Source organism: Cibotium barometz, chromosome 33 (assembly GCF_041138505.1).
Source record: "Cibotium barometz isolate CiBa-2024 chromosome 33, ASM4113850v1, whole genome shotgun sequence".
Lineage (NCBI taxonomy): Eukaryota > Viridiplantae > Streptophyta > Polypodiopsida > Cyatheales > Cibotiaceae > Cibotium > Cibotium barometz.
This window is the reverse complement of record NC_141078.1, coordinates 45,799,104-45,919,643: the sequence shown is the minus strand read 5'-3', so window position 1 is coordinate 45,919,643 and position 120,540 is coordinate 45,799,104. Positions and strand designations below refer to the sequence as shown.

General features: G+C 42.2%; 1 protein-coding gene across 1 annotated transcript; it reads left to right on the top strand.

The window, feature by feature from the left end:
• The first annotated feature begins 75,372 nt into the window (after positions 1-75,372).
• On the top strand, positions 75,373-114,758 carry LOC147619645 (D-xylose-proton symporter-like 2). The gene is made up of 14 exons (XM_086773327.1): positions 75,373-75,688; positions 75,782-75,876; positions 75,966-76,044; positions 97,908-97,967; positions 98,115-98,181; positions 98,307-98,431; positions 98,687-98,788; positions 98,862-99,224; positions 99,426-99,473; positions 99,609-99,671; positions 101,735-101,815; positions 102,009-102,107; positions 114,044-114,181; positions 114,353-114,758. The coding sequence occupies exons 1-14, from the start codon at positions 75,443-75,445 to the stop codon at positions 114,488-114,490; spliced, it is 1,704 nt and encodes a 567-aa protein (XP_086629453.1). The 5' UTR covers positions 75,373-75,442; the 3' UTR covers positions 114,491-114,758.
• Positions 114,759-120,540: the final 5,782 nt, after the last annotated feature.

Sequence of the window (120,540 nt, the reverse complement as noted above, 5' to 3'; positions counted from 1 at the left end):
ACCCAAATCCTAGAGTAGCCATTACATTAGATATCCCATTGCATTGTATCAAATGCCTTTGCCACATCCACCTGCATGATTAGCACATCTTGTTTTATATATTTGGCATATAGGCATTAGAAATATTGTCCATTATTTGTTTTCTTGGCATAAAACCATATTGTTGAGGATGAAATCCATCATACAAAACACCTTTCAGGTGGTTGGCTATCATTTTGGTGGCTAGCTTATATATCACAGGCATTAAAGTGATTGGGTGCCATTCATTTAGCATTTCACACAATTTCTTTTTAGGAGCCAATGTAACCAACCCTTCTTTCCATGATGCTAGCATTTCAAGCATTAATCATATACAAAATTTGGTTCTTCAGATCCTCCCAGGATGTTTGGAAGAATTCCAACGTTAGGCCATCCCATCCAAGAGATTTCCAGTAACCCATGTATTTTAATGCATCTTCTAGTTTAGTTTCACTAAACAATGCATCAAAACGTATGGCATCTCTGTCATCATCACTATAGGATTTCCACATGCCAAGAATTTAGGCCTTGCATTTTGAACATCTATTGTGATTTGTGAAGGAAGCTCAAAAATCCGAGTGAAATGTTGTACACATGTGTTTGTTGCCAGCTCAGCTTTTGTGCTCGTCTAATGACCATTAGCTTTTTAGTTTAAGAAATCTTTTGCCTTCGTATATCCGCATGTAGGCTTTTGAAGAAGACTTTGGAATAGAAACCTTTGTTTACTCTATTGCCCTCAAGCGCCCTCTCGAAGCCCTCAAATGCTAATAAGCGCCCTCAATGCCCGCCCTCAAAGCGCCTTCAAGGTCAAGCAACCCTTAAGCGGTCTCAACGCTCTCAAGCTCAAGCGGTCCTCGCCCGCCCTCAACGCCCAAGAGTCCTTAATCATCCAAATTCTTGAGGTAAACTTCTTTTTATTAATATAAATGGCATAATAATTTCTAAATACTAAGAGATTGTGAATCACATCTTATTTGAATTAATAATTAAATCATGATTAAGGTCTAATTTAAGATAGTTACATCACATCTTATTTGAATCAATAATTAATGATTAAAGACTAATTTAAGAACTATTCTTAAATATGGTTACATATCAAATTTGTGACTATTCAAGACAAAATGCCTCCATGCACTCGTTTGCAATCAAAGGGGTTCACCACATCACAAGATGAGATCGCTCTCTTGCAAGATATGGGCATATCACAAGTGGCCACATCAAGCAAGGTAACGAACACCTCTCAATTATAGGTGACTATGGGAGCTGGTTCCCCACCATCGACAATCGTATGGCCAGTAGTAGTGCCACAATTGTAGAAGAAGAGGAGTCTGAGAGTTTCGGCTAAGTGGTTGATCGACACATCTCAATGAATTGGATGGAGGACCACTTGGTCGACAACCAAAACCGATCACCCTTCAAATGCATGGGTGCTGTCTGAGATAGAGGAGACAAGATTGTACCCTTGAAGAGTCGATCGATGAGCTTTGAGAGTGGAGTTGGCTTTTGTGCTTGCTACAGAGTTCCTATAGGTCGATGGCACTATGGTGTGCACTCTACATATGAAGCACCTGGGGATTGTTATGCGAGAGGCAGGAACTTGGAACTTCACACTGCAAAGGACTTTGTTCTTACGCGTCCTATGATATCTATATGTCATGTCAGAAGGATGGCAAAGAAGAGGTGAGTGCACGATTCTTTGGTTTTTATCAAAGTGAAGCTCAATGATTTCCCTCCCTAACATACTTACTAGTGTGTGCATGTAGGTCTCTTTGCTTTGGTCATCGCTATCTTCACGCACCCTAGTGAGAGTACGCCCAGTCATCCAAAGTATGACAAGCAGGGAGGCAAGGTAGCTGTAGATTGTTCAGGTTTTGAGGTGGGCGACGATATCTTCTTGGAGCCAAAACCATAGGAGGAAACTTTGCCATACCAATTGACGGGAATCCCATCCAATATACTGTTGGAGCCTTTCGTAAGGTAATTATAGCACGATTCGAGTAGTGAAATCGTTATATAGTCATTGTCTTAAACATTGTCGTCTTGTACATATGCTAATTGTGAGCTTGTACTATGACACGTGGTTACTCGGGGTGTTCACCAATCACGGGGATGCAATCCTAGATTGCTTTGCCGTTATTGGGAACATGGCTAAAGCATGCAAGGCATTGCAACAACATTGCATCAGTGTGGAGAGAAATGAGGTGTGCCTTAGTTCATATATGTGACCACTTGCCGCTGTGCATAATGATTTGTAGTTATTCTTATGCTTAAAGTGAGAATTCTAGTGCTCAAAAAAGTAATTTTTATTCCTTTGAAAGTTATAAAAATAGTAGAGATTGCCATGTTCCAATACTCTTCTTCTAGACACATGCCACACCACTCTCCCCTTATATCTTCATAGTGCAATAGGGTCCTTGTAAACTCATTTGTCATGGCTTCATCTAGCAATCCCTCTAATACTTCTATGTTTGCAACCATCTTAAGTAAGGCTCTTCAATATTTCATGCACCTCAAAGAAAAGGAACCTAGATCGGATGTCGTTTTAGAAGCATGGACAACAATGTCTGCAGTGCATGAGCTCTACAAGCTTAAGACATGAATTCTTATCTGCAGACCTTGCAGACAAGAACATGCTAGAGGTGAAAGCAGCAATAGCCATTGGGATATGGAGAGCTTTTGGCATCATTGAAGAGGCAAAGGAGGATCCTCTTAGAGCTAAAGTTGCCACCTTCATTTGCAAGTTAGATGGAAAAGGCCAAGATGATAGTTGAGGCCCAAAATGTTTTCATATGGTGTCTTTGTAAAGAAGTACAAATGATCGTGTCATATCGTAGGTGTTTGTCATGTAATGCTATGACCTTGTAAGTTTGCTAGGAAGTATAATGGAAGTTTAAGATCATAATATGGTGACTTTGTAAACGAGTTGCAATGATAGTTGTAAACGAGTTGCATTGATAGTTGTAAATGAGTTGCAATGTGTGTAGTGCTCTTGTATACATCTACTCCTCTCCTCTACTATTACCATGAGTCGCAATGTGAAAGCACTCACTCAAAAATGCTCGCCAAAAAAATACACCCGGCTATGCATAAAGCGTAATGCATAAGGCTTATGCATTTTGCCTTTATGCATTAACCCATTTGCAACAGCCTTATGCATTAAGTTTAATGCATAAGAATAGGCTATACATAAAGCTTAATGCATAAGCCTTATGCATTAAGTTTAATGCATAAGCTTTATGTAAATAAATTTGAGAATAAGAAATTATGGGAAGTGCAAATATGGCGTGGAGTCAATATGGTACATGTATCTATATTTACTTTCAAACATAATGTTGTCAATCACTATTGGGCATGTCTTAATAGATGTCTTAATAGATGGTACATGCTAAATTCTCGACACTATGATGCATTCACATGCAAGCTAAGGGTGAATAATGCTGCTCAACTATCTGATAATGTACTTTATGGGGATAGGCTTGTATTTTCAAATGCCTGTCTGCAAATCTCCGTTTTGCAACATCAAAACTTTTTGATTATTAAACAATAGCTATCTTACACATAGCATATTTTAGGCAAATGGTGAAGGATGATATTGTTCCACTTTGGATAAATTGTTAGAAGATCTAGGTGTAGCTTTGTTATCGCTTTGCTCACATTGCATGCAAACTATTGTTGTAGACTATGGTAGATGGTACATGGGAGAACAAAGGAAAAGGATGGATCATGCAAAACAAGTAGTATAATCATTGACTGAACTTAGCCATTGTCATGCATTATCAAATTTCTAGTAGATGGTATTGTGTGAGCCAAAACCTGCATCACTCTAGATGAGCAAAGGAAGATACAAAAATGGCAAGTAAGGGCACGCCACAAACAAATTTCCAGTAGATGGTATTGTGTGAGGCCAAAACCTGCATCACTCTAGATGAGCAAAGGAAGATACAAAAATGGCAAGTAAGGGCACGCCACAAACAAATAAGACACTATGAGGGCGAGAGAGCTTGAGAGAGGGCTTTGAGGGCTCACCGTTGAGGGCTTTGTGAGCCCTCAACGGTGGCTGTGCAACGGCTATAAAGCCTGCCTTGTCTCGTAAGAGAACATACCCTAATTTAGACAACTGAATGCATGGATAATCAGTTGACCTTCAGTATTTTGGGACCTATGTAACCTTTGTGGAAGTAACCTCATTTTATAGAGGGTTCAACTGTGCAATGTCTATCTCCTTCAAATACATACTCACTCTTTCCCAAACAAGTTCAAAAGATGCCTTTATTATTGTGGTGTAGAAATTCAAGGAAAGATATCTTTATTATTAACATTAAAAAAGATAAATATTGCTTTTATTTTGTATGTTGAAAAAGAAGAGTGCATCTCTCCCACTATTATAAATATAGAGGTAAGCTCCAAAGCACTTTATTATACACCATTGCCACTAAGGCTTGTTAGTAGAGTACACCACCGCAAACCCTCCTTCGTTTTGTTTGTGATGGCCTCATCAAATGTTAGCATTGAAGTTGTTGTTGTGCGTATCTAGAGGGAGGCCAACCAATGTGGAGATCAAGTAGAAGACCATAGATGGTGCAAAAGCATAAAAAGGTCTCACATTCTTTCCACTTCCTGGATGATGCTATTTCTCAAGTAAAGGACAAAGTGGTGGGCTTAATTGCAATTTGAGGAGTCCATGGTTTTATTGATGAATCGTCTGAACGTGTCTTGCTAGAGGAAGTGTGGAAGGGTACGAATACCATTCACTTACTTTGTGCCTACACCTCGGAGAACAAGCGAGGCCCATAGTAGTAAAGATGATGGTTTTCACATGTTTATATTTGGAAGGTGTATGTGAATGAACTTGGTTTTATTTTCAGTTTGAACCACTAACCTCAATGTAGAGGATGTGATGTTGACATGTTTTTTCTGTGTTCACTCCCTCTCAAGTAATTGTGTCATGTTACTCTCTCCAACTTGCTTCACCCCTCTCTCTCTTCATGGAGGGGGGTTTCACCTTTCTGTAATTGGAAGTTGTATGTGAATGAACTTGGTTTTATTTTCAGTTTGAACTAACAACCTCAATGTAGAGGATGTGTTGTTGACATGTTTTTCTGTGTTCACTTCCTCTGGCTCAACAACACATCCTCTCTCTCTCAAATAATTATTATCCCCTAGCTATAAAAAGGTTTTGATTCAATAATGGGCACCAAATCACAAGAAGAAAAACATTATACAACTCGGCTATTGTCAGGTTTTTCTTCTTGTGATTTGGTGCCCATTATTGAATCAAAACCTTTTTATAGCTAGGGGATGATCTATCCATGTCCACATCTGACTCCGCAACTCTTAGCCATATTGGGGGTACTCAGGCTCCCCTGACCTTACAACAAGGAGAAAGTCCCCTTTTCTCACATCAATGTGTGGTATATGTACATCCTTTGGTATTCCTTTATGAGGACTACAATAGTGGTTGTCCCACTCCTCATATCCTTGAAATGCTTCTAACTCTTCTTCTATCAGTTCCATACGTGGGTTCCCTCAGTCTCTGGCCAAAAACCTCTGTACACCCCAACACACTTACTGGTTGGATTTTGTAGCTCATCAACCATATTCTTTCAATATTCTATGACTGGCTCGATGTATTGTGTACATGCTGCTTTCTTTCCCTTCTTTTGTGACCACTTCCGCCAAAATTCTAGATAGTCCCTCAACCCATGAACCACGTATTGGCTATATAATCGCAATAGGCAACACATTAGGGAAACCAGTTGGTAGCATTGGTTTTCATTCAATGTCTCTCTTCCAAAGCTCAATTCCTCCTTTTGGCAACCACTCAAGTAATTTTGGGTAAATTTTGTATTGCATTATTGGAATTTCACCTTGCATAAAAAATCAAAATTGGAATGGTTTTGAGTGTCCCACTAGAGTGTATTTCCTGTCACAAAGATATAGCCGTCAACAAAAGTTTTGAAGTCTGGAACTTGTGTAAGCAAAAAAGGTGTTGGTGTGATGAGCTCTCACATTGCCTAAATGCATCCATTAAATGTGCAAATGTGAATGTCATACCGGTTCGCAACTTCTCTAAAAATCTGCCAAACATTGCATCTATGTCCTCATGTGTATGCCCACCATCAAGAAGCCTATATGCACCATTTTGAAAACCCCTCTTGCTACTAGAGCAAAGACAAGTAAGCAAACAAATAATGGTTCTTGTTGGAATTAGGGTTGCAGGAAAGCACACAAAGCTTGGAGAAGAAGAAGCAAGAATGCACACAACACAAAGTGTATTAGATTGTGTCAATGTACAAAAGATAAGTTAGCCCTAGAATGATGGGCGTATATACAAGCCGGGGAAAAAACCTCCTAAAGAGGGAAAAAGTGCCCCGGCGGTCCTAAGTGTGTTCACACACATCACTGCCTATATATATGGCAACAAATCCCCCCTAGGAGTGATGGTGTGAACGAGAGCTGGCACTCATGTACAGGGGAGTGCCATGCCCGAAGTAGATCAATCCACAAAGGGGAGCAAGCCCAAAGCTTTGCGGAAAGCTTCGAACTTCTCACGAGGAAGCTCCTTTGTGAAAAGATCAGCGAGGTTGTCCTGTGTTGGCACATAGGCCAAGCTGATCTCTCCTACTGAGAGTCTCTCCTTGACATAGTGATAATGCACCTCAATGTGCTTTGTGCGAGCATGAAAAACTGGGTTTCTCGCAACTGCCAATGCGCTCTGACTGTCAGTGAAGATAGAGGTGGCAGACTCTTGTCCAACACCCAAGTCAGCCATAAGCCGTCTGAGCCACACACACTCAACCGTAGCTGTGAAAGCTGCCCTGTACTTAGCTTCACAACTGGAAGTGGCCACAGTAGGTTGCTTCTTGCTCAACCAAGATATGCATGAGCTACCGAGCATGAAACAAAAACCACAACCAGCCCAATCTGAGTCCGAAAAAGCATGCAAATCTGGCGGCAATGATCCCCCCTTGGGATAAAACAACCCAAGATGTATGGTGCCACTCAAGTAGCAAAAGATGCGTTTAACTGCCTTCCAATGCTGAGATCCTGGGCTATGCATAAACCTGCTCACCTGTTGTGAGACTGCAAACTGAATGTCCGGCCTCGTAATGCATACATAGATGAGGCAACCAATAGCTGTCCGATAGAGTGTGACATCAAAGTGATCTCCAGCATCATGAAGACTCAACTTCAAACCTGTCTCCATTGGAGTAGCAATAGGCTTGTAGTCTTCAAGGCCAAATCTCCGCAATAATGTCTCAATATACTTGGTTTGACACAAAGCAATACCTCCATCACACTGCTTAAACTGTATCCCCAAATAATGATGCAAATGTCCCAAATCTAACATCTCAAAAGAGGCATTCAAATCAGCCTTAAAATCAGCAATATGACTTTCATTTGGTCCTGTGAGCAGCATGTCATCGACATAGAGAGCAATGATTAGATGTACATCATCCACACGTTTAGCATACAAAGTGCTTTCTGTTGGACTATTCTGAAAACCATGTGCAGTCAAATATGCATGTATCTTTTCATACCAAGCTCGTGGAGCTTGCTTTAAACCATATAAAGCCTTTTTCAACCTGCACACTTTGTTTTCCTGCCCTCTTTGAACAAAACCACGAGGCTGCGATACATACACCTCCTCATGCAAATCTCCATTTAAGAACGCAGTCTTTATGTCCAACTGATGTACATTCCAACCATTATGAGCTGCCAATGCATAAATGCTACGAATGGTAGTCATACGACAAGTGGGAGCAAAGGTCTCATCAAAATCAATGCCCTTTTCTTGAGCATAACCCTTTGCAACAAGTCTAGCTTTATAGCGATCAACACTGCCATCTGGCTTTCGTTTCAACTTAAAAACCCATTTACATCCAATGGCCTTTTTACCAATAGGCAAATCACACAAAGACCATGTACCATTCTTCATTATAGCATCATATTCACTTTGCATTGTAGCCAACCAATTTTTTGATTTTTGTGCCTTATCAAATGAAAGAGGTTCTTCCTCTTCACACATACTAGACACAGCCAAAGCATAACAATCTGATGCATAAGAGGCATGCTGAAAACCTGAACGAGTACGACTAGACGTAGGTGCATCAATTTTACTATCACGCAAGGTTTGCACCAGCCATTTAGGCATACCTCTAGCCTGCTCATTTTCAGCCCTATCCTCATAGATTACATCCTGTAAATCTGCATCAGAAATAGCTGATCTATGATGTTGTTTTAAATCTACATAGGCTGAGTATTAGCCTCATTAGGACTTACATTTGAATTCCCACCTGTAAATAGAGGCAACAACGTATCAAATACATCCCGTGAGCTCACACCTGTCTCTTTGGTACATGATAACAAAGGCTGCACAGCATCTTCCACAAAAACAACATCTCAACTAATCAAGATACGCTTTGACTGCGGATGATACAATCTGTAACCCTTGCTCTCATTCACTTACTTTGTGCCTACACCTCGGAGAACAAGCGAGGCCCATAGTAGTAAAGATAATGGTTTTCACATGTTTATATTTGAAAGGTGTATGTGAATGAACTTGGTTTTATTTTCAGTTTGAACCACTAACCTCAATGTAGAGGATGTGATGTTGACATGTTTTTTCTGTGTTCACTCCCTCTCAAGTAATTATGTCATGTTACTCTCTCCAACTTGCTTCACCCCTTCTTCTCTTCATGGAGGGAGGTTTCACCTTTCTGTAATTGGAAGTTGTATGTGAACGAACTTGGTTTTATTTTCAGTTTGAACTAACAACCTCAATGTAGAGGATGTGTTGTTGACATGTTTTTCTGTGTTCACTTCCTCTGGCTCAACAACACACCCTCTCTCTCTCTCAAATAATTATGTCACATTACTCTCTACAACTTGCTTCGCCCCTCTCTCTCTTCATGGTCTCTTCATGGAGGGGGTCAATATCTTTTTGGAATCTCCTCACCCAATTCCCAAAAAGTGCTCGCTCAAAAATGCTCGACAAATGCTTATGCATTAAACTTAATGCATAAGGCTTTTACATAACGCTTAATGCATAGGACATGCATTAAGCTTTATGCATAGCCTATTCTTATGCATTAAACTTAATGCATAAGGTTTTTTCATAAAGCTTAATGCATAAAGTCTGATGAATTTTGAGAATAATAAAGCTTTAGGTGATGAATAAAGCTTAATGCATAAGGCTTATACAAAGTAAATACAGGTACATGTAGCATATTGATGCCACCCTATAATGGCTTCAATTTGAGAAAAAGAAATTATGGGAAGTGCAAATATTCATTTTGATGACAAAAAAAGAAATAAAAAGGAATGCTAAGGCAAAATCATATCATTTATTACGACAATTTAGATTGTGCAATCTAGCAAATGACATTGCATATGAAAATCAATACAACCTTCTCAAAGCCTTGAGGAGACCCCATGGCCACATGGTCATAGGCCCACAATCTGAATACCACTAATTTTTAATTACTATCAATAAGCTTGCTTATACTTTATCAATTACATTGGAAGGGATTTTAACTTTTTCTGGAATCTTATTGCCTATTGGAATCTACGACCAAACCACTGCATCAACAAGCTTTGGATTTGCCAAATTGCAATACCAATTCTTTGACCAGCAATCATTATACAAATCGGCTATTGTCAGGTTTTTCTTCTTGTGATTTGGTGCCCATTATTGAATCAAAACCTTTTTATAGCTAGGGGATGATCTATCCATGTCCACATCTGACTCCGCAACTCTTAGCCATATTGGGGGTACTCAGGCTCCCCTGACCTTACAAGGAGAAAGTCCCCTTTTCTCACATCAATGTGTGGTACTGGCTGGATGTATTGTGTACATGCTGCTTTCTTTCCCTTCTTTTGTGACCACTTTTGCCAAAATTCTAGATAGTCCCTCAACGCATGAACCACGTATTGGCTATATAATCGCAATAGGCAACACATTAGGGAAACCAGTTGGTAGCATTGGTTTTCATTCTTCAATGTCTCTCTTCCAAAGCTCAATTCCTCCTTTTGGCAACCACTCAAGTGATTTTGGGTAAATTTTGTATTGCATTATTGGAATTTCACCTTGCATAAAAAATCAAAATTGGAATGGTTTTGAGTGTCCCACTAGAGTGTATTTCCTGTCACAAAGATATAGCCGTCAACAAAAGTTTTGAAGTCTGGAACTTATGTAAGCAAAAAAGGTGTTGGTGTGATGAGCTCTCACATTGCCTAAATGCATCCATTAAATGTGCAAATGTGAATGTCATACCGGTTCGCAACTTCTCTGAAAATCTGCCAAACATTGCATCTATGTCCTCATGTGTATGCCCACCATCAAGAAGCCTATATGCACCATTTTGAAAACCCCTCTTGCTACTAGAGAAAAGACAAGTAAGCAAACAAATAATGGTTCTTGTTGGAATTAGGGTTGCAGGAAAGCACACAAAGCTTGGAGAAGAAGAAGCAAGAATGCACACAACACAAAGTGTATTAGATTGTGTCAATGTACAAAAGATAAGTTAGCCCTAGAATGATGGACGTATATACAAGCCGGGGGAAAAAACCTCCTAAAGAGAGAGAAAGTGCCCCGGCGGTCCTAAGTGTGTTCACACACATCACTGCCTATATATATGGCAATAAATCCCCCCTGGGAGTGATGGTGTGAACGAGAGCTGGCACTCATGTATAGGGGAGTGCCATGCCCGAAGTAGATCAATCTATAAAGGGGAGCAAGCCCAAAGCTTTGCGGAAAGCTTCGAACTTCTCATGAGGAAGCGCCTTTGTGAAAAGATCGGCAAGGTTGTCCTATGTTGGCACATAGGCCAAGCTGATCTCTCCTACTGAGAGTCTCTCCCTGACATAGTGATAATGCACCTCAATGTGCTTTGTACGAGCATGAAAAACTGGGTTTCTCACAACTGCCAATGCGCTCTGACTGTCAATGACGATAGAGGTGGCAGCCATAAGCCGTCTGAGCCACACACACTCAACCGTAGCTGTAAAAGCTGCCCTGTACTTAGCTTCACAACTAGAAGTGGCCACAGTAGGTTGCTTCTTGTCCAACACCCAAGTCAGCCATAAGCCGTCTGAGCCACACACACTCAACCGTAGCTGTGAAAGCTGCCCTGTACTTAGCTTCACAACTAGAAGTGGCCACAGTAGGTTGCTTCTTGCTCAACCAAGATATGCATGAGCTACTGAGCATGAAACAAAAACCACTTGTGGACACTCTTGTGTCATAGCAACCAGCCCAATCTGAGTCCGAAAAAGCATGCAAATCTGGCAGCAACGATCCCCCCTTGGGATAAAACAACCCAAGATGTATGATGCCACTCAAGTAGCAAAAGATGCATTTAACTACCTTCCAATGCTGAGACCCTGGGCTATGCATAAACCTGCTCACCTGTGAGACTGCAAACTGAATGTCCGGCCTTGTAATGCATACATAGATGAGGCAACCAACAGCTGTCTGATAGAGTGTGACATCAAAGTGATCTCCAGCATCATGAAGACTCAACTTCAAACCTGTCTCCATGGAGTAGCAATAGGCTTGCAGTCTTCAAGGCCAAATCTCCGCAACAATGTCTCAATATACTTTGTTTGACACAAAGTAATACCTCCATCACACTGCTTAAACTGTATCCCCAAATAATGATGCAAATGCCCCAAATCTGACATCTCAAAAGAGGCATTCAAATCAGCCTTAAAATCAGCAATATGACTTTCGTTTGGTCCTGTGAGCAGCATGTCATCGACATAGAGAGCAATGATTAGATGTACATCATCCACACGTTTAGCATACAGTGCTTTCTGTTGGACTATTCTGAAAACCATGTGTAGTTTAATATGCATGTATCTTTTCATACCAAGCTCGTGGAGCTTGCTTTAAACCATATAAAGCCTTTTTCAACCTGCACACTTTGTTTTCCTGCCCTCTTTGAACAAAACCACGAGGCTGCGATACATACACCTCCTCATGCAAATCTCCATTCAAGAACGCAGTCTTTATGTCCAACTGATGTACATTCCAACCATTATGAGCTGCCAATGCACAAATGCTACGAATGGTAGTCATACGACAAGTGGGAGCAAAGGTCTCATCAAAATCAATGCCCTTTTCTTGAGCATAACCCTTTGCAACAAGTCTAGCTTTATAGCGATCAACACTGCCATCTGGCTTTCGTTTCAACTTAAAAACCCATTTACATCCAACAGCCTTTTTACCAATAGGCAAATCACACAAAGACCATGTACCATTCTTCATTATAGCATCATATTCACTTTGCAATGCAGCCAACCAATTTTTTGATTTTTGTGCCTTATCAAATGAAAGAGGTTCTTCCTCTTCACACATACTAGACACAGCCAAAGCATAACAATCTGATGCATAAGAGGCATGCTGAAAACCTGAACGAGTACGACTAGACGTAGGTGCATCAATTTTACTATCACGCAAGGTTTGCACCAGCCATTTAGGCATACCTCTGGCTTGCTCATTTTCAACCCTATCCTCATAGATTACATCCTGTAAATCTGCATCAGAAATAGGCTGATCTATGATGTCGTTTGAAATCTGCATAGGCTGAGTATTAGCCTCATTAGGACTTACATTTGAATTCCCACCTGTAAATAGAGGCAACAACGTATCAAATACATCCCGTGAGCTCACACCTGTCTCTTTGGTACATGATAACAAAGGCTGCACAGCATCTTCCACAAAAACAACATCTCGACTAATCAAGATACGCTTTGACTGCGGATGATACAATCTGTAACCCTTGCTCTCAGCACTGTAACCAACAAAAATGCATTTGACAGTCTTATCATCCAATTTTCTGCGTTGTTGCATAGGCACTAAAGCATAGGCCAAGCAACCAAAGACACATAATTGTTGCATACGCTTTGACTGCAGATGATACAATCTGTAACCCTTGCTCTCAGCACTGTAACCAACAAAAATGCATTTGACAGCCTTATCATCCAATTTTTTGCGTTGTTGCATAGGACACCTGTTGAGTACATATGCAGCACACATGACAGCCTCAAGCCAAAATGCATGTGGTAAAGCTTGGCTCTTGACCATACATCGTGCCATCTCCATAAGTGACCTATTTTTTCTCTCAGCAACACCATTTTGCTGAGGGGTATACGACACTGTACATTTTATCCCACGACTAGCCAGAAATGCATCAAACTCTTTAGACATGTACTCCCCCCCTCGATCAGAACGGAGGGTGCCCACATTACAATTGGATACATTTTCAACCATAAGCAAAAACTGTTTGAAGCACAAAAACACTTCGGACTTTGCCTTCAGTGGATATACCCATGCATACCTTGAGTAATCATCAATGATGAAAGTCACGAAGTACAAGTGTTTACTAAATGACGGAGTTTGCATAGGCCCACATACATCACTATGTACAAGTTGCAATTTGCGAGTGGTCCGCACAGAACCATCCTTTGGAAACGCAGAATGCTGCATTTTGCCCAAAATACAGCCTTCACAAACATGTTTCAATGGTGCCTCAAGAGGGGGCAATGAAGCAATCATATCAAATTTCTACAAACGCAGCAAACTAGCAAAGTCTAGATGACCAAAACGAGCATGCCATAGTTTTGCATCTGAAACTGCCTTTTCATCAAAAACTGCATTTGCTAAATCTTCCACACATTTGTCATAAGAATTGAGCCTATACAGCCCACGAAACAAGGTGCCAGATACAATAATCGTATCACCAGAAGTCAAATCATGAACAGTACATCTGTCATCCACAAATTTGACTATAAGTCCAAGTCTAGCAAGTGCAGAGACAGACAATAGATTCTTCTTTATCCCTGGCACATACAAAGCATCTGAAAGTGTGAAAGCGCTGCCATTTGCAGCAGTAAGCATAATTTTACCAATGCCCTTCACTGGGTAAGAAGCATTATTGGCACATGTGACAGTATTCCCATTAGGGATAGCCTCAAGACAAGTGAACATATCACGATGTGAGGTAATGTGCTTTGTAGCACCACTGTCAAAATACCATACATGAGAGTCAACAGAAACTGCCAAATATGCATCATGTACAGATGGGTCATACTGGAAATACATGCTAAACGCCCATTCTGTATCCTGCACAACATTTGCAGAATCTGCATTTGTAGAAGCATCCGCTATTGTGGCTGCATTTGACTCTTTCTTCTTTGCCTCTTTAGCCTTTAGCTTAGGGAAGGAGAAGAAGTTGTAGACCTATTAATAGGAGAAGAAACAGTGGAAGGGACTGCCTTACCACTTCTTCTCTGCTAGGCAGCAATAAATGCTTGATCAACTGCACGCTGCCTAGCCCTGTTTTGCCTGGACTGTGCTTCTTGCAAGAGCTTGTTGACTAAATTATCATACTTGACAACATCAGGTTTGTCCTCAGTAACAAGTCTCCACGTGGAAGCAAAAGTCTGATATGACTCAGGTAAAGCATCAAGAACAGTCTGCACAAGAGAATGATCAGGAATAATCTCACCTACAGAAATCAACTGTTCCTTGAGATCTTTAATCTCAGCAAGAAAAACATTCATGTCATCATCTTCCTGCATAATCTTCGATTCTAGCTCTTTACGCAGGTAAGAGATTTTTGCCTCGTTACGACCTGCATACAAACCAGCTAGAATATCCCAAGCCTGTTTTGCTATTTTAGCTGAACGAATATGTGGGGTGATATTACGTTTGACAGAAAGTGCAATCAAGGCATGAGCCTGCGTATCTTTACCATCCCAACGAGCTTGTTCAGTAGCGGGTAAAACAGCAGCAACAGTAGAGCTGCTAGAACCTACAACAACATCCTCAACAGATCCTGCATCCATAGAACCTGGACGTACATCCATACCCTGCACAATGTTCCACACTCCTTTTGCAACCAAAACATGCTACATCATGTATGCCCAAAGTGGGTAGTTGCTGTCTCCATCCAGTTTGTCATCAGCAGGCAGACAACATGTGAAATACATCATTGTTGTTATCAGCCATGGCCACTGACTGAAACTGATGCAAAAGCTACCTGTAATGAAGCAAAGACTGAACAGAAAACAACTCGTGCTATGTAGTACGGTCCATAATAGAATACGTATGCCTGTTTTATAGAAAACTGCACTGTCGAAATTTCTGCACAAAATGACGAAAACACCTATGCAGAACTTGAAATGCAAAAACGGAGCCCGAAACGACCTCAGATGTAATTTCTGAGAACGCAAAGCCCTATGGACCTATTTGCAGAGTATAGGGACCTGCAAGCGCTCGTGAAAGCTCACCTCAATCGGAGAACGTGAGTCGGAGGGTGCCGGCGGCGTAGCCTTGGGAGCCGATGCCTGCTCTGATACCAATTGTTAGAATTAGGGTTGCAGAAAAGCACACAAAGCTTGGAGAAGAAGAAGCAAGAATGCACACAACACAAAGTGTATTAGATTGTGTCAATGTACAAAAGATAAGTTAGCCCTAGAATGATGGGCGTAGTATATACAAGCCGGGGGAAAAAACCTCCTAAAGAGGGAAAAAGTGCCCCGGCGGTCCTAAGTGTGTTCACACACATCACTGCCTATATATATGGCAACAGTTCTTATTCTCTTCTACACAATTATCCAATTGGAGTAAAAGATTCTCTGGTAATTTGTGAAAATATATGGGTTGGGGATTTGAAGAAAGATCATTTGACATTGAAGCTATGGGTTGAGGACTTGGAGCAATATCATTATGACCATTTATGATGGGTTGAGGACTTGGAGAAACCACATTAGGGCTTAAAGAAATGGTTGAGCACCTAGATTCTCCTCAATAGCTCTTGTGGAATTTTGCAATGATAATGTCACTCATGCCTTGCATTTTGTAGTGATGATAAAGAGCCTTTCTTGAGTTCAATGCTTTGAACAATGTGATGTCACACTTTGGCATACCATCATTGCATAAGTCCCCTAGTGTATGCACATCAGTTCTTTCCAAGTTGTGTAAGCACATTGCAAGAGAGCCAATGTGGCGTTGGGGTCTGAGGGCCACAAAAAATTCAAGGAGAAATGATCTTAATGTCCTTGCCCATGTCTGTGAGTTATCATACTAGTTAAGGATACCTGTAATTGTGGTGCACTATCATACTCCGTTGATTTCACATACAAACTGGCTATTGTTGTCTTCTTCTGTTCCGTTTTATCACGAATAATGCATAAATATTTTGTGGTTGCGTTTGTGGAAAACTTTTGCCCTATGTAGTATACATGTTTGCAGCTTTGTTGTTGCAACTTGTGCAATCTTCATTCTTCTATGAGGAGCACACACAATTAATTGTCCTTTGTTGATGCTAACTAGGACTTAATTCTACTGCAAGTACTGCACTTAGAGAACTCACTTGTCTTTGATGAGGTCACATGCTTGAACTCTGTATTCCAAATCCTATTTAAGGTGGTCAAAGACATTGGGTTATATCTGAGTTGCTTAAGTGACATGTTAACCTCATATAGAATGTCAACTTGCTTGAACGTGTATCAAGTATCACAAGCAAGGTCTCCTTGGTGCCATCAAGCATTGTTCTACTCTTATGTGGCATTCTCTTAAGAGAAATTCTCCACAAACGTTTGTATGATATTTCCCTTCCCATTTCTGTGTGGTCTCACCCCTTTCTTATAAGTCATGCATTACCATGCACGCAATGATGTAAACCACTCTCAAACTATTCCTTGTATTGATAAAATGATGCTTTTGAAATACCATGTATTTTTGTACCAAGCTCTGCAACACACCTCCTTTGCCATACAATGAAAACACATATAGTCCATCTTCCCAGATGGGTTTTTTCGCCAAGACGCATTGGGAGTTTCATATACATAGTCCGTTCTTTTTTGTGAATTTTGACTCCAAAGTCCTTGTGCAAAGCTCGAATATTATCACGATTTACACGTTGACAACAACTTTGTTTACAACAATCGATAGTAGCTACCAATTGTATAGCTTCTAATGACACTTTTTTGCTTTTATTAGATAAAAATGGAGCTATCTTTGGCTCTCTTTTCTTTTATTAGATAAAAACGGAGCTATCCTTTGCTCTCTTTGATAGAAGCAATACTTTCGCTTCTTTGAGAGTGGCTCTACCAAGGCAACATGATCAATGTGAATCTCATCAACGTCATTCAAATTATGCAAGTCCTCATATTGTAACAAAGTCTGCCCATCTATAATAGTGACTTGTTTGATTGGCCACTTGACAAGACTAATGCTGCCAATATCATCCATGGGGGTATGATCATCACCACCTTCACTATCTCAACACCAACTCCTATGCTATTCTCACCCAATACATTAAAGTTCATTGAATCATGTGGATACTCATACATGATCTCCCTCTCCCAACTTCTTTGACTTTCCCTCATCCCATAATTGAACTCTTTTGTCCTTCCAAGCCTCTCGATAGCTAAACCATTAAATACTGCAACATGTGTTTCACTTGTCATATTTTCCCCTGACATATGAGTCTCACTCCTTTGCGTAACATGCACATGTTGTAATGACCCAATACTCCACTTGACGATACTATGAAATGCTTCCCAGATCCTCATGGCATTCATTGTTGGAAAAACTAAGATTGCATCGTTTTCCAAACACACCTCAATCACAATTGATACATTGCCTTCCCCAATTAGCACACCAAAACAGAAGCCACATGGATCCGTCACACACACACACACACACACACTACCAATAGCAACCAGACTATCATTAGTGTACATGTTTACTATATCCCCCCCTTGTGAAGTCCATCCCTGCTGGAGTTGAAAATTAAATGGTAAGCCTAGGAGAACCCAACACATTAAAAAAGAAGAGAGTGATGAGTTAGCCACATGAGCAACTTTGCTAGAGACCCCAAAGGCCACATGGCTGAAAAAGACCCCATGGCGAGATGGCCATAGGCCACACTCACTAGTTACCCCATGACTTCATTGCTTGAAGAGACCTCGTGGTGGCCACATAGTCATAGGCCTCACTCAATGGGATGACACCAAGACCATGGCCAAACGGTCATAGGCCCCACTCACTAGTGACCCCAAGACTTCATTGCTTGAAAAGAGCCCATGAGCACATGACCGTATGAAATTGCTCACTAGTCACCCCAAGACTACACGGCTTGAGGTGACCCCATGGCCACATGGTCTTAGGCCTCACCCACCTAGAATGCATGGCTTGAGTAGACCTACTGCCCACATGGTAATAGGCCTCACTCACTACTAGTAGACCTACTGCCCACATGGTAATAGGCCTCACTCACTACTAGTAGTGAACCCCATTGCCACATGGCCATAGGACTTTATAGTGAATCCCATGGCCACATGGCCATGGGACTTTATAGTGAACCCCATGGTGGCCACATGACCATAGGACTTAATAGTGAACCCCATGGCCACATGACCATACTGATTGCTTGTTGTGCTAATGGTCCCACAACTACACAGCTTGAGGTGACTCTATGGCCAGAGGAGACCCCATGGCTAGAGGAGACCCTATAGCCACACGGTCAATAGGCCTTCACTCACTAGTGAACCCCATGGGGCCACATGATCATAAGACTTTAGTGACCACATGGCCATAACATAAGGAGACTCACATAATTTTCCTTGAGGCCTTGAGGAGACCCCATGGCTGCGTGGTCATAAGCCTCACTAACCAGTGACTCCGATGATTATATTGCTTGGGGAGACCCCCTTACTAGTGAACCCTAAGATTACATGACTTGAGTAGACTCCATGGCCACATGGTCATAGGCCTCACTTGCTAGATTTGCATAAGACTCCATGGCTTGTAGAAGCCCCCTTGGCAAAACGGTCATAGACCCCCCTCAATGGTGACCTCCAAGACTTCTAATGGCCATAGGACCACTCACTAGTGAGACTACAAGACCACATGGCTTGAGAAGACACTATGGCCAAATGGTCGTAGGTCTCACTCAATAGTGCCCCGAGACTCCATGGCTTGAGATGACCCTATGGCCACACGGTCATAGGCCTTACGAGTGATCCCCATAGCTATGACACAAGGAGACACACACTATTGAGGGGAAACCCCATGGCTATGACACAAGGAGACACACACTATTGAGGGGAAACCCCATGGCCACACGACCATAAGCATTAGCACCCAACAAGACTCAATAGCCTAAATCCTTAATCCTTGAGGAGACCCTATGGCCAAATGACAATAGGCCTCAATTCTTACAACCCTTTGACCAAATGGTCATAAGGTCATAGGCTTAATCACCCCCTATTCACATTGATGGACATAAAGAGGACAACACGCAGTAAAAGGTTAATTTGGGACCCTATGATAGTACAGCCATAGGTCTCCATGGCCATAAATCATATCAAATGTATTTTAATCTAATTTACTTAAGCTTAAAAAATTAAATAGCACAATGTTTGGTGCTAGGGATTTATTAGCACAATTTTAAGTGTTAAAGTTTTCAGTGCATTTTTAAGCTTTTGTATTGGTACAGATTATTGGTGAATCTGTTAAAGGGGACATTTTGTGGCTCGTGAATTTTTGTAAAGTTTTGAGACCAAAAAATGGATGCATTTTTCTCATTTTTGATGAGTGTAGAAGGCTATTTGAGGGCTAGAGTTGAAGGGCTATTTAAGGACGATAGCGGGGGTTCTAAGAGGCGGTAGCCTCTCCCCATGGCCTCCTATGCTACAAAGAATACTCACAAACGCACTCTAAAACAAGTTTTTAAAAACGAAACTTATGAGATTTGAATGCTTGATGCTTTGTTTGAAAAGAAGTTTGTTTTTTGTTTGTGTCCTCACCCAAATCTTGTTTAAACTATCAATTTTCAATTGAAACCCATCCTGTCCTTCATTGTGCTAGATTGCTTTGTTTCCGAGGTGGCCTTATGTCTGGCTAGTTGCCCCACTATCTGTCTATTTGACCGGTCGCCCACATGTAAACCCTAATAAAAAAGATTTGATCGCCCACATGTAAACCCTAATAAAAAAGATGTGGTTGCCCATATGTGACCACTTTCTCTCTATCCCTTTCCCCTCACTCACTCACTCTCCCTCTTCTCTCTTCAACTTCTTAGCTCTTTTGAAACACTTGGGAAAGTACATTACACCAGTTATCAAAGCTAGTTATTGTTTTTAGCCTTGCATAACCAAACAAAAAATTAAAGAGTTGCAATTGCCAAATACATTTGTGTCTAGACATTTGTTATATCATGGAGTATTTGAGCTTAAAAGAGGAGAGATGCATCGTAGATTACATGGATTTTAGGACCTTTAGAACCATCGATGCCACTCCATTCATCATAATAAATGTAAAAAACGATAGCCATATGTTATCAATTTTAACTTTTTATGCATGCCTAAGAAGACATATAAAAAATCAACATAAATGTGGAGAAGAAGATCTTCTTCATAAGTCCACACACTTCTACTCTAGCTGTCCATGTTTATACACATCACTCTAGATCATAAATCATAGAGGTGATGTCTATGATCTATAGCATCAAACCATGCATGTTAGTAGGCTCCCATGCACATGCATCTCCCCTCCACTTATCCCTTTCTGACCCTTGCATGACAGTTCATATCTATTAGTTGTCAACAATCACATACATATGCATACACATCACAGATGGCTTTTGGGCAGCTTTAACTCCTCACATAAACACATATGTAACATGCAGATAAATCAATGCTCATTCACAGATAGAATTTAACATACCATTGCAACTAGGCTCCAACTAGGCAGCCTCACCAGATATTTCAAAGCACACTAATAACTATTTCTAATCCAAGGTTTTGGCTAGACCATGACTTTTTACAAAAGCTTTTGCATCGGGTCCATTGGACACTTTACAAATTACAAGCATTAGTATACACATCACTCTAACCGTCTATGTGTTGATGCTTATGTATTGAGAGCTCTCTTTATGCTTATGTATAAGGCTTTGTGCATTGCCTATACTAATGTATATGGCTTAATGCATAAGCCATATGCATTAAGCTTCAAGCTAAAGCTTAATGCATAAACCATATGCATTAAAGGTCATGCATATAGCTTAATGCATTAAAGCATATGCATACAGCTTATGCATAAAGCTTATGCTTAAAGCTTAATGGATATGGATTTTGCATACAGCTTAATGCATATGGCTTAAGCTTATGCATGCATTGAGAGCTCTATGTTCTCTTTATGCATTATGCATAGACTATACATAATACTTAAAGCTTTATGCTCATATGGATTAATGCATAAAGCTTTGTGCTTTTGCAAATGACTCAATGCATTAATTTTTTTATATGATGTTACGAGCGTTCGGAATCTCATCATCGACAAAAGGACGATAAAGACACGGAGAATGAAGTGGAAAGCATTTAGTGATGATGATGAGAACCGAAATGCTTGTACATCATGTAGAGATAATGTTTATGAGTATATGCAAGAAAGCACTAGTTTATGCCACTTATGCATATGCATTTCACAAAGCTTAACTTAACGCATATGCTTAATGCATTACGCTTACGTATTAAGCATATGCAATAATGCATTAAGCAACTACATTAATGCTTAATAGCATATGCATCCATCAATGTAATCAATTTGTACAGGTTTATGTTCAATGGCTAGACCTGAAACATTAATAAAGATGGTCAACAACATGTTATTATTGCTCACATACAAAAACAATCAAGATGCATACAACATTGCTCTTTGTAGAAAATAGTATGTTGTAGATCTTGTTCGTGGCATACTTGAGAGTGTGGTGGGTGCACTCAATACGACATCAACAAAGCCCAAGAGAAGATTTTTGAAGCAATCACAGAGTATGGAGGGAGAATCGTCTTTTCTCTTCCACACAAGAAACAATAGCTCGTAATGAGCTTGTTGATTTAGTGCAATGAGCTCAACAAAATGTAGGTCAAGATTTAGGTGTAATGGACTTTTCTCTTCCACGCAAGAAACAACAGCTCATAATGAGGTTGTCGATTTAGTGCAATGAGCTCAACAAAATGTAGGTTAGGATTTAGGTGTAATGGACTATGTAATTTGTAACTATGTATGTAATTTGCAATATAATCCATGACATTATTGTATTGCAATTATTTTTGATGTTTTAAGTGTTTAAATCTTCTAAAAAATTAACTAGTATTTAAATAATGTGATTTAAAAAAATAGGTACAGAATGGGGAAGAGATGTGGAGACACATGTCCGCAGTTATAGCCACATGCAGCTATATACGTAGCTATATATGCTGTTGTACATGTGATTAATAGTGCGATTAATAGAGCTATATTGTTGTACACGTGGTTAATAGTGCAGTTAATTAATAGCTATATATGCTGTTGTACACCTAGTTAATAGTGCAGTTATTCTTGCGTGCTCGTAGCTGCATGCATAGCCTTGTGAAAGTTTTTTCCATATATAGAATCTTTTAAAGCATATTCTAATGCATAAAGCCTTATGCATTATGCACGTAAGGCTAATGCATAAGGCCATTATATAAGGCCTTATGTACGTACGACTAATACATAAGGCCGTATACACTGTGCACGTAAGTCAATGCATACAGTCCATGCATATGCATAAGGCATGCATAAGGCGCTACTATGCATAAGGCCTATGCATAATAACACATGCATAAGGCATGCATAAGGCGCTACTATGCATAAGGCCTATGCATAATAACATATGCATGCATGCATAAGGGCCTATGTGTATGCATGAGGAGGAGCTTCTTCTTGTTTTTTATCTTTTTTTCTCACGTATGCAAACTAATCAACAAGCTCTCGTGTTTTAGTTTTGTTATGCAACTTCTTCTCCCATGCTTGTTATCAAAGACTTCTACCCTTCTTACTAGTGAGAGTTCTTAAGAGATGAGGACCTTGGTCGTGTGAGAACCAAGCTCTAGCTAGACACTTGGATAGTGGGTTGTGACACTCTATAACATGTAAAGGTTTGGACAAAGTGCTAGATCCATGTACGTCTAGCCTCATGCTCAAGAGTGCTCCAAATGGTGTTATGATTCCCCTTCTCATTGGTCTTTATATGTATGTTTTTTTTCCGATTGGCCTTACGCTCAAGATCTTCTCGTTGGTTTTTATATGTATGTTTTTTCTCAATTGGCCTTACGCCCAAGATCTTCTTGTAGTTACTATTTTTTACCTTTCGTATGCGCTTTTTTTTTTCATTCGTAGAGGCGATGACGCTGAGGAAGCACCATGTGGGGTTTTGAACCGTGAGGGTGGTCTTTCTATGTATTTATGTGCATGCTATGTGATGATTAAGTGCTTTGGTAGATGATTTTGATGTACGAATGGCTTAGGGTAGACGTTAGACTAAGGGTAAAAGGGCTTGCACTGAGTGACGGGCTGTCGGCGGTTGTGGAGAAGGCTTTTGCAGCCCAGCTTTTGGAGCTGGCAAAAGCAACCGGCTGTTGGAGCTTAAAAAAGCTGCCAACTTTTGCTGGGGCCAGCAGAGGGTGCTTGCCATGCTGTTGCTTTGGCTGCGTGTGAACTACGTGCGCGCGCGCGCGCGGTACTGCAAAACCTTGACAACGCTTCTAAAGCGGCAAGCTGCGCATGCCGGCCATGTGAACACACACCATGGCCCAGCACCTGACTGTGCGAAAGCCACTGAAGCCAGCTAGCTGTTGATGGCGGCCATGCAGAGCGCTGCTGGTGGCTATCCAGCTTGAGCGCACAGCATCAGTGGAGGGTGGTCACACGCCTGCGGTGGGCTCTAGAGGGCAAATTAAGCCCCTCTACCAAAACAATATAATGTCATAGGACGAGCCTAACCTTACTCTAGCCCATGCGGTTTCTTGTTCACATACATACAAGAGACATAGATTGGCTAGCCTAGTCAATGAAATCTTATCTTAAAAAATTAAGACTCGAGAAATCATACAAACCGTAGTTTACAATGTTGATGATCCATTCTCAATGCTCCTACAAAAAAATATAGGCGACTTTATGGAATGACATAAGATTACACAAATAAAAACGATTCTGATTATTCAAAATGAAAACAGATCTTATTTAAAGAATTGCTTATTATAATTTCAATAGGCGATTGAGGGATGCTCCGATCATCATGGAACGCAGAAGAAGTTTCTCACATAATCCTTGCGTATCAATATATATTCAACATGGATCCTTGATGAATATATATTGATATGCAAGAATCATTTTGACTAGTATTGCAATGCTTCTTCTATGCATATGTATGTGAACAGAAAAAAAAATGGCAAGTGAAGAGCCATTCTCCCTCTAAATAAGCACTTCCATCATGAAAGTGGAGGACAATAAACCATTATAAAAATCGCTTTAAAATTGTTTTGGAGTATTCCCCTTGCTTGTTTAGTGCATGTTGAGAAATGATAAGAATATTCTTTAAAAAATGAGGCCACTACAACATTTCAAAGGTTTACTCACACTACAAGACATATATGGGGGTGTAGGGAGGGTCAATGACAAAACTTACAGGCATCACTAAATGACACACGTAGCGACACTTTTAACTATTACTTGGCTTAAACCACTAAACTTTTAAAAAAAAGAGAGTAGGGTGTCGTTTAGTGATATTTTTTGTGTTGCTAGGAGTGTCCTTAGAATTGTGTCACTATATGACACTATTAGTGACAAGAATCTCATGTAATCATAGATGTATGCTATAGCTTTAGCGTACTTCAAATTTCATTTGTCACCTGCCCCACTTTTTTTTTCCTAAGAGTTCCCTCTCTGGCCTCTCTCTCGAGGAGTTCTCTTTTTTTCCTAGGAGTTCTCTCTCTAGCTTGAGTTCTCTTTTTTTCCCAGGAGTTCTCTCTCTAGCCTACATTGCATACCTGCATTTTCCCATACCCATGGATCCTAGCATACCATTTTTGTTAATTTTACGTAGGCATATCCTCTTGGATGGTGGAGGGTTCATAGGGGAGGTTCTTGAGGATGCCATGGCCTCTATGGCCCAATGTCACTAGAGACTAGATATGATCAACTCTATATGCCAGAGGCTGATCACCAGGCAAAGAAAGGTGCCTGCTACTATTTGAAAGCCACCCGTTGAGACATCGACACCTACTGTGAGTGGGAAGGAGGTTGTGTGAGAGAGAAGTAGATTAAAGAAGATGGCATGAATACGCATAAGTAGAGTGCGTAAGTAAAACCATTTATTAAAGTTTTTTCTTCTTTTGAGAGAGAGAGAGAGAGAGAGAGAGAGAGAGAGAGAGAGAGAGAGAGAGATATTGACAACTTCAAAAGTACCAATGAATATATGAGACCTAAAATAGTATAATGACGGTTAATGCATTACCCTATTACATGAAAGATAATATGCCTACATTTTAATGCATTTAAACAATACCATATAGGTTGGATAGTAGCCAAGCAATGTATAAAATGCCCTGTGGTAGGACGTCTCCTCACCTTATCATCATGGAAGGATTCTATGCTATCATGACTAGGGCCCACTGGTGCTCAACTATGTGATGCAACCTCCTACATATTAAACAAGTAATGTTAGAAAAAAAGCCATGGCTTTTTAATTAACATCAAATGAAGAGTAAGTAAGTATACAAAGTCATCACATCGAGGTCAAATGTGTGCTGGAGCATTTACATAAAAGCCCCTTTTGAACTCGTGTGATTGAGTACAAACATGGCCCACATGTTGTGAACAAGACCCCTATAGTCCACACAATAGCATATCCTCCTTCACTAAAATATGTGCTATCATACCTCTAGACTGGCCTCTTCCACCTGTGTATGATTGTTGTTGTGAATCATTGGACTGTTGTTGTCCAGAATTCTGATTTCCTTGTCAGCCACCACCACCTTGGCCTCGACCATGACTTCTACCTCTGCCTCTTCCTGAATTGGAGTAAAAGGCCTGTTTTGATGTGTTCTTTCTTTATGATGAAGATTCCTCACCTAAAGACTTTTTGTCTATGATCAACATAGACACCAAGTCCCGAAAGTTGGGAATATTCTCCTTGATTGCAATGGAGGTCTTGAATGGCTTGTACTCTTTGCCAAGCCCATTCAAACAGACACTTACCAAGTCATCATCTTGAATGGCTTGTACTCTTTGCCAAGACCATTCAAACAGACACTTACCAAGTCATCATCTTCCACCAATACATTGATAAACCCAAAGGATTCAATAATGCCCTTGATCTTAAAATATTACTCATTGATTGACATGCTTTTCTTTTCCACATTATGCAGCTCTTGCTTTAGCTGCAATTTCCTTGCCTTTATGTTGGTCTAGAACATTTGCACCAGATTTTGCCACGCAACTGTTGGAGTGTTGGCATCTTTTATGTGTCCTATCATCGTGTCTATGACACCAATTGAAAGCCAATACATGAATTTCTTTGTACCTTGGTTTCAATCCTTGAATGCCTTTATGTCTGCTGGAGTGGCATTCTCTTCAGACAACTTAGGAGGCTTCTCATTGGTCTCCTTCCACATAGTCCCAAAATCCTTTACCCATAAGGAAATTGGTCATTATGAACTTCCAGGCATGGAAGCTTTTCTTGTCTAGATTCTCACTGACAATCTAATTAATTTCGTCACCAAACATGTTTTCTTACAACAATCAAAAAACTGCAACAGATAATTTTTATATGTAACCTGTAACACAGCAGTATCTTATGTGACTACTATAGGCGGTACTTTACCACAACCTATAGGTTACGAAGTCCAACCAGAGTATGTGTACTTACACCCAATGTCAACAATACATGTGCAAACACTCTCTGCACTCCCAATATGCACTACTGCACTACAAAAACCAGATTTCGATCGGTGACAATTCTCAACTGGTCAAAACTTCCTAAAATTGTCGAAAATACCTTACAATGATAGAACATAGACCGAAATGCGCTCGAAATGTGAATCTGGCTGCAAAATTATAGCAAAAAGTACTATGTACCACATAGGCACCTCCAAAGCCTGCGAAAGCGAAGACAGCTCCTCAATTGGAGATGTGTAGCTCCTAGAGCTACCGAGGGGTGTTGTACCTAAACCAAGAAGGGAAAAAGATGATGATGCTCTTACCCGTGTACCCCTTCCTTCCTTGCTTGTTCTTGCCTCTTGATTGCCTCCTTAGCTCTCACACAAACCAGTGCTCTGATATCATAAAGAGAATGTGGGGAGAGAGAGAGAGCTTGAGTTCCTTGCAAGCAAACACACACACACACACACACACACACACAAAAGAGTGCAAGACACAAGAGAGATGGATGGATGAATTTTCTTCTATCTTCTTCTCTTCTCTACAACCATATATCTAAAAGATAAGAGCATACATATAAAGGGAAAGTACTCTCCTACAACAACATACAAATTATTCAATCTATAGTGTGAAACCGACTATATGAGATGGCGCTATAAATATGTCATAACTCTAGTACTCCAAAGTGGCTGTCACATAGCCTGTCATCCATTGGTAGCATATCAACCATAATCGCACCAACCGTGCCAATGACATAAGTGCGGAAGCTATTACCCTAGGCAGGTCATATCAATGTCCGTTGTAGCACTAGTTGAGCTTGATATCTCAACATCGTTGTCACATCGAGACAATTGTTCTAATCCAATGGGTGATCTAAGCTCTCTCGTGAAGATTGTGTGGGATCTTTGTAGAAGAGGATCATGTTCACTAGCCTAATCACTCAAGCAAGAGGGATAGACAGGGAAGCAAGAGGAAACAAGTGATTAGCACTAATCACTTGTTCCCAAACCCTAGAGTGATTAGCACTAATCACTTCCAAACCCTAACCCTAAGCACACCACACATGTTGGATTAGAGTTGCAAGAGCGAGGGAGAGAGAGAAAACTCCACTTCTATTTCACAATTGGGAGAATGAGTTACAAACATGAGAAATTGGCTTTTATAGTTCCAAGCCTTTTCCCACTAGGCCGCCCGGGAGTAAGTGATGTGGGGTACCCAAAACATAGCTAGAAGGCTTTTATAGTTCCAAGCCTTTTCCCACTAGGCCGCCAGGGAGTAAGTAACATGGGGTACCCAAAAAATAGCTACAAGGCTTTTCTCTATGGTTTGGCCAACTGACCAAGATCCTCTTGTCTTTCCTTCGAAGCTTAATACTTGGGAGCGTCTGTAGAGCATTTCCCTCATCAAATGATGGGATTTACAATATATAGTGCCGATGCCCATTACATAAGTGTACGAACATAGTTGTCGTAGGAATGTGTCAATCAATATAGTGCCGACACCCATTGCATAAGTGTGCGGACATAGTTGTCGTAGGAATTTGGTTAACATACTCCCCTTCTTGAAGTCAATCGCGTCCTCGTTTGATCGGTGAGGGGTTGTTGAGGCATGGAGGGAAGTGTCGCACTTGGTTGGTTCTCTTGTCTCTCTGGAAATGAGAGGAGGTGGGGGAGTTAGTAAGATGGAAAGAAGTTAGTGGAGTACTAGCGATTAAGTATCATACTAGTCTAATGGACTCTTATGAGTTTGCGTTTTTGTATGTGCTTAGTAGTACTCTTTTTTTTTGTGTTTTTCTTTTTTTTGTCACCTTTTTGGGGACATCCTCATTAGAGGAGTCATGTAAGATTCCTCCTCAGCTCTAAAAGATGTATAAGCTCTCACCTCAATCCCCTGTAATCATCCCCTATTTCAGAATGCAAGAAAATATTGTTTTCCCTTGTTTTAGCCTAGAGAGATGTAATTCAAAATTGAGATATTTCTGGATACAAAGTTTCTTCTAATATCTAAGATGAATTCCCCTCAAATAGAAGTTCAAAAAGAATTTTCCAATGTGCATTAGAAATTAATTGAATATGTGTATTAAAGACCTTAGCCTAAGGGTCTACATTTTTAGAAATTTTTTACTAAGGTCCAAATAAAGGGCCAATAGGATTAATCCAAGTGTTGGGATGACAAAAATGCAATGAATAAAAGAAAATATCCCAAAAATGAGTAAATGCTCACATAAGATGAAGAGTTGACTGAGTATTGGGCTTATTAGTTAAAAATTAAGGTTTATTACTACTAAGAAAATCAAATTTTGACACCTTAGTAAGGAGGGAGAGGCCCCATGAAGTAGGCACCTTTTTCTCATCATTACGTGGCATTTTTAACCTATTAAGATTTATGAGTTTAACACTTTGAAATGTATTGATTCCTTGAAACATTATGTTTATAAACCTAATGAGGTGCTCTTAGGCCACTTTGACCTTTCATACCCTTGCATTCACTTTTATGGTTCAAACCATTTCAAAGGCATACTGATCCCTTTGGGGAACATGTCCTTACCATTGAGACTTCCATATGCTAAACACAAATTCACCACTACCAACTAGATTTGGGAAATAGGTATTAATACAATTGGTTTGCATATCACTTTTATTTGGGGAAAGCCTAAGCTTTGGAGTCCTTCCTCCTCACATAGTAGATGATTTCTAGAAGTCCATATTTCCCACATCATAATACATCTTATCATACCAAAAAGGATATTGCATTCCTTATTAGAAGATCCACACTCAAGGAGCTAGTGTTACCATGTGGCTCTATATCCTATAGTAAAAAAGGCTTATTTACTAACTGGAACCCAAATTTTCCTAAGCACCGTTGAGAGTTGGAAATTTCCTTGGGGGCTACCCTCACTTGAGAAAACTCTAAAATGCGTAAAACTTGGATATTTGAAGTCTTCGTAAAAGTGGTTGATTTGTATAATCACCTTCAATGATACATGTATACTTACACATACAAACAATAATCTTGAAAGTTCCAAGTTCAGTTTTTAAGGGGGATAAGGGGGATCTAAATAATTAAATGAGGGATGAATTTGTGAAGCATCATATAATGTATATATATAAATATTTATAATGTGTGTGTGTGTGTGTGTATACATACACATGTATGTATGTATATACATACACACACTTGTAGATGTATATACATACATATATACATACGTGTGTATAGAAGTCCCATATTTCCCACATCATAATAGATCTTATCATACCAAAAAGGATATTGTATTCCTTGTAGAAGATCCACACTTAAAGTGTGACCATGTGGCTCTATATCCTATAGTAAAAAAGGCTCATTTACTAACTTACATAGTCTAGTCAATTTCTTGACCATTCCAGAAGAAGCACTAGTAGCATGAGAACATTTGCCTCTCCATTATCTCTTATGATCGGAGTTCTTGGCAAAATAATTATAGGATTGTGATTTTTTTAAAGGGCTGCTATTATTACAAGAAGCCTAGCCATGCAATTGAAAATTGCTTTAAACTTTAAAAAAGGAAAAGAAGAATAAGGAATCCAATAGGGTTAGATAGAGGATGTCATACACTAGCATAGTGAAGATAGATCTAAACAACATGATCTCAATATGATAAAGGGGCCACCAAAGGAAACTATATATATATATACTACCCAAAGTTGGTCATATTGTCAGCCTTGGTGGTCATGTCCACCCTACAGTTGGTCCAAATGGACCAAACTGACCATATCACTTGATTGAAACATTATTAGACTACACATAAGTCCATGGGTCTTGGTGCAACTTGCAAGCCCTTATGAGGTCATTTTGGCGCTCATTTTGGGTCCCACAAATTGTCAACAAGGTGTCTCGAGAAGGTCTCCTTCTACCCTATAATGTAATCTATCAACCTACACTTACATGCATCCTACATGGCAAGGTGTCAAGAATACATAATACTCTACATAAGACATCTCCTAGCCATCCAACCACAACCCGAGTTTCTATACATGCACTATTACGGGCTCCTAGGCATGCTCAACATAACATATACTCCTCATGAAGATGACCTTACAAAATAGAGCAACATGTTTAGTCACCCTATCACAATGACAAGGGTGGAGTATTAATTTCTAACATCCTTATTGTATCCTACATTCACGTGTTGACACCTTGTTCATGCCATGATGATACACCCATATTTTTCTCACATCATTGACCATATCTCCATGCCTCTACTTTACCCTAACCACTACTTTGGTTAATGATTGGCTTTTGTTGTTATCTTTCTCCAAGGTTGATGAAACTTATAGATTCCATGTATACATGTGAGTGGACACCCACATCTATTCCCACATAGAGATATGGTTTGGCATTGCTGAAATCATACAAGCATGGAGATTTTGTTATCAGCGTATGTGACATGGATACATGTACTTGGCAACCAATGTCGCTCAACTTTTTTTTGCTATAGGTATAGCTACAAAGTCGTCCATTTCCAAGTTTTCACTTGGAGATCACATATAACTTGGTTACATGAAATGGTCGGACTATCAATGGTATTATTTCAGGGTTCCTCTACCTCAATCTGTGTGGGATTACACATCTTTTACATTGCCATGCTAAGAGGTTGCCTTATACTCTCATAGTCTGGTTGGATGTACACCTTGCTACCCCCACTTGTAGATTTATTCTATCAGCCCATTTCCATTTGTTGATCTCACCTTGTCAACTTGACCATTGATACAAGTTATTTTTAAGATGTATTGGCATTCAATGGACATTGACAACTTGTCCCTTGCTGTTGTTCATAGTGCTCACATTATCTGTTTCTTGTTGGACCAAACCCTTAATGGTTATCCAAGTAATAACTAGAAAAGTAATAGACTAGTCACAAAATCATAAAAGCAAGCACTCAAACAAACATTGAATGGAGAATTATAAAAAAGATTAAAAATGAAAACAATAGTGTTATTTGAGGATGGGTTTAGAATACACCTGGTTAGTTATATGGTTGGGAAGTCGGTCTTGTCGAATTGTACTTGTAATATTGAGAAATTCCCTTTGTGCTTCCTATGGACCTTAATAACAAATCTCAAAAATCATCACAACAGGTCATCATCATCAGATAGCCATAACTCATATGCTAGGTTAGACTCAATGTCACTAAGTTCATTATCCTCACAGTTTGATTCTATTATATATGCCTTCTTTGGTGTACAAGGCAATGGACTAAGTGCGTGATATTGCATGGGTACTATAGGCAAGTGAGCTAATCACTAGCTAAGTTGTCAAGAAAATGACCCACCATGCTCAAGAAGGTACAAGGAGTTGGTAACATTATGTCATAAAATGACGGTGTAAGTGCGTAAACTCTTGCCCTTCTTCTCTGCTCTACCTAGATCAAATTGTCTCCTTGGATACTATGGATGGTCAAGATCTTTAAAATTATAAATCTTCATTATCAGTTCTTTAACTTTCCATGTCCTAAGCATCTTTTTGTTCTAAATCTTCTTATGGACCTTGAATGTGTTATTGCAGAAGCCAAACTTGTTGTAGCCCACTTAACTGCCTCTTTCCATAATATCTTCTACAAATAACCCCCAATCGCATCTAATGACTTTTTTCCTTCATTCTTTTGTTACCACCTACACATCTTGAGTTAGACTCCTTGAGGCTCAATCATCAACTTTAGAACCCTGAGATAATGAGCCAGCCCGCCTCTTTTACCACTACCTCTCTTGGACTAATATATGGATTCTCTTTAGAAGATATTATATATGTAATGTAAAGATCGTGTTGTAAAGGTGCCTCACTTCCTTAGTTCCAACTTGGACTTTGAGCTCAGTTTTTTCACCCTTAAAAATGTTGACCATTTGAAACAATCTAATACTAAAAGTATATATATGTTTTTACACTATAAGGGCCCTAATCTCGGTGCCCCTAGGGACCCTAATAATCTTAAGACCAAACTACGGTCTTTTTGAGTAAGCTAGTCGTATTTTTTGATCAATGGGTAATCGATGGAATTATCAATGGAACTGGTGTTTCGAGCTATTGTTGGAATACAATCTTGATACCGCTAGGGACCCTAACTATCTTAAAACTTGTTGAAATACATGTAAACCCTACATTAAATGTCATTTCAAAAATTCTAAAAAGAAACTCTCAAAGATGATCTCAACAACCATTATTTGTCTTGATCATCTTATATGGTACATTATGAATGATCTTGTGAATAATTTTTTATTTTTCCTTCTACTCCAGCTAGGCTTTCACTTTCTTGGTGGCGTGGGTTATTAACTATTCTTATTACTTCTTCCATTGCTTTAGGTTGGAAGAATTTAAGTTTTTCTAACCCCTCTTATGGAGCCTTACCTACCCAAGTTGATAACACCCATGTTGGTACACTTAATTAGTAAAGTCTTTCTTCTACTAGCTTTCTTTCACTCCCTTAAAATTCCTAATAACAAAAAACTGAAGGAGTAACCTTCTTTCGCTATTCGGAATCACCCTTAGCGTCATAAGTTTTGTTGGAATTAGTCTTCCACTGAAATTTATTACCTTTATCCTTGGGTGCTAGAGCTTGATCAACTAAAACTCTCAGAGACATTCTTTCTAGAGATTGTTCCTCCTGCCAACAGTAAGCTTACAAGCTCCTTATAGGTAAGAGGGCTACAATGCCTCTTAAAGAAAGATGAAGGGAACTATTGAAACCTAGATAGTTAAGGGTGATATTAATTAGATCCTTTTTAGGAATGACCACCAACATTGAGAAGTTTCTCTCTCAAATCCTATTATTTTGTTAATGGACCCTCTTTTGAATATTTTCTTTATCAAGTTGCCTTCTGAGAAAGGCTATCCTTGCATCATTTTTTGCTTTTGATACATAATTTCTAGAGTATTCCAAGCAAACATGGATGTTTTACAAGAGTAAATGTGTGGAATAATAGATCTTTTAACTGAAAAGGTAATCAATGCCAAAGCTTAAGAATTCATCTTCTTTGATCAGTAATAATTTGAGGAACTTGATGCTGGGTCTATTGACCCTAACTTCTCTGAGGAGGAGTAGGAGTAATTGTGCTAGGGCGGAGGTTGTCACACTGACATGACCCCATAAGACCTTGGCAATAAGGACATTTCAAACCATGAAACTTCATTGGGAATAATTTAACCCATCTAATTTATCCTCTTTAGAAAAAACACCAAATAAATCGTTTGCAGAGTTGTTGGACATACCTCACTGCTTGCGAATTTGAGAAGGAAAGATGCCAAAAGAAAGCTTGAACTGATGTTAACAGTAGTTACTATTATTGAACTCTCTGGAAAGCTACTAGAAAATATCACGCAGATTGCCACCAATTGGAGACTTCGATGGGAGGATTGAATGCTGATTGAACTCTAGGGGTGATCGCTAATTGGAGAAGGTGAAATGGGATGCCGATTGAACTCTAGGAGGAATTGCTTATCGGAGAAGGTGAAATCAGATGATTGGAGAAGGTGAAATCGGATAATTGGAGAAGCTGAAATCGGATGATTGGAACATTATCGATGGATTAGAGATGATCGGAGGTTCTCGTTGTGAATAAAGCTGTGCTTGAAGTGTGTTGATTTTATTGTAAAGTTCAAATCCAACTATAACCCTTGGGATATTCTGAGTAAGATATGTTGGGAGTTTCAGCTCCTCCAAGGTCTATAAGAGCAATTTCACAATGCCTATAGAAGTGTTCAAGGTGACTGTTTGCATGAATTCATCAATTGAATACCACGAGTCACATACCCAAGTTCCACCAAGGATAACATCATATTCAAGGGAATCTGGGATTGCATGGAAGTCAAATTCCACAATTCGACCAATTTTTTGAGTAGCATAGCTAAAGCAACCTGGAACTTCAATGGTTTCTCCATTAGCACCTTTCGTAAAAGAATTTCCTTTAGGGATGATTGTGGGTTGGCCATGATACCCAAGTATCTATTGTCACAAGGTTATGGCTTACTATTAGAGGGCTAATCAATGCGCGTTTGCACTTAACGTTATTTCCCATGGAGAAATCTAACCATACCATGATAGAATCCTCAAGTGGAACCATGGATGTTTAAGTTTATATTTCAGCTTCAGATCCCGTTTTTCGGATTCATATTCCCATGAATTTTCATCCTCTTCTTGGCTCTCAGCTTTTTCAAGAGTGCCCAATGTGTACAACGGTGCCTTGGGTCCATTGACCACTTTAACTGAGGTTTGTTTGGAAACTTACGAATTTGTAGAGTCCTATTCTATGTAGCTCTTCATATCTTGGTATAACTCATGGTTACTCTTTAAAGGTGCAAGGGCTAAAGCTATGCTAACTTCACCACACGAGAGAAGAGCACTCCTTCAAATGAGGATTTGAGAGACTGATTTAATTTTGTAAGGGGATTCATCAAAATCCTCACGTGCTTTTTCAATTGCATTATTCATACAATCTCTGATGACTCTTCTTGGCTTGATGAGTTTATTTTGGTAGAGAGTATGGAAGTGATACTCCTCCGGTTTTTATATTTTGGTTGCTTTCTTAGGTTTGACATTATGAGGTTCAATCACAACCGTGATCCTATATGACACTCAACAATGCTAAGCATACTCTCTTGAGCTTGCTTTTTGCGTTCTGCATATGTCATGTGATCATAATTTTTTATATGGGGTGGTTGGGTGGGTTCTAGTTTCTTGATTGGACTGGGAGGTGCACCGAGTGACGAGTCAGAACTTGTTTTGTCCTCTCACTAAGTGACATACTAAAACTTATTTCATCTTCTGACTTTTCTTGGATCATCAGGTTTTCATTATGTTTGCCCATGTGACGAGAACGAACTTGCTTTCGGACTCTTGTATCATGTGTCGCACATGTGGGTTTTGTGGGTTCAGGGGTAGCCTTTGAGGTGGATGCATTTACATCATATGTAGCTTTTGGCTCTTTTGGGATTAGGTCCTCCACAAGCTCCTTTCTCTTTTGGGATTAGGTCCTCCACATGCTCCTTTCTCTTGTCCTTTATTTTAACCTTGGTTTCTACAGTTTGTTGGCCCTTGTTTTTCTTGGGTTTAGAAGGATTTGCGTCCTCTTTTGGTTTATGTTTTAAAACATGCTCTTCTACCCATTTCTAAGTGTGTATTTACACATTCTTTTATACTATTTCTCGTGCCTTGGCTTGTAAGTGTGTAAGCACATTCAAGGGTACCATGAACAATTGCCCGTTTTGCACACTCAAGATGTTAAGAGTTGTATTCTGCGAGACAGGTTGCATTGAAGCAAATCGCCCCTCGGGAAATCTTGGAATATGTGAGCGATGCCTTATCTTCACATATGGGTTGCAAAGTGTCAGGACTGTGGGCATGGAAGTATTCCAAACTGTGTAGCCTTCCACTTTATGCAATCCATGACAATAGAAGCACTGCAGTGCTAGTTCATGAAATTGTTTCTTGAGCAGTTTCAACCCTTTGAATTGTGTTCGTTTGGGGTGTGGGAGGTTGAGGTTTTGAGGTAATTGTAGATGAATAGGGACATTGGGGTGTGTCGTAACCAAAGGTTTTACAATGTATGCAGTACAAAAAGATAGACCTAGGGTACGCACATTGAGAATTGGGATGGACGTAGTGATGGCAATGAACACAAGGAATTTCTCCCATCACTTTGAGAGGCATTAAGGATGTTTTGTTTTGAGGGAGCTCATTCTCTCTCTGACAGTTTGGTTCAAGGATTTGATGCAAGGCTGTGTAGAATTCAAGGAATAACAATTTCGAGATCAATTTTTCTTTAGCCTTTGCTTCACTTGGCTTAGATGAGGAACATCTCATATCATGATCATTCTCCATCATGTTGTCATCTAAACATATTGCTTCTTTACAACATTGATCGAATGTTTCTCGATTGGATACAATGATCAAGTTATGTAAGTTGTTATTGTTTATTCCCATCATGAAACATCTCTTCAATTGAGAATCGTTTAGTTTCTCCCATAGCTCACATCGTGAGTCCAAGATTTTTATCCAAATGATAAAATATCTAATGGTTTCATTTTGTTTTCGCTCAATTGAATAGAGTTCTCTTGTTGCACTCCACCAATCACCTTGTCTTGAAAAGCCATGGATAAAGATTGTTTTCAAGGTCCTGAAATTCACCTTAATCGCAGGAATCAATGTGATGAACCATCGACTAGCCTTTCCCACTAAGCAAAGGTTCAACGCATGTACCTTGGTGGGTCAGTTTGGATTTCCAAAGGCTTCACATCTATGTTCAAACATTTGCATGAATTAAACAGGATCAGTTGTTCCATCGCATTTGCCCATGATTTTGGAAATCTATACTGCCGTGTTTTTGGATGAGTCACTTCTAAGACCGTGTGTGGGTGCTCTTGTGGTTAGGACCTCATTTAGTCGTTGGGAAATCCCCCTTCCCAAAATTATCAATATATCCAAGGTTTGGGCATTTAGGGGTTGCAAAGGGTTGGTATCTAGCACTTCTAAAGGTTTAGGACTTGTGGTAGTGCTAGGCACAAGGAACCAAATCCGAAGGGATTGATGTGACAGAGAATGTAAAACCTAATGACATGCTTGTTGTCGGCATGACAAATGGTATTGGGAGTTACATTTGGGGCATGGATCTCAATGGTTCAAAGATTTCAGCCATTAGGTTCAGTTTGAGTATGGGCTCACATAATCCCTCTATCATTGCTATATCAAGACGTTATCAATTGCTCCTTAATGAGCAAGCACACGTGTTTTTTTTAAGGTTTTCTTACAGCCCGTTACAGTCTCAGGAGGCCTAGTGCACCTTTCTCTGGGTCAAACGAGCGTCCATTTGCCTTAATTTGCTTAGGCGCTAAGTGTACGTGAACGACCTCTTAGAGATATTTTTTTGAAAAAAGTGTACTAGTGGTGTCTCAAATGGAAGATAACTCAAAACAAATGTGAACATCCTTAGGATGAACTTTTCCGAAAAAAGTGCATGCTAGTAGCATCCTAGTTGTTGGAAGAGAAGGTCTCAAAACCTATGTCTCAAGATTAAATTTTTTTCCGAAAAGATTTTTCCTGTTTTGTAGCCCGTTTTTTAATGTGTTTGAAAGGAATTTAAAAAAATGTTGTATGAGAGTTGTAGTATTTTTGGAGTACTACAACTTTGTCTCTCTGACTTTTTCGTGATTTTGTTGTTTAGACACTCAAAAGGTAGCCCGAATATGATATGCAGACTTTTGTTGTTTAGACACTCAAAAGGTAGCAAAAGGTAGCCCGAATATGATATGCAGACTTTTCAGGTGATTTTTAGTGCTTAGGCCCGTTTTTTGTCTCAATTCCCCAATTGAATTTTGAGGCTGCTGGTCAAAGGCCAAAACGATGGATTTTTCTCTCTGACGTTTTAGACCGAATTTAAAGAGCTCGATGATGTAGGCTTTCCGCGATGAGCACTAGAACACATTCATCAGACTCACGGTTTAGGAGATGTGAGCCTCCAAATATGGCTATTTTTTATACTCTTTCCCCTCCCCCAACAGACCCTTTTCATGCCGTGAAAGTGCAGGACCCTTTCACGCCATGAAATGCATTTCACGAGACGAAGGGAAAAAAAATTCCCCACACGGACCCTTTTCACGTCATGAAAGTGCCGAACCTTTCCACGTCGTGAAATGCATCACACATGGAATGCATTTCACGATTTATTTATTTCCCCCCCAGCCCTTTTTATGTCGTGAAATGCATTTCATGAAATTTTTTTTAAAAATATGTGTGGACAATTTCACGACGTAAAATTGGAAGACCCTTTTCACACCGTGAAATGGGGTATTTCATGGAAAAAAATTTTGGGAGTTTAGAGGGAAATTTGAGTTTCCTTGTGTGGAGGGAATATTTTTTAAATTTTAAATTGGGGAGGTATGGGAATTTTCCCAAAAGGTAAGTGAAAATTAAAAAAAGTCAACACTTTTACGACACCCCTAACACCCTTTATAAATGACTCCCAAAAGTGGCCATTTGCCAACTAAGGGGCATCTTTTCATTCAATGCTCATTAGCCTTAATGAGTTATGGAAAAAAGTGCTTAAGAATTAATCAAAGAGTCCGCTAATCTTTCCCCTTTTGAATTAATCAAGAGTCTCTAATTAACTCTTAATCATTAATTAATCCACACCATTAAACACATCGTTAGATAGATCCTTGGATTTCTAAGCTTTGTGCTTAATCTAAAGTGTAAATTAACTAATAATCAAAGATTAATAAAGTCCTTAATTTTTTTCTCTTTTCTTTATGCAAATTAGACTAAAGAGAGCAAAAAAATCTCTAATTGGTGAATAAATTGATTTAATAAGATGTTTGTATGCATCTAGATGCTCCCAAAACATCTTAAAACATTAATTTTGACACCCTACATAATCGATTTTGACCCAAAAAAACACGTTTTCTAGTTTTTTGCCTCTTGAACTAGATTAATCACCCTTTAATGACAAAAAGTAGTCAATTAAGGAAGATTAGTCGATTTCAAGAGTTTTTTATATTTTTGAGCAAATTTTAAATGATTAAGCTACCCCTTATACTTGCTAACACTCTAATGCATATAAATCAAATAAAAAACACACAAATCAAGCAAAAATTAATTATTTTAGCTCTATGTTTAACTCTAAAGAGAGCTAAAAATCAAAAAATTACAACCCATTGCATTGTTTGATGCAATGGATGCAAACTAAACCTAACACACTCTATGTGCACACTTAAAGAACACTAAAAACTAGATTAAAACTAACAAAACAACACATTTAAGCCAAAAAATCATTATTTCAAAACATAAAGAAGAGCGCTATTTCTCACAAAATCACACACAAATCGGTATATTAACCACATCTTTTTTGTGGGAAACCACTAATCAAGACAATGGGCAATGGGTTTGTGTAGATTAGAGAGCAAACAATGGAAAAAGCCAAGGGATGGCTCCCCGAGGTGGCGCCAAAAATGTTATGGCTTGCCCAAACCCCCGTCAAAACATATCCAACAAGAAGATTACCTGGAGAACCGCAACTATCTTCGAGATCTTTCCTATGGTCGAGCTCATAACCCTTGAGGTCTCCAAGCTCTGCAACTCCTTGAGAAGAAATTCCATTGCGCCTCCTGTGTGCGTTGTCACACCGTGTAGGATCCCTATCCCCACCGTGCAACGAATTCAGGGGTGCTAGCAGTGGAAGTAGCACTTCTTGCGCGAGGCAGGGTCCCACACTCGGGGCCTCGCCCACGGATATCCGGACAAGAGACTAATCCATCGGTTCTTCCAAAATCAAACCCGAAAAAACTTCCCTTGCCCGGAAAGCTCAGGCGATTCCTCTAGGATAAATTTTTCTCTAACGTAGTCAAAAGCCTTAACTATCTGAACTGATCTGACCAAACCCGTAAGTCCCATAGTCAGATCAGGGAAAGATTGCACTTGGATCATAGAGACCAACACTTTTTTCCTCATTGAGCAGCCGTTGATTCTTTTCCATAGAACAATTTTTATCCTGGATTTACTTCATCTAGCGTACTATAACATAATTGAGTCTCAATTTAGGGATCCATCAGTCCAGCCTAACCCCATTCAATCCCATGGGTTAGCCAACCGCCCAACCACTGTAGTGATGGGATCCAATTAGGAATTTGGTTAGCTAGGTACCAGGGAGGAAAAGAGTTCCCAGGCCTCCTAGCCAGATATTCATGCAAACTTAAAACTAGTCACACCACTTACACACCCAATATGAAATTGCCTTTTTCACAGATTCAGCTGTCTTTAAAACAATCATTTAATGAAATCATAGTCACTAATCATAATCCTCCAAAAATTTAATTCTAATTTCCAATCATTCCTTCCTTAGTGTACCTATGGCATCATTGGCAACCAGAATGCTCACCACTTGTCCACTAAGGAGTCTTTTCGATGGTTCCTAGCTCATAGTACTCGGCAATATTCACATATCAAAATGGAATCTTCATTAAAGATCAACAAGATCAACCAACAGATCCATATAAAAGAACCATGGACTCATGCGTTGAGGACTAGCAAGGTCAATCAACCAGATCCATGCCCAAATTTAGAAAACAACTCTTACTCCTTGTTCCAATATCTTCCACGACGCACGTGTGGGTATCATCAGCGACCCAGAGCCCGAGCACCGTATGGTCAGCACCCTCTAGGATCCTTCGTAGGTGACCTAGCGCTTCACTCATAGGCCACTTCCTTGGTCCCTCATCCACCGTACCGGAAGCTCACCATTTTAATCGAACCGAGGCTGGTCATGACCTCGGCCGAGCTACGCGAGACTTCCTCCAATGACTCTCCGTCAGCTATTGCAACTTTATCAGATTAGGTCTCCACGACCTCATTCACAAGACGGTCAAAATGCTTCTCTAGCATTCTTGACATAAAACAGTCATTTAAAAACAGTTCAAAAATATAGTTTCTATAACGAACTCTCGTCTTTCCACATCAATTCACATTAATTAATTCCACAACCATTTCATAAGTATTCCTATTCTCATCCAATCACATCATTTTCATCTCATCACATCTTTCCTCAATTTATCCTCATCAGATCTCATCCACTTGCACCTACCCATATCCACATCTCATCCACTCGCATCTACCCATATTCACATCTCATCACATCACATTCATTCACATCTCATCCATTCAGACCACATCACATTCACTCACATCTCATCCATTCAGACCACATCACATTCACTCACATCACATCTCATTCATTTTACCTCACATCTCATTCATTCACATCTATCCTGATTCACATCCCATCACATCACATTCATTCATATCCATCACATTCACTTTCATTCATATCCATCACATTCATTCTCATCACCATTATATCACATCACTTCTATCCACATCATATCTCATTCTTCATACACATCTCATCTCATTCATCCACATCCATCCAATCGTTCTCATGTACGACTACTCGCATCTATCCATACATCATATCTATCACTTCACATCCACATATATTCATGTCACATCTCATCTCTTTACATCACATCACATTCTTTCACATACACATCTATATCCATTCTTTCACATACATCCACATCCATTCTTTCACATACATCCACATCCATTCTTTCACGTACTCATTCACATCCATTCTTCTCATACGCATTCACATCCATTCTTCACATACACATTCACATCCATTCTTCACATACACGTCCTTATCCATTCTTTCACATACACATTCACATCCATTCTTCACATACACATTCACTCACATCTCATATCATTCATTTACATTCTGATTCACATGACATCACATCTCATCCATTCATTCACATTTATCTTATTCACATCACATCTCATCACCTCTATTCACATCACATCCATCCATTCATTCATTCCCATCTATCTGATTCACATCACATCTCACATCTATTCACCTCACATCTCATCACCTCTATTCACATCACATCCATCCATCCATTCACATCTATCTAATTCACATCACATCTATTTACCTCTCATCTCATCACCTCTATTTACATCACACCCATCCATCCATTCATTCACATCTATCTAATTCACATCACATCCATCCATCCAATCATCATCTATCTGATTCACATCTTATCTCATCACATCCATTTACCTCATATTCTCATCACCTCTATTCACACCACATCCATCCATCCATCTATTTACCTCATATTCTCATCACATCCATCCATCCATCCATCTATTTACCTCATATTCTCATCACATCCATCCATCCATCCATCTATTTACCTCATATTCTCATCACATCTATTTACCTCATATTCTCATCACCTCTATTCACATCCATCCATCCATTTACCTCATATTCTCATCACCTCTATTCACATCCATCCATCCATCTATTTACCTCATATTCTCATCACATCTATTTACCTCATATTCTCATCACCTCTATTCACACCACATCCATTCTTCTCATCTATCTAATTCCCATCACATCTATTCACCTCATATTCTCATCACTTCTATTCACATCACATCCATCTATTCGCATATCTAATTCACATCACATTCTCATCATCTCTATTCACATCACGTCCATCCATTCAATCATCATCTGATTCACATCTTATCTCATCACATCTATTCGCCTCATATTCTCATCACTTCTATTCACAGAATTTAAACATAGAATTTAAGAGGATTCTAATTTTTTATATAAAGATTCTTTGCGCATCTATTTATGCATAATTCAATTTTAAGAAAAATAACACTTTTGAAATAAAAATAAATCTTCTATGCATTTTTCTATGCATAAATTCAATTTTAATGAGAATGACAGTTTTGAAATAAAAATAAACCTTCTATGCATCTTTCTATGCATAAATTCAATTTTAATGAGAATGACACTTTTGAAATAAAAATAAATCTTCTATGCATCTTTTTTGAAAAAAAAATAAATCTTCTATGCATCTGTCTATGCATAAATTCAATTTTAATGAGAATGACACTTTTGAAATAAAAATAAATCTTCTATGCATCTATCTATGCATAAATTTAATTTTAATGAGAATGACACTTTTGAAATAAAAATAAATCTTCTATGCATCTGTCTATGCATAAATTCAATTTTAATAAGAATGACACTTTTGAAATAAAAATAAATCTTCTATGCATCTGTCTATGCAAAAATTCAATTTTAATGAGAATGACACTTTTGAAATAAAAATAAATCTTTTATGCATCTTCTTATGCATAAATTCAATTTTAATGAGAATGACACTTTTGAAATAAAAATAAATCTTTTATGCATCTATCTATGCATAAAATCAATTTTAATGAGGAACAATTTTGAAATAAAAATAAATCTTTTATGCATCTTCCTATGCATAAACTCAATTTTAATGAGAATAACACTTTTGAAATAAAAATAAATCTTTTATGCATCCTTCCTATGCATAAATTCAATTTTAATGAGAATAGAACTTTTGATATAAAAATAAATCTTTTAGAATGCACAAACAGAGGGAATTACTCTTTTAGAATAACCTAATGATAAACTTTAGTTCCACAAAATTTAAGAAAATTTTACCATAACCTCCTTTGTATGGCTGACCATTTCTCAATTTTATCATTCAATTTACTTGAATTAATCCAATTTGAATTCTAATATCTCTAATCTACTCCATTTTCTAAAAATCAAGAGAGTAAACAATGAAAAAAGTTTAATCAATCTTTTAATTGAACTTTCTAGGATTGAGAAGGGCTGAATTGTAAAGAAGAGAAGGGGGGTGGCCTTTCCATCAAGGCATAGCATCAAATTTTAATTCAACATTTACAAAGAATAAAATTTGAGAAAAACCATAGATTTACAAATTCACAATAAGTAAGAATTAAGCTTACATGGAACTTGTAAGCTTTCCTTTGGCTTGAGGGATTGAGGGTTCTACTCTTGTTTGCAGCAAGAGTGGCCACCAAATTCACTTGGAGAGGATTAGGCCAAAAAACAATTGAATTATCAAGAAATTCAATGTTAAATGGCTCAGGACAGAAGCAGAGTAACAGTGCATAAACACCATTAAGCTTTTACAAAGGGGGAGGCTTCTATTTATAGGAAAAAGTGAGCCTCTAACCAAGCAAACTGATTCTAGAATTTTCCAGATCAGTTTGGTCCCCTCTTAACCATTTTTAGGTCAGTTTAGCTTACTTTTTGGATCTAGTTAAAACAGGAGCGAGGAGAGATAAAAATATCTCATTATTTGTGAGTTTAAAACTCATCCACACATGTGAAATAGGTGCCTCCTTCATGAGGGAAATTCCCCACACTGAGGTGTCAAAAATGCATCATTTCTTCTAAATATCTCTTCTTTTTTAACTAATAAATCAAACTCTTCATCTTATGTGAGTATTTACTCATTTTTGGGAAATTTTCTTTTATTCTTCAATTTATCTCCTCCCTACATTTGGCTTAATCTTATTGGTCCATAGGAATCTTAATCCAAAATTTTCAGAAAATCTGGACCCTCAAGATAAGGTCCGTTTTACCTAATTTCAATTAATTCCAATTGCACATTGGAAAGTTCTTTTTGAATTTCTGTTTCAGGAAAATTTAGTTTAATAAGAAAGGATATTTTTCCATCCAAAGATTTCTAAAAATTGAGTTACTTCTCTCTAGAATATTTTCTCTCTCTAGGCCAAAATAGCTAGAAACAAGATCTTTTATTATTCTGAAAAGGGGATTGATTTTACAGGGGAAGAAACCGGACATCTTGAGGGACTGGGGAGGAATCTTACACACACCGCCACGTTGTACTACATGTACTCGTCTCTCCTCTCACCTCACTTCACTCACACACACTAACTAGCATGGATTAGAGAGAGATTAGCAAGAGGATTAGCAAGATCAAGACTTTATTGCATAATGCGAGAGTTATTTGTATTATGAGAGATTTTCACTTATATACATGGCCAAAGTGTTCACACTCACTTAAACTGTGGCCAGCCAGGCACTTTAGGCTCATAAGAGGCCTAATGCTATTACAATGACTACTCTCATAATATATCCATGAACTAAATCACTTGGGACTTCATCCTAACTTGCTACCACACGCTCTTGAAGCGAAAATTACCATAAGTATTCCGTCGGACCATTACGGGTGCCCGTCCAAGTTGTAGACTTGGACACCCTTGCTTCATATCTTGAATGTATGCCCTTTTGGTGTATCTACCTTGACTCCTTGATGTAAAATAATATAAGTAGCTCTTGTTAACCCTAGAAATGGGTTAATAACAATATGATAGCTTTCGTATTTGAGTATCTCCTCTCTTCAGCTCATTACACGCAGATTGAGTTACCCCAACTCATCATTTTGAGAGTCTTTATTTCCTAACCACCTACTAATCAGAGATGTAGGTGGTACTCAGGACTATGGATCATGGCTCTTTGTAACCATGACGAGCAGCTACTATTAGAGAAAATTACCCTTGTGAGTATTTGACTGTGTGTTGTAAGAGGTTTAATTATTTATGGACCACTTCAGAGAGATCTTAGGGTTTATAGATTAATGTATAGGACTCTTGGATACTATATACCTTAGCATAAGATGCCAAGCCTCTGATCGGGTGTATTATGGCATGTCTGTTTGGATGTATCCTCTCGCTCTATGAGAGCTAGTCTTGGTCGTTAATGACCTTCTTTTGATGTATTCAAATAAAATTCTGGGATAAAATATATGTTACCTTATTTTCTATTTGAATCTTGTCTTCCATTTTGAGTAATATTGCGTAAAATCAAAATGCAATATAGCCCAGAACTTGTCTTCCTCCACGAAAAGATTTGATTAAGCTATCCAAGTTGATTTTCAGCATCTATCCCAATAGTGATAGCTGTAAATTTTGATCTCTGTTGTCGAGAATTTATTTCAAAGAGCCTTATTAGTCTTTATTTGTGTGGCATCATCAGTGGGATGAAGACAAAGAAAAGCTTATTGTAGTAATAAACATAGACTATTTTCTAGTTATGCATGAAATCAAAGCTTAGCCATGATTATGAAAAGTCTAGATTTTGTAAAGGAATACAGAATTCATAGTAGAAGTATTTTTACCCTAGATGAGTATTTAGCTAGGTTACATCATTTGAGTATATATCTTCCTTGCATAAAGTTTGTAATTATAGGCCAGTATCGTCGTTTTCAGCTTTTTGGAATCCCATGATTAAGATTTTCCCTTAGCCATATAATACACTTTCTTGAGGAAATAAAAGACATCTTTTCTTGTTATGTAATCATTGCCAAGATTTTGAATTAAGAAAAGTATTTTTTTTAGAAGAATCATGAGGCACGATGATAAGTTCATAATGTTGTACCCAAAAGAGAGCCTTTGGATAATGATGTTAAAGAAGCACTCCATAGATCTCAACCAAGACCCTTCGAAGGAGAAGCATAGATCTCAACCAAGATCCTTCGGAGGAGAAGGCAACAACCTTGGAGAGGTAGTATTAAATTGGGTAAAGTCATGGATGAATATTTTGAGATTGCAGGGTATGACGATAGGAGTAAGATGGCTCTTACTAGGGTAAAGACTACTAATGTGGCCCAAATCAGTTGGAGGAATCATCTTGAATCCAACCATCTTAATTAGGACTAGTTGAGATGGAAGAACATGAAGAATTACCTTCATCACACATATTTTATCCCCCTGTATTTGAGGAAGAGAAGATGAATGAGTTCTTAGAGCTATCCTAGGCTTGCAAACCTATTGAGGCATATCACTAGTCTTATGTGAGCCTTGTCAAATACGCTCTAGTGATGGATGATCTAAGACCCTTCTCCATCGGTTTGTCAAAAGATTGGATCCTCCTTTGGGTAGATTAGTAAACAATGCAAAGCCCTCATCTATAGACTGAAGCAACCAAGATGGCTAAGGATTTTTCTCAAGCCTTTCCCAAAGAGGAGGGCCTAGCACAAGCCCTTCTTGCCCCCTCCCATGAAGGGAGCTTCTTCAAATTTTGATATGCCCAAGTCAAAGAGGAATAGGAGTCAGAATCGAAGCCAAGTGTCTAGAGGTTAGGAATCTTCCCCTTGAATGTCGACAAATTTGCACTTTTGGCTCAAAAAGGAACGCAAGTGCTTTAGAACTAGGATATTTAATGAGTAATTACCCTAATGCTCTAGTTGATGTCAGGATATTTCATGAGCAATTACCCCAATGTTGTAGTTGGTGTTAGGATATTTCATGAATGCAAGTGCTTTAGAACCAAGATATTTCATGAATAATTACCACAATGCTCTGGTTGGTTGTTACCTATCCACCTCCTTCTACTCCAGATCTTATTTTCACAAGCTTTTGGTCTCAACGTAGAGTACTCAGGGATCTTTCCCTCAAAATTGGAGAAGTAAGAGGAGACCAGTTCCCGCTTCTGATGCCAAGAGAGATAATAACTAACTAGGAGGAAGAAGGGAGAGGTTAAATCCATGCCACGATTGAGAACAAGCATCAGGACCAACAGTTCTCTATGATTAAGGCCCCACCAATTTCCAAAGTAAAGATTTTAAGCTTTTGGTTGATTCACGCAACACTCATTCTTTTATTTCATGCAACACTCATTCTTTTATTTCACTAGGATGCTTGCGTAAGTTAGTTATCAACATGAAGCAGTGTAAACCAATGTAAGTGGAATTAGCGAGAGTGGAAAAGTTATTTTCACATGCCATGAGATAGATTAAATTCAATTTTCTTTGGATTGGAACCTAATCAAATGTAAATTCATAGTCTTGCCCTTAGGTATGTATGATGAGATTCTTGAGATCGATTGGTTCAAGCAAAAACAAGATGATATTCATTGTCACAAAGGGCATCTCCTTTGTGGGTCTTCAAGAAAACAAGGTGTAAGGGATTGGAGTAACTAGAGATCCCACCCTCCTGAAACTGTTAAGGCGTCAAAGTTATTGAAGGGACTCAAGAAGAAGTAAGCAATTCATGTTGTGAACCACAATCCTATAGGCAAAGAGACGGATATAAAGGAACAAGAATGCTTAAGTGAGTATATTGACATATTTCTTGATGATTTAATTGAAAAGCCCCCAACTCGTGAGGTTAATCATGAGATAAAGTTGATTCCCACAGCTCAACTATAGAGCTCAACCAACTGCGAAAAGAGCTTACAAGATGGCCATTTCCAAAAGCGATCGAGAAAAAAAAGTAATTGAGGCACCTTTTGGACCAAGGATTTATTCAGCCCAATGTATCCTCTTGGGTACACTAGTCCTTTTACAGAAGAATAAATTGGATGAAACTCTCAGATTGTGTATTGATTATTATCAATTGAATCAACTTACTATCAAGAATGAGTATCCTATTTCCAAGATAGATGAGTTGTTATTATGGGTTGAATCAGCTTACTATCAAGAATAAGTATCATATTCCTAAGATAGATGATTTGTCAGACCGTTTGCATGGAGCCGAGATATTTACAAACTCTGATTTGAAGCTCGGATATTATCAAATCAGAATTGAGGAGTAGGATACCCCAAGACGGCTTTTAATACCACATATGGACAGTATGAGTTCACAATAATGCCATTTGGATTGGCAAATGTCCTTGCTACCTTTAATTAATTAATGTAGGAAATCTTTGGAGAGTATATGGATGATTTTATTTTTGTCTTCTTTGATAATATTATCCTTTACTCTAAGAATGATGCTGATCATGAGAAGCATGTGCATAAAGTCTTGGAAACTCTTAGAAAGTAAAAACTTTTCACTAAGAAGAGTAAGTGTACCTACTTTACCAACCAAATTGAATATTTAGGGTTCATAGTGTTGAGAGATGGTATATAAGTTGATCCCGTAGAGGTGCAAGCTATCATCGATTGGCCAAAACAAAAGACGATAAAGGTAGTCAGAGGATTTCTAGGATTGATAGGCTAGTATTGGATTTTTATTCCCCAATATGCCAAGATAGCTTCTCCATTGATAGCACTTCTTAAGAAGGATATTTTGTTATGTTGGTCTATGATGTGTCGAAGTGCTTTGATAAGATGAAGGTTACTTTAGGGACTAATCTAGTGCTAAAATTGAAAGGGTTTAGGAAGCCCTTCAAAGTTGTTACAAATGCTAGTGGATTCACTTAGAGCAATCCAATTACTCCAAGTGAATCCACTAGTGGATCCAATTGGTGGAAGGAAGGATGCTAGTGGATCCAATTACAGGAAGGAAGGATGTCTCGTAGCTTCTGAGCCTTATAAATTAAAACCTCAGGAAAGGAACTATGCTATTCATGATCTTGAGCTGCTCACAGTAGTACATGCCCTAAAGCTTTGGTAACCCTATCTTCTCAAACAGAAATTTACCTTGGTTATAGATCATAAGAGTTTAAAGTGGATTTTCACCCAGAATGATCTTAACATAAGGTAAAGAAGATGGATGTAGACGCTTCAAGTGTTTGATTTTGAGATTAAGTATAGATAAGACAAATAGAATGTAGCTATAGCTTAGCAGTAGGAAGGCTTCCTTACTCTCATGGTTACAAAAAATTTCTAACTCATTACCCATTGAGATTTAAGGAAAAGATCAAAAATCAGATAAATACTTCGCCCCTATTATCTTAAAGAAGAGTAAGAATACTCGAGAAGTAAAGAAAATTCAAGGATTTAGATTTGAAGATGGATGCATATATCGGTTGTGTATTCTTGAAGATAAAGATCTTAAGAGATGAATTTTAAATAAATCTCATGATAGCCTTATAGTGGGACACCCCGGCTATGTGAAGACTTTCATAGCAGTAAAGAAGAGTTTATTTTGGTCCACACTCAAGAGAGATTAGTCACCAAAAGACAAAGGCCAAAAGGATACAAATTCCAAGACAGTTGCATTCCTTAGATATTCCACAGATGAAGTGGGAGTGCATAAGAATGGATTTCATTATTGGATTGCCTTTAGATAATGTTGGATATGATTCCATTTTTTTGTGCTATATCAGTTGACAAAATTCACTCATCTGATTCTCGTAAAAAAGACTTATACAACCCTCAATGTTGTTGAAGTATTTTTAAAGTGTCAACCTAATCCTAGTATATGAAGCATCCATCAAGCTATGTAAGGTTTAGCATAAGGAATGCAAGAGAATAAGAGAGAAGAAGATGCACAAAGTTTATCGCATGCACCAAGGTGAACATGACAATTGGGCTAGCATGCTCCACCAGGACTTCACCCACTACCTCACCAACAAGCATGGAACCCGTACCTATGCTAACACAGATTATAAGCCACACGGCTGGAGTGCCACTGCCAAAAGCTTCGCTAAAGAACCGAAAACAACTATTTAAGACTTATTGTATAATAGTTAGTCAAATAATGGTAGGGGTGAAGATATAATACGTAGTTTCACAAGGTGAAGACATCAATATGGTGAATTTAGACTTATGTTATAATAGTTGGTCAAACAATGCTATAGGGGTGAAGATATAATATGTAATTCCACAAGGTGAAGACATCAATCATATGGAGAATTTAGACTTATGTTATAATAGTTGGTCAAACAATGCTAGGGGAGGAGAATTAAGACATTCCTAATCAAAATAACAAATTAATCAAGCAATCATTATAAAAAATCATAATTTGTTATGGATTTAACATTAATGGTAACAAATTTTCTTTGATGATGATTTTTCAAAGGCTTCCATACTATGCTTGTAACAAAACTTGATCTACTGGAATGATTATCAACTGTTGTGAGGAGTGAGCTTTGAATGCATATAAAACACTCCTTTTAACAATGTGTACATACATTCCCAAGCACAAAAGGCTAAGTAATTCTTGTTGAATCAAAGATTTGATAATGAAGACCGTATTGTGTTTATAAAAAGATAAGTTACCAAAAAGAAACTAGTTTGGTAGGCATCACCATAGGGTACCCATTGCCTATTTGCAAAGAAGGGTCTCCATTAGGTACCCATTGCCTATTTACAAGGAGGGTCTCCATCGCCTATTTGCAAGAAGGGTCTCCATTAGGTATCCATTGCCTATTCATAAGGAGGGTCTCCATTGCCTATTTGTAAGAAGATTATAAAGGGTATCTCCATAGCCAAGGGGATATCTGCTAATCTCAAAAAATGAAAATAATTTTTTATTTAAGAAAAAGAGTAATTCAAATGTAATTGTTTTCTTTAGGTTTTTACTAATGCCACAAAGGATGTATCCTAATGTGAGGACGTAAGGGGTACTATTTTCCAGCCCTATAAAACCTTTACAAATCCTCTTCCTAAATTTTTTAGAACACCTCCACCACTTCCTATGGGGAGGTCTTCTCAATCACATTAGATCATTGATGTGCCAACTTTGCACTATATGAGTGCAAAGGTTTGAAACCTAAGACTTTGCTACCTCATAATAATTATTTACTTAAAGTGGATCCCCATCAATGTAGGGGCCACATATATATATGAAATTAAGACATTTCTACCTCATAATTATTTATTTGAAGTGGATCCCCATCAAAGTAGGGGACATGTATGTAGAGCAAGAATAAGCGATGCATATAATTGAGACACCTTTTTGTTTTTTGTAAATCAAAGTTAAAAGAGAGAGGGACCAAATGGTAGCACTATATAGACTTTGCTACCTCATAATTATTTATTTAAAGTGGATCCCCATCAACATAGGGGCCATGTATGTATACAAGCTTGAATAAGCGGTGCATATAATTGAGACATCTTTTAGTCTTTTGTAAATCAAAGTTGAAAGAGGGAGGGACCAAATGGTAGCACTATATACTATTCACAAAAAATAAAAACAAATCATAAAACTTATGACTTCAAGTTTTGTAGTTTTTTTGGTTGATTTTTTAAGATTTTTTAGCTAAAATATATATGGAATATTTGAGCTGAATCATAACTAAAATATATTAATCTTGAAAAAAAAATACGGGACAAATAGGATCCATTGTATGTATTGAAAACCACCAAACTATATACAATGGACTTGCAAGATTCTCATTTTTATTGTTAATACAAATAATACATTTTTATAGTTAATATTTTCTTTTCAAAACAAATAATACATTTTGATGCATTCTAGCCATAATTTAGCTTTAAAAGGTATACATTTTCTAGATAATATGTAGAATTGTGAAGTCATAAGTTTTAAGATTTGTTGTTTTTTTGTTTTGTGAACATTGGTCCAATAAAGGCCCCATTCACTCAATGTGAAAATCAAGGAGAATTTATTAAATCATGTTGAGGTTTTTATCAAGGTATTAGGTTTGCTCAATAACAACACACAAAGATATCCACACAATGTGATTGCATTGTGTGCATTCGCATGCATTTTGTCTTGATTTGATTTCCATGTGCTACCATTTTAGTTCTGTTTTTGAAGGGGTGGAGAGACAAGATTTGTTCCTTGGCTCTGTTTAACTAGGAGGCCTAAGGGCAAAACATTCTTTATCTTAACTCGGTTTAGTTAGCAAAGGAGGACAAATGCTATCTCATTAGAGAGATTTGAGAGGGTGCAACATAAGTGTTATTTGGCAATGTAGGATTTATGCATGTGCGGCCAAGGTGGAGGCCCAACGATAGTAGGAGCTTGTAGAGGATTGTAAAAAATTACGTAGGTAACTCCACTTTCAAAATTAATCAATTCTACCATGCCAAGGCAATCAATTCTAGGCAAATGTATTTCCACAATGGGTATATAAAAAAATACTTGCTGGGTCCAAAATAAGCACTTCATCATGTGCACACATGCATATACGTGTTTTTATGTGTGCACGTGTTTTTATGTGTGTGCACGTGTACACATGTGTAAGTGCACACATGTACACATATATACACAAGAACACATTTATGCACATGTGCATGTACATGTTCATACATGCACATGTGTTTACACAAGTACACATGTATGCATTTATACACATGTGCATGTGTAAGTGCACATATATACACATGCATGGTATATTTACGCATGCATACATCTGCAAGTGTACACATGTACATGTGTAAGTGCACACGTATATACACACATGGTATATTTACGCATGTGTACATGTGTAAGTGTACACATGTACACACACATACAGGTGTAAGTGCACACATAAGCACACACATACATGTGTAAGTGCACACGTCTACACATGTACACACGTATACATGTATAAGTGCACACATATACACATACATACGTGTGTAAGTACACACATCTACACATGTACACACTCATGGTAAATTTACATCAACAAGCGTGCATGTGCAAGTGCACACACACATCTATGCATATACACACATGTGGTAAATTTCATCAATTTAAATATGCATGTACACACACATGGAAAATTTAGTCAATTTAAATATGCTCTCATATTACAATAGATTTTAATAGTCATTATTCAAGTAATTTGGAATGATTACTTGAAACCCTTTTTTTTAAATTAAATTTTATACAAATTATATTTTTTCATTAATATTAATTTCAATACATATAACAATAGTATACAATATCATATATTAGTATAGTAAAATCTTATAAAATAATATAAATATAATGAGGTTCGTTTTTTCCACTCTAATAAAATTACTAGTGCATATAATAAATTTTTGAATAACAAGCCACTTTGAGCTCGAACTATGTCAAGATATTTATGACTAGAACATAATAGTTATTAATCATGTACTTATTGTTCCAAAACAAAATACTAAATTTAAATGATAATGTTTTTATCATTCATCCAAATACAATACATTAACATTGTGCTTAAACCCATGTCAATGGTTGATGTACATTAAGACTCTCTCTCTCTCTCTCTCTCTCTCTCTCTCTCTCTCTCTCTCTCTCTCTCTCTCTCTCTCTCTCTCTCTCTCTCTCTCTCTCTCTAGATTACACAAACAAACTCCCCCTCCCCCCCATGGCAATCAAGGTGTTTATGTGTGTGTGTGTGTGTGTGTTCTCTCTTTCTGTCTCCCATATTACAAGATTTAATTTATTTACAGTTGTAATAATCTCACTAATTCATACAACAATTTATCCAAAAATTTTCTAAAATCTAAAATTGATTAATATATTTTGAATTCTCTCTCTCTCTCTCTCTCTCTCTCTCTCTCTCTCTCTCTCTCTCTCTCTCTCTCTCTCTCTCTCTCTCTCTCTCTCTCTCTCTCTCTCTCTCTCTCTCTCTCTCTCTCTCTCTCTCTCATCCGGTCGATTTATTTTTTAACCCCCCAAAATAGACAAATTAGATCTTATTTTCAATCTTAAAAATAAACCAAATAAATATCACAAGTTAAATACAATTCTCATATCTCTTTGCATAAGTAATTAGTGTAATAAAGCCCTAATTGGTATTAGCTACCCAAGTCCATACCTTTAGACATCCTTCAAAGTGAAATTAAGACAAAAAGGCCAATTGCTAATGGGTGTAAACGTAATGTCATGTTCTATCACAACATTATTCAGCCTTATTTTGCTAATGCATTATTGAGCAATGTGCAACATGCGACCATATTCTAGGTGCAATAAAATAATGGCCAAGTGTTGCTAGGGGAAACTATTATTATGCTTTATTTTTTTCAAGGAAAACAATGGCCAAGTCTTCTAGGGGTAATCTATGGCTATGATCTATTTTGTTTCAAGGCAAAAAAAGAAGAAGAAGGCTAAATGCTATTGGGGTTAGAACAGAACATCGCATTCTTCCACCTTCCATTGGTAGCATGTAGCCATTTTTTGTCTTAAAACAATGCACACAAAGAGAGAGAGAGAGAGAGAGAGAGAGAGAGAGAGAGAGAGAGAGAGAGAGAGAGAGAGAGAGAGAGAGAGAGAATTATGACTCATATTCTCTCATTACTTCTATAATCTGAGACGCAACCAAAGATAGAGAGAGGCATATATACAATATGTAAAAGAAAAGACATAAAATTTAAAAAGCATTATTACATTGGAGCCCTTTTGTTCAAGAGCTTTTGTTCTAGAGGGTTAAACTTTGTTTAAAAAGTACATTTACCAACTTATCCATTCATGTTCTAAGAATGACAACTTTGTAAAAAAAGTAAATTTACCAACTTATCCATTCATATTCTAAGAATTACAAAAACATGCAATGTGAAAAGATGCCATGTGATGCTTCCATGCTTCTTTAGCACAAACATGGCACCTACTAATCTCCCACCAATGCCTTTACCTCCCTTGCCATGCTATGTTGCACTCATCTTCTTCACACTTTGTTCTCTTTTATGCATGCTTTATTATTTCTTCTTTTGCTCAAGCTTTTTGCATCTCCCTTGAGGTTTTGTTTCATTTCTTTCCATAAATCATCCTCATCTCTCCTTCCACCCAAAGGAAGAGGAAGAGAAATAAGAATTTTCGCTAGACATAGTAAAGAGGAGGATCAAAATAAAATGTATTTTGGCACAACGAAGAATATTTACATGCATAAGTGCATATGCTTGGACATTTTTCACATTATTGTTTTAAATTATTTAAAGTCTTCTACTGGAAAAGTACACAATTCCCACTTATTGATGTGCCACAAAATGATTTTGTGAGCATGTGGATATTCCACATAAATAACTTTTTTTTCATAAAATAAAGTACATGCACGTGCACCTTAACACATGGTATTCTATACTTTTAAGTTGGCAAAAAAAGTGATTGGACTTCTAATTAGATCCTTGCACAAACATTGGGATTAAAGTAATAATCCAAAAAAGATTTCAAGACTAAGGAAAAGCCTCATTGTATATATTCTTTTACATTTAACAACAATTATGCCATTTGATTTTTTAATGTCTACTTCAGATCTTTAACTTGTCATGCCCCTAAAATTCAAAAAGGGTGGAGAGCATCATTTTTTCACAATTTTTCTATGTTCAAGCTTGTAGCCTTTCTCTCACACCTTCTTTTCAATCCCCTAAGGAGCATAATGTCACTACGCTCACACATCAAGCGTTCTTGGTAGTTTGTCCCCAATGCTCTTCCATCTTGTTTTGTAACAAACTAATGAGCAATAACAATCTACAAACCAAACTCCTTAAGCTTCATCTCTCTAGATCTAGGATCTTTGACTAGTGCAGCTCTCATAATTCTCTACTCTAAAAATGTTACAAAAAGTTTTACTCCAACTAGACTAGGGGTTCTCATGTGGGCCATGTCTCAATGACTTGTCCACTACCTCTATTAACTTGAAAATAATTGGAAAGGTGGTTTCTCCGTGTGGTACTCTAGTGTGTGTGCACGCACGTGCATGGGTGTGTGTGTGTGTCTGTGCATGCATGCATGCATGCATGCGTGTGTGTGTGTGTGTGTGTGTGTGTGTGTGTGTGGACCTCAAACAAGGAAGGAGAGAGAGAGAGAGAGAGAGAGAGAGAGAGAGAGAGAGAGATTAAGCATCTACTAAAGACCCAATGGGCCTATGAGACCAAAAAGATACAATAATGTCCATGGCATATCTCATCATGGAATGGAAAATAAAATAGAAAGAAAACATAAAATAGAAAGATACAATAATGTCCATGGCATATCTCATCATGGAATGGAAAATAAAATAGAAAGAAAACATAAACATAGCTATCTCACTGGGGTGATACAAAACTATCCATGAAAACTCATCATGGAATACTAAGAACATAGAAACATGACAGCAACATCAGCTCCAAGTAGATGGTATACCACTCTCCAAAATATCAAGCATGGGGCTAATGTGAGTATGGTTGAGAGGTCTCCCTCAGCTATGTCACGTGGAAAGGTAGTGTAGCTCAATGTCGGTGGAGCATATCCTGGATCTAGAGTTGATGAGGTGATCGTGGCCGACGGGGGGGCCGAGGGCATCGGGCACATTGGAGAGCAGAGAGAGAGACAGAGAGAGAGAGAGAGAGAGAGAGAGAGAGAGAGAGAGAGAAATGAAATGATATATTAACATCTCTAAGAGGCCATAATGGCCTGTAAGACCAAAACTGAGATTACATCTGAAGTTGGTGTCTCACCAAAGAGAACAACTAAATGATGAGACTAAAAAGTATAATAAACTGATTGTCTTACAGTTATAAGAACAAAATTGTAAGCTCCGAGATATACTAAGTAGAAAATACCGGAAAATGTATATCAGGTAGATCCATGTATGCTGATCAGTTGAAGTGTTGCCCTCTCCTTAGATCAAATATCTCCGCCATGGGGCTGTCTAGAATGGAGAGGTCGTAGAAGCGAGGTAGGTGCCTCCGATGCCGAGCAATAATGGCTCTGATCTGGCGATGGTGAGGATGCCGTGGTTGGGATCCTAGTGGGCGTGGTCGACGAGCATGACATAAGATGACTGCTCTATCAGTGTGGTGACTCCCTAGGAGTGTGGTCGGTGCCCTGATGGCCCAATGAAGGAGGTATCAGGAGGTGTGTCAGCTGGGTTACTGGTGTGCTGGTGTGCCGAAGAAATCTGTTAGGGTCCTGTTGAAATATACAAGTGAATAGTGTGTGAGCGGGAACAAGCCCTTGGATAGAGGCTGTAAAAGGATGAGTAAATGTGAAAGAACCTGTGAAAAGGTGAGAAGAATCTAGTGGGAGAGAATAAAGGGTAGCATGAGAAGATTTAGGAAGTGTGGAGATATTCTGGGAAGTGTGGAGTTATTCAGGGAGATATTCTGGGAAAAGTGAAGAGGTGGAGAGAATCAGGGAAAAGAGGTGGAGTGAATCATGGAGAAATCAATGGGATTTGATGCTTGATGTAAACTCTATAAATTGAGGCATTACCCTAATGAGAATTTGCTGGTTTTTGAGTATCCATGCCTACATTAATCTATTTGCTAATTACCCTAATTATATCTTAATTATTTGTACTAATCACTTTGTTAATGATGTTGATTCTAGTGTTTGATCCACCATAGCTCATCACAATACTCAAATTTCAACATGGTATCAGAGCCATGCCTAGAATCCATCAGATTTATGAGCCCATTATCTAATTAATTAGGATTAGTAGATAATTAAGAAATAATCAAAATTTTAGTTATTTTTCACTTCACCCCTTCACCCCCAGCCAGTGGAGGATCTCATTCACCTTTCACACATAGAATTAGGGCAAACCCTTCTAGCATATGGTAGCCAACTCACTTGGCTTCAAGCCCATCAAAACGGTGCAGCAAACCGCCAGCGAAGGAGGGAGAAATCGCGTTTTTACCCGGCGCCTCTTTTTCTGCGTGAAATTGACATTGCAGCTTGCACAAATCAAAGGTCTCTAATTCCTCTTAGCCCAAGGTGTTTTCAAGCATGCTCTACAAGTTGGTGAAGACAGAATTCAGTTTCATCAAGTCTACAGTGAGATCCAAGCTCTTCATCAAATCTGTAGGGTGACTTTGATAAAACAGAGATTAAGCTTTCAATATTTGGTCAAATCTTGTGTTTCTTGGTTTAATCCTCTACTAGACTCATTGCTATTGATGCCTTTGAAAGCATTTGAGCTCATTTGAAGTCTAAGGCACCAGATCTCAGTGATTAATCAGTGCTAATCACTGTATTTTGGTGCAATTGAGGGTTCAAATTAACCATTAGGTATCTGATACAGATCCCTATACCTTCAGATTGCAATTTGGAGTTGGTTTGGTACTCCAACCATCCCGTACAAATTGGTTATCCTTGATTTAATGTAATTTCCGGGAAAATTATGCTGATAAAATTGTGATAATCATCATTTTGCATTTAACCCTTGGTTAATGCCTATAAATCTCACTAGATTATTCACAGCCAGAGTTGCATTTGGGAATGTGCATGAGAATGGATGCTATACGCATTATGTATTGGGCACATTGCATCAGTGTAAAAATGGGATCAGACACTGCCCTTGTCCAGAATAAGGCAAGAGGTAAGACCTCCCGCATAAATTTGGGTTTGCATTGCATAATGACACAAGATAAACATCAAAAACCCAAAGGAACTGTCAGCAAAACATTGAAACATGTTGCTCACATGGAGCAAAAAGACCTGACAGACAAGCTCATGGCCCCAGCCATGAAAGAAGAAGAATATCTCTTTCCAAGAAGAGGATCCACACCAAGAAGATCTAAAGGAAGAATTGAAGGAAGACATGGACACGAGAAGAGAAGCTGCCCCAAGAAGACTGAAAGAAGAGAAAGACATGGACGCGTGGAGAGAAGCTGCCACACGACAAGAAGACTGAAGAAAAGAGAAGATGTGAGGCTCCAAAGAGTGAGGAGCCATGTGAAAATCTCTGAGAGAGAGAGAGAGAGAGACCCCACAACCCAATGTAACCTACCCCAACAAAGTAAAACCACCTCTGAGCCACCGATGATGTAGGCCACGTGGTAGAGAGATGTATGTGTGAGCACTTTAGTCAAGGTCGCGGGCAACTATAGTAAGCCTTGGACACATAGAGAGAGAGAGTGTCAAGGACTATGAGTTTAGGGACTCGAGGCACTGGTCACGCAGGCTATCAAGTAAGAGAGAAACTTGATATAGGGTCCAGGTGTGCTAAGATAACTTAAGGGGAGGTGTAGACACTGGTCGCGGACTATCAAGTAAGGGGAGGCAAACGTGGTATAGGGTCTAGGTGTACTAGGAGTATTCATTTGAGGGGAGGTGTTGAAATATACAAGTGAATAGGGTGTGTGCGGGAACAAGCCTTTGGATAGAGGCTGTAAAAGAAGATGAGTAAATGTGAAAGAACCTGTGAAAAAGTGAGAAGAATCTACTGGGAGAGAATAAAGGGTAGCATGAGAAGATTTAAGAAGTGTGGAGATATTCTGGGAAGTGTGGAGTTATTCAGGGAGATATTCTGGGAAAAGTGAAGAGGTGGAGAGAATCAGGGAAAAGAGGTGGAGTGAATCATGGAGAAATCAATGGGATTTGATGCTTGATGTAAACTCTATAAATTGAGGCATTACCCTAATGAGAATTTGCTGGTTTTTTAGTATCCATGCTCAACCGGCTCCCCTCGGAAAGTGAACTGAGGCTCTGATCTTGTCACCCATGCCTGTGTGGTGTTAAACATCATAACCTTGGTTTTCCCAAGGTTCACTGTCAGATCTCTATCCGCAAAGAAAGCCTGTAATACATCCAAGTGTCTCTGTAATCCCTCCAGAGAATCTGAGATTAGAACAATATCATCAGCATATAACAAGATGGGTATCAACACCCCTGCCAGGCATGCCTCTGGGCCTCCCAATCTTTCTACATAATCGGAGAGAGAGAGAGAGAGAGAGAGAGAGAGAGAGAGAGAGAGAGAGAGAGAGAGAGAGAGTCAAACAAAGTGAGAAGTCGGGTGGAGGTCAGACAAAGTGAGACAAAGAGAGAGAGAGAGAGAGAGAGAGAGAGAGAGAGAGAGAGAGAGAGAGAGAGAGAGAGAGAGAGAGAGGAGGTCAGATAAAGTGAGTAGTCGGGTGGAGGGTTGCAAACCCAAGGGCATCACTGAAAAAATGTATGATATCACCTGAGTGCACACAAGGAGCCACTTACACTTTTAGATTTACATAAGGTGTCCTATTTATTAGTTGCCATTGTATTTGTAAGAATGTAAGAATGTATACATAGAAAAAATAATATGTATATTCCCAAAAACCATGTATAATATACATACTTGTTTTTTAGTACCCTCCGCACACAAATGATATGGGGGTTTTCTTAAGTGTGAGGTCTCGAGGGTTGCAAACCTTAGAACTCGAATTAATGAAATCAACAGAGTTAAACTAATTTAATTAATGCAAGAGTTATGTGTTTGTGTGAATTCTATATAGGCTAGTGTCACGTGCAAACTTTCCCAATCAAATTTGATTGGTAAAGTGAAACAAGTCCACACGAGATACAAAATAAAGTAAGTTATTTTTTCCTTGGAAAGTTACAAGTATCACTGCTAGTCAGAGGGATACTTCCCAATATTTATAAGATTTAGGGTGTCTTTAGCCCTTCTTCATCACCACTTGCATGCTAGTTTTTCTTACAACAATAAAGGGCCCAATAAATTTCCAATGCATATTATTGGAAATCGCCAATGTGGGGGACACCAATTTTTGTTGAAAATGTCCATCATCATAGAAGTGCATGTAATTTTGTCACGTAGGCTGTAACGCCTGTGATGACCGACGGCAGACCGGATGGCCATGTCCGGGGTTCAGTGGGAGAGGACGCCCATGCGGAGTCATGGGTGGCCAGGCTAGTGTGGACGGCAGGCCACACACTATATAGCCTGGGGGATGAGGGGCAATCCTCATTCTTCCTCTATGGCTGGGTGGTGAGCCAGAGGCCGTCCCCTCCTGTGGTAGCGCCCGTAGAAGTGGCGTTACGAGTATCTAACACTGGTATCAGAGCCAGGTTCGATTGGGTCGTCAGGGTCCGCGCGTGACCGGGGGACCGGAGCCCACTCAATGGTTTTCAACCATTCATCTTCTCATCCTTATCTCCACAATGGAGTGTGTAGAGGGAGGCGGCCAGAATTGAAAGGAAGAACTCTCTCTCTCTCTCTCTCTCTCTCTCTCTCTCTCTCTCTCTCTCTCTCCCCCCATCACACACAACAAAGCGAATTGCAGGTAAGCATTTCGTTTTTTTTTCTGCGTTGAAGCTTGTCTGCGAAACAAATTTTCGTTTGGTAGAGAGAGGAAGTCGCCTGGTGTAAGCAACGTCTGTCTACTGTCTACTGTGTGTGGGGGGGCGAAGACCAGCCCCATGACCTCTTAACATAGCATTGCGTGCGTCGTTTGAAGAGGAGAGTAGACGGCTATTGTGCAGAGGGGGGGCGACGACCTCACGTAGTAGACGGCTGTTGTGCAAAGGGGGGGCAACGACCTCACGTAGCAGATACGGCTGTTGTGCAACGGGCGGCCTGCCCAGCCCACAACGGGCGGCCAGTCCTTAGCGGCCAGCCAGGCCACGTAGCCCAGCGCACGCGGGCGGCCTGCCCAGCCCACAACGGGCGGCCAGCCCTTGGCGGCCAGCGAGGCCACCAAGCCCAGCGCACGCGGGCGGCCAACCTAGCGGGCGGCTGGCCTGGCCCCAGCGGGCGGCCAGCAGCCGACAAAAAAAAACAATTTTTTATTTTTGTTTTTTTTTTAAAATCAAACGGACCCTCTCTCCCAGCTGTGGAGGGATAATCCCGGCAAGGGATAAGTGTTTCCGGAGACTAATTTTTGTTATGAGTTGCAGGCATTTTTTCTCTCGGATCGAAGCATCCCGGAGTAGCGATGCTTGTAGAGGCTCACAGCGCAACACAAATCGACAGGCGACCGTAAAGGGGGGTGACTATTCTCTCTCCACCACTGCTCATTTTATTAGCGTTTTTTTTGTAATTTCCGAGTTCTCGCATTGTTTTTTGCAAGAATTAAAGATGTCTGCTAGGCGTAGTGTGTCCCCACCGCCTTCTACTTCTCTAGGTTTTTCAGGTCTCTTGTCCTCGGTCGCGGGTTTGACCCCGACCGAATTGTCAGGCCGTACACGCCCGACCGTTGTCCGGTCCGGAGTGCACTCGTCGATCACGCGTGATCCGCCAGCGCCCTCCTCGTTTGTTGATCCCGCCTTAGGACCCAACGAGCCCGCAGCGGCGGCCACAGTAGAAGATGACCCCTTTTTTGGCCGACGAGCCAGATGACATGAACACCGACGTCGCCGAGGGGACCGAGGAGGACCTCTTGGATTATGATGACGATGATTATGACCTATTGGACCCTGCTGATGTCCTGAGAGAGACGGAGCTCTCTAGTGGACTTTTTAAATATCTTAATGCCAAACTAAACAATATGGGTAAAGTCCAGGCTGACTTAGTCATGATGCTACAGAGCATCTCCACACGGTTAGATGCACTGACAGCCGCCTCGGCTAGTCCTCGTGGTAGCCGAGCTCTTGCGGCACGGGTGAGCGTAGCCTCGCCAGTGGTTGCAGGAGTACAGGCTGATGCGCCTGCGGGGCCGTCCATAGCGACAGCTTCGTCGTTATTAAAAGACTTAAAGCCACCTAGTTTTGGTGGCGAGGAGAAGGAGAGAAACAAGGACTCGGTCAATATGTTTCTAGCGAAGTGGTTAGATTTGCACGTGTTGCGACAGTAGTCTAGCCGTATACAGCCCGTAGAGGCTAGCCTCTCATTAACCAGCAAAGCGTACAAGTGGTGGATGAGTTTAACAACTCGTCCTGCCACTTGGACGGAGTTTGAAACGATGTTTCGAAAAGAATTTTTGCCTGTTAATGAGACAGAGAGAAGCTGGGAGTTATGGGACAAGTGCTCGATGGAGAACAAATCCCTAACTCAGTACATCTCAGACTATAGGGAGATAGTACTCAAGCTAAAGGGAATCGATGCATTCCAGACATTGCGAGGCTTTAAGAGAGGCCTCAAAGATGATTACCTTGAGTACGTAGAGCCCTTACAGCCTAAAGACTTAGCAGAGGCAATTAAGTATGCGCAGATATTTGATGACATCAAGCGCCGTAGTGCGCGTGGTGATTCGAGCAGGGCCGAGGGTAGTGAAAAGAGGAGGTCAGGCCTTAAAAGAAAAGGGTTCCGCAGTGATAAACAAGGGGATAGGACGGACCAGGAAGGACAGGGTGGTCATTGGTCTAAAAAACCGCGACCATCCAGGAAGAAAAGAGACACCGAAATCCAAAAGAAAGAGCAATATATTAAAGCACGAAAGGAAAATCGCTGCTTTAATTGCAATGATGTAGGGCACACGAAGGCTGAGTGTCCAAAGCCTAAAGCCAGCACGAGTGGCAACGAGCCCAAAAAAGATGGTAAATCTTCTAGGCAGTTGCATACAGTGCAGAGACTCCCTCTCAGTTCCGCAGAGTTCACAGAGGTGACAGTGTGTCATTGTGATGAGCATCACGCTTGTTCAGTGACACCAGCGATGTGGCAGCCTACTGTAGGTCCGCATGACATGGTGCGCATGTATGGCACCATAGGTGGCCGTAGAGTCACAGTTTTTATTGATGATGGAGCTAGCCACAACTTCTTGAACTACTCGTTAGTCAAGAAGTTGGGGTTGACTGAGACCCGGAGTGATCATGAGTATACTGTTGGCCTAGCCAACGGATATGACAAAACGGTATGGAATACCGTAGTATTGGGGGTCCCATTATCTATGCAAGACTACGAGGCTCCGCTTGACTTTCAGGTCATGCACTTAGCCAGAGCAGATGTATATCTAGGCAGGGAGTGGCTGTATGGCTTGGGCCCTAGTCTAGCTTGGAATTACTTACATAATACGCTATGTTTTGAGCATGGAGGTAGAGTCATTACCCTACAAGGCGACTGTACTGTCCCCGCCACACCACTTATTTCCTCCATGGAGCTGTGCACAGCGGTCCGCAGAGACCAGATAGCAGAGGTGTATGCTTGTTACCCTCTTTTGAATTTTGTTTCCGTTGATGAAACTGTAATTGATGTTTGCGTAGACAAACAAGAAAAACCAAATAGCCTTGGACGAGACCCACTGTTTGAAAACCCTGTTTGGCATGCATGCGATTCAAACAAGAAAAAATCCAAGGTGAAAGAGACATTAAAAAAAAAGTACGTAGATACTTTAATGAATTTATTAGAGGAATTTCAGGATGTTTTCCCTGATGATCTACCAGATGGTTTACCACCATCTAGAGAAGTAGACCATGGCATCGAAGTTATGCCATGATCAAAACCTATAAGCAAACCTGCTTATAGATTAAGCCACTCCGAGGCATAGGAGGTGGAAAAACAATTGATTTGAACAAAGGCTTTATTCGGCCTAGTTCAAGTCCGTGGGCATCGCCTATTCTTCTGGTAAAGAAGAAAGACGGATCTATGCGGATGTGCATAGACTATAGGGCTCTTAATCAGATAACGATTAAGAACAAGTATCCAATGCCACGCATGGATGAGTTGTTTGATCAACTCTATGGATCGAGATACTTTACAAAAATAGACTTGAGATCTGGGTATCATCAGGTTAGAATAAAAGCAGAAGATATTGCGAAGACAGCATTTAGGACCTGTTTCGGGCATTTTGAGTTTTTGGCTATGCCATTTGGGCTAACCAATGCTCCAGCGACGTTTATGACGCTGATGGATAGCATTTTACGTCCATATCTGGGAAAATTCATAGTAGTTTTCCTAGATGATATTCTTGTGTACAGTAAGACACAGAAAGAACACATACAACATTTGCGTCTAGTGTTCGAGTTGTTGCGAGAGCATAAACTATTTGCAAAGAAGAGAAAATGTGAATTTTTTGAAACAAAAATTCACTACCTTGGCCATATTATATCCGCCGATGGTACGCGGATGGAGCCAGAAAAAGTAGAGGTTATTCTTAAATGGCCAGCACCGAAGAATCTCGAGGAACTGTAGATTTTTCTTGGCATGTCAGGGTTCTACCGATAGTATGTGAAGGACTACGCGAAGATCGCAGTCCCGTTGACTGACCACTTACGGTCAAAAACAAAAAACATTAGTTGGGGGGAAGCCCAACAGAAGAGCTTTGATAAGCTCAAGGTGACCGTAGCAGCTGCACCTATTTTGACTTGTCGATATCCAAATGAGCCGTTTATTTTGGAAACAGACGCTAATAATGAGGCCATTGGGGCCGTACTTATGCAAAGGGGACGCCCAATTGCATTTGAGAGTAAAAAGTTAGATTGTGCGCAGCGTAACTACTCGGCTTACGAGCGAGAGTTACTAGCGATAGTTCATGCACTGAAAAAGTGGAGACACTATTTATATGGTGCTACTTTTGAGGTCCGGATGGACCATGAAAGTCTGAAATGGCTTTCAAGTCAAAATGAACTGAAGGGTAGAAAAGCTCGGTGGGCGGAGATTCTACAGGAGTTTGACCTTCAAATACGTTACCAGAAAGGTAAGTATAACGTGGTGGTAGATGCACTTAGTCGCATGCCACAGATTAATGAACTTAGTTTCACAGTCTTCAAGAATGATTTCTTGGAGTCTCTACGTGGTTTATGTGAGCACGATCCATCTTTTACAGAGGTCTGGCGCGCTGTACGCGTACGCACTTCTTCACAGACGCGACCACCTCCCTCGTTGGCACGTGTTGCTAGTCCGGAGAGACTGGCCGAAGGTGCAACGGGAAGGGAAGCGAGAGTTAGTCCGGAGAGACTAGGCTTGTCTTCCGGGTATAGTTGGGAGCCGGAGAGCTCTGACGTAGGCCCTTCATCACCTTTGACTGCCACGGCTTCAAAGGGAAGTGATAAACTTCGTCGGGGGGAGAAATATGCTAATTACTCCATTGACGACGGGTACTTACTCTACAAGGGTAGAGTATGTGTACCAACTACTGGTGACTTTCGGGCCCAAATTCTTAAAGAAAGTCATGATAGTCCAAGTGCGGGTCATCCCGGGATTCAGAAGACCTATGCACTAGTAAAAAGACAGTTTTATTGGCCTAGTTTGTTTAAGGACGTCCAGATTTATGTGCTGAAATGCAGTAAGTGCCAGGTCAATAAACATGAACGTCTTAAGGTTGGAGGACTACTCCATCCGCTGGATATTCCTCAAGGGAAATGGGAAAGCATTTCCATGGATTTCATTACCGGTTTACCCAAGACGAGTCGAGGGAATGACTCGGTGTGGGTGGTAATGGACAGGTTAACTAAAATGGCAAAGTTTATCGCCATGAAGAAAACTGTTAAAACACCAGAGTTGGCAAAACTCTTTATTGAACATCTCTACAAGCTATATGGCTTGCCCGCAGATATAGTGTCGGATAGAGATAGAAAGTTCAACAGTCATTTTTGGAGGGAAGTCTTCAAAAAGTTGGATACTACTCTGAGTATGAGTACGGCAGATCATCCGGAGTTTGATGGTCAAACTGAAAGAGTTAACCAAATTCTAGAGGATATGTTGCGTTCTTATGTTAGTAAGAAGCAATCTAATTGGGAAGAGTACTTGCCCTTATTGGAGTTTGCCTATAACAGCTCCAAACATAGCGAGATTGGATTTACACCATTCATGTTAATGTATGGATTCCAGCCGAGATCTCCGATGGCTGTAGGCCTAGAAAAGGAGAAAATTCAATCTGTCAAGGATTTCCTTGAAGATATGAATGATATGCTCAGAGCCGCACATGAGAGCATTCGTAGCGCGCTCAGGATCGCGCTAAAACTTATGCGGATAAAGGACGTAGAAAGGTGACCTTTGCAGAAGGTGACTTTGTATTCCTCAAGGTTCCTGCGCAGTCAGAAACCATGAAAACGGGAAAGTGTGATAAACTTTCTCCGAGATATTGTGGTCCTTTTAAAATCCTTAAGAAGATTGGGGACGTAGCATATAAACTTGAGTTACCGGAGAGTTCTCAAGTCCATCCTGTCTTCCATGTCAGTAAACTGAAGAAATCAGTTCACGGGTTAGAGAACGCAGTTTCTCCAGAGATTTTGGTGGACTTGATAGAGCCACCAAAGATACCACATGAACCTGAAAAGATTCTACAGTATCGTGAAGGACAAACCCGACATAAAGTGTACCAGGAGGTACTGTTAAATGGACAGATAGGGATGAAGAGATAGCTACCTGGGAACGCTGTAGCAATTTCCAAAAGGTTTCCCCAGTTTGTTTTCGAGGATGAAAACTCTTCTTAAGGGGGGGTAATGTCACGTAGGCTGTAACGCCTGTGAGACCGACGGCAGACCGGATGGCCATGTCCGGGGTTCAGTGGGAGAGGACGCCCATGCGGAGTCATGGGCGGCCAGGCTAGTGTGGACGGCAGGCCACACACTATAAAGCCTGGGGGATGAGAGGCAATCCTCATTCTTCCTCTATGGCTGGGTGGTGAGCCAGAGGCCGTCCCCTCCTGTGGTAGCGCCCGTATAGCGGCGTTACGAGTATCTAACAAATTTGGAGACATTTTTAAGATTTTAAAGGCTTCATTACCACCATTACAGGTTGATCCAACAATGTTGGAGGACACAAAATTATTATTTTTGTGGCCCTGTGACATTTGCCTCATGACATTGCCATGCCGTGCACTCGTGATCAATGATCAATTTGTTTTCATGAGGCTATACAAACTACATAATGCATTGAGTTCAATGTTACGAGCGAGAATCCCAACAAACAATGCAAACACAATGGTTTTGCATCCTTAGGGGATGTTTTGGAGAACGTCTAAGTGAGTGGGTCAACCTGCAACTGCAGGTCTCCTTAGTCGCATCATCAAGTTGGGTCGTGCCAAGAATGTTCTCTATGTTATCTTGCTAAGTTGGTCAGAATTTAGAGGTCTTATTTGATTTGCACTAGATCACATGCACCTGTGAAGATGGCGAGTTATAGTTGATGTAGTAGAGGAGGTCATGTTGCTTGACTCTGCCTTCAGAAAGTCCATGGGCACTGAACCCCTTTTTTTTTGGCAAGAGACACATTACTCACAACACCCCATCTTGTGGAGTGAGGGGGGAGGGAGATTCAAACTCGCACCACCATCCTTGGCTAGAGTGTTCACCACTATGGCCGACACCCCACCCCTAATTGAGCCTTATTTGTTCAAAAGGTTCGAACTCACACCATCCTTGGCTAGAGTGTTCACGACTAGCCAAGATGCCCAATGCCCCACCCCTAAGTGAACCTCATTTGGGCAAGAGTTTTTAAACTTTTATGTCGACTTCAGATGCTTAAATAAGATTAGAGTCCATGATAGGTACCTTATTCCTACGTTCGATGAGTCGTTTGATGAATTGGGCCAGTCACTTTATTTTACACTTCTTTGGATTTGGCATTCGGCATAACAAACTCCAATAGTAAAAATTTTAAAATTGCAATCAAAGAAAGTGTAAGTGGGCTTGAAAACAAAATTAAAGTTTTTGGACTCATGGCAATCCAATTACCAAGGTTTGGTGACCAAGGTGTGGAAGCAGTTTTACTTATACTATAGGAAGTTGCATGAGAAGTGACGCAAGCAAAAGTTATCATTTAGTAGTAAGGGGGTGGTGACGTGGGTACTTCACGCGTTTGAGGCATATGTCTCAGTACAATGAGCTGCATGCATGGAGGGTACTTCACGCGTGTGAGGCGTATGTCTCAGTACAATGAGCTGCATGCATGGAGGGGACTTGGGTCTTGAGCTCACCAGAACAAGAGGTAGGAAGGGGGGATTGGGGGGAGATAAATGTAGTGGAGATGAAGTGAATGCAGGAGCAAGTGGAGGAGGAGAGAGAGCGAAAGAAAGTGTTGCCGGATTGGCTAGCAAAAGGGGTGTCTAGTTATGCTCAAAGACCTCAAACAAGGGGAGGGAAGGTATGTCTGAAGGTATCCTCTGAACTAGTAGGGTGTCAAATTGGCTTTTTTTTGGCTTGCAGCACTATTATGCTTTTCTTTGGTAAGCCTCCTCTGAAGATTGATGTTAGTAAATGGTTGTAGGTAGAGATCTTTCATGATAGGGTTGTGTCATAGATATTCTATCTAGGAAAAGTTTTTTTTAATGTTTTATTCATCAAAGGACAACTAGTTTCTGATATGTTTGCAATAGTACCCTTATTTATGAACCAAAAGCTCGTGCATGCAATGCTTTTCAATCCCTTCTTTGATATAAATAATAGCTTGGTTGAAGCATGCCATGTCTGGGTAGAGATTGTGGGTTTACCTCTTTGGTTGAGACATAGCCTGCTGCAATTGGCCGCAATTGGCCCGGTGCTATATTTGGCGAATGATGATGCCTATGGTCAAGCTAATAGCGTCTGTATTTCTTGGAATACAACAAATGAAATCCCCAAAACTATAGAAATTGAACTAGGAGAAATGGGTAAATTAGAATTAAATCTCAAGTTTGGTCCATTCCTAGGTGCTTGTTTTAAATGCGGAGGTTTTGGCCATATTACTAGGAATTGCATGACTAGGAACTTGGATAAATATGAGTATGAGGAACATGATAAGGGGGTTGGTGAGGAGAATAAGACTAAAGGAAAGGAGGTAGCCATCGAAGGTTATGGGGAGAATAAAGGTAAAGGGACAGAGTTGAATAAGGCTGGGCCATCAGGAGAAGCGGGGTGGAAAAAAGTAAAGGGTAGAACTAATGTGAGACAGGCTAAAGAGGAAGCAAGAAGATCTGCTCTTAATGATGTGGGTAAGGGGAATTCTGGAGAGGTAAAGCACCTGGGCACTTGAGTCCTATTGTGTATTCTAATCCATTTAGTCCTTTGGCAAGGGAGGGGAGTGAAACTTCTTCAGTGCATAAATTTAATTGGCAAGTGAATGAAGCCTAGAAAATGAATCAAAAGGAAGGGAGAAATAATGGGGAGGAGGAGGAAGTGGATATGATTCCTGAAACTACTTTGAAATGAATACGTCCTTTAGGATTACAGGTTGCACCTGGAATGTCAAGGGGATCAAGGAAAAAAAGAAAAACTTGGCTTTTGGGGTCTAATCAAGGAGTGGGATTTCTATGTTCTTGCTATTCAGGAGCATAATCTTTTTGGGCCTAAATAGGTTAGAAATGATAAGTTTAAGGATTGGAATATATTATATGGTGGGGTGATTGGGGGGTTTAGTGGGGTAATGTTTATTATTAAGAATAATCTTAAATCTATTATTATTGCTAATCATCCTAATGGGAGAGTTTTGGTAGTAGAGATCTGTATTGAGGAAGAGAGGATTTGGTTGGTGAACCTATATGGTGCTCATAATCATAAAATCATAAGTGAGATGTGGGATTGGATTTCTAAACTGAACATTCAGAAACAATGTGTGGTTATGGAGGATTTCAATATGGTTAAGAAACAAAGGGATAGATGTGGGGGGAGCATTGTGTTATTGGGGCAGGAGAAGAGAAGGTAGGAGGACCTAAGAGGAAAGTTGGGTTTGAGAGATGGTTGGGAAATGGGGGACTGGGGTTTAGATCCTGGTCTTACTTATTTTAGCCTTCAATATTTTGGCTCATCTTCCAGACTGGATAGGGTCTTTTTTAGTCAACAAGCAGCTTGGGTCCCTCATACTCTTAAGCTCTCTATTGACTCTAGTACAACACTTTCTGATCATATGCCTCTCAGATGGGGTTGGCATGTCATGGGCTAGGAAGAGATGGCATTGAATAGATTTCCAACTAGGAAATTAAGAGTGCTTGAGGATCAGCTTTTTAAGACACAAACTGAAGAGGCTATAGAAAGATTGAAAAAGAAGAGATTCTCAGGGGTCATGGAGACTGCTTGCTAATGAAATGCAAGGGATAATTAGGGGGGTTGGTAAATTGAGGGCCGAGGAGAAGAGACAATAGAGAGGCAAGTGGAGTGAACTTTTAAACTATCTTTTAAAAAAAAGACAGATTGGAAAGCTGTCAGAAGATGAGATTTTTTGGTATATTAAATGTCAGGAAGGGCTAAAGAGTGAGGATGAGAATTGTTCAAAGGAAAGGGGACAATAGGCAAAAATGGAAAATGTAGGTGTTTTTTTAGGTTACTTGAAGGGAATGGCTCCAAGGAGGTGATGGAGCGAATACTAGATGAGAATGGCCAAGAGATGGAGGGTACAAGGTTGATTGCTGAAAAGTGGGTAAATTTCTTGGGGGCTACTCTTAGTCTGAAAGAGGACTGGTCAGCCAAAAGGTATCAAGTTGAGAGTAAGCTACTTGAACTAGTAAGTAAAAGCATAGATCTTGATAAAGCAACATGGCTAGAAATGGATATTGAAGTGGATGAATGTTGGGATGTCCTAAACAAATTAGGAAAGGATATGGGTTGTCTGTAGAAATTTTCATAGCCTTTTGGCCTTCTCTAAAGGATGTAGTTAGGAGAATATGCAGAGATGCTTTTAGGACAGGGAACTTGGACAAAGAGGGACCGATAAAGCTCATCCCTAAGCAAGCAGCTTGTGATTGGATCAATCATTGGAGACCCATTACTCTACTGATTGTCATCTACAAGGTTCTGGCTAAGGTCATTGCTATTAGGATTACTCTTGTTTTGCAAAAGATCATCTCTAAGAAACAATATGGATTTATAAAGGGTAGATCTATATATGATAATATATTTGCTTCAATGCTGGGTAGAGTTTTGGCTTTGAGGACTAATCAGAAATGTATCCTTATGCAATTGGATTTGGAGAAAGCCTATGACAAAATACATTGGTCCTTTATAGCTAGGGTAATGGAAAGACTAGGCTTTGGCATGAGGATGGCTACTTGCATTTATACCCCCTCACTTTTGGAGGTCACTCTAAATTGCTTTTGAATGGCTGAGTTGTTGGGGGATTTGATGTGAACAGATCAGTCAGACAAGGTTGCCCCCTTGCTTTTTGCCATTGCTTCCCATCCTCTGATCACGGCATTGGAGCATGCCACTGTTAAAGGGAATGTCACTGGACTGAAGCTGAGTAATGGGGAGCAGTTGGTAATTCAATGCTTTGCTGATGATTCTCTCCTTTTTTTACAAGTTAATAATGATAATGTGAGACTTTCTCTAGGTATTATTCAGGATTTTGCTAATGCATCAGGTTCTAAATGCAATATACATAAATAAGTTTGTCCGAGGACAATGATTTTGACTTAGGGAGATGGGGCTGTGAGGTTATTAAAAGAGGTCAAATAGTCTGACACTTAGGGGTTCCCTTTGGTGTAGATGTGACTAACAACTCACAGATTGGGCTTTGGACATGTTTTGTTTGAAATTGAAGAAGTGGGAAGGGGTCAGAGTTCCTTTCCATGATAGAGTGGCCTTATGCAGCACAATATTAAATGCTTACATTATGTTTCTATGCCCTGTGTTAGAATTTGGCAAAGGACATTGGTAGAGAATAATTAAACCCATACGACAATTCTTATGGAGGAATGGCAATTCTAATAAGAAGGCTTTAGCTTAGCTGGCTTGGGATAAATTGTCTCTCCCCAAGGAGAAGGGTGGGATTGGCATCTTACATCTCCTTAGGATGGCATTGTTGCTCCATAAGTGTCTATAACCAGGAGGAAGTATGGACTAAGATGTTGAGATAATTAGTTGAAAGTGTGTATACTATGAAGGTAGATGGCATGATCTGGGATGGAAAGCTAAGATATTATCTTATGCTCCTTTGAAGGTTATAGGTTCACCTCTTGCAAGAATGTTGTGTACTAACTAGAAAGAGGTATTGGAGTTGATGCTTTGGGATGGTTGTTCTAGAGTCACAAGGAATTCTTTACTGTGTTTAGGTATTTGGTGGTCACATAAATTTAGCCCTCCCTTGGCTCTTCAGGATCCTAGAATAGCTAAAAGTCTAAATAACAAAGGTCTCAAGAGATTATCTGATTGTTGGGATAGGGCTCTGCTCGGATGGAAGGACCCTAGTCAACTTGATGAGGAGTTTAATCTGAATTCTAGGGAGGGACATTTGGTCAGAGTGGTGCTGGAAGAGGTCCACAAAAGCTGGTATTCTATTGCTTTTAATGATTCTTGTTGGGTAAAAGACTGGATATGGTATAACGAGGTTAAATTGGACAAAGGGAATACCAAAGAATTGTATAGGGTTTTAAGAAGGGTTGAGGAGAATGTGATATATTGCAACAGGATTTGGAGGACAAGTTGGGGGCCCAACACTTGGAGGAAGAGATGGAAAATTATCTCGAAACTGGAAATTCCCACCAAGTGTCAAACCTTTCTATGGAGAGTTTGTATGGGTGCCCTTCCTCTTGGGAGCAAACTGGTGCAAAGGAACTTTACTAACGGGTGCTGCCCTAGATACAAAACAGCTTTGGAAGATGGGAAACATGCCTTTTGGGATTGCCCAGGTATCAGAAGAATCATATTTTATTTCAAAAATTAGGTGATACTACAGGTTGGACACTACATGATTGATATGCAAATGTGTACATATGTGTTGGTCTATACTTTTGGTTAATAAATTGAATAAAGGAGGGATGATGCAGATAATTCAGGCTTTGTAGGGGCTGCCATCTCTTGACTTTGACTTTCCAGGCTGCCAGTTCTTGATTCTACTTGGAAGGGGAAACATGCCTTTTGGGATTGCCCAGGTATCAGAAGTACTCGGGCCAGAGTTAGTAGATGGGTATGTAATTGTACTGGTGTGTAGGTACATTGGGAGGACTGGTTATTAGGGAGATGGACATCCAGTGAGGAGACTGTTGATGATATTTTTAATATAACTAGATTTTGCTATCTTTGGGAAATATGGAACACTAGAAATCGTATTTTATTTCAAAAATTAGGTGATACTACAGGTTGGACACTACATGATTGATATGCAAATGTGTACATATGTGTTGGTCTATACTTTTGGTTAATAAATTGAATAAAGAAGGGATGATGCAGATAATTCAGGCTTTGTAGGGGCTGCCATCTCTTGACTTTGACTTTCCAGGTTGCCAGTTCTTGATTCTACTTAGAAGGGGATATCTTCCGGCATACTAGGCTGAGCCTAACCTTTTTGCTGTATATTCAGGTTACTTTAGTGTAGAAACCAAGGACCAGACCAGTGAAGTTTGGTCCAAGGACCAAAATATGGTATACAAAAGTTAAACAAGTGAATTATACTTATGTGGCTTTCATTGAAAATCCAATGGGCTCAAGACCAGTGGTCGAAGTGTGGTCAAAGAAGGGGGATGTTTTTGAGAACCAGTCACCTAAAGGTTGCACTACTGAGGTTCTGATGGAGGCATGCATTCAGCTGGGATTTTAGATTTCTTGGGAAAATTCTTTGTATTCGAAGATGAGAGCCGGAATATGATTTGTAATATGCTGAATGGGGTGTGAAAGCTGCCAAGTTGGCATATGAGATGTAACTGCTTTTTGGTTTATAAATATATATTTATATTGGTCCCAAAAAAAGGGCAGATTTGTGGGCACCAATTTGCTTTATTAGTAAGAGCTTAATAAAAACATAAATGAATTATTCCACAATAGAGGAGGAATTGTGTGTCATTGTTTGATCTTACTTATCTTCTATCTTCTATCTATCTATCTATCTATTCTATCTTCTATTTATCTATCTATCATTCTATTCTATCTTCTATTAAGCACATGTTTCCCCCCCTTCCACTTGTCACTCCTTCTAGCATCACCTCTAAAACCATCTCCTCTCTTCCTGCTCTAGCCACGTAGCAACAGTAACGCGCGCTGTGCAAGCGCAAAACTACGTGGCATGTGTACACTTCCCAGGTAACAACAGTTTTGCGCAAAACTACGTGGCATGTGTACACCTCCCAGGTCCCGGGCACTGTGTGTCAGCATCAAGGATGCATCAAGGATAACGTTTCCATCTATTTAACGTTGTATCAGGGTACCAACAGGCCCCGGTCTCCGAGATGATGATCACGCCCCTCATGCGCTCACCCTGTCCCTTCCTACGCCCGCTTCCTACTCTTGCTCCACCACAACCACCACTAGCAGCAGCTGCATCACTGCGCTTACGCCTCCGCACCACCGCGCACGCTTCCTCCTCCTCCTCCTCCTCCTCCGATGTGCTTCGTCTTGCACCTTACCCTCACCGCTCAGACCTTAAGAACCACCGCTCGTCCGTCATGTTTGTCTCCAGACCTACACGTTCCAAGGTATGCAATGTTGTCTGTGTGATAAAACGTTCCTCCTATGCCTCCTATGTCTAGGGGTGAATTGATTCCTTGCACTTGCCGTGGTATGGTTAGATGAAGCGCTGCGCAGCCTCCGAAGACGGAGACAGTGTCAGCACCGGCTTCATCGATGGATCCGAGTCCTACGACTGGACTTCTGCCATTCTCCCGTAAAGACTCTTTGTCTACTTTCTACAGAGGCCTCCATTGCTGCAATCGATTAGCTCATAGAACTCATTCCTTTGCTCGAATTTTTCAGGTTTTTGTTTCCAGCCATCGGTGGGGCATTGTTTGGATATGACATTGGAGCCACATCAGGTGCCCTCATTTCCCTTACGGTGAGTAGCTGCTCTCTGCAACCTATGGATGGGTTCAATCGAGTGCCTGCTGCTGAGACGTTTATTACTCTATGGATCAAGCAAGAAACATCTCTCTCTCTTTCTCTCTTTTCCCCTGTAAAAACAGACTGCTTACTGTCGGCCGAGTCTATGAGACGAAGGAACCAGGGCAAAAGCTTTGCCCTTCTCACAGGTATATCCTTATAAAGTGCAAAATGCAATCCATTTCTCAGAGATATCAAGAATCTATGTTGGGAGCCACTTGTCCTCATGGTGGAGTACTATACCAGACGATCCTACTTGCACTGCAAGAAATTCCAACTGCAAGATCTTAGATTTCACACTTTCATGCTTGATCTTGGCATTGCGTTGTGTGTTTCTTGTGTATGACCATGTATGCGTGTGTGTCGCATGAATATCTGTTAAGAAAAAAGGTTGCGTGCATTAAGTAATTATTCATGATCATGACTTCTAGAACTCGTATAGTTTGAGTATTATATGAAGTACACTTAGCTTAGACATCTTTTACATGCCTCGGAAAACCCACGTATATAAAGCCAAGCAGCACAACAAATTGTACGAAAGCAATGCTTTGTAAAAGCTTTTGTGTGGTTATGCTCGAGGCAGTGCATAGGATTTACAAGTTTAATCATGAACTCGATGATTTCCTGTGGACTTTAACAGATGAATCTTTAAATTTTTTGATTGAAGCATGCACCATGCAATCAGCCTTACCAACACATGTACATGAACTTTGCAATTAGTGGGCTGCAAATTCATGTTGCCAGGAGGGATGCCTTGATAGACATGCATGCTATATTTGATGGCTTGATTACATCAACGAGACTTCAAAAAATTCCCATTTGTGATGGCATATTGAGCTTGTCTCAGTGGTGTATTTTTAACAAGATGGACTTAAAGAGATTTTGTCAACGGTAGGGACATCATTTTGCTTGAGAGTATAAAACAGCGTGTCAAATTTATCATTACACGTGCTGTACACATTCATAAGGATTTATGATTGCTTATTGATTGTCTTTGAAGTTTGGGCAGCAAGAGATTGTCAATCATAGGGACATGGAAATTATGAAGTTCATGTGTATGATGATTACTAACCAATTAGAGTTTAGTGAGTGGAGAATTCCAACAGGGCTTATAGTCATTCCACTAGGGGAGGGATCTAGATACCGTTACCTTGATTTGTCGGCGAGGCATATGATGGGAAGGCACTTGAAAGATTATGCATATGATGGGAAGGCACTTGAAAGATTATGCATACATAAGGGATGGCGAAGCCCAATGTGAAACTGGCTGTATTTTGAGTTACCTGCATGGGTGGGCAAAAGCATGGCTAATTTACCAATGAAAGTAGTGGATTCACACATGCGAGCAGATGGTGGGCCATGTTCATGGAGGTGTTTGGGCCATGAAGGACCATTGGCTCACTAGTCGTAGAGCTATGTCAATTATAGCAAGGCAGTGGGGAGCCTTTGAAAGAGTAAGTAGGGGGTTACTACCTTGCTTGATAAGCTTTTATCAATGGGCCAGCAGACCTTGAACTAATGATGCAGATTTTGCCAAAGCACTCTCACTTTTGAGGAGCTCAATATGATGATTATAGAGGAGGAGTTGTAGCAAAAGGATTGACAGGGTGGGGACTTCGCTTTCTTCGGCAACACAGAAAGAAAAGGGTAAAGACTTAGGTAGCCAAACCTGAGTCTACTTTCTGAGCATTGGAGGGATGTAGATATGTTATGTTCCATTATCATCCCTTTGTGATCAAATTGTGGCAATTGGGATCATGGTAGCCAGCGAAGATCTAGCATAAAGGTCATGCCACAAAAGTACAAGTGCCTTTTGTGGCAACATGAATATTGGAGTTAGGGACCCTTCTCACATTTTTGAGGGGTTGAGTGTTATGATTCTAGAGGAAGAGATGTAGCAAAAAACTCAACAAGGTGGGGATGCTACTTTCTTTGCCATGAAGAGACTTGCCAAGTTGAAAGCTGATGATGTCATGTGCATGCCCGTGCCATGGCTAATCCTCAGCATGAATAGCACTAATCCAGTTAGCATTTGGAGAGTAGCAGCATCAGCATTAGCATTAGCAGAAGAATCATCAGCATCATCATCAGTTTCAGCACCATTAACATCATCATCATCATCAGTATCAACATCAGACGGAGGCATGGACTTCTGTCGGCTGGCTGTAGACAGGCTGTTGGCAGCCAGCAGAAGTTCTTGCAGCAGGTGGGACATCATTCAGGCAAAGGCCAGCAAGGTGGGGCTGCAGAAGAAGTGAATTGCAGCATTTATGGCATTTATTGTCCATTTCCTTGTCTAGTACCTGGCTGACAGCCTCTCCTACTGGCCGACCCGCACTCCAGGCATATATTAATACATCAAGTCATAAATCAAGTTCAGCAAGTTATTCATTCATTCATTCATCATCACAGCATTCAGTAGAAGAGTATGTAGGGCCAGAGGTCAACTCTATTGAATGCTTTGATGATGAATGAATGACTTGCTGAACTTGATTTATGACTTGATTGTAACACGCGGAAGCTCTGGGAGTTTTCTTTCAGCCCTAAACACTCTTGGAAGATCATCTGATGCAAAACGCAGATATAGAGAGAGAGTAGAGAGAGAGAGAGAAGTGCTGGAAATTCAGGTATATTCATATGGTACAAAAAGGTACTGGTCTGCAGCCCTAGGCTGCCTTCTTGAAAAGGTGGATTACACCAAAACAATCCTACCTAGATGACCCACTCCATAAGGGAGTGAATGAGTTCAATGATGAGCACTTGGGCCTATTTATAGGTCCCTTGGACAATGTAGGAGCTGGCCGACCAGCAGTCGGCCAGTTCTGAATTCTTTTAATGCTCTTTTTAGCGCAGCCGACTGGATCTACTCCTGGCTCATGATGCGCATGCTGCTACTGGACTCCAGTCCACACACACACTAGCGCCTGCAGCCGACTGGTGCTTTTACCATCTACTGATGCGTTTCAGCCGACTGGCTGTCTCTTCTGGTTTTAGCCCTGAAAATGTCCATGGCATCTATGATGCACATGACATCCCCCTCTGCTAAACTTGATGATGGGATTCCAACCTGCTCTTGGATGGCTGTCATCATCCCAATCCTGTTCCGAAGTCCCTCTGTCATCAACCATCCTTGGCAACCTTTTTTCTCTGAAAACCCGGCCTGTTCTCAAAACCACTCTGTCTCTGATGAAGATCTATGCATCGATTTTTTCCTCTAGTCCACAATCCGTTCCTGCCCTGACTCTGAACATTGTCTTGGTCTTCATTCTTGAGAGATGAGTCTGGCACCCTCACATCACCCTTGGAGGATCAACCTCCCTTGGGACCGTTGCCTGAGAACCTATCTGGCTCACGGAACTGCCATCCCCTCTGGCACTGTGGAATACCACCAACAAACCTCCTAGGAGCTCTTCCCGATCTGTGTTCATGCCTTGGGCTTTGAATCCGTGTACTTTCCTGTACCTTGGACCTGTACACCATCATCTGGGACGACTGAATCAACGTTTAGCCTAGCTGAGCCTGATGCTCTGATACCAATGTAACACGCGGAAGCTTTGGGAGTCTTCTTTCAGCCCTAAACACTCTTGGAAGATCATCTGATGCAAAACGCAGATATAGAGAGAGAGTAGAGAGAGAGAGAGAAGTGCTGGAAATTCAGGTATATTCATATGGTACAAAAAGGTACTGGTCTGCAGCCCTAGGCTGCCTTCTTGAAAAGGTGGATTACACCAAAACAATCCTACCTAGATGACCCACTCCATAAGGGAGTGAATGAGTTCAATGATGAGCACTTGGGCCTATTTATAGGTCCCTTGGACAATGTAGGAGCTGGCCGACTGCTGGTCGGCCAGTTCTGAATTCTTTTAATGCTCTTTTTAGCGCAGCCGACTGGATCATGATGCGCATGCTGCTGCCCGACTGGACTCCAGTCCACACACACACTAGCGCCTGCAGCCGATTGGTGCTTTTACCATCTACTGATGCGTTTCAGCCGCCCTGCTCTCTGGCACAGCCGACAGCTTCTTCCATGCCTTGCTCCAAGTCTACACTGTCAAAGGTACTCTGTGCTCCATCATCCTGGTTCTAATCCTCTTTAACTGGCTGCCTCTTCTGGTTTTAGCCCTGAAAATGTCCATGGCATCTATGATGCACATGACATTGATATATTTATATGTGCCTGGAGCCAGCAGCAGCAGAGGCTGTCGGCCAGGTACTGGACAAGGAAATGGGCAATAAATATTAGAAACGCGGAAGAGCCACCCAGCACCACCACATTAGTGCGGAAGAGGATGGAGCTATCCTAGGGTGAGGAGTGTGAGATTGGTCATGTCCAGAGCTGCGTCCATGATCAGATGCACGTGGTTGAAAGAATTGCTGACGTTGAGAATGATAAGATGACCTTTCTTGTTGGTGAGGTTGCTGTTCTGCGAATGTTGCCAAGGGAAATTGGGTCGGAATTGAAAGTTGCGTGATGAGGATTGTTCATAACCTTCACGAGCCATATGTGAACCATTGCCATAACAACCTTGAGAGGCCAATGTTTGAGAATTCGGATTTAGATCCGTGACACAGTCGGCGTAATGAATGGCAGTAGCAAGGTCGACAGAGTTGTACTTGTGTACATCGGTATGATGAAGTGTGGGGTTTAAACCTTCAATGAAGGTATGAAGCTTGTCAACTGGGGACAAAGAATCAATCTCCGGTATCAGATTAGTGAACTGTAGGATATAAGAAGCTAGAGAACCAGTTTGGTCTAAGTGGCGTAAACGAGTTCAGGCTTGAAAATCCGCATTGGCAAGAACAAACCGCTTACGAATGACCTGCTAAATTTTCTCATGTCGTAACTGTTTTTCCAACATGCTGTCACCGTTGCCACTAAAGTAAGGCAGTATCCTTAAGTAAGGACGCGGCAAATGTAATCTTCTTGGCACTGGTAAGGACTACGAGTCAAAATACAAGTGAAGTTTGTAAAGTCAATTGTTTAAGTGTACGCTTATTGCGTTGTCCTCCATAGGACTCAGGAGGTTTAATTTTTGATTTCTTTGTTTTGTGAGAATCATCTGCAAGCGGGTGAAGCAGAGGCATTATGTGAATTGGAAAGGGTAGGTTGCAAGCTTGGGAGGTTCCTAAAGACCACCGTGTATAGGTAGAAAGATCAGTTGGAACCAAGAGCACTTGGACTGGTTGTTGCCGATGAAGAGGCTGATGAAGAGGGAGCAGAGGGGGTTTTCATTTCTATGTAAACCATAAATCCCGATTTGCACACGTGAAATGTGTGGTACTGTCGTATGATGATGAATTGTGGGCTTCTTGAACATCAAAGTGCCACATTGTTTTGGCTGTTGTTTTGTGCTGTATTTTGTGTTTTTTTAAAAATGATTTATCCCATCAAATTTTAATAAAAAAAGCACACCTGGTGAGTTGTGAATGACACTGGTGCTTGTGCAAACGGAAGAGTTATGCACGAAGTGGCCAGGCACGTGTGTTGCAAAGAGAGAGCACGAGCTGAATTGTTGATTTGCAGGTCGTGGGCCACTAGGGAGGAATCGTTTTTCTCAGTGCTGATTTTTTATTGGTGTGTGTTTCATAGGTGGGCTGATCGTTTGCATTTTAGGAGCAAAAACGTTTTTTTTTCTTTCTTTCCTTCTTTCTTGGCTGGCTACGTTTGCATATGTGAAGGGTTGATCGTTTTTTTAAATGTGTTATAGAAAATTGGAAAAATTCATAAATCAAGCAAAATTGGGCAAAATTGAAAGGGCATTCTTTCTAGTTCTTCCATACAACCGATGCTAAGGCTGATTTTAGGATTAGTGCTGTCTGATTTTTAGGGTTAGGGTTTTTTGAATTTTGGGCATCCTACAAGTTGGAGTTTGTTTGCTCTGATACCATAGTTAAGCTTTTAGCTTAATTAAACACGAGTAAGAGATCTTAAATACTTGAGTAAACGAACGGAAAGCTATGTTTTTGCATTGAGACACAAGGCCTTGTTAAATAGGTACAAATGAAGAGGCACATCCTTGACGAAAGGGTGTGATTCTTGAATGAATCGTTATGTCCTTTGGACGTAGAGATGTTTCCTTTGATCAGTAGATGTGTCCTTTTGAAGAGATGTGTCCTTTGGTGATGACCCATGTGATAGGGTGTGACCTTTTGCTAGTGTCCTTTCAATGATTGAAGGCTAATCAATAGTAATTAGAGAGATTAAGTCACAATCGTGACATAAAGGTCGTTTTCAGTGTGTCGTGAGAATATTAAACAAGCCGACAACCCCTTCTAGAAACTAACTAGCATGTGGTTGTCCCTATATAAGGCGCCTTCAGTCCCATTTCATTCCTTCACAATTCAGTAGTGATCAAGAGAAAAATTATGCGTGCCTAAGTCTCTTGACTTGTGCATACATACTTTTCAGCAAAGCACTTCATTAGGCTTCAATCCAAGGCATCCCGAAGTCTTATTCAGCATTAAGCCTTTAGTCTTGCATGAGATCTAGGTGTGCATAAAGGCTTCCGGAAGCAACCTCACAGCTTTCCTCAATCCGCTTGATGGTTTGGCCAACGTTTGGTCTACCTCATCCTTGCGTTTGGCAAATCCCCAATCAACCATCATCAATAAGTTTTTTGCATTGTAAAGAAGTTCTTCTTTGAAGCAGAAAAGCAAATTTTCTTGATTGCGGGAGAGGGCCCTTAAGTGGGTAGATTGGGACCCAATCTAGTGTCGACTCTTCATATTTTGTCTCTATAGCTCTATCTCATGTGAAGATAGATTAAAGTGAATCGTTTCACGATCATACCTATTGCATGTTACATTGGTATCAGAGCTCTTGCTAGCCTTCTGGTTGTGACCTAGCTTGGCTACCTATAGCGAGAGCGTTTTGTGGATGGTAAAACTAAGGTTAGAAAAACCACTTGGCCATCCACCATGTCAAGAGAAGAAGAAAGAAGCTCCACCGCAGAAGAAAGTGTCCACAAAGACACCATTGCAGAAGAAAGTGACCAAGAAGACACCACAAAAGAAGAAATGCTTCCGCAAAGCACGAAAGTTTTCCTTCAAGAGCTGATGGAGCAAAATAGGCTACTAAATTTACAACTTCTGTAAGCGAAAGAAGCAAAAAAGCCTAAAGAGCAAAGGCACCTAGATTTGAACGCATGCTTCTTCTAATGGAGTAGCAAAGACGTCGAGGACTTGTTGAGGAACAAAAGGCTGAGGAAGCCAAACACAAGGATGATAAAAAGACCGATGCCGCGCAGAACCCTCGGCTTTGGAGCATCAACACAAGCTTGATCGGGAAGCCATGCAACTCTGGCAGAGTAGACATTGGCAACTGTACAGGCTAGTCTAATTGCAACACTTCCCAAATTGGCACGTGGTCCCAGTTCCTTCATCACCCCATCCACCATCGTCATCCATGCTCAACCCGGCTTCACTAAGTATGATCATTCTGCAATCACAGAGTTTATACATTAATTTGTTGCATTTTCTTCATTGGCTAAGATTGTGGATTCTGAAGACAAAGTCCATCCGGCGGCTCTGCACCTCATTGGGAAAGCCGTTACTTGGTGGCAACATTTGTCGGGCCTTCATAGAGACCCAACCACGGGTACGACACATTACATATGGGATACCTTTGTGTCCGACCTCAAAGCCAAGTTTCTTCCACCCGAGTACATGATCAATTTAGAACACGTCTTACAAACTCTCTCAGAATGGGTCTCCATTACTGACCTATTCCAACAAGGACATTACCATGGCACAACAGTTGGGGAAGTCGGAAGAATATAAGTTGAAATAGTTTTTGAGGGGATTGGATACGAATATTGAGTTTTTGGTACGGAATTTGGAAACGGAAGGGCAACTGTACACGGATAATCTAATCAATCATGAAATCTGAAAATACACATAAGCATGCCAGATAAAACAAGATGACACAAATCTGCACAGTACACCACACTAGGGGCCAGAAGATGGGCTGACCCCCCCCCACCCCCCCCTCCCCCCTTTATGGTTAGATTACCAAAAAGGAGTCTGCTTCCAATACAACTTTGCGGGTGCCCAGGGTTCACCATTGGTTGCACCTGTTTCTTCCAATACAATATGAAAACAAGAAAACATAACATAAACTGAATTTGCTGACAATTCTCAGCACAAGTGAGCATTCCTGGCATCAAGCACATGCAGGACAACTATAGACAGCCCATAGCACTCCCACATCAGCCCGGGACAGCTCTGCATCTTCATCTTCCTCCTGTCTGGCTTATAGAACTAGTCGACCCACCTTACAGGGCTGTTAGCAACAGTCGACCAGCTCTCAGAAGCCACAGAAGGGGTCGCCTGGCATCAACACACATTCGGGGAGGACTCCAATCAGCAAAACATGACTCTCTCTCTAATCAGCCAGCTTTCTCCCCCTTTTGTGCTCTGACCAGCAGCTTTTTAACAGCTGTAAACAGGCGGCCAGCAGCCAGAAAAGCTCCCATGAATAGTCAACCAACTTATACCATGCACCCGCATGATTTGGCTGCCCATGGCTGCAAACACTGGTCGACCAGCTCTCATGCACCTAGGAAAGCAGGCACATCCTCCAAATCTGAGTTTTTTGGCAGTAATAAGGGTTTCCCGCCGGAAATAGCTCAAACGTGTGCTTTTTGGGTCCAAAAGGGGGCGCCTCCTAGAAGTGGGTATAAATGAAGGTCCGGTGCCCACCTTACGGTTGCCACATGTATTAAATAAGTCCTGCCCAGTTTGAATACCTTATAAATTGTCCGGCCACTGTGAACCTGCACCCATAATTATTAGTATATGAAACCATAAAGTTGTAAATTGGATTTTTGGGTACACTTACCACCTGCAAAACACATGTAGACCACCCGTCAGTCCCAAACAGGTGTGCACATACATGTCCACAGGGTGCCCAGGCGTCCTCGGCCCATGGACAACGTAGGCAAAATTTTTGAGGGGGCATGCAGCCCGAGGAGATGATGTACATCGACATGCGGCTCGTAAGGATGCTGAGCGGTTTTCAGCCCATTTGAGAGATAAAGAAGATCTTCATGCATTGTCGGTGGTGTCTCCACCTTCTAGGTATGTTCCTGCTCCTAAAGTTCCATCCAGAGTGGAAGGTGTTACACAGGAAATCAGCCCTAGATCTAGGCATCGTCGCCATCGTAGACATGACGAGGAGGAGGATGTATTAGAGCATCGGGATGCTCGTCATAGCAAGAAGGCCAAAGAGTTCAAGTCAAGGGACAAGGACATCAAATTCGAGAGCTATAATGGAAGTTGGATACTACCAAGGCACTTGCTTTCATAAGGCAATTTGAAATAGCCTTGTAACACGCGGAAGCCACAGAATGATCAGACTGGCTAGCCATAATGTATCTTCCAGCTTTTCAAAAAGAAAAGAATTTTCCGTGCCCCGGAATCGCTCTCTACTAGTTCCCCAAGTATGATACCGAAAAGAGTGCAAGGGTGCAACAATGCCCCTACAAAGACAGGAGGGCCACGAAGTCTTTCCACACGCTCACTGTCGCTTAAACCAAAGGTAACCTCTTTCGAGGGCTACCTCAGAATCCCAACCTTCTCTCATGGATAATGACTCCTTACAGCCATATTCAGCATCATACTAGGCACAACTGTGTAGAAAGCCAGGCTCTGATACCAATGTAAACGGAAGGGCAACTGAACACGGAAAATCTAATCAATCATGAAATCTGAAAATACACATAAGCATGCCCCCCCCCCCCCCCCCCCCCCCTTATGGTTAGATTACCAAAAAGGAGTCTGCTTCCAATACAACTTTGCGGGTGCCCAGGGTTCACCATTGGTTGCACCTGTTTCTTCCAATACAATATGAAAACAAGAAAACTGAATTTGCTGACAATTCTCAGCACAAATGAGCATTCCCGGCATCAAGCACATGCAGGACAACTATGGACAGCCCATAGCACTCCCACATCAGCCCGGGACAGCTCTGCATCTTCATCTTCCTCCTGTCTGGCTTATAGAACTAGTCGACCCGCCTTATAGGGCTGTTAGCAACAGTCGACCAGCTCTCAGAAGCCACAGAAGGGGTCGCCTGGCATCAACACACATTCGGGGAGGACTCCAATCAGCAAAACATGACTCTCTCTCTAATCGGCCAGCTTTCTCCCCCTTTTGTGCTCTGACCAGCAGCTTTTTAACAGCTGTAAACAGGCGGCCAGCAGCCATAAAAGCTCCCATGAATAGTCAACCAACTTATACCATGCACCTGCATGATTTGGCTGCCCACGGCTGCAAAAACTGGTCGACCAGCTCTCATGCACCTAGGAAAGCAGGCACATCCTCCAAATCTGAGTTTTTTGGCAGTAATAAGGGTTCCCCGCCGGAAATAGCTCAAACGTGTGCTTTTTGGGTCCAAAAGGGGGCGCCTCCTAGAAGTGGGTATAAATGAAGGTCCGGTGCCCACCTTACGGTTGCCACATGTATTAAATAAGTCCTGCCCAGTTTGAATACCTTATAAATTGTCCGGCCACTGTGAACCTGCACCCATAATTATTAGTATATGAAACCATAAAGTTGTAAATTGGATTTTTGGGTACACTTACCACCTGCAAAACACATGTAGACCACCCGTCAGTCCCAAACAGGTGTCCACATACATGTCCACAGGGTGCCCAGGCGTCCTCGGCCCATGGACAACGTAGGCAAAAATCTCAGGCATTGTCCAGGCAAACAAGACAAGTCATCCAAAGATAAAATCAAAGTCATGCACACATGAATGCAGCTAAATTGGAAGAAACACCCATCTGCTCAGTTGTATCCAATAAAATGTCGAGGGCTCATGATCCTTCTGGAACCTTCCCATAACATAAATACAAAAGATCTGTAGGATAGCTAGTCCCAGGGAATTACATCATGTCAGGCCCCATGAGTCATACATGTACTATCATGTCAGGCTACACCAGCCATACATGTACTGTCATGGCAGGCTCCATATGCCACACAGACACACCATGTCAGGCTACACCAGTCATACATGTATGTCATGTAAGGCTCCACTTGCCACACATGAACAGTAGAAAAATAGAAGCTGTAAGGAATTTTGTGACAGAATTTCGAGCCTTAGTCATGTGACTAGGCTTTGACTCTGGCTCTGAATGAGGAGATGATGCTGCATGGAGGCAAGCCCAAGCAAGTGTAGTCAAGTCCCAAACAACTACAGTAGTTTCATCATTCCAGTGGGGTAAGGGACCACATAAGAGCAAAGACTAGGGACAACAAGGAGTCTTAGAGGGACTTGGGTGGGAAGAAAAACGTTGAGGCCAAGCCTAAGAAGACGACTGAGGAGAAGGCCAAAGAGAGCATTACTATTAGACATTATCTCCAACTAGACACGCAAAAGAAGCGATACCGATACCAGGCAGAGAACCGATGTTTCTTTTGCCACCAAGTGGGCCATGATAAGGACTGTACCAAGTGACGGGTTGAAAAAGTCACCAAAGTGTTAAGTCTTCTATAGTGGCCACCACCGAAGCTATCCCTATCCCTATCCCCTACCCCTACCCCTACCCCTACCCCTACCCCTCCATCCTCGATTGCGAATGCCTTTCAACAATTGTCCACTTTGAATCAAGTACATCCTTTGGTATTTAATGATAAGCAGGAGGGCGAGGCTGAAGGACGGACGAAAGCTCTCATGCGTGCCTATGGCATAGCAAAAGGACAACAATTCATTGTCCTTTTCGATACGGGTAGCTCGGAGGATGCCATCTCTCCGCAGTTGGGTTGCACAGAGATGGGCTGTACCTTGGTATCACACCATCTTGTTGTGGATGGGTTTACACGTGGTCTTTGCACGCACTGAAGCTCCTAGGGAAAGGTTATGGTGGAGATGACCGATAGAGAGAGAAAGTGAGAGAGAGATGTGACAACCTTAAGACATGAGAAATAGATTGCACGACTTAATGTACTGATTTGATTGATGTTTTCAAAATGAAGTACAAGCCCTTGTTATAGAGGCCTTTCTCACACCAAAGCATTTGACCCTTATTTAATGCATCCTTATCCACCCTCCTAAGAGGTGGTTCACACATGAAGTACAAGTCCTTGTTATATAGGCCTTTCTCACACCAAACCATTTGACCCTTATTTAATGCATGCTTGTCCACTCTCCTAAGAGGTGGTTCTCACACACACACACACACACACACACACACACACACACACACACAGTATTAGCCTTTTAAGGAGCTGTTCACACACTATTAGCCTTTTAAGGAGCTGTTCACACACTGTTACACACATATAAGCTCCAACTTATCCCAACACGCACATTACTCACAAAGCTCACTAGTTTGAGTTTCATGTTCAAAGGGCCACATTTCAATGAGATTTCATTGTTTGAGCACTTTTGGGGTGTGACATGATTCTCGGCATCTAGTGGTTTTGAGAATTTGCACCCATCTCTGATGGTGACATTCACCATTGTTGACGGTTTACCTGAGCCCATCATAATTTGAAGGGATAGGAGCATTCCTGGTATCCCACTCATTTCGCATGTCTAGGCCTAGCGAGCAATCAAAAAAGGAGCAGTGTGCATTGATCTATGTCCGTAGTCAACAGTTTGTTGTTCGATCACCTTTAGAGAAACGGTTGACAGGTTTCCTTTCATGCTTCCAAGACATCATGTTGAGGGACAACCTCCACCCAAGCTCCCACCCATTCGTCATGATGATCATTGAATTGAGTTGGTCCTCGGGACAACGCCACCCAATAATAAGTTACGTGATTGCCTGTCCAACAAGGCATTGGAGGATGAGGTGAACAATAGCTGTCCCAGTTATTCCGGGCTAGATTTATGTGTCCATCATCCTTGCTGTTTATTGTTGCGGCCATCTTATTTGTGCAGAAAAAGCACAAGAGGAGGAGGAGGGGGATGGGTTAGGGGATCAGCACATTCTGACCCGTGTGGTGTCACTTCCGCATCTCTCTTTCTTTTACAGTTTATGGTTCAACTTTTTATTGTGAATGTGGCTGTGGCCATCCATAAGTGCTTAATTTGAATTAATAGTTTAGTGTGAAAGTCCCCTGCTCGAGTTACACAATCACTTGTATGCTTGAATTCGTTTGTGGGTGATAAACTATTAGAGTCAATCCAATGCCATGGCTGCTAATAGCTCCAAGCAATGATATTTCTTGAGGGACATGTGATGCTTGAGCATTTGACATATGAATTGCCACACAACTTTGGAATTTCAAAACTGGGTCTTTGTCATAGTCACATAGAAACGCGTTTCTAGGTTGAGAAACTCCGAAACGGCCGAAACGCCAGAAACGCGTTTTAGAAACAGGGATTTTTTTTCGTTTATAAAAAAAAACAAATTGTCTTTTTTTAAAAAAATTTTGTCTAATTGTTTTTTTTATAATGTTGGGCTTTCACTCTCTCTCTCTCTCTCTCTCTCTCTCTCTCTCTCTCTCTCTCTCCGCGTGGAGCCCAAACATCCTCTCTCTCTCTCTCTCTCTCACGCGATTTGCAGTCACCTCTTCTTCTTCTTCTTCTCCTCCTCCTCCTCCTCCTCCTCCTCGACCTCCTCCTCCTCCTTCCCAAATTTCTCACGAGTCACAATTCCACAGCTCCCCAATTGCCCAATTGTGACCACAATTGCCTAAGCTTTTACCATATTTTAAGTGCCTAGCTAGCACTACGTAGGCCTACAAATAATTCTACAAACTACATTTTATTCTATTTATATAGAAAAAATTACGAAACCTCTGCGTTTCTTAGCCGAAAGATGAAACGTTTTGTCCCGAAACCTCAAAACCCCGAAACATCAAAAACCCCGAAACGTTTCTGGTGACTATGGTCTTTGTAGCATTCAAGTGTGTTTGTTCAATAAGGCTGTTGATTGCTGCATATATGCTGTCCCAGCGAGGATAATTCTGAAATAAAACCCTTTGGAATGTGATTCCAGTTGCCTTGAAGGATCAGCAGGGGCTGCAATAATCCATCAAAATCAAATTTGTTTTGTTGTTTTGTTTTATTAAGAAACATCCCTTTATTTCAATGCTTTTCCCAACAACAGAAGCTTTGTCAAAGCACTTGGGAGGTCCTGGTCACCGTGCCATAAGAGGTATGCATTTCGTAGTTGCTGATTTAGTTTCAGCCTAGTCATTATCTGACTTCAAGATGGGCTACTATTACTCTTCAGAGTTATGGATGGGCCCTCGTAACCAAGGGTTGGTGTGTTACATGGGTTTCAGTGAGTTATAATTTTCCTATAACTGGGGAATTTAGGGGATGCATTTTGAAAAGGCTTTTTGAAGTACAAAGATTTTAGTTTCAAGGCCTGCTTGAGCGTTGTGAAGGTAAAAGTAGATCAGTTTCAAACCATTGCTCTCTGGAATAGCCGACAGCTATGATTGAGGTATTTTTATTTTTAATTTATTCAACTTCTTGGCTCACTGTGAGTGATTGTTGGAATGTGGGGACATACGCATGTCAATGGTAGATAAGATCTGAAGAGTGATATTTGTCACTCTTCTTTTTTTTTTTTTCCCGGAAAAAAGATACTTCTATTAGTTAATGAGAAAACGCCATATGGCTACAAAGCTCACCTCGCAAGGAGGGATAAAACACAATGAACACCTGAGCTCCCCCCCGTGGCTGGCCGCTCTCTGGGGGGGGCTACCTAGTAATACATGAAGGAGGTGAGAAAAGCCAAACTGGCGGCCGATAGTGCCAAATGACATCCTCGTCCCTCGCGGTGAGGAAAGGGCCAGGCTGCCAAGTGCGGAGGAAAGCCTTGCGGCGCCCTCTCATGCGATCCGAGTCTCCCTGGAGTTTCCCCCAGTGTCCTCTCAAGGTGTGGATGATGTCCACCCAGAGGGCCTGTATGACCTCCGCCGGTGGAGTCGTCTGGTGGTCAATGGCCTCCCTGCATCGGGCTCTCCATATGTGCCAGGCCGTCATGCTGCTGATCAACTCCCATCTCTGCCCGACCCCCTCCTGAGAGGCTGCCGAGGAGAAGTCTGGTGTCGGAACCACCGCCATCGCCATGTCAGAGACCTGGATGGTCACACTGCCAGGAGCGTCCTCATATCCAAGTGCAGGGCCGCTATCCGTGGCCCAAGCTACCGCACCCCATGTCACCAACATCTCCCCTGGAGAACCTGCAAAAACCATCCTGAGAGCGCGCTGCCAGACCTGCTGTGCCTGTGGGCAATCCCATAAGCAGTGCCGCTGTGACTCCTGTGCATGATCGCACCGAGGGCAGGACGCTGGGTGTCTACCAAAAGCAAGCCAAGCCCCCACAGCCAATCCTCTATGCGCTGTGAGCCAGAGAAAAAGCGTCACCTTCCGGGGACGGAAGCTGGCCCAAAGGCGCTGCCAGAAGTCCCTAAGAAAGGCAGGGGAGAGCCCCTGTCGCCGCCAATGCTCGGCCGCTGCCGGGGTGCTCTCTATCCTGTGTCTCTGAATCCGCCGCCCCAGCCTCGCTGTGTACTGAAAAAAGGGAATGGCAGGGCTGGTAGGGGCCGAGTAGGGATCTCGCCAAAACCACTCCCCTGGGTCCCACTGAAGGCGAATAAGAGGCTTGCTGTCCCAAGCCCAGAGTCTCCAAGAACAATCCTCCCCTATCGAGGCCGGTGAGGGGTCTACATACCACTGTCTCTGATGAAAGCCGACCACCCGAATCCTCTGAAGGATACAACCCTGGAACCCATCCAAATCTAGTCGTGACCTCTGAAGCTGGCCACCCTCTCCCACCTCGAAAGTGAGTGGGGCGACTCTCTCCGCTGTGCCGTAGACCGCTAGGAGGATCTCATGCCGAGTAAAGACACCCATCCACTGTGGAGGTGAAGGGTCCTGTACTGGGGTCCGCCACTCCCGGGGGATGGCCGCCTCAATATCCTGTCTCATCAACTCTCTGCCCCTCATCCCACTGAGTCTCCTCTCCTGAGCCTCTGGAGGCAGCTGCTGAAAACATATCCAGTCGTCTAGGGACTGGGCTGGGCCGGAGCTCAACGGGCCCCACGACACGTGAGACCGCGAGCCAACCATATGGCCACTGGGGAGACGAATCAAGGGGTTCCAGATCAATGGCTGCCTCAGGCGCTCCTCATCGGTGCCCGGGGGAGTCTGGAAGAGTGCCGGCCTCAGATGCGCCCAGGCCCTCAGAAGGCTGGCTGCAAAACGCTCCTCGAAGCCAAGGCCCACTCCTCTGGAGCGCTGCTCCGTAAAGATCCACCTGATGCTGGGGTTCCAGGGGCCGCTAAGAGACGGAGTGCGGCTGAGCATCCTGGAAACAAGAAGCTCCTTCCACGGCTCAACACCTGGCAGGAGACCACGAACTACCAGCTTGCCAAGCAAAGCTCGGCTTTGGCAAATAGGATCTACAATGCCCAAGCCGCCTCTCTCCCTCGGCTGAGTGATCACAGCCCATGCCACCTTTGCCCTAGCGGGTCGCCCATCGCCTCCGGACCAAAGAAAGTTCCTGATGAGCCTCTGCACCTGGCCGATGCACGCCCGAGAGAAGGCCCAGCAGGAAGTGATGTACCACATGGTAGCGAGCAGAACCTGGTTGGCCACCACTACGCGGCCAGCCAGAGATAAACGAGCAGTACTCCAATACAGAAGCTTCTTCCGAATGCTCAGAAGAAGGGGGGCTATCTGCTGCTCCGGAGATATATCAATGCCCACATAGCAGCCCAAATAACGCACTGTAGTGCCGGGGGGCAGCCACTGAAAACCATCAACTGGCCTCCAAGTCGGGGGGGGGCATAGAACTGACCCACAGCCCACACGACTTGTGCCAGTTGATCAAAGCGCCCGAGGCTCTGCAAAACCTGTCCATGGCTGAGGCGAAGCGGCGGAGGTTCTCCTCACCTCCCTGAAGATAGACAGCAGTGTCATCCGCAAACTCCGAGTCTAGGAGCTCCTCCGAGGTGCGGATGGGAAGCTGGAGGCCCCTCAAACCTGTATCCTGTGCCGTCAAGAAGGTGCTCATGGCCTCCGCCACAAAAAGAAAAAGAAAGGGCGCCAAGGGGCACCCCTGCCGCACCGAGCGCGAAAGCTGGAACCTCTCTCCGCACACACCCTGTATCAGCACCTGGCTATGAGCCGAAGTGTAGAGTGCAGATACCCCACGGATCCACTGAGGGGGGAAGCCCATCCTCTCCATAGTGCCTTCCAAGAAGGCCCAGTCCACCCGATCATATGCCTTCTCGAAGTCGAGAAGGAGCACCGCCAAATCCTCCTGCCGCAATCTAGCCAAGGCCGTAGCCTCCCAGAAAGAGAAAATGTTATCCAGAATGCTCCGATCCTGGATGAAGCCTGTCTGCGTGGAGTGGATGATGTCCGGAAGGTGAGGCTGAAGCCGCCTGCTGATCGCCTTAGCTAGGACCTTGTAGGCCGTGCCTAGCAAGGTGATCGGTCTCCACTGTCTAATCTCCAGTCTGTCTCCGCCCTCTTTGGGGATCAAGTGAATCAACCCCTCTGCAATGCTGTCCGGCATGACTCCCGTCTCCATAATCTCCTGGAATGCCAATCTGAAGCCCCTATGAAGGAGGCCCCAGTACCTCTGGAAGAAAGCCACTGAAAGACCGTCCTCTCCTGGGCATTTGCCCCGCGGTAATGCCTGAAGAGCCTCCTCCAGTTCCGTATCCGAGAAGGGGGAGAGAAGGGAGTGCTGCAGATGGGCCGGCACAACCGGTCTCGTGAAGCTCCAGACTGCCTCCCTAGCCTCTCTCACCCTGTCGTCTGCCGGCTCAGCAGAGAGAAGAACCCTGTAAAAATCTGTGGCTATCGCCCGCACCCTGGGGGGATCCACCACAACCTGGCCATCAGCCTGACGAAGCCGCCTGAGACCCTCTCGTCTGAAGCGAGGCCCAATCGCCTCAAAGAAATCCCGAGTCACTCTATCTCCAGCCTGAGTCCAAAAAGAAGACCGAGCATGGAATCGGAACTCCACCCGCCTCTCCTCGATGGATCTGATCTCAGTGCGAGCTGTCTCCATCTGCTCAGAGATCCAAGGGCTCAGAGGATCTCTCTCCTGGAGTCTCTGGAGAGACGCTAAACTCCTCCGTAGGCTCCTCTCCTGCTCCCTGAAGGCCTCCAGACGGTCCAAGGCAGCCAGTCTGAGCATCCGACTAATCTCCTGCAAGCCACTGGCAAGATCACTGGCTGCCGAGCCTCTCCTGAACTGTAGCTCCTGCCAGACCTGCTCAACTCTGAGCGCGATCTCAGGCTCCTCTATGAGACAATCAGGAATCCGGACGCTCTGGCCCCGCTCTCCTCTCGTAGGGTCCTCAATCTGGAGAAGCACTGGGAAGTGGTCTGAAAAGGAGGAGCCAGCAAGTATGCCCACAGTGCCGCCTCTATCACAGGCCCACTCATCAATGTAGAATCTGTCGATGCGGGAAAGGTTAACGCCTGTGGCTCGTCTATCCGAGCGCGAGAAAGATAGACTCCCCTGCAACCTGCCAAACTCCGGGAGAGTCCACGGATCCTGGCCTCTCACCTGTAGCACTAGCTCCTCCTAGGCAGCTAGCTCTGGCCCATGAATGGTCTCCTGGCTGCCCCCCATCCTATCCTCTGCGTCCTCCAGCATGTTGCAATCCCCTCCTAGGCACCAGTGGTCTGCCAAGGGGAGGGACTGCCTGATGGTGCTCCAGAACTCGGCTCTCCCGGACGCCCCGTTAGGGGCGTAGAAGTTGAGGAAGCCAATGCGGTCTTCCCCAACCCGAAGGATGACCCACTGCGCTCGACCCTGAACCAGAGTGCCAGAGTCCACAACCTCAGAAAGAAGCTGCTCGCTGACTGAGATGCATACTCCGCCCTGGTTCCCCTGGGGGCCATATGCCGGGGACCAAAAAGTGTGACTCCTGCCTGGCAAGATCTTCCCGCAGATGCGGGTACGCCCGGCAGAAAGGTGGTGCTCCTGGATGAAAAGAATATCTATGGGTCCTCCAACGAGAGCCCTCTGGATCTCCTGACGAAGTCTGCCCCGACCAATGTGGCAGCGATGTCCACCGAGACCCTGGATGTTCCATGAGAGGATCCTCATGGATGAGCTGAGGCAAGTGAAGAAGCCGCCACTGGCTCACCCCTCTCAGCCGGCCCGGATGATCTGCCCTCCACTCTAGGAGTCTTGGGCGCCGGCTTGGAGGGAGAATAATCACTGTTTGTCCGGGTGCGGAGTCTCTCCAGAAAGAGGGTGACCTGTGTCTGAGTCCAGCCCCACTCCGCCTTCGCCCTATCCAGAGCATAGGCGTGAGACCAATCCTCTGCATATAAGTACCTAAAGGAAGGCTGCACCCTCGGGGCGGCATGGAGGAGAATCAGTAGCACCGCCTCAACTGATGTGTGGACCGGATCCACCCGCCAATCTCCTATACCAAACAGGCTCATGCGGGCTGAGTGAAGTCTGGTCTGCAGTAGATCCGTGAGCCCCAGGTCGCTGAAGTGGTGAGAAAACTCCAGTATCTGGTCACGCAGAACTTCCTCTACAGAGCTGCAATCCCAGGCTGTGTCTGGGGCAACGCTGAGAGGAAAGGAGAAGGCCACCATGCTGCTCACCACTGAAGGAGAACGCGAGGGATGGCACACCACGCAAACTCGCAGGGGCGCGACCAGAGTCTCGAATGGGCCAGCATCCAGCTGGAGGCACCTGAAAAAACTGTAATCCACTGGTAGCCCCATCACTCGCGGGGGCCCCCCAGGGGAGGCTGGGGCGAACTCTGTGGCGGGTGAAGCGAGGATCGCCATCTCCACCGGCCCGGAGTGGCGGTGAAACAACCGCTGGACTGAACTCTGGCCTACCCAGCTGCGCTGCCCCGGGGCAGTGGGTGGTCTGGCGAAGTATCCTGGAGAGGCTGAGGGAGGGATGGGGGCGCGCGGCGAGGAGGGGGGAGAGCGAGGGGAGGATGGAGAGGCATCTGCCAGAGGATAGGAGTCAGGGGGGGCCGCCGGGGGAGGAGGGAGGGGGGGGGGCGGGGGGGGGAGGGGGGGAGGAGGGAAGAGTGCTCTCCGGGAGGGGGGGAGGGGAGCCGGGGGTCGCAGAGTGCGGCCGGGGATCCTCAGGGAACTGCTCCAAGGAGGGGGCGGGGCCCCCCGCGGGGGGAGGCGGGAGTGGGGTCTCCACGTGGGAGACTCCTCCATCGGCCTCAGCAACGGGCACTGAGACTGAATCCTCGTCCATCGGGGTGGGACCTACCGGCCGCCTATCCCTGACTGGAGCATAAATGCGGGTAGGTGCCTGTGGGCCAGCCGGAGTCGCCCGTCCACCATCCTGTCCGCCAGCCTGCGCTGCCTGCTGGCGTCTGCGACGGTCCCTGCGAGCCGGGCGTTTCCGCCGGCGAACCTCCTGCCAGCCTCCAGCCTCCTGAGTCTGTGCGGCATCCTCCGCCGGAGCCTGCTCGTCCGATGGTGGCGCCTGCTGTGACGAGCCAGAGATGTCCGGTCTCGGAGGTGGATGGCCACCTCTCGGGTCTCCCACAGGGGGTCCAGAGGCAGCAAAGCGTGAAGGATTAGCCCCCTTGCGGGGACAGGAGCGTGCGAGATGGCCCATCTCCCGACATATGAAGCACTGACCGGGGAGGCCCGAATACTCCACGCGCTGAATCAGATGTCCTCCAGAAAGACAAGGGAGGAGGATCGTCTTCGGGAGGGACTCCGGTGACGAAACAACAACACGAATGGCCGGGAGTCCTGCTGCCCGAGCAACCACTGAAGCCGCGGTCTGTGGCACCTCCACCACCTGCCCGAAAGCCTTGCCTATGGCCGGCAGGAGGGGCAAGTACTCCCTTCGGAGACCTGGAAAGCAGACGGTGATGGGGAATCCAGTCGCGCCTGCCAGTGGATCAGACGATGGGTCGAAACCGTGTGTCCATCGCGCCAAGAACGCCCGAGAGGAGCGTAGGGCAATGGGGCTCCGAGCCAGCACCCTCTGAGCTGCTAGTGGGGACTCGAACTCCACGTGGTAGTAGCCGCGGCCTAAAAAATCCACGCTGACGATTCTGGCAGTCTCGCCGATGAGGCTACCCTGAAGTAGGTCGCGTAACTCTCTCCGCATTGGGCGGCTACCCACCACCTTGCAAACCAAGGAGGAGGCCTCCAAAGAAGAAACGGAGGACGCGAGAAGCTGCTGCTCTGCATCTGAGAAGTCTAGTCGAAGACCTGTATCGGTCGGGGCTGACGGAGAGGCTGCCATGGAGTCCTCCTAGGGGAAAAAGACCAGGTACTGGCTGAATCGACGAGACGAACCCAAGAAAGACCACGCCACTCCGCTGAAGACGCCGAAAAAACAAAAAGGGGGGGGGGATGGGGGGGCTGAGGCAGGGAGATAGGGAGAGGCAGGGACGGGGGGCGGAGAAGCCGACGACGCAAGGAGGGGGGGGAAAAGGAGGTGGAAAAAGGGGGGCGGGGGGGAGGGAGAGAGGCGGAGGAAGAAAGATGGCGAGGGGGGGGCTGCGCAGAGAAGGCGAGAAAGGGGGGGGAAGTGGAGGGCGGCGCGGAAGAGGGAGGCCGGGGGCGGAAGGGTCTGGCTCAGGCGGGGGGCAGAGGGGGGCAGGCGGGATGAAGGCGGAGGGGAGGAAGGGCTGCGGGGACAGGCGGGTGAAGGCGGAGGGGAGGAAGGGCTGCGGGGACAGGCGGGTGAAGGAGGATTTGTCACTCTTCAGAAGGGGATATTGCTGGAAATGTACTTGGTGGTGTGCTTTTTAAACAGTTCCTTTTTTAAGGGCTGTGCTAGAAGTAGATACTTGGTGGTGTGCTTTTTAAACAGTCCCTTTTTTTAAGGGCTGTGCTAGAAGTAGATACTCACTTGGGTCTTTTCATGGTGACAGTCTGCAGAGTTAAGTGGAACAGGGTGGTACAACCTAACATCCATTGAGATGGGACTTGTGGTGAGTTATTGTTGACCTACTTATTGCATGTTTCTAGGCTGTGCCTATACATGTTGATTAAAATATCTGTCAGACATGCTTGTTTATTGCTGTCCTATGATATAATCTTTTTATAAGTTTCAATGATTATTCTCGCTAATGTATTAGGTGAGCGGATCACTTTATGGAGCACTGATTGGCTCTTTGTTAGCCTTCAAGGTTTCAGATGCCTTAGGTCTACACTTGGTTCTTTCTAGTCCCATCCTTACAAATCCAATTTTACTACCTTTCTCTGTTTTCCTTGTTATGTGCTCTGTTTAGAAGACTAACTTACTATCCTTATATATTTTTGCATTAAAGGTCGGCGAAAAGAATTGCTAACTGCTGCATCATTGTACATTCTGGGAGCTCTGGCAACTTCTTTTGCCCCTGACCTCAAACTTCTTTTGGTTGGACGGCTAGTATATGGTCTTGGAATTGGTTTGGTAAATTATGTGTTGCTGTTTTGAATATATCATTTTGACTCAAGAGAACATTTTGTTGCCTGCTGCCCACATGTTTGCCTATGGTTGAAAAATGATTCTATGGTTGTTTACATCTGATGCTTACTTCTGTTAATGTGATACAGAAGCATGCTGTGTAACATCTGATGCTTACTTCTGTCGATATAAGACAGAAGCAAGCATGCTATGTAGAATTTTTAGCATTCTACTATGAGACTCAAATGTGCACTAAAACAGGCAATGCATGGAGCTCCTTTGTACATTGCTGAGACCTCCCCTTCTCAAATACGTGGAACTCTAGTATCATTGAAGGAAGCCTTCATAGTTTTGGGCATACTTGTAAGTCGAAGCGCACATTTACTTACTTAACTAGTCTGGTTTTGTGACTGTATTGCCATCACTTCTTGATTAGCTTGGTTATCTGGTAGGGAACCTGGAGATTGGTACAGTGGGAGGATGGCGTGTAATGTATGGATGTGCATCACCTGTGGCCTTGATGATGGGTCTTGGCATGTGGTGGCTCCCACCTTCACCACGCTGGCTTTTACTTCGTGCAGTCCAAGGCAAGGAAACTTTGCAGGCAGCCAAACGAAATGCCACTATAGCTTTGTATAGATTGAGAAAAGGCCGGGTCAGCAGTGATGAGCAGGTAGATAAGACATTAGAATCTTTGCAATCATCTGATGTGCAAGAAGAACCAAAACTTTCAGAGGTGTTTCAAGGTAGCAGTTTGAAGGCCCTGAAAGTGGGAGCAGGCCTTGTTTTCTTCCAGCAGGTTTGATGGTCTGATAATTTGCCGCATTATAATTTATTGAATTGATGGTCATGAGCATGTCTCTAAATTATGCACAACATTATAGCCAAACGCTATTGATATAGTAATATACTGCACTTCCTAGAATCTAGCAATAACCTTTTTTTAAATTCTGCACGAGTCCACTTTCTACGGATTATAGCTGCATTGAATTGAATACAGGTAACTGGACAACCGAGCGTGCTATATTATGCAGCATCAATTCTTCAGGTGGAGCATTTCATCCCACCTAGATATGCAATTCTTTTGTCTCTTCAATGGCAATCAATGAAGTATTTTTGGTTTGATTCATATGAGTGATATCTTTTGACTAGAACTGTCACTTATTTATGATGATTTCCACAGAGTGCAGGATTTTCTGCAGCTTCAGATGCGACTCGTGTTTCTATCGTTATCGGTGTCTTTAAGGTGATAAAAGCTCTCATTGTATCTCTTGTGAAGTGAAGAGTGTGTTTTTACTTTAAAAATAGGAAGCTATTAAGATTAGTCAAAGTTTCAGTGACCACTCGGCTAGGCAAATTTAAAGCTAGGCTATTCTGTCTTACAGATTTTACTGCATGAAAGTGGACTAGTAAAAGTTGTTGATCTTTTTATGGTAAATGTGCTCTTTAAAGAGACTTCTTTTCTGAAGAAGACAACAAGATTTGCATTCGTGAGTTGCAAATATGCTTTTGAGACATAGCATTCTGTCAATTTCTTTTTATCAGGTTTTCTATTTTTAACAAGAAAACATAGATCTTGTGTGCATGCAATAGCGTCAACATTAAGTCAGTGAGCAGATCCAGAAAAGGACGATGTCACCTGAATAACAGAGGTAATTGTTCCCAAGGAGTGGGTCTGAGGTGTTTCTGGGCTCTCTGCAGCTTCACATGGCCCAGTTCTCAATTAGGGAGCCCGTGGTGGCAGATTTCTGCTTTATGGCTTGGCCCGGCAGGGCTGTCCACTGACACCTTATCTGTTTTTGTTTGTTGCCGAGGCCATGAGCAGTTCTCTCTTTGCTCAGGGGATAGGGCTCCAGGGGCTGTGTCTCCCCATCTGTGCATAGGAGGAGTTGCCTGATTCAGAGTTTGCCGATGAAATAGCAGCATACCTATCCGGAGATGAGGGGAATTTCCAACTGGGACAAGTCGTGTGGATTCTGGGTTGGCTCATCGGCTGCCCCGGCTTGGAGGCCAATTGGGGTTTTTCATTGGATCCTGATTGGCACTCCAGTTCGTTATCTTGGATGCTAGGTTGGTATTGATATCGCAGCAGCTAGCCCCTCTTCTTCTGAGCACTCAGAAGAAGTTGCTATACTAGAGTTCAGCCAAGCTTTCCTTAGTTGGCTAGCTCATGGCGAACCAGGTTCTTCTCGCCACCATGTGTTACATGACTTCTTGCTCGGCCTTCTCCTGGGCTTGCATTGGTCAGGTTCAATGTTTTATCCACAACTTTCTTTGGGCTGGTAGCGAATGGGAGGCCTGCCCGGGCCAAGGTGGCCGAGAGAGCGATCATTCAGCCGTGACACGGGGGGCTTGGGCATCATCAACCCTTCTATTCAGAGTTGCACCCTTTTGGGCAAGTTGATAGTTCGTGGCCTTCTTCCGGGTGGCAAGCCCTGGAAGGACTTTCTCATGGCTAGGATCTCTGCCCACACCCCGGTTTTGGGAGGTCCTTGAGTATGAGATGGATCTTCACGGTAATACGGGCTAGTGGCTTTAGCCCTGCATTTGAGGACAGATTTGCAGCCAGCCTCTTGCAGGCTTGGGATCACCTTAGGTGGGCCCTTCAAAAGTCCACTCCAGTTGCCTCCGAGGAGCGTCTCTGACAGCCTTTGATTTGGAACCCCTTGGTCTGTTTGCTCAGTGGTCACGCCCGCACATATTGTAGGGAGCTTTGAGCATGGGTCCCAGTCGATCATTATTAATCATGATTAGGAGTAATCTGGGATTAGTACAAGATTAATAAGGGGTAACCTAAGCTCTGATACCATGTTGGCTTTCATGGTGGATTACACCAAATGGTCAAAGACATAATGAAAGAATGATTAAGCATTAGGGCATGAGAGTGGAGAATGTGTTGTATTCTTTCATTAGATGGGAGCCTTTAAATAGGCAAAAGTATAAAATGATTAGAAGAGGCTTAAGAGCTAGAAGCTAGTTATTGGTCGTTGTGAGGTGTCTGGTGCTGGGTCTTGGTCTTCCCCGAGAAACAGGACTTAAGTGGCAAGTGATCATGGAGTCTCTTAAAAGACAATTGCCTTGTATGGGGCGGTTATAGAACGGTTTTGGTTAATTTTCTCCCTCCAATGCACCCCATTGTCCTAGCTTGTTTAGTGTGTCTCTGTAGCAAAGGAGAATACACAATACAAAATTAGAGAAATGGACAATAGGTCTTGAGCACCCCCGCTAAACATTGGTTTTATTGTAATTATTTTTTCCATGTAAATATTGAATTAAAGAAGTGTTGTGATTTGGTTTTTATTATTGCAGTTGTTCATGACAGCGATTGCAGTTTTTAAAGTAGATGACTTGGGACGAAGGCCACTTCTAATTGCTGGCGTTAGTGGTCTTGTAAGTTCTCATTTTTGCCAATTACACTGCACTGTACTTCTCTAAACTGTAGTATTGTATCACGTTTGGTTTGTCATTGCTGCAGCTTGTGTGTGTGTTTTTGTGTTTATGTTCATAAAGAGTCCCATTTACACACCATGAATTTTAAGGTACTCATAAAGCGATTACTTCTCGTTTTGATGTTCCATTGTAGGTTTTCTCTCTTTTCCTCCTCGGAGCATATTATTCGGTTGGGCAAGGATATCCTATCTTGGCTGTGATTTCTCTTCTTCTCTATGTCAGTTGCTACCAGGTGAGTACCTAGTACCAAAAACTCAATTCTTTATGGTGGTGTGAATATAAATTTAGTTGCGTGTCATGGCATGCACGAGTTTAAGGAGGTTTCATCAACGCTGACAGATTTTAAAATGCCATAGTACCAATAGATGTGTGACTGAGGAAGCAGTTGAAGCACTCGTAGTTTTGCTAGTAAGGCTGAAGGGTTCCTTACAATGCAAGGCTAGTTTTATATTTTGCCTTGAAAAAATCTGATCTCCCCGTCTGTAAGTCTGTGCCACTTACTTTAGATATAATTTACTCTTGATTTACAGCACCTGCAATCCGCAGCCACTATTTCCACTATTTATTTGCACCTCTTGCCTTAAAGTTTACTGCACCTGTTATGATGCTCTGTTGACGAACTTCAACATAAAATTGCTGCTGTTTCCATCCGTTCTTCTTTGCTGATATTGGCTGTTAAAAAAGTACTATTGGTGACCTGTCGTTTGTAAAGTATCGTTACTTCAAGTTTCTGTTGGTTTGCAATCAATTTATCCTCACCTGCTACTATCAGTTGCAAATCCAGGACACACTCCGCCACCACTAAGAGGCATTTCATGGGTAGGGGATGCCATCATAGGTCTATGCTCGCTTGTGTAGAAGGATGTGAAAAGATGCAGGGGAGAAGAGAGCTTGAGCTCTTGCAAGCACACACACACTCACAAAATCCTAAAAGAGAACACACAAGGTGAGGCTGAAAATCTTCTTCTTCTTTACACAACACTCAACACACCATATACAAAGATAAGAGTACACACATATGAAAAGGTACTCAACCAAATACATACTAGGGTTCTCTATAGTGTGAACCCAACTAAATGAGCTGGTGCTATAACTATGCCAGTCTCTAGAATGGCTGTCACACAGCCTGTCATCCCATTGGCCGCATATCACCCATGATCTCACCAACCATGCTAGTGGTGTAAGTGTGGGGCCTATCTCCCAGGCGGGTCATCAGTGTCCACCACCTCACTAGATGAGCTCGATATCTCAACACTCCCCCTCGAGCTCAACTCCATCTCATGTACACCAAGCGAAGTCCTTAATCTGCGGTGCTTCTCTGTACCCAATGCTTTGGTGAAGATGTCAGCGACCTGATCTTGTGTGCTGACATAAACAAGGTTAACGTCTCCTGCCAAAACCTTCTCTCTGACAAAATGATAGTGGACCTCTATATGCTTCGTGCGAGCATGAAAAACTGGGTTCCTGGCCAATTGTATACTGCTAATGTTGTCACAGAAAATGACAACTTGTCTATTGACTGATAGACCCAAATCTGCAAGTAACTTTCTCAAACAAGCTACCTCACATGCTGCCATAGCAGCACCTCTGTACTGGAGAGAGCAACCGTAGGTTGCTTCTTGCTGCTCCAAGTTACAACAGCACTCCCCAAAGAAAACATGAAGCCACTAGTAGATCTTCTATCTGAGATACTACCAGCCCAATCAGCATCTGTGTACCCATGTACACATATCTCTGTCCGAGTTTCATAAAATAGTCCACAATGCAAAGTAGACCTCACTTACCTCAGTAAGCGTCTCAATGCATCCAAATGCAGCTTCCGAGGAACCCGCATAAACTGACTCACCAATCCAACAGCATAGCTCAAATCTTGCCTGGTGATAGTCATGTAGATCAAGCTTCCTACTATGCGCCTATACATAGTAGGATCCTCCAAAATCTCTCCTGAATCTGCACTCAACTTGCCATTTTGATCCAATGGCACTGAGATAGGCTTACAGTCTGTCATACCATACTTGGACAACATGTCCAAGCCATACTGTCTCTGCAGTAATCCAATACCATGTGGTGACCTAATCACCTCAATACCCAAGAAATATCCGAGCTCCCCCAGATCCTTCATCTCAAACTTCTGTCTAAGTAAGATCTTTACATCAAAGATCTCTGCATCATGGTCCCCCGTAATGATCAGGTCATCTACATAGATGACAACAAGCACAACCCCTCTATCATTGTGTCTCACATACAGCGAGAAATCTGCATTGGCTACATGAAAGCCAATAGTGACAAGATATTCAGAAATCTTGTCAGACCATGCTCTTGGTGCTTGTTTTAAGCCATACAAGGCTTTCTTCAACCTGCAAACATGCTCGGGGTGACTCACATCCTCATAACCAGGTGGCTGCAACATATACACCTCTTCCTGCAAATCCCCATGCAAGAATGCATTCTTTTCATCCATCTGATGTAAAGACCATTTCTTTGACGCAGCCACTGCTATCACAACTCTCATTGTTGCCATCTTGGCAACTGGGCTGAAAGTTTTCTCATAATCAATGCCGTATATCTGTGCATATCCTTTGGCTACCAATCTAGCCTTGTACCTGCTTATGCTTCCATCACTCTTATGTTTTACTTTTTATATCCACTTGCATCCAATGGCTTTCTTGCCTTCAGGCAATTGCACTAAATCCCAAGTCTCATTTTCATATAGTGCATCCATCTCCTCATCCATAGATTTCTCCTAACACACATTTCCAACAGCCTCATCAATGCATGTGGGCTCTACAACCTGTACAACTTTTGCCGTGTATGCGCAGTGATGTGCCACATAACCATCATAGGTAAACCTCTGCACAGGATTCTTCACTCTCCCAGATCTTCGCAGCTTTGCATTCATGGCTTCCATAGCCTTCTTTACACCAGGTGTTCTCATAGCTGGTATCCCAAGCTCCTCATCAAGGCTCATCTCTGAGCTACTAGACTCTCCATCAACATGAGAATGCCCTGCAGACCCATGGAGGAGATTGCTTTCTTCCTGCTTGGAAGGGATAGAGGGACTTGCAGTTTTGGGCATACCTATATAACATAGTTGTGGGGTAGAAATACAGCTAGACATATTCAGTCCTCAAAGGTGTTGAAGTGTTTTGTGTACAAGTTTGTTTTTGCACTGGCCTTTGGTTTTGTCTGAAGACCGAGGTCGGTTTACACTACAGCAGTAGAACCCTTTAGGATTTGATATTTGTTGTACGTCGTGACTCCATTGTAATCCTCAGTCCAGGATATGTGAGGCACGAGCTATGTAGGTCATTCCTCAGCCTTAGAGAGTCAGTCAGTCAGTCAGTCAAAGTCCCTTAACCCACTTGGAGAGAATCATTCATGCATATAGAAGTCATAGAAGCCTTAGGGTTTTCATCAGGACATGTTTGCATTTTGCATAGCAGGCTAGAAACAGTTCCAAAGCTGCCTATCTCTCAGTCTTAGATTTGTAGCCTTCCTACATTCCATTAGAAGAGTGCATAGGCTTGACATCGATCATCATTGGTGCTTCTACAGCCGTGTATAGTTCAGCCCAACTCTTGGTCTTTCAGAGATCTTGTGTTTGGCTTATCTACAGTCCAAAGTCAGTCCTCAGTCATTCTCTTCAAAGATAATAAAGCAAATACTCCTAGCAATAGGAGGGGGCCCTTCAGTGGGTAATTTGGGACCCAATACGGTGTAGAGTTCTATCTCTCTTCCTCTAATCTCTTAAAGTTTGAAGTGCTAAAAGTGGATTGCTAAAGACTCGCGAAGCTTAGGATAAAGAAGGCGGTGTGAGATTTGTGTGACAGGATTCTTCATTACGCATAATTCTTGGGACTGGAAGCATTATCTTCTTGGGGCACTAAGCTTGACTTCTCATCGGCCTATCACCCGCAAACGGATGGTCAGAGTGAGGCTGCAAATTCAGGTGTGTTGGATTTGTTAAAATGTTATGTGGCAGATCAAAAGAGTGCATGGGAGAAGTATCTTCCACTTGTAGAGTTTGCCTACAATAACACGGTGCATTCTTCCACGGGAAAGGTCCCGTTTGATATTATTTATGACAGAGTGATCTTGCCACCCATCCTTCGCACAAAGGATGAGATTTTTGCAGCTGATGAGTATGTACGTGATTTGGATGTAGCCTTTGCTCAGGTGCGGATAACCATTGGAAGGTTATTTTAATGTTTTTATTCTAACCTTTGAATTTATAAGGCTTAGAGGTTCACACATAATAATAAGTGAGTGGACAATATTTTAAAGTGAAGGCCCAACTTATTGGGGTGACCATGCTTGTGTCCTACTTACCCAATTACGAGCAAGGAAGAAAGAAAATGGGGAAACTTACGTGAAATGGCTACGTGGAGGAAGAAAAATTGATTAGCTGCCTTCTGCATTTTGGGGACAGCCGACGTGCTACGAGGAACCATCTGGGAGTCGATTTGCTACGAAGAGCTTGGTGGGACACCCGACTAGCTTCCTTGCGGTTTTTGAAGACTTGGACCAACCCACTTGCTCATAAGAGTCGACTGGTTCTTGGGAACCCTTTGGGACAGCCGACTAGCTTCCTTGCTGTTTTCGAAGACTTGGACCAACTCACTTACTCCTTAAGGAAGAGTCGACTGGTTATTGGGAAGCCTTTTGGACAGCCGACTAGCTTCCTTGCTGTTTTCGAAGATTTGGACCAGCCCATTTGCTCATACAAGAAGAGTCGACTGGTTTTTGGAAACCCTTTGGGACAGTTGACTTGCTTCCTTGCTGTTTTTGAAGGGTTGGACCAGCCTGTTGAGTGCTACAAGAGAGAGCATCCAGCCCTTGTGGTTATTCGGGAAGGGTGTAGGTGAGAGCTAGTACGAGAATGCCAGTTTGTGCATGGTCCCGGAACACTAGGTGACCACCTAGCTGTACCCAGGTAAGGTGATTTTTTTTTGGTGATCGGATTCTTCATCCACAGATTCTCTACTCGACAAGAACATTTGCTTGGTTTGTGATTTTTATTGTTCATGGATTTTGTCATGGCAAAATCTGCCTTGGTGTAAGCCCATGTACCTTGTACTTATAAATACTCCAAGAAATACAATAGTATTGAGGGGGGGGGGGGTGGTTTCTTTGCAAAATAATTCACACACACAGATTTTTGCATATAGTCGTTCATGCCTTGGAATCCCCAAGACATGCCTGAGGTGCTCTACATGCTCCTCCAAGGAACAGCTATATATCAAACTATCGTCTAAGAATACCACAACGAATTTTCCCAAACAATCCCGAAAGAGATTGTCTATCATCTGCTGAAAAGTAGGAGGAGCATTTGTGAGTCTAAAAGGTAATATGCGAAATTCGTAATGACCAGATCTGGTTTAGAAACCCATCTTAAAGACAATCTCCTTGGCTATCCGGATTTGATGATAACCTGTAAGAAGAGCAATGTTCGTAAAATACTTGGCTCCATGGAGCCTATCTATCAGATTGTCTGCTCCAGGAACTATGTATCTATTCTTGATGGTATAGCTTGTTCAACTTTTTATGGTTGACACACATCCTCTAAGTTCCATCTTTTTTATGCTTCAAAAGCATTGGAGCTCCCCAACGGGATTTACTCTGGCGAACTGTCCCATCCTAAGACAACTGTCGGGCAATCTCATCCTCTTTCAGCTGGCTCATCCTGTAAGGTGCAATACTCACAAGCTAAGACCCTGGAAGCAACACAATCCTATGGTCAACCGACTGATTGGGCGGTAAACCATGAGATAACTGAGCAGGAAAAACATCAGCGGACTCTGCTTTGAGGTTTTCTAACTCTCGTGTCTTCCAAATGTCTAACTTAGTATATTTAAAATCAAAAGTAACATCAGATGAAAGAGGATCAAGAACACATTGAAACACTTCACAATCAAGATACGAACTTTGTATAATATTATGAAGTTTTGGAGAGTTTACAAGAGTAGAGTGTGGGACTCAAAAATCACCCTTGAGACAAACTGAAGCATCTTCTAGCAAAAAAGACAATGTACAATCCTTCTTTGCATGGACATTGTGGTTATGAAACCATTCTTTACCTATAATAATGTCCACCCTATCCAGATTCATCACCAAAAAATCTTGTCTATCCGAATAATTGTGCATAGATAAAGATAGTTGGGTCACACATTTTTCCCAGATTTGTCCATGCCCCCCAAGGTTCACATGGTAGGCATGATCACTTGGTCGGGTCTCCACTCCCAATTTCTAAACCAATTTGCCATTAATAAAATGGTGAGTGCTTCCAGGATTAAAAAGGATGTGTACAGTTTTCCCGAACACTGATCCATACATACATTCGAGATCATTATTAGCCTTAGGGTTAGGGTTACAGGCCTAACCTACAAGCTATGGAGGATAGAACTCCATCATGTATGTGTTGCTGTAGAGTGAGAGAGAAGAGATAGAGAGCTAGAGAGAGAAACTCAATGTGCTTGAGAGAGATGATTGCATGACTCAATGTGGATTGATTAGAATGATTTTGAAGTACACCAAGTACATGCTTTTATAGGTTGCAAACCTTATCTTTCGACTCACACAAATCACACTAGATGGCATGGCCATTGACAGATATCATTGCTTACTACACACACATAATATCTTACCAACCTAAGGGTGGGTTCACACACACAAGCACACTTACACATAAGTGAGTGTTCACACTCCTTTAGGAGCTGTTCACACACACACACACACACACACACACACATACAGATACATAAACAGAGGTACATGCACATGTACACGAGACTCCAAAATACCCAACAAACCCTCCTTCAGAGTGAGGGTGGAGTTATGAGGAATAGCTTTCATACTTATGGTGATTTGGGCTTACTGGCACCACAAGATGCAAAAGATCACAATGGCCATACTTGGTGTGATACAATAGATCATAGCCAAGCATGCAAATGGAGCTTGATCACACATAAGATTCTTCAGCTTCCAAGACTACCCTCCTGACTCAAAACAGGGTTAAGGAGGAAATTATAGAGTCTTTTATAACACAAGGCGGTACAAGCATTTAGGCGGGGGAAGACACACAAGATGTTTTCAGATTTCGAGGGACATCTCGGGGAGAGAACCTTGACTCTTAACAAAAAAAGAAGAAGTGGGTTAAAAAGCCTAGTTGCTATTGGAGAGTTCAGCAAAAAAAGTTTGGTTCTTCCTCCCCTGAGTTTGCATCTTTTTCCACCAAGTTTGCATGGTTCTTTTCTTGTTCCTTGGCCATTTTCTTGAAGCACTTGTCTTCAGTATGGCCTAGCTTTCTGCAATAGGTGCACTTTACTGCCTTGCGTTTGAATTTTCTTCTTTGTTTTGAGAAGAAGCATTTCTTCATGTCAAGGACCACTGTGTTTTGGTCTTGTAACCTCTTGTCCTCCTCAAGGATGACTACTATGATGCTGTCATAAGTCATCTCTCTAGACACTCTTAAGTGTAGAGAGGACTTCCTTGAGCTTGTAAGGGCAAGGGAGCTTAGGGCAAGGTACATTCCATATCTAGAGAGGGTCGACCTCTTTTTGCTTCTCCTTTGCATCCTTGGTGATCTGGTCCATCTCCTCCATCAGGCGTGCATTCAATTTTGTTGTGACGTTGGCATGCTTCTTCAAGAGCCTATTTTTCGAGATCTGCATTTGGAAGTTGTGCTCCATCATTTGGTTGGAGAGGATATTGAGGTCCGAAACATAGGACTTCATTTCATAGTCCTCACATTCCCTTGCTTCATGTATTCTTCGACACTTGTATTCTTCGGCTTCAAGCAGTGCAACATTCCCTTTTCCAATTCATGCATAATGCCTTCACCTCTTCCACCATCTCCACCATAGCCATGGTGAGCTTGATCCATGAATGTTAACATGGTGGGTGTAGCCTAAGTGGAATCATCATGGTGATGGTATGTGTGTGATGCTAGTTAGATTAAGTGAACACAAAGGCAAAGTAGGCAAGAGATACACTTGCACAAAAGCTTGCGTTGATTGCATTACATTAGGGAATGCCTTTTTATACATAGCCATGCACCCATTTTCCATAACGTCACATATGGGATAAAATTTTCTCATCATCCACACACCCTAGGTTTCTCATCTACTCCACATGCCCATACATATATGTGCCTACACATAGATCTCACCATTATTTCAACATATACACATTCCCATGCTATCTCACAAATGACTTGCCTCAAGCTCTTTACTTCATTTTAGCCTTGATCCATTGATCCGCGTTTTAGATTGTAAACCTTATATTTTGACTCACACAAATCACACTAGGTGAGTGACACATGACATGGCCATTGACATCCTTGCGTACTACACATAATATCTTATCCACCTTAGGGTGGGTTCACACACATAAGCACACTTACCCATAAGTGAGTGTTCACACCCCTTTAGGGTTGTTCACGCACACACATACACATACGGGTACACACACACATACACGAGACTCTGAAATACCCAACAATCATTGGGCCCGAAAACTACCATACTACTTACAATCCATGCAAGAACTATGATCAAGAATTGTGGTATGAAAAGAGTATGAACTACCGCCATAAATAGCCGACCTGCTATAGATAGCCAGAAGCCTAGTTTATTAATTTTGAACCTTAGCCCTCTGTTTATGCTTGCTATCTCCTAGTCCCTGCGGCCCCTAACCCTATTGGATTAGGCGAGCTGATCCAAGGCTCTCAAGGTACATAACAAAGAGATAGCTGTATTTTCAGTATATTATATAGTACAAAAGAATGTACAAAACTTGTGGCCTTTGGCCTTCCAAAAGAGGTAAACTACTAAGACCATCTAAAGATTGACTCTTGACGTGCCCAAAAGGGTCAGATTAAAAGACTGAATGCTGGCCTAGCCTTGTATAGGCTCTTCACATGCCCCTAACCTGGCTGACCTGCTGTCGGCCAGCAGCGAACATCGAAATACACAATCCCGACTTCTTTTGTATGCCCTTGTCCACCCTACCAACTGGGTTTTGCATGCTCCCGAGCCTTGCTAGTGCCCTAACCAACTGGGTTTTGCATGCTCCCGAGCCTTGCTAGTGCCCTAAGCTTACTGTTTATCTGCTGCCCAAATCAAGGATTAGCTTGGAGATCAGCCAATGTCCATGTGTGCACATGACATCCCCTCCTGGTAAACTTGATGACGGGATTCCAACCGTTGACCTTGGATGACTCTCATCATCCCCTTGTCTCTTCATGGACTCCCAAACTTGTCATCCTTCCTTCCTGGCAACCTTTTCATTGAAAAGCTTGCCATGTCTTTGAATCCACTCCAAATCTGGTGGAGATCCGTGCATTTGTTCCACTTTGTCTCCTTGCCTTAATGCCTTGTCCTTGAACACTACAATGGTCTCCTTCCTGAAGTTGATCATGGTATCCTTGCTCCACCACGGTCCACCCTTGGAACATTTTCCCGAGAGCTTTCCTTGGTATGTCCCAAATGGCATCCGACTCTCAAGGCTGCCATTCCCTTGGGTTTTGCTGACACCGACTAGCCCCATGGGATTTCTACCTTGGTTATGTTACTCTCCTTGGACTTGTGCACCTTCTTGGGACCCTTCAGCACTTAGATTTGCTGAGCCTGATGCTCTGGTACCAATGTCACATGCACGGAAGCTCTGTGTGTCTTCTTCAGCCCTAAATAACTGAATAGGAACCTTGATGCAAATCACCAACGAAGATAGAGAGAGAAGAGAGACAGATAGCTGTATTTTCAGATTATTATATAGTACAAAAAACTGTACAAAACCTGCGGCCTTTGGCCTTCCAAAAGAGGTAATCTAAGACCATCTACTAAAGATTGACTCATATGAAAGGACTGAATGCTGGTGTAGCCTTATATAGGCTCTTTACATGCCCATAACCTGGTTGACTTGTTGTCTGCCAGCAGCAAGGACAACACCCATCGAAATATATAATCCCCACTTCTTTTGTATGCCCTTGTCCACCCTGCCAACTGCTGTACTGACCTTATAGGGATTCTTCTGCACGCTCCTGAACCTTGCTAGTGCCCTAAGCCTACTGTTTATCTGCTGCCCAAATCAGGGATTAGCTTGGAGATTAGTGATGTCCATGTGTGCACATGACACATTGGAGGAGGAGATCCGGGTATCTCTGGCCATCTTGCTCTGGGATTTTCAGTACATGTACATGTACATGGAGGCTTGCGTAGTACATGGGTTTTATTTTCGATACTTTTTGTTTCCATGTTCACAGCCTAAACATGGAACTTTTGTAACACATGTTGGTCTCATAGATTTATTAGGTCTTTTGTAGACATTAATAAGATCTCTCTCTCTCTCTCTCTCTCTCTCTCTCTTTATCTCTCTCGACTACACACCCCACTCACTCGCAGGATCCTTTGGCGCTACGCACCCGTGGCGTCACTAGTGAGAGAGCGCGATCCTCCTGAGAGCCAGAGGCCCTCGCATCTGGGGATTCAAGCCTATGGCATATCAGCTGCAGGTCTAGGACATACTCTGCCGGGAGGCCACTTCATGGACAGGGGACCCCATTGCAGCCCCTACGCTCGCTTATGGAGGGGGATGGTAGTATCATTAGATGAGAAGATCTGGGTATCTTTGGCCATCTCACTTCGGGATTTCAGTACAACATGGGAGACCTATGCAGTACGCGGGCCTTCCTTTCATTTCATTTTCAATACTTTTTGTTTCTATACACTTGGAACTTTTGTAACACATGTTGGTCTCATAGACCCAGTGAATCTTTTGTAGATGTTAATAAAATCTCCATGGATAGTTTTGTGTAACCCCAGTGAGATAGTTTTGATTTGTTTTATTTTATTTTCCGTTCCATGATGAGATATGCCATGGACATTTTTGTATCAATTTGGTCTCATAGGCTTAGTAGACGCTTAATCTCTCTCTCTCTCTCTCTCTCTCTCTCTCTCTCTCTCTCTCGTGGGAGTCTGTATACAGGGAGGATAATCAGCGGCTTGCAGTATTTCTTCAGGAACGGTTGGACAAACGGAAAGTGCTGGATCAGGCGAGAGCTGGTCATCCGCAGGTTTCTTTGCAGCACATGGCAAGGTCGCAAAGTGGTCTTGCATTGTTCCGGATCTTGGGCTACCTTGGATGAGCTTTGCTTGAATCTTTTCCTCTTATGAAAGGACACTTTATGTGGATATTGTGCAACTAAGGACAATTGCACAATATCCACATAAAAGGGCGCTTTATGTGGATATTGTGCAACTGAGGACAATTATTGCAATGCAAATTGGGGAGAATGTGGCAAACCTCATTTACAGTGGTCCATGTGGCAGTCACGTGGCAAGTGGGTAGCCAAGGTGGCATCGAGCAATGTGCGTAGCATGGACAGGAGTCGGACAAGTATGCACAGATTAGTGGGCTGCCTTGGGGGACAGGTGCTTGTGCCACATGGCACCACGTGGCAAACACCCATTGGGCAGCAAGTTTGCAGCCTTATGTGCTGGTCATGGGCAATACTAACAGGCCGACATCATTTTATGCTAGCCGACTAGCACTATTAGTGCATATACATATATAAGTGCAGAGCAAAATCGTCAAAAATATTTGCATTTTCTCAGTGCCAGCCTCTCTATAGTGTGTTTCTCTACTCAGCATGGACTGGTCAAGGAGATCTCAGCAATGTGGTCTGCAAGTTGACCTCTTCAATCTCAGCCATCTTGTCTGTGTCGTGTGTGTTTGATTCCGGTGGGATGGCCAAGGAGATCTTCAGCAATGTGGGCTGTGAGTTGACCTCTTCACTCTCAGCCATCGTTTGTGCTTGAATTTCAGTTGTATTTCTTCTTTCTTGTATAAAATACGGGACAATAGTTTTAGGACTCGTGTGTGCTATGTGTTTGATTCGGTTTCTCTCTTTTCTATCTCTTCTCTCAAACCCTAGCACATAGGCATGAGTGTTCTTCAGCAACGCTTGCATGTAGCGAGTGTGAAGGCCAGTCTGAGGCTAAGCATACACAAAGGTTTCTCTAAAAACACGAAATCTCATCAATGTGTGTGTGTGTGTGTGTGTGTGTGTGTGTGTGTGTGTGTGTATATATATATATATATATATAGAGAGAGAGAGAGAGAGAGAGAGAGAGAGAGAGAGAGCTGACTTCTCCTCCATTGGTGTTGTAGGTTTCATTTGGTCCAATATCATGGTTGATGGTTTCAGAAATTTTTCCCTTGCGTACCAGAGGTCGTGCGTTGAGCATTGCAGTTCTTGTTAATTTTGCGTCAAATGCTCTTGTTACTTTTGCGTTTGCTCCCATTCAAGTAAGGTCTTCCAAGCTCTTCCATGTTTGCATCAAAATTATTCTGTATAACTTGTGGGATCAATGCTTTGGAATGGGTGCTACCATAGAAGAAAGATAATTTGAATTTCACCACTTCCTCAAGGCAATGTTCAAATATATCTTTGACCGGTGCCAAACTTTTGAATGGCAGGATATACTGGGTGCCGCATGGACATTTTTTGGCTTCGGCATCATTGGAGTAATCTCACTACTTTTCATCATATCTTCAGTACCAGAAACCAAGGGACTAAGCTTGGAGGAGATTGAAGCCAAGCTTTCAAAAAGTTGATGTAATCTTCCGTGTTACCAGCCTCTTGTCAGGGGCATTGGATTGCAGACAGCAATAATATCTACTCATTTTAGATTGGAGAGTCAGAAGGAAAGGGTTGAGAAATGTACACGCATGCCTTCACACTTGTGTTTTTAGCCAATTTCTTCATGGGGATATATAGCACTCATGCACAACAAAAAGTAGAGCAACAGAGAAAGATGGTCAGCCTTGGTTATAGATGTGGTGTTTTTATGGATGAGTATAAAGGCTTCTTTGCATTTTCTGCTTATGTCTATCTTCTTTAGACAAGTCTGCTTATCTACGACAATGTTTGCAAACTTTGGTCTAAGTGGGGCTATGTTGATCGTTGGTTGCTTAGGCTGAAAGAACTCTCTTTGGACACTTAACCTAGTAGGTATCTTCCCACATCATCACAGTATAAAAAGATCTTTATTGCTATGTCTTACTGTAATGTTAGAAAAGAGGAGCTAGGATTTGCACATAAAGTTTTTTTTTTTTTTTTTTTTTTTTTTTTTTTTTTTTGGGGGGGGGGGGTGGGGGGGGAGGGATTAGATTAGCACTGGTTGCAAATTTGTTTCAACAGTTGGGAAGGTTAGAGAAGGCTGGTTGCAAATTTGTTCCCGAAGGAGGTATAGAGCTTGCGAAGAGAAGCCTTGTGAAGAAGTGATGGATGCCATGGGACTAAGGGTCACCATGGATGGGGTGTGATCAATGATGCAAGAAAGTTCCTCCATGGTTCACCCCGGGTTGGAGGCAACAGATAGTAGTTTGCCAAGACGTGCCCTGTTATAAATAACCTCGCCAATGATGCCTAGCTTGCCCTTGTGTGCGTGTGCGCTTCGCGGAGGGGGGGCGTGTTTGAATTACTCTGCTCAAGGCCACCTTGCAAGAGGCTATGTGGTCATCGCTTCTTGTTCATAGGAGTTGTGGATAAGTCCAAGGAAGACCAACAAAAAGTAGAGGGAGGCTATTTGCTGAACTTTGGTGATGTTGTGCCCACTTAGCACCCTGTGTAGTACATTGAGGTGATGTCCCTAAAGAAGCCGACACTTGTCACCAAGTCAAGGAATTGGAAGACTTCAATTGGTATCTTGTACTTCTTGGGAATCAAGTGGGTGAGGTTCTCTAAGAGGCGCTATGGCAGGCTACCCTTTGCCATGATTTCATTAAGGCTGTTGTGAGGTTGCCCTTCAGAATGTGAAAAAAGGGACTAGTCCCTTTTTTCACATTCTGAAGAGCTTTAGTAGCTTGTCTTCTATGAATGAGGACTAGAGTGTAAGGATGATGTGAGACTCATAGGTGAGCCATGTCCATTGGGGGATATCTCGTTTGGATATAAGGAGCAGGAGCAATTGATAGAAATTTGAACCAATGGCTCAAATGTAACCCGTATCCAATTCCACTCCATCTAGGCTGTGGAAGTGGGTACACCATCAGGTGGGTGGAAAGGATTGGTGAAGTCTTCGAATGGATTGCTCCAAAAAGATACTTTTCTGTGGTAGTGGTACTCCATTGGTTGGGACTATAGGGTCTCTAGGGAAGTACAATCTATGCAGCCTCCATTTGGGCCACAATCTATGGGCTATTCCAGGTCTGCTCATATAGGTGCTCAAGCAAAGGAGAAAAGACAGGAAGCTGTCTCCCTAGCAGCGGCTCTAAAGATGGTACTACTCACTAGCCTAGGCAAGCAATGAGTATGTGTAATTGGGAACGAACTTGATATCAAAGCTTGGATCGAGGCATGACTTTCGTTTGGTCATCCCTCCTCTGCTTTGCTCTTCGATGTGTCATTCAGTGAGGTGCTTCATTCCATCGATGGGTCCTCTTTCTCCCTCTCACACACATGGAAGTAAAAGTATAGATGGTCACTTGTTTACACTTTGGCCATTCAAGACATAAAAAAGGAGACTTTCTACATAGACTCATGCTCTTATAGATGTCTTGCCTTATAACTCATGGATTTTAAAAGATAACAAGAAAGGTTGTGTGAACCAAAATTTGGTTACACTGGCTTGGCATTGCTAGAAAAACTTTTTCGATGAGATATAATTCGCCTATGACCCTTGTGAGCATGGTGGTGGAATGTGAGAAGAGAAGGTTTGATTTTTACATTTACAGAAGGAAGAATGTTGATTTTTTACTCCGTGTAGGGTAGGAAAATTGGATTTTTGTTGCATTTAGCTTGAGAGAAATCATAGGAAAACGTTATCATTGGGTTGCATTTAGTGATTTCTTTCATTCGCTCCCATCCAATTAATCCACTTGCGATTCTGTCAAACTTTAGAAAACGTCCATCCGGATGACTGCGTTCGAGGATTTGTTTGGGATGAACCCTAATAGAGAACCTACATCCAAGGAGGATAAACAAGAGAGACTATGGAATAGTTGTAGATGCTACCTTGAGGAACTCAGAGATTGGTGAAGCGAGCTCTTACCTTTGCTCTTGGGCTAGTGCTTATGAACAATGCCGTAACAAAATGCGATAGCCATCTTGATAATCCCAGAAGGATATACAAATTATGAGCTTTAGAACATCATTAATTGATGATGTACATACTTGAGGAGAAGGGGTGATGTCTCTACAACCTGACCAAACCTCAAATACAAGAAGTGACCTGTTGAGTTCAACCACCACTTGTTTTGGATAATGTCTAGTTGATAATCATTCTTTTGCAATCCCACAATGGGATATTGCAATCTAGATAGGGAAGGAGGAGCCTGATATCATGAGGAAGAGTGCTTTACCACTGACTCACAAATGCTATAGTTGGGTCAGGCATGGGCTCTGTTAACCATTTAGAAAACTATCTTGCCTTGCACGAGGGGAAGAGATGAGAATGCAAGAGTCAATACACGCTTAGCCATCCTGAGAGAAAACCCCCCCTTGTGGAGAAACTAGGGTGCTCAATCTTGCCTCCATTGGCATCACTTAAAAGAAGTCTTTGCAAATGGGTAATGAACAAAGAAGAGAGCTATAAAAAAGATCTATTTCTACTCGATGGCTATGGTGCTTGCAAGAGGGTGACAGAAACAAAGGAAGAAAGTAATATTAGCATCTACAAAAGACCCCAAGAGTCTCATGAGATATAGTAACACTAGTGTATGATATCAGCATGTGACCCTGTACGATGCCCTCCTTAGCCAGATACAGATCTGATGGCCAAGAGAATGACTGGCGTTTGTAATGGAAGCATGTCATGGCGTTGAAGAACCTCTTGGATCCGCATTTGTTCGATGGAGGTTCGTGATACTCTTGGTCAAGGACGTCTGGCCTGCAAAATAGATTTAGTGCTAACATTGAGAAACCCTTCTAAGGTCAAGGACCGGACCGCTAGTGTTGAAGGTGGGCTTTGATGTGGATGCATGAGGACAGAAGATATCTATTATGACCCTCTAGGAAGTATCATTTCGGGTCGATATGCTGTCTCTCAATAATGCATCCCTATGACATCTAAGCTTAAGTAAGTACATGCCTATGAATCTCTAATCATCATCAAACTGCATTAGTAGTGCGAGTGGACGAAATCCCTTATGGAAGAGGTAGTGGAATCTCCCCGTATCTCATAGTAGGCTGGGCAACTAAGTAGGTAGTGCACCTCATCTTCCACTTGTCTTGTTGAGCTTACTCTGCATATCCCATCTCTGTTTGGGGTATCATTAGCTTTGCTAATCTTGACTCTAAGAGAGGCAGTGAGAAGACAACCTGAGCCGACCAATCACGATAAGCATGGCATGTGACATGGATTTGTATGTATCTCGAGATCATACTGAAACCACCTAGGAGACTCTCAATAAGTGGTCCTTGTAAAACTAGGTTTTTGTGCCAAGCTCAGAGGAGGGAGACACCCATGTTTGATGTATATAGATCTACACTAGATCCAACCGGATGATTTGGTTGATATCATGCTGTCTTGTGTGAGAGGTCCAAGAATGGAGAGTCTAGACTAAATTGAAAAGTGGAGAAACGGCCATGTGCATCAAACCAATTGACTACCTTTGAGTGCCATGTTGACGAGGATAATGATGGTAATGGTGTTGATGACATGGAGGGTAGTCTAGCCAACCTAAGTCTCTCCTAATGTAATTGCATAGAGGACTCTAGTGCTAGCATCTAAAGGTGATCCCTTTCAAGAGTGTATATTGGATGTAGGTGACGGTTTAAAAGAAGGCATCCATGGAGAGTGGGGCCACCCCAAACTATGCTAGGACAATCTAATGTTATTGGACAAATTGATGTACTTGGGATTTAGGGATGTAGAACATAAGCCTTAGGTCATTTTTCAAAGGTTAAAATCTTGCAGTAGTCGTAAAATGTGCCAATAAAGGTGAAAGAATACGTGAGGTTTGTGATGAGTCATGCATCCCCTTTTGTTGACTTTTGGTAGCTATATTCACGGGCTACATTTGGGGAAGAATATGTGGAGGCTAGAATCATGGAATCATTGACTTTGATTATCTATAAGCACTCAACCTATTTAAGAGACACATATCTAATGGAAATTATAATGCTATTCTCTCATTTATGGTGTCATTAACTTTAATTAAGCTTTTTAGTGATTAATCCCATTATTAAAGCATGTCACTGGTACTTAATCATTTTTTTTCTTGATCATTATGAGTCACTTTAATTCCAACAATTGATATCAGAGCCAAGTTCCATTTTTTAATAACCTCAGTAGTGTCCTTAATCTCAATTAGTAACCTTAAAATTTTTTTTTTCCATCTCCCTATTCTTGCCCACCCACGTCCAATGGAGGGCTTATTTCTTAATCATAGAGTGTCCATGAGGAGAAGCTGCCATTGAGGATGGGGAGATTAGGCGCCCATAATCGAAGATTGGGCTCTCTGGAATGCTTTGGTGTCTTCCTTCATTGACAGTGCTCCTGTCACTTCTTCTCTATCCTTTCCAGCATCCTTGCCTGAGCCTTGGGGGCCTAGTCTTCAAGACGTATGGTACTTATCAAAATAATCTTATGGTACTTATGAGCCTAGTCCTCGCGACTTATGGTACTTATGGATATTGCTTGGAGGGTCAGATGAAGGTCCTGGGCGAAAGGCATATGTTTTGACTCAATTGGCCTTACCACTGTGCCCCCTGGCAGTTCTTGTCTTGTGGTAGTGGCCTCTTTAGTGTGTTGGATGTTGCTACCAGGTCCAACTGTTTGGCCCTCTAGCTCCTTGCCCTCGCTTCCCTTGTGGTTATGGTTGTGGAGAGGGTGTTCTCTTTGTGTGATTCATGAACAAGTCAATGCCTTATAGTTTTAACTCTTTGCTATGGCCTTTGGCTTCAGAAAACTTCTTAGTAGTTCTCTACAGCACGGTCTCTTCCACTATTGGCTTCTTTACAGGTTAGGGAGTCATCTTTTCTGTTTCTTTCTTGTTATGCTTTTGAGTGGAGGGGTTGCTTTATGGGTTTGTTCTTTATCCATTTCATTGGCTGTTTGAACCAGCTTTCTTTCAGCGTTAGAGTTGTGGGTTTGGAGCTGTGGCTGTGTGAGAGCTGCTGATCTGGTTGAGCTTGTTTATGCTATGTAAGTTGATCCCTTCCGTAGGGAGGGGTCTTCATCCAGCGCTCGTTTGCTATGGTGCCTTGCCCTCCCCGAGAGGGGGCGAAAGGTTTATGAAGCGGAACGGCATGGATGGGGGACGAGGGAGGCGTTCCTCTTACCACACCCCATCGTGCAGTCGATGGGCAACCGTGTCCTGACACCTCGCCCACTATCTCCCAGCTCCGGCACAGGGGTGAGGCGCGGGCGACCGCGCCTCCGGGCACGGCCCCTCTACTGTATGTCCACGGTTCATGGTGTTCCCTCGTTGGCATGGGCGGGGGACGAGGGAGGCGTTCCTCTTACCGCACCCCATCATGCAGTCGATGGGCAGCCGTGTCCCGACACCTCGCCCATCTCCTGGCTCCCTCACAGGGGTGAGGCGCGGGCGACTGCGCCTCCGGGCACGGCCCCTCTATGGTACGTCCACGGTTCATGGTGTTACCACGGATGTGTGTCAATGATCCTTCCATAGGTTCACCTACAGAAACCTTGTTACGA

Excerpts from the sequence above, each read along its gene's own strand:
- LOC147619645 (XM_086773327.1), top strand. The coding sequence starts at position 75,443 with ATGATGATCACGCCCCTCATGCGCTCACCCTGTCCCTTCCTACGCCCG. Across the intron at positions 99,225-99,425 it reads GCCTTGTTTTCTTCCAGCAG|GTAACTGGACAACCGAGCGT; the intron begins GTTTGATGGTCT and ends AATTGAATACAG. Across the intron at positions 114,182-114,352 it reads TTGCGTTTGCTCCCATTCAA|GATATACTGGGTGCCGCATG; the intron begins GTAAGGTCTTCC and ends TTTGAATGGCAG.